This window comes from Cavia porcellus, unplaced genomic scaffold, assembly GCF_034190915.1.
Source record: "Cavia porcellus strain 051 isolate PalLab524CR breed Dunkin Hartley unplaced genomic scaffold, mCavPor4.1 scaffold_31, whole genome shotgun sequence".
Lineage (NCBI taxonomy): Eukaryota > Metazoa > Chordata > Mammalia > Rodentia > Caviidae > Cavia > Cavia porcellus.
In genome coordinates, this window is record NW_026947514.1 from 41,471,834 (window position 1) to 41,616,012 (window position 144,179).

Here is a 144,179-nt window from a genome sequence, read left to right on the forward strand (position 1 = left end):
GACAGAGTCTTCAGCATTTGTTTTTAATGCATATGCTGTATACCTCTTATATGTACACTGTGTCTTCATTCAAAACATACTTGAACAATTACAGTGATGAGTCAGTTAATGTAAGAAAATTTAGCTAACTAGAAAAATTATGTCATTATCGTATTAATTGAGGGATACACAAAAAATGCAGGCCGAAGGACATAAATGCTATATATATGAACTTTTACCCATAAGAAGCTTCCAAGGTTATAAAATGAGTTCAGAACATATTCTGTATATTTTCTTCAGCTGTATTTCCCTAAATTGTAAATCATGTCCATCTATGACCCTGAAACACCATAAATCACCAAAAATAAAATTCTGTTCACCTTATTATAGGAAGAAAATATATCAGTGCATTTAAGAAAAAATTTTCTAAAATGTGTTTTTATTGACTTTTAATTAAAATTAAGCCATTAAGTAATTTCCTAGTTTATGACTAATGTGTTCTCTGGTGTCATTTTCTATTTTAAATCTTTAAAATTGTACACTTGCACCTTTGCTGCTAAATCTAAATTATCCTGGTGGGGAGGTGGTGAAAAAAGTTTGATGTAGTACGATGATTGCTAAAGATTATGTGATTAACTCGCTACAATTATACATGAGGACCTATATGTTACATTCTTACTTGCACATGTGAGTGTATATGTGCATGTTTATAAAATTCACAAAACATACTACCTTGTTTAAAACTCCCAAGGTTTAATAATGATTTAATGCCTGAAACAGAGTTCTGCACAAGGTAAATTAACCGGGAAATATGCCACCTCTGACTCCATTTCCATCCTGTACAATGACTGCTTTCACTCTCTTTGGATTTAAAGCTCTTCACTTACTGTTCCTCACATTGTCTTTACAGTTCCAGCTTGCGCTTCACCTGTTCCGACAGTTTAACACGACGCCTGGGTCAGGTCCGTTGTTCCGATTGCTTGTTCTAGTCCTTCCCTCCTATCTGGCCTCCCCGAGGGCTCCGCTCACTGGGTTTTGCTCCCAAGCTCTGTTTTCTGAACCCATTTATGCCTTTTCTTTCTGAAGACATTTGTTCATCTGGGAGCTCAAATTGACTTCTCCTCATCTCATTTCCTTAAAAAGGCACCATTAAGGTGAACTGAACTCTTTCAAAGCACTTTATAAAAAATGAAAGGCCATATGAAAGTAGGCTACGAGTGTTTGTAAGTATCTGCTTTAAGCCAAATTGATAGGAAAGGATATGAAATGATTGCAAACTTAAAAATGTAATATATATATATATATGCTGGCAGGGAGGGGAGAGGTACCACACATTGTAATTAGCAACAAAACAAATAGAGCCAAACCACGAGAATTATCTAAAAATATTTTCTAGAGAAAAAAATCTTCTTTTACAACAAGATGTAAAACAATTAGGCCATGAGTAACATAGCCTTTAAATATCATTACTTTACTTTTTTCTAGTGAAATTCATAGTTGTTATTTTTATGGTTTGTAAATAGACCATCACTGATCTTTTTATTTTTAATATTTAAAAATGATGGCTGGTGTGAAATATCTAAAAAAAATTTAAAAATTAATTAAAATTATAAAATTAAAAATCAGAAGAAAATTTAGAATACTATTTGTGGAAAATATTTCACGTTTACTTCTATTTTCACATCTGATTAAAATGTACTTCATTTACAAAACACTAAAGTGTATTTTGCTTTGAATTTTTACTCAGAACATATAGAAAGATTATAATATTTAATAATAATAAAGAAAGAAAATCTGATCCAACTTTAAAGTTAGAATTTTGGAGTCACCGAAATCTTACATGGCCCATGACAATACTGATGAATTGGTGTTTTGATTTACCTGAAAGATTATATAGTTAGGATAAGGTCTAATAAAATATAAAAAGTAAAAAATTTAATTTCAGGTCATTAATAATTTTTTTTTTGTCTTTTTCTTTTTTATCGGTACCAGGGATTGAACTCACGACCGTCTGCTTGAAAGGCAGGTGCTTATGCCGCTGAGCTAAATCCCCAGCCCCTCAGGTCATTAATAATTTAAAAGATACTTGTAATATTCTTTGACTATGTTATTTTTAGGTAATAAATTTCATAGATGTTTTTATTAATCATTAATTATACCTTAACCACAAGGAAAAATTCATCACCAAACAAAACTTTAACATAAAAAGTACATAACCTTTGAACCTGAGAAATGTTTTTGAATAATTTACAAAATAATTTTATTCACAAGTAAAAGCAAAAAAATAATAGAAGAATTGTATGCCTGATGTTTTTTGTAAGAAACAAACATGTAGAAGCCAAAAATCTCTAACAAAAATTGCTGTGTTCCTTGCTGACCTACTTGTCCGAGGCAGCTGTGAACTTAAATTGCAATTGGGAAAAGGTTTTTCTTTAAAAAATGTTTCAATACTAGAGGAAACTGTAGAAAGACAAACAAGGAGAGTTAAGTCTTGTGAAGCTTCCCAGAGTCCATAGGTTTATAGCAGATGCTTCAGAAAAACCACGCCAGTTTCTAGCTCGGAACAAACATTTGGTTAGATTCAGTTAATAATTAATAAAGCCCGGCCAATAGCGGTTGCTTCTCACATAGATCTATCATTTACTTTCTTTTTTTAAATGAAGTACTAAATAATAGAAACTAAGAGCCTAGAACATGACTAAAATCTAATGTTTTAAAACACTAAATACTTTTCATAATGTATGATAGCTTACAAATAAATAATTATAAGGCATGTTACTTGTACAGTATATGATTATTTAAAGCTATTCAATGGTGCCTATGAAGATAACATGCAATGTACATTCATGTAATACAGTATATGATGCTAGGCAAGAACATGTTCAAAACCATAGATAAATTTTGGTTAAAAGAAAAATCCAGGGCTATAAAAATAGAATTAATCAAGCTTTTATTGAACAATTAATTATAGTTAACTTTCATGTGTAGAAATCAGATCAATTTGAAAACACCTATATTCAGTTCAGTATTATAGTCTTCCAATCTATAGTTACAGTGCCCTAACTTCTAGCTTAATAGGTTGGCTATGGAATTAAACATTGAAAATGAGTCATATAATCAGGGATAATGATTGCATGCAAAATAAATCTAATAAGATGTTTTCTGGGTGCAAAGAAAAAATACCTTAGTGTAGAAATTACACATTTTACCTACACTAAATACACTGAGCTTTTCAGTCTTTGTGTACATTAGTGCTATACAATAGTTTATTAACTAGCACACAGATAGTAACTAACTGCCCATTCACTTGAAGAAGCAATGAATCTGGAGGGGAAGGTGACATAAAGAGAATTAGATGTGTTATATACGTGTAGTAACTCCCTATGAATTAATGTAATCCCTATATACTGCAAATGTACCAAAATAACAATAAAAAAGAGTCTGGAACTGAAAAAAACCTAGGATTAGATGTGTATGTACTGTTCTTTTCTGTAAGTCATGGTTACTTTATATATAAATGAAGACATGACACATCAGGCCCACTACAGAAGATCATTACTACAGCATTTAAAATATATACTAGTGGTGTGTGTGTAAGTTTAAAGCAGTTTGTTTAGTGTGTTACAAACAATTTGTAACTGTAACTTAAAACTTCAGTTTGTGAATTATGTACTTAAAAATAATTTACAACAGATCTAAAATGACTCCTATAAAAACACCATTCACATTCAATGGCATTTCTCATTTGTTCTGTTCAATAGGAAAGGGCTGGACTTGTAGCTATTGCCTTACAAGTTGCATGTAACCCTATCTTGACCTATCTAGATATTTTCAGTGGAGTCATACATTGTGTCAGTGACACCTGATGCTATGCAGAAAAAAAATCAGAACTGCTCCACCAATTCATGTTAGCATTATCCCCTCACTTTTTTAAATGAAGTCAATTCTGTCTGAGAAGGGCCTTGAAGGTAGATCTCTATCTGTATTTTATCCTCACCAAGCAGTGCCTAAGTACATGTTTATTATTAGTTTTACCATTAAGTTGTGTATTAAAAAGATTTAACTTTCAAGAATAAATTCAGATGTAATTAAAATTTAGAAAATATAGCAATTATAGCTCAAAATCTAATGTGAACATGAAAATCACATGAAAGAACTCGAATGTAAAAATTAAAAATTAAAAATCCATGGGGATAAAAGAAAATATGCAAAATGTTAAACAAATATGCTGTAATTTGTGGCTTTTCTACTTTTTTAACTTTTTATTCTTGAACTTTCTCCAGTGATAACCTATTACATTTATTTTGCCTACTTTAGTATTTAAAGTTAGGAAATTATAAAATTATAATTTAATTATAAAAGTAATACATGCAAGACTTCAGTTTTATAAATAATCATAAAAGAAAAAACAGGTGATGCTAATTTAGTAATAAAAGTATACTTATGGACACAGCACTGATGAAAGCAATTGTCAAAACTAAAAGGCAATGACGACATCTTCTGGACATTTTAAGAATTACAGTTTTTCTTAAACAAAGGACCTTATTTCCACATGAATTTAACAGTTATTTAAAACGACACTTTAAGAACTGCAAAATTTATCTAAATTTAAAAATATTACATGATTAAATTATAAGTACAACATTTAAAGAAGAAAAATTATTGCATATACATTGGAATTATGTCATTTCTATAATGTCTTTGAAACTATTTTCAGGTAAATTTTAAAGTCAAACATTCTCATAAAAAATTTACTGCTATGTAAAGAAATAGTTATAAAAACTAGATTCACTGTTGAATACTTCAGAAGGGAACACTTTCTGAAACACAGAGTCCATTTATAAAAAACCTGCAGGCATTTTAGTCATCAATTTAAAAACTATATTTAATAAGCTAATCCCAAACTATATTTGATATATTATAGTCTAGGCAATGTAATAATTTAGAAAAATTATTTCCAATGGAATATAATTATTAACAGTCCATACTGTTCCCTCAGTTTGAACCTCTATTCTTTTCCACTTGAACTGTATTAATATAGGCACAGTTAATAATTTGTATATGAAATGTAACTGGTCACACCATACTCATGTTTAGGGACTAGCACTGATGTGTAACATTTGAGGGTAAAACTGGTTTGAAGACAGGTTTTTGGAATTATATTTTTTGTAGCAAACTCAATTAGCAAAATACGCTGCTTAGTAATAACTGCGTTTGGTAAGAAATGTATGCTTTAGTTTGATGTAATTTCAAATGAAGAGATAATTATACAAATGAAAGCATGCTTATTTCTTAAAATTACCACTTCTTAATATCTTCATATAACAGGCCATAAATGTTATTTTATAACTAAATTCTTCCAATACCAGAATGAAGCATTTGATTCTCTAGACTTTGATACCATTTTTATCTTTCATATTGTTGTATACTTTAATAATTCATGATCTTTTAGTATAGAAATTCAAGCAAATGATTGAGATGATCATAAAGTTTGAAAGAGGGTGATCTTAAATTCTTCGAGAGTGATAAATTGTCTTCATTTGGAAGTGTTTCAATAACATAAGTAACATGATTATCTTTTTTTTTACTGACTACTGTCTGCTAGTTTTCATACAGCTACAAAAAGAAACAGGTTTTCTGGTATATACTCATTTTTCTTTAGGCAGTTATGTATGATTTGATCTTGAAAAGTTGCTTCCAGGAATTCTGTAAGAAATAAGATATTCATGCATCAAATTATGGTGATTTTATTTCTCACTGGATGTCGGCTTAAGTAACTGCAACAAATAATTTCTGTATTTTATGTGCATACAATCTAAAAAACATACAGGAAGAAAACGATCCTGTTTTGGACAACTTAAAATTGAGTAATTCCGAGGACTCACTGGAACACAATTGATTATAGTAAGGGAAGTTGGTGTAGCAGGAGCCCAGCCAAAGTTACGTTTGCACTGGGGTCAGGCTTCCCACGCGATGATGGCTAGCAGCGCAGTTACAGAGGGCTGGGAACAGGGAATACTTGGAAATCCAGGTGGGGGACTCCAGGTGAGAAGTAATGAGGTTGTTAGGGTGAAGCTCGTCGCTGGGGCTTGGCCCAGGCTGGAGGCAGGAGTAAGTCGGAATTTTAGAGAAAGCTTTGAAGAATTCACAAAATCCTCTGCCCTCACAATTTCAAAGCTGAATTTATTTGCTGTATAAAATACAAGTGGATTGTTTTGCAAATTCAGTGCATAGAGTAAGGGAGGAAAGAATACAATTGAAAGCAGTTCCTATTTAGTTATTTCAGTGTTACTCCACTCACAGGCAACTGGCATTTAACTCTGATAGACATCTCAAGGCTTCAGATTTTGAGGTAAATACATAGGACTTTGGGAAAGGCGAGAAAAGAAGTCATGCTGACAGCTTTTCTCAGCTACGAGAATAAAAATGTAGCAGTGTACTATATGGTAATGTTGCCTACTTTTATATATCACTTGTGAATAGGAAGGTTATTTAAATGGCGATGAATAATATTACAACACAGAGGGATAGCTTTACCTGTCCTCCTTGTGGTTGCTCTGGCACATTGGGGCAGTCGGAGATACAATACTCTGATGTGGTAAAGGAGTTGGAGAAAGATTTACTCCTCTCATATGACGAAAGGCAATTTCTGCATGAATGTTCCGAGAATTATTTGACAGAATTCCTGTATTCCTGTTTCTTTTGTCTGAAATTAGGAATCCAGATGGTTAAAACTATAAAACAAGGAGATGTATTAAGTAATGAAATCTGGTTGTTCTTAAACTGAATGTATGCTATATATGTTTCATATTATGAATTAAAATTTTAAGTAAAAACAAATTAACATATATGCTTAAAATTTTTATGTGACAATGAATCAATTTGATCCTTTCTGTATAATTTTTGAAATAAAATATCTATATCTGAATTCTGTAATACATATACTCAGATAAAATAACTACAAAATTTACGTAGCTATATGTGCAAATGAAATACATTAAGGACTTTTGCAGAAAATCCTACAAAATGGTTGCATAACAAATCCTGAAGAAAGATATATTTGAAGAAAGTTTTGTAGATGAATCCAGGACTGAATATAAAAAAACCATTATAGAAGATGACATTCTGTTATTAAAGAAGTTAATACTAATTTAATATGTTTAGTTTTTTCTAGTTCTATTTACTGGTCAAAAACCTAATGGTTTTGCCTATGATTAAAATATTAAAGCCACAAAGATGTAGAAGTATGAAAAAAGACAGAATAAAACATTACAGCAGAGGAAAGTTTGCAGCCTTTGTTTTTAACTGGGTTTCCCTTCAGCACTGAAACCATGTGGAGTTATCTTCCATGGTAGACTCTTAGGTCAGTTATAATTATTAGCATTCTGTTCAGTTTTATTATCTCAGGACAAAGGGAGAGGTTAAAAGAAGGGAAGAGATGATCCCTCAAGAAAGAATAACTAACCCCAATTCTGTTAAAATAACAGACAGCTGGTGAAGATCTGGAGTGACAAAATAGGCTTGTTCTAAACCCGAATAGACATAAAAATGTATGGTAATACTAAAGTAAGTCATTTGCATGTCCTATTCTTTCATTACATCTTCTCTTTTACAATTTTCTATGCTTTAGCTTTGTGAATTTACTAGTGTTTCAGGAAAACATATGATACCTTTGTTAGATAGCCTCTATGCCCCAAGATTCTGTTATAAATTTCTAATTTCTTTCTACTCTTACCAGAGTTTGCTACAAGATACAGAGACAAGGTATAAAATATGTAACTAAATCTTTGGAAAGAAGTCAGTAAATTATTGTGCAAGTAACTATTCAAGGTTTACATTGTTAAAGAGAAAATGTTTAGTTACAACATAGTAGTCCTGGAGCAGAGGGGAAAAAGCTGTAGTCTCTGAAATCAGAAATTCAAGAACAAAACTTGACTAAGCACGGCATTTTAAGAAATGTAAACTAAAACTTTTAGTAACCTTAGAACAAAAGATTTTTGTTTCAAGTAAAGTGGATTTTCCCTATTCTTTCTGAAACTCTGTCAGGAATACCTTCAACTTCAGGAGTCAAGGAGAAGTCAGGTCCCAAGTAATGGCTGAGGCCAGCAGGTAGAATCAGATTTGTTATCTTCACGGGAGGTGCTTTCACTTGGCAAAATGAGCCACCATCCATGGGAGAGCTGGTCACAGGAATCAACTACACCAAAAACAAAACAGGTAAAAAGCATCTTGTGCCAAAAACTCAGATCAACAGATTTAGCCCTCATTATGAGTTAGATCACTTGATAATTAACTCAAAAAATTTTAAGTCAAGCAATTGTGTACTTGCCTAAACTCAGAATTAATACAAGTGACAAAAGCTTTTGGATGGTTAGAACTTCTGGCTCTATTTTTCCAGAATGCACTGCACTGGTCACTAGAAACTAGTGCTTGATGGCACAGTCCCTTTCCAAGGTGTCTCACTAAGGTAAGTACAGAATGAAGAAAATAGGAATTATTTTTCTCTTTTATAATATTTCTTCTCTAGAAATAGAAATTTTTGGAAGGCAATCTTTGTATTTCTCATATTACTGTACCTCATCATGTGCCTGGCAGTAAATTAGTATTTTGTTTTCTTTTTTTAAACAAGTAAATAAAAGTGAAAACTAAGAAAAGCATCTTTAAAAAATTTTAACAAATGTGGTAAATACTCCACCCAATATTTACCTTTTAAGTCTGTTGAAGATTAAGAATCTTTTCGAAGAATTTCAGCAATCAGCAAACAGAGGAGAAAACTATTTTAGCCAAAGGAGTCTTGCTTTCCCTAGGAATTGAGGACTGCTCTGTTTCCATTTAGACAGTGACCTTGCTTATACTTTTAAAGATATGAATTCTAGATGCATGATTCAACTTATTTGGAGACACAGGTCTTGGCCATTTGTGTAGAATCACAAATTTACTTCATACTTCAGTGTCACGAACAGGTCTTGGCCATTTGTGTAGAATCACAAATTTACTTCATACTTCAGTGTCATGAACAGTGAAGCACTGAAACCAGTGCTAAGACACCCAGTATTTCACAAAATCTGCCCAGTCCCAAAGCCCCTCACTTTGTGGAAGCTTCTTCACATCACTAACATAAAATGTTGTCAAATTTTCTTCTAAAACCATCTGAAAATGTTTTGCTCTAAAAGACAAATTTTAGAGTTTTATGTATTTCTTTCTATTTTGCTGTTTAAAAAGAAAGCATAGCAGCAATTAGATTAAACATTAGACATTATATTGAACTGATAAACCTGAAAGGTTTTCTGTTTTTCTGTCTTCTGCACAGCTAAAAGACATAATTACACAATTTTGTGCTGGCCATGAAAATAAGAGTTATTGCTGATCTTAAAGTATATTTCTTTAAATAAAGACTTCAGCTGTCTTCCTGTGGGGACCAGTAAGTCAAGCAGAGGCAGGGAACCCCACCCCAGTCCAGCGGAGTTCTCTTCCTTGCCTGGGGGACAGGCCCTGGCTTCCTGTCAGGATCAGTGAGTCAGGAGGGAGCAGGGAATTCTGTCCCAGCCTGGCGGTCCTCTCTCCCTCACTTGGAACAATACTTGAAGCTTGAAAATATAGGAAAATGACAAAATGAAAGACCAAAATGCAATCTCAAACATCCAGCCCATCCCAAGAAAGCCTAGGAGCCATGTGCATAGAAGAAAATATATGCCACATACCTGAAATACCTGAAATAATAGTAATTGAAATAAAGAAGCAACTCTGGGAAGCCTTAAAGGAATTCAAACTAGAAATAATCTCTCAGGCAAAAGAAGAAATGATAAAAGAAATGAAAGAGATGCTGAACATATCTAAAGAAGACACAGTTAAAAAAACTGGAGGAACTAAACAAAAAGATAGAATCCCTGGATGAACAATATAAGAAACAAACAGAATATACAAAGCAGATGCAAAGAGATATGTAGGAAATCAAAAACTCCATGGAAAGTTGTAAAAACCGCCTCAATGAATGTGAAGATAGAATTTCAGACCTCAAAGACAAGATTGCAGCCAGTGAACAGGAAAGGAAAGATCTTTTAAAAATAACAAGAAATCACAATTCAACCCCTGTGAGATGACACAAAGAGGAACAACATAAGGTTGACAGAGATAAATGAAAAAGAAGGGGACAACATAAAGGATGTCAAGAGGATATTTAGAGAAGTAATAGCTGAAAACTTCCCAAACATGAGACTGAAAACTGATATCAAGATCAATGAAGCATATAGAACTCCAAATAGCCATAACCAAAATAAAATTACACCTAGATACATAATAATGGCCATCCCAGAAATCGAACAAAAGAATAGAATATTAAAATCTGTCAGAGAGAAAAGACAGATCACCTATAAAGGAAAACCTATCAGAATCACAGCAGACTTCTCAGCACAAACAATAAAGTCAAGACCATGGAGTGGAGTATTTCAGATCCTAAAGGAAAATGATTTCCAACCTAGACTGATATACCCTGCAAAACTGCCCTTCAAAACCGATGGAGAAATAAGATACTTCCATGACAAAGAACAGCTGAAAAACTACATGATCACCAAGCCAACCCTACAAAGAATACTGAAAGACAGGCTAGACACATTTAGGAAAAAACCACTAAACAAAGCAGACAATTAAACAGAACCGAAAGATAAAGATGCAACAGCAGAAAGATAACATGTCAACAATAAACCAATATATAACAGTTATGACAATTAAAGTAAATGGTCTCAATGCACCAATTCAAAGAATCAGACTGGCAGAATGGATCAAGAAACAAAATCCAACCATATGCTGTCTACAAGAAACCCATCTAACCCAAAAGGATAACCACAGACTGAAAGTCAAAGGATGGAAAACAATACTTCATGCAACAGGAACCCCCAAAAAAGCAGGGGTGGCTATTCTGTTTGCAGACAATGTGAACTTCAAGCCAATAATGATCAGAAGGGATAAAGAAGGTCACTACATACTGGTTAGGAGAAAATTCCAAGAGGAAGAGATAACTATCTTAAATATATATGCACCAAATACCAGAGCACCCAGTTACATAAAACAAGTACTAACAGAAATGAAAAACCAAATTAACAGTAACACAATTATAACAGGAGATCTTAACACACCATTGACACCAATGGACAATCAACCAGACAGAAAATCAGCAAAGAAATAAAAGAACTGAATCGCACTTGTGAACAAATGGACTTAATAGACATATACAGAGTATTCCACCCAACAACAATAGACTACACATTTTTCTCAGCAGTGCATGGGTCATTCTCTAAAATAGACCATACATTAATTCACAAAACATATCTAAATAAATGCAAAAAGGTTGAAATTACCCCTTGCATGCTATCGAACCATAGCGCTATGAAATTAGAAATTAGTGATAAAAGATACTGCAAAATTCCCACAAACACATGGAAACTGAATAACACACCCTTGAGTAATCAGTGAGTCACAGAGGAAATTAAAGAAGAAATTAAACAATACCTACAAGAACATGAAAACACAAATACAATTTACCAGAATCTGTGGATGCAATGAAAGCTGTCCTCAGAGGAAAATTTATTGCACTGAGTTCCCACATCAAGAAAACAGAATGAATACAAATAAGTAACCTGATGTTATACCTCAAACATCTAGAAAAAGAAGAGCAAGTCAAACCCAAAGCCAAAAGAAGAGAAGATATTATAAAAATCAGAGCAGAAATCAATGCAATAGAGACAAAAAAAATCAATGAATCAAAGAGTTGGTTCTTTGAAAGAATAAATAAAATTGACAAGCCCCTAGCCAACCTTATTTTAAAAAAGGGAAGAAAAAGCTCAAATTCATGCAATAAGGAATGAAAGAGGAGAAATCACTACAGACTCTATAGAAATACATAAAATCATCAACACCTATTTCAAAAACCTCTACTCTCAAAGGTTTGATAACACAGAGGAAATGGACAGATTCCTAGAAGTATGTGAAGTACCAAAGCTAGATCATGAAGATGTAAAACTACTGAGTAACCCAATTTCTATTAATGAAATGGAAAACATAATTAAATCCTTACCTACAAAAAAGAGAACAGGCCCAGATGGATTGACTGCAGAATTCTACAAGAAACACAAAGAAGACCTAATGCCAACACTACTCAAACTCTTCAATGAAATTGAAAGGGAAGCAATCCTTCCTAAGTCATTCCTAGAAGCAAATATTACTCTAGTACCAAAACCTGAAAATGACCCAACTGAAAAAGAGTACTACAGACCAATCTCCCTAATGAACACAGATGCAAAAATCCTCAATAAAATATTGGCAAATAGGATGCAGCAAATCATCAAGAAGATCATACACCATGATCAAGTGGGATTCATCCCAGGCATGCAGGGATGGTTCAATATACATAAATCAATAAATGTAACACACCATATCAATAGAGCCAAAAGTAAGAACCACGTGATCATTTCTATAGATACAGAAAAAGCTTTTGATAAGCTTTTGATCATTTATGATAAGAACCTTGCAGAAAACTGGAATAGATGGTCTTTACCTCAATATAATAAAGGCCGTCTATGACAAACCAATAGCCAATATCATACTAGATGGCCAAAACTTGAAGGCCTTTACTTTAAAATCAGGCACAAGACAAGGCTGTCCCTTATCACCACTCCTATTTAATATAGTACTGGAAGTACTAGCCAGAGCAATTAGACAAGAGAGAAAAATAAAAGGGGTAAAGATAGGAAAACAAGAAGTTAAATTGTCATTGTTTGCAGATGACATGATACTCTACATAGAAGACCCCCTAAACTCCATTGAAAGACTCCTAGATATAATAAATAAATTCAGTAATGTAGCTGAATACAAAATCAATACTCAAAAATCAATAGCATTCCTATACACTAACAACAAAGTCACAGAGAGAGAAATAAGAGAAGTCACACCCTTCACGCCAGCAACCAAAAAAATGAATTATCTAGGAATTACTCTCATGAAAGAAGTGAAAGACCTGTACAGGGAAAATTATAATACACTGAAAAATGAAATTGAAGATGATCTCAGAAAATGGAAAAACATGCCTTGCTCATGGATAGGAAGAACAAACATTGTGAAAATGGCCATTCTCCCAAAACTATTATACAGATTCAGTGCAATCCCGATAAAAATACCATCAACCTCAAAAAACTTGAGAAATCACTCATAAAATTCATCTGGAGCAAGAAGAAACCTAAAATAGCAAGGACAGTTCTAAGCAGCAAAGGCAAGGCAGGAGGCATCAGGATCCCTGACTTGAAGTTATACTACAAAACAACCGTAGTAAAATCAACATGGTACTGGAACCAAAACAGAACTGAAGATCAGTGGAATAGATTAGAAGATACAAACACACTCAACCACCCTATCTTCAATAAGGAGCCAAACATGTTCACTGGGAGAACAACAGTCTCTTTAATAAATGGTGTTGGAAAAACTGGTCTCCATATGCTGAAAACTAAAACTAGACCCATGCCTATCACCATGTACTAAAATAAAATCTAAATGGATCAAAGATCTGAATATTAAAACAGAAACACTAAATCTATTGGAAGACAAATTGGGTAAAAAACTTGAAGACATAGGAGTAGGCAGAGAATTCATGAACAGGACTCAAACCACACGGGAAATACTTCCCAGAGTCAATAACTGGGATCACCTCTTATTAAAAAGTTTCTGTATGTCAAAAGAAATCTCCAGCATAGTGAAAAGAAAACCCACAAACTGGGAAAAAATCTTAGTGAACTGCCCCTCAGACAAAGGACTTCTGTCTAAAACATATAAAGAATTAAAAAAAAATCAGACCCCCAAAATTCAAAGACCCAATCCAAAATGGGCATCTGAGACGAATAAACAATTCTCAGATGAAGAAATACAAATGGCAAATAAATATATGAAAAAATGTTCATCATCATTGGTCATTAGAGAAATGCAAATTAAAACCACACTGAGATTTCATCTCACTCCTGAAAGAATGGCCAGGATCAAGAAAACCACCAACAACAAATGCTGGAGAGGCTGTGGGGAAAAAAGAACTCTCCTGCACTGTTGGTGGGCGTGTAGACTAGTGCAAGCATTATGGAGGTCAGTCTGGATATGTCTCAGAAAACTGGGACTGGAAGCCCCATGTGACCCAGCTATACCACTTCTAGGCATATTCCCAGAAGAACTGAAAGCATCATACCACAGTGATATATGTGCACCCATGTTTATAGCAGCACAACTTGTAATAGCCAGATCTTGGAAACAACCTAAGTGTCCATCAACTGAAGAATGGATAAAAAAGTTGTGGTATTTTTATACAATGGAGTACTACTCAGCTATAAAGAATGATCACATTGAGGTATTTATCAATAAATGGAGGCAGCTTGAGACCATACTCGTAAGTGAAATAAATCAAACTCACATGTATAAATACCGAATAGTTTTCCCTAGTGTAAGAAATGATAAGAATACCTAAAAGTATGTGGTAATCATGATTCCCAATCAGATTGGCTTGAAGCCATATAATGTTTTCACTCATTAATTGCAATGGTTTTAACCTGGGTTGTTTGATTTTAGTATCTGTGATAGTATGAATAGCTATTTTGAAGAAAACAACACAACATAAAAGCTAGTGCTGATTTAATATCATCTTGTTTTGAAGTCCCATCAATCTGTTTCCACTGGTTTTAACATGTTGTATCTTACTATATTTCACTATATGCGATAGTATAAACAAAATTCTTTATAGGTAAAGAGATAATATAGAAACCGTTGTTTGTTTTCTATTAGCTGGTTCTAAATACCCTGTAATTCTTGCATTCTCTTGAATGGCTTCACACTGTCTTGGTATGCTTGATGCTACAGCATACGAAGTTACACTCAATTCAAGGAAAGAGGAACTATGGCGACTACTATTATGTTAGATTATCTGGGGGTGAAACACAATGATGCTTAAATTGTTCAGTTCTGACCTGCGTTGTTCTGTTACAATGTCCTCTCTTATCTCAATCTCCCCCACTTTTTAAAATTAATCTATTTTCTCTCATTATTTTAATTAAGGGAAAACTAAAAAAATAGCGGGGACATATTATAGTAACTCTTTTGTTTTCCTATTAACCTGATTTGAACCCCAGTATTGCTCTCCCCATCTTGTTCTGTCTGATTATTCTATATTCTATTTTGTTTGATAGTATCAAGTTTGAGGGTATAGGCAACCACTTTGAAGGCAATAAGATATACTATGATGCCCATTATGGTTTGACTATTATCCTTTTTTTTAAGTCCTGTAAGGTCTCCAGTGTAGGTTTTATTGGTCTTGTTCTGTACTGTTTTGATCAATTCTATTATACCTCATGATATAGGCAACTCAATTTAAAAATAGCAAGAGGCACAATGGTAACCACTTTTGATCACCTGGTATTCTATTTTTGCGTCATGTACTATGCCCACCCTTCTGTTCTGACTCTGTTTTGCTTAGTCACATTTGGTTTTATTCTCTTCAAAAAAAGTGGTAAGAACTGTGGGAGTAATAAAACTCAAAAATTCTAATTGTTATTGTGAAGAAGAGAGGAAAGGAGGGTGGACTAAGGGATATAACCGCAGGTACGTTCGAGTGTGTAGGATGGAAAACCATATTACTGAGCTTTTGTTGGATCATTGAACGGAACTGTCTCCAATATCACTGTATGAATGTTCACTTTATATGCTTTAATTTAGTGATATGGACAACTGTTTCTGGGAAGATAATATGTAACTTGTTAACTGGTGATTTCTTATGGTATATTTTTTTCCTTGAAATTCTGTATTACTTGTACCCTTTTACTGCTTTGTTTTTTTATGTCCTTTCTTTTTTTTTCTTTAAATAAAAAAAAGACTTCAAATATCCACTTTACTTTATTAACTGTAGAATTTAATAAAATGTTTACATATAGAATAAGGAGAAAGAGTTAAATTCTTTTATATAGCACTGATTCAAATGGCAAGAATATGTATCCAATATAACTCAAGATGGTATTGTAATGTAGGAAGGACAAAATCTGTGCTTACTATTTGATAGACAGAAAAATGGGCACGAAACAAACCTTTTAATGAAATATTTATCCCCAACTAAAATTTGAATTCTTGTACTTTTTCTGTTAAATTAAACCAATTTTAAAATTACATATGGAAATTAAGATCTTTGTAGTACGCCTGAGTGATTATTTAAAATTTACCAACATTACTTGAAAGTAGAATTTATAAATTTCAGTGTGTCAATAATTTTCTGTGCTTGTCTCATGGAGCCCTCACACATGTGGTCTTGTAGGAAGGATAATTCCCCTTCTCCAAAGATTTGAGCCCTATTTCCCAAAGCCCCGTTTGCCAGTGTGTGTGAGTTGATTACTTTGACGGGGGAGATTGTTCTGGATTGTCCAGGGGAGGGAGATGGAAGGGTGACTGTGACAGCAGGTGTGCTAAGGGCTGCAGGGGTCTCAGGGACGTCCCTGCTGGACAAAGGCGGAGCCAAGGCCTGCCGAGGGTGGAAACAGCAGTCTCTCGTCCTCTGAAGCTTCCAGAGAACGCAGCCCCACCAAAGTTTTGATTTTAGCCCTCTAAGACTCCTTTTCAGACTGCTGATCCTAAAACTGTAAGATAACAACTCTGTGTTAGAAGATTCTAAGCTAATAAATCTGTGATAAATCAGGGCAATAGGAGACTAACTCATGGGGTAGAAGTTTTTCAAGGATGACTTGCTCCAGGAATATAAAATTCAAAAATAAAAAGAAGGCTTATATCACTGAACTACATTTTATTTGATTATTTGTTCTCTTTTGAAGACTGAAGCCTACAACCAAATCTTGAGTTGATGGCACTATACGGTATTCTTTCTTAGTTACAACATATAGGTAAATGGCTAGGATTTTTCCCCCCAAGAGGTATAGATTTTAGAAAAATTTCTGTAGATATTCACAAGTAAATTTTCTTTGCCTAAATTTTTATTAACACTGACAAAGTTTAAGTCTCACAGGTTTCTGTTTCTACTTTAACCTGTAATAGAAGCTGATTAGTCAAAAGGCAAGATTAAAGGAAACCATTAAGAATTAAAATGTAATACACGTTCATTTTTCAAAAACTTAAAGCACAGAGGAATATCAATTTTTTTGCAGTGCTGGGGTCAGACTCAGGTTCTCACCTGCTAGGTAAGCACTCTGCCACTCTCAGTCTGTGTCCCTCGCCTCTCCTGTTGATCTGATGAGGGCTGAAGCCCCTTCTGTGAGCAAGTGATCTGTAATTGGCAGACTGTCCCTGGATAAATCATATTCTTAAAGTTTTGTCTATATTTTCTACTTTTTTTTCTTTGAAATGACAATAATTTAAAATGTGTAAAGCATAAGAATTTGTCTAGAGTTTGAAAATTTTCCTATGTGTTTTCTCTGAGTTTTTATCATTTTTCCTATCTTGCAGGGTTTTTTCACCCATTCTAGTTTAATGGTGTGTGTGTGTGTGTGTGTGCGCACATGCATGCATGGATTGCTCTTCAGCTCTAAACTTTTCTAAATATTCAATTTGGCTTTAAAAGAAACAAATAATAATTTATATTTTATATGTATAGTTCGCTTATTTATAATAAGAACTAGTGTGACAGGTTCTTAAAACACATAACCAGGTCTTAGTAAGTATGTGAATTCACTGTAGAGAGGAAAAGTGGACTATAGAGGAACCAACGGTGTCATAAGGTCCACGGTACAGGAGTCCATGTTTATGGAAGAAGGAACAGAGGCAGCTATGCAACACAGAGTTATGTGAAAGCCCAGTAAGAGGGCATCCAAAGGCCTTTGTCTTTCCTCTTCTAGATCCATTTCTTAAAGAATCATTCTTCCTTGACTAATATTTCTGGCTTTACTTACACAAAAGCCGCCTTCCATGATGGGTCAGCCCTCACATCTCAGCTGGCTGAGGTGGTGGCTCAGTGGTAGAGCATTTACCTGCTTAGCACCTGTGAAGCCCTGCGTTTGATCCCCAGCAACTCTTGTTTTTTTTTTTTTTTTTTTTTTTTTTTTTTGTCTTTTTCGTTTTTATCGGTACCGGGGATCGAACTCACGACCGCCTGCTTGCAAGGCAGGTCCTTATGCCGCTGACCTAAATCCCCAGCCCCTCCCAAGCAATTCTTAACAACCTAAATTTCAAGTGGTTTCCCTGCCTTCTTAGGTCTCTTTTTCAAATCTTGCAAAGGCTCAGCTCTAATAATCTTACCTCCTTGTTCAAAAGTCACACACTTTGTGTTAAATTGTGTCTTTAAGGATGGTTGTGAAGAAACTGGTGATTAATAATGAAACTTCCTACAGGTAAATGTTTTTGCTTTTTTTTTTTTTTTTTTTTGTCTGTTTGAGACAGGGTCTCACTATGCAGTTCAGGCTGGCCTTGAGCTCACTTTGTATCCCACTGGTTTGAACTCTCAATGATCCTCCTGTCTCAGCCTCCCAAGTGCTGAGATTACAAACATGTTCCACCATGTCTGACATGGTCTGACACATTTGGGTTCCTTCTATTTCTATATCTGATGTGGTCAGATACATTTTAGGGCTCGTGGGTAGAAGGCCTAGTTACCTTGCCAATGTATAAGACTACAGGCACCAATCTTTTTAGAACTACACAATCCAGAGAGTTGGGTAACAGTTGCTTTCTTCCCTTCCTCTCTGCCTAAATGAAACAATTTTATTGTTAGTTTCTATTTATGAGAGGACAACCACATAGATACCAAATAATTTATCTTATGTCAAAGCATACAATGAGCAAACTGATATTAAATAACTTACCTTATGCCAAAGATATTAGGAAAAGGAATTTCTTTTGATAATAATTAGCAGCTATTAAAATGATCTATGCATCATGAGTTTAAACATTTAAGTCAAAATGCATAGGATAAAATACAATTTATATGTTCCAAAAGGAGAATATATAACTAATATATTACCAAGTTTTTCTTTGCTTGTAGTTCAGAAAAGTGAAATTCCGCTTTTGCTCTATCATCTGAATTTATCGGAATCCCATCTAACATCTGTAAGTTAGGCAGTCGAAATATGAGCACATGGCGATGTAGAATTTTTCTACAAATCTAAATAAAGTTAAAAATAATAAATTATTCCTGGTATCACCTTTATTTCAAAGATTAACCTTTAAAAGAAGGCAAGTTAGCACAAGCAGCAAAGATGACTTATTAACAGCTAATTTATAGTATTAGATGTTATAGTTATGAACTCATTTTTGAAAGATTTATTTTGATGCCAAATGAAGGTAAAAATAAGAACTTTTTTTAAGAAAAACTATTAACGTCATTTGGAGTTTCAGTCTTTAAAATTTTTTGCTCATTTGATTAAATGTATTGCTTGTTAGGTACAGACAATATCAAGGCATAAATAGGGTTACACTGTGAAAGATCATTTGTAAGTAGCTTCAAACTTAAACATTTTCCCAAGGACACTATCCAACTTAATTCAACATGTAAATACTGACTGTATAATCAATCCCTTAACAATGTCAACCTACTCTAAAAAATATTTGCAGGAAGGAAGAGAAGAAGAAGAGGAAGAGGAGAAAGAAAAAGAAGGAAAGAGAGATGAAAAAGCCATAAAAAGGAATGAATAAACTATTTTAAAAGAATGTAGTAGATATATATACTAATGGAAAATGATATCTAAAATCAAAGAAAAAAAAACTGACCACAATGTAGGCCACAAAGCAAGTTTTACAAATACAAAAGAATGTATCATCTGACATATATCAAGACTGTATCATCTGAAACATTAGAAATCAGTGGAAGATAAATAAAAACATCCCATTTATTTGAAATTAGTGATGAAAATACATGTATATACCTCAATAACTCACAAGTTAAAGAAGAAACATTTTGGAGAGTAAAATATTTTAAGAAATAAAGAATAAGAGCACTACTACACCATCAAGACTTTTAGGATGCTGCTAAAGCAGTTCTTTCTCACCTAAAACTTATTAGTCAATTCAGAAGAAGCAGTCAAAATTAATGAGCCACTCTTCCTACTTAAGAATTTTTTTGAAAACTAAATTTCAAGAGACCAAGGAAATTAATGCAATATAAAATAAAAAATAATATTCTTGTTAAAATAAAAATATTTTCATTGAAAAAACTATTATGATACAAAATCTTGTGGTTAGTTCTTTTACACAGATTTTTTTTGAACACTAGACTAAGCAGATATTTTCACCTGTTATTTTGTTAATTTGTTGGATAAAAATGGATAAAAGTGGATAAAAATGCTACTTACTGGATTCCCTCAAAGACTCCAACAAGAAAGACAACAAATATCTCCTCAAATTAATTTATAAAGTAAATGCAATTCCACAAAAATCAAAGCAATTCTCATGAATCTTAAGAAGTTGTTTCCTAGAAGGTATAGAAAAGTGTAAAGTGACAAGAATCGCCAAGATGGGGAAGAAAGAAAAGATATAACGAAGAAGAGAGCGAGAGGGAGGAGAAGAATAAACACAAGTCCTTACTTCAACAGGCATTAGAAGAATTAAACTTCGGTTAATTAATGCAGCATAACAATGTTGGTACTGTGAGAGAAAAACAGGCTAAGGAGGACAGCTACCGAGCTCTAAAAGTGACCCTATGGATGACAACGGTAATCAAGTGGAAGAAAGTACTAGGTCTTACATACTGCTGGGTTGTCTGGCTATGGATAAATCATAAACAAAATAAAATCTTGTTTCCAACCATATAAAATACATTATATACAACTATTAAGAAATTAACTAGCAAATTAAAAAGCAACATACTTACTGGATTGCCATAAACTGTAAGCTCTCTGAGAGAAACGATAACATCAAGTTTTTCCAGTTCTGCCATATCCTGTTCAAAAGTCAATGAATTATTATTTGGTTAAATTTTCAAATATCAACTAATGCCAAGTAATTTGATGTGAGTTGTAGCTCATGATTAAATCCGCTGAAGCGAACCTGTGTGATGGTTTTTCAGCATTGCTGAATGTTGAATGTTGAATGTATACTATGGATTCCAAATATACTACTGGCAAATATGACAGTCTCAACTAATGTCAAGTAATTTGATGTGAGTTGTGGTAGCTCATGATTAAGTCTGCTGAAGCGAACCTGTATGATGGTTTTTCAGCATTGTTGAATGAGAGCAGATCTGTATACTATGGATTCCAAATATACAACTGGCAAATATGACAGTCTAACAGGGAAATGAATGATATGGCAGCATGTACACAAAAAATACCAAATTTTTCTCAGAAGTTATGATGTATTCTAGGAATCAGGTTATATTTTGTTAATTTCTCCAGTATTGACCAAGGACTGTGGAAAAGTCAAATATACTCAGAAAAATATCAAAGGTACATATTTAAATGCAATCTGAACAACAGAAGAACATGTGATTTTGGGTGGACCACAACATTCTCTATACCCACTGGGGCCAAATGGAACTGAAAACCATGTGAAGATTGCTATGAGTTCAAGACAAGCCTGGGCTACAAAGTGAGCTCAAGGCTAGCCTGAGTTGCATAGTGAGGCCTTGTCTTAAATAGACAAAACAAAATAAAACAAAACAAAAAGCAAAAACATTTATCTGCAAGAAGTTTTATTATTAATCACCAGTTTCTTCACAACCATCCTCAAAGACACGATTTAACACAAAATGTGTAACTTTTGAACAGGGGTAAGATTATTAGAGCTGAGCCTTGGCAAGATTTGAAGAAGAGTCTGAAAGAGGCAGGAAGATCTAACATTGGTGAAAGCTTGTAAATACATTTTAGTTCTTGCAAACATTTCTAAAATACTGGTTCTAATAAATTTTGGCAACAAGCTCAGCTTAAGGTTGTTGCTTGTTCACAGTAACACAATAAAGCCATTTGTATCTGTAATTAGAAGTGGACAAATAACCATATATTAACTATAAGTATATGTAGGTCTAATTTGGTTCATTTGGAAGTAGAATTTGATTTGTAAAAAGATTGAGCATTATGACTGAATACCATAGAAGAGGTCTTCGAAAACACTCTGTCCTCATCTAGTTATCCTTAAAGATATTGTGCATTTTAGTCCACAGGAAGTTCTTATATGTGGAATAAGCCTGATTAGAAATCATGGACATGTGGAAAATATTGCATTATTTCCTCAAATTAAATAGTGTATAACTGTATCCATGAGGGAAATATACCTAACTGAAATATTCACATCTTACAGAACATATTAATATAAAAATAATCTATTATATTTGAAGAGGATAACATGGTATAATGTTTTAAAGAGACATCAAATGAATCATATGTCCATAACTGTATAAAGAGGGAGTCCCATTTTTAATATTGAATTTTTTATATTAGTGTATTGGGTTACCTTTTACTGGCTCACAAAAGTCAATGGGTAAATTTTTAAGAATTATATCGTGTGATGTTTCAGCATGAAATTGGTCATGGTAGAAGAAATTATACCATGGAAATTGGCAAATGCTACTAATTAAGGTATTTTTCCCCTGGGGAGCTGGTTGTTACATGTTAATCACCAGAAAGCCAATAGTCAGCATGTATTGAGTATGCTGTCAGGATAAGAACTTAAATCACTCATAATAGATAAGAATAGCAGCTTTAATTTAATTTAATTTAATTTCCTGGTGTTATTTCTAGCATCAGATCATTATCTAATTGTTTAAAAATAAACAGAGGATCTGGATGCAAGGAGGGTACATCATTGAGACATAGGGATCAAATGGAAATGCAGACCTGAACTCATCTACAGTTGTGTTTCTATGAGTATTAGATGCAAGGCTATAGGCAACAATTTTCCAAATCTACGTTATTGGCCATAATAGCTAAATCAAAAGCACCACATTAGAATGTGCAGGTCAGTGAGAGACTATATAAACCTTTTTTGAATTATTATTGTTTTGCTAATTTTTATGGGTTTCCCCTCTCAAGCTTCTGCCTGACAAGCATGAGGTTGGAGTTCACTCCCTGGTACCAGGGTTGGGGGGAAACTAAGGCAAAGTCCTATGTAAGGAAAATTTGAGTGGGAATAGTAGGAATACAAAACCCAAGACAACACCCCTTGTTAGGAGCTGATTCAAATGCCAGGTAGACCAAATACACATGCCAGACTGAAGGAGACAAGGGAAATCTGGAACTGAGATCCACAAACAGCTTGGACCACAAGCAAGAAAGAAACAAGTGAGAGCGCTTGGAGAGCACTGATAGGATGAGCTTTGGATACCGAGAGCTACCATGGATTAGTGGGTAGGTCCACGTGTATTTTTCTGAGTTATCAGACAACCTACAAATCAAGAAACATATGTCTTGAGCTATATGTTGCATATAAATTATAGTTAGTAAAATTTTCATTCATGTGTGGAAGCTTTCCTATAGAGGGAAGCTTTACTATCATATTTCAGAGATGTAAATCTCATAACTACCAAAATGATCTCACCTGGATTTTATTATATCCTAGGAAGAGTTTCTCTAGTTTTGCCAAAGGTTGCAGTTTGCTCAGCTCTCGTAATCTGTTTTCCTCCAGGTGAAGTGACAACAGAGAACTTGGTTTGGAAAAAGCACTGTCGTTAAATGCTCTGATGCGGTTATGGTCTACCACCAGTTCCTGAAGGACCACCAAGTTGTCCAGCCCTTCAACTTGACTGATTTCATTCCCTTAAAAAAAAAAGGTTATCTATTACCAGAATTCAAAGTTATCTACTTATTAAAGTACTTTCTTATTAAAATATTTTGTAGGAAGTAGAACAGTTTCCATTTTTATGTCTTAAATTTGTTATAACACAAGCTGATCTTTCCCTAACTCCTTCACAAAATAACTTTATGGAGCATTAGTACCTTCTCTCACCAATCTCCTAATGCAACTGTGAAAACAACGCGGACTATTTCTGTTCTTCCCGTGTACATCTAATTAATTACTTGGTCTTAATAGTTCCTCCTTTAAAACTGCCTTTTGGCCTCGTCACTCTCAATGAGGCCCCCATTGTCCAGGGCACTCATGACATTGCTCGGGCTCGTAGAAAACGGGTGCTGGGAAGCGAGGTGGACCTGGCTTTGAAAACATGCACTAGCACAAATTAGAGCCAATTATTTCATATTACTGAACCTCAATTTCTTTTTTTGTAAAATGAACACAATAGTACTTACTTTTTAGGGTTGCTGTGACATTAAATGAGATAAACAACTTGCACAGTGACTCCATAAATAGCAGTTGTCATAGAGAAAATGGCCTCATTCTCTGCATAAAGTTGCCACAGTCCCATCTGCCATGCTAGCCATGGCAACTCAGCACACACCCCCTTTACATTATTAGGTTAATGGAGACCTTCCCAGGTTATGTTGTCCACTTTTAGGCATGTCAATGCATCTTAAAAAAATCTGTCACTTTTGCGTTCAATTTCATGTGTGTGTATATGTGTGTGTGCATGTGTGTAAGGGTGTTTTCGTGTTCTTGACCCAAACCACAGTTATATTTGATAGGCAAAAAGATACATTAAAAATTTTAAAAGTAAGATATAAGAAAGCCTGTCTTCTAGGAAAGACATTACTACATTCAGACCAACTATCAGATTCTTCCCCAAGTCCTGCTGATAGATCTCTTAACCTTTATCCTATCATCACATAATTATTGTTACACTAATGTTCCTCCAATATAAATTCTACCAGTTTCTCAAAGAGTATTGGATAGTCAGGAGAATCAATTTCTCTTTCTCTGGACTCCCATTACACTTGTCAGTACCACAGTCAGAAATTAATTCATCTTTTTTTCAGTACATCTCTACAGGTAGATCTCAAACTACCTCTTTAGATCAAGGATCTCAATTATATATAATTATAAAAATATATTACTTCTACATGTTTCACAGCACTTAGCACAAATCTGGAGTTAATAAATGCTTGCAAACTACTCTTGATTACTTTTTGCTGCTTTTTAAAAATTGACTATAAAAATAAATCATAATGTAATGCTGTTTGTAGCCCCAGAATACTGCACTTTACTTCAAATATGTTTTTGAAGATACACAAATAACCAAAGAAAAACATATTTGAAATTATTAAAATATCTTTGTCAATGTATGAGTAATTGGTGATTCTTTTATTTGCTTATCAAAACAAGATGATTATCAGGTCAGTTTTTAATGAAAAAGACATTAACAGTGTTTCTACTTACCCTGTAGAAAAAGAAATTTTAAATTTCTTAGCCTATTAAGTTGTAGCTGGATTAAGTTACAAATTCCATTGTAGCCCAGATGAAGAACTTCTAAACTGTGCATTATTGGAGGCAAATTTTCACTGCTCATTGTATCTCTGAAACACACAGTTTAGTTTGAAGCCATAAGCCTACATTCAAATCAACTATATTACAAAATATAGTTTGACACATATTTTCTATAAATTGAAGAAGAAAAAATAAATCAGTATATCAAAACTGAGCTATAATATAAAATGTCTACATTTTATCATAGGTTTTTATTCTTTAAACATATTTTATGTGGTAAGGAATAAAGAAGTACAGAAGGTCACAATGAAAATCAGTATCTAAAAAATAAATAAAAGCTATTTATTTTACAACTCTATAAAAAACAAATTGACAAATAAAAGTTGAATATAAAAAAGAAAAGCAATACCTAATACAATCAGCCAAGAAAAAGAAAAATATAATATATCCAACTGGAAAAGAAAAAGTACAACTGACTTTATTCTCAGATGACATGGTTATGTTTCAGAAAATCCTAAGAAATCCACCAAAACCTACTTGAACTAATATATGAGTTCAGCAAAGTAACACACAAAAAATGCTAATATACAAAATCAATTGATTTTGTAAGTGAAAAATTTATACACAGAAAACAATACCACTGAGAGAAATGAAAGAAGATGAAAATAAGTGAAGAAGTATTTCATGCTCAAGGATTAGAAGACAAAATTAGTAAAATAACAATTCTTTCAAATTAATCAACAGATCTGATAAAATCTCTATCAAAATGCCATCAGCCTTTCTTTCCACCAGAAAACTATCATCTCATCTTAAAATTTATAAGGAAAGACAATTCAGAATATCTAAAACAATCTTGAAAAAATAGTTAAAAATTTATTAATAGTTAAAGTGTATTATAAAAGTAAAATTATCAAAATAACACTGATACAAAGACAGACACATAGATGAACTGAGTAGAGTGGAGTCCAGAATACAGCCTAGCATCCATGGTCAACCACTTTTCAGCAAATAGGGCCAAGGCAGGTCAAGCAACAGTGATTGTTCTAAGCAAATGTCGCTGAGACATATAAAAAGATGGATTCAGAACTCACACCTGACCTCGAAGTATATATGAACGTGAACTCAAAACAGATCATATGTGTAAATGTAACAGAAAAAACCTAGAATTTTTTGAAGAATACATGAGAAAACCATTGTGATCTTAGATTAAGCAAAGAATTATTAGATAAACCTCCAAGATCACCATCTGTAAGAAAAATTTTGATGAGCTACATTATCAAAATTTAGCTTTTATTTTTGTTATTTTAATCAACATTTAGACACCATTTAAGAAAATAAGCCATAAGCTGAGCAAACATATTTGTGAATGATATATATGACTAAGGGCTTGCATTTTTAATGTTTTTAGAACTCAACAAAAAAGTAACAGATTTGAATATACATTTTACCAAAGAAGATAAAGAAAGACTAAGCAAACATCTGAAAATATGGTCAATAATACTAATTATTGAAGCAATGCAAATTAAAATCACAACAAGATACTACTTCAGATCCACAAGAATGGCTATAATGAAACAACCAGGCAATAGTAAAATGTTGACAATAATATGGGGAAGTTAAAATGCTCATATGCTGTTGGCAGTAATTTAAACTGTAGTTACACAAGGAAAACAGTTTGCCCGTTTTCTTAAATAGTTAAATATTTAATTACTACACAAGCAAACACTTCACTCTTAGGTATTCACCCAAAATAAATATAATGAAAACATAAGTGCACATGAATACTTATACAGAAACTTTAATGGCAGTACTACCCATACAGCTAAAAAATGGGAGTAGTTCATATGTCTGTCAGCTGGTAAATGGACACACACAATGGTGGCATATCGATGCAACAGAGTATCGAACATATCCAGCAATGAAAAGGAAGGAACTCCTGCAAAATGTAACAATGTGGATACACTGAAAACTGTCATTCCAGGCAACAAAAATCAGATGGGAAAGATTGTATATTACATAGTTCCATTTATATGAAATGTCTAGGAAACTCACCTTTATTGACAGTAGGTTAGAAGTTATCTAAATCTAGAAATGGGAAAAGGAACTGACTGAAAATGGGCATGAAGACTTTCTTGTGTGATGGAAATGCTTTAATATTATATTGTAATAATTATCATATATTTCTTTAGATTTAGTAAAAGTATCAAATTATATACACTTAAAATGAGTTAACAGGGCATGTAAATTACACTTAATAAAAATGTTAGAAAAATCAAATATGAATAGTCCCCAATATAAAGAATATATATAAATAAAACGCTCATGGTAGGATGAATCATAATGGCCTCAAAGTGGAAAAAAACTCAAATGTCTATCAGTGATAAATGGATAAATAATTTATCATATAATCTATATAATAGGAATACTAGTTGAAAATATTCAGATGAGCAGAGAAAGTGTCATATTTATATACAATGGATTACTACTCAGCTGTAAAGTATGATAAACTAGTCATTTATAGGAAAATGGATGTACTTGGAGACCATGATGTTAAGGGAAATAAATCAGATATGCAAACTTAAATATCACAAGGCTTGGGCTGGGGATTTAGCTCAGTGGCATAAGCGCCTGCCTTGCAAGCACGTGGTCATGAGTTCAATCCCTGGTACTGATAAAAAGAAATCACAAGGCTTCTTTTATCAAAAATCCAAAAGAGCAAAATAAAAGACTGATAACAGGAAATAGGGAGGAAATCTTTTACTAAAGAGATTGCCACATTGTGTGTGTTCATTTACCAACTGCAGGGAGGATGAAAGAGGGGACAGGACGGCACTGAAAATTATTGAGCTGCGTTATTTACATGTACAAACTCCCTGCGAGCAATATAATCATTATGTACTGCAAACATGGACTCATAAAAATAAAATTGATGCACAAAAAGAGAAAACGAATTACTGATACTTGCAACAACATAGATAAATCTAAAAGCATTATGCTCGACTCAGAAGAGTACTTATTATGGAAACCTGAGCTTATGAAATTCTAAGCCAAGGCAAAGTCAAGCACAGAGAAAATAGATTATTGGTTGTTTCCAGGGACAAGGTTAGGAGGAAAGAGCATTGCTAAGAGATATGAGGAATCTCTTTGCAATGAGAATATTTCATATCTTGATTTTCATAGTGGCAGTATGACAATATATTTGTCAACATTTTTTAAACTGTACCCTTAAATTTTACACTTAAACTGGTGAATTCTTTTGCAGTGTATGTAAACAGTATTTCAATACAAGGTTAGCACGAGATGTTTTTTTTTTTTTTTTTTTTTTTTTTTTTGTCTTTTTCATTTTTATCGGTACCAGGGATCGAACTCACGACTGCCTGCTTTCAAGGCAGGCGCTTATGCCGCTGAGCTAAATCCCCAGCCCCTCGAGATGTTTATTATTGTGAAATCTAGAAATGAAAGCATTCTAACCTGCATATCTCAAAGTTCAATAGTTATATATACACGTATATAAAACAAATTTAATGATGTAGTTATTAGACTGACATATATGCATAGGAATATACATGTATACAAATAATAAAGATAGAAAAAGGTTGGAATTATGTTCTCATCTTCATAAAGAATCCTTTCCACTGAGCTGGAGCATTAGTTGTTCAGATGATAATTTAGAAATGAAGACAAATGTTAAAAGAAATCCAAATCTACATTACTTGAGTAAGGAGTTTCTTTGTGGCAGGATGAAAATGTCCTGGAATTAGTAGTAATGGTGTGCAACTAGTGAAAATACTAAAAATCACTCTTGTATACAAAAGATGAGTTATATCTTTTGTACAACTATATAGTGTATCTTAATTAAGAGAAAGAAATCGTAGATCATTAAATACATAGGACTTTTTGTTTTTCCTTCCTTTGTAAATACAATGAGGAAGCAGGGGAAAAACAATGACAAAAAGAATGGTTTTGGTATGCTTTTATTCGTGAAGTTTGTTTCTAGCATGTAGCTATTGAATAAAAACAATTATTAACAGACGCTAAATATGTGCACTAGGATGTGTTGCTTCTTTTTAAATTTTCAAATTTTTATCATCACAAAAGTTTTTGTGATAATATAAAGAATAGCAGAATTGTACCTGTTTGTTTTTGAAGTGGCTTGCTGTCCATAGCCGCTTGAAGACACTTTCTGGTAGAGCATCTGTCTGTTTGTCAAGTGAGTCTGAGGCTTTAGTCTAGGCATGATTGATTCAATATGATTATAGTTGAGACATAAGACCTACAGAAAGAACATCACATCAATCAAACAGCCCATAAAGTGGTAAAATAATATAGACAAAATCTGGGATATGCAACCTAACTTAGTAACGTATTCATATTGAAAATAAAATTAAAATGCTGCAAATAAAAGAATAAAGACCCTAGAAAGGTGCTCAACTTTATCAGTCCATACTCCTAAGTTCTCCAAGCCTGACAGAGAAGATGCAACTCTTCAGGCAGAGAGAAAGCTGGCCGAATCGAGGTGACAGGAAGAAAGCAATGAAGCAGCTGTAAGAATCAAAGCATTTCCTTCTTCATATTATACACAGGCAGCTTTCTATTCCAACTCTAACTGTAGAGGTTTATACATTTGACATGTATAAAACTAAAGTCAAATCAAAATAATTTGGAAGGAAATTTTTTTTTTTGCTTAGTAAAAACAAAACAACAAAAAGATTTGTAGGTGACTCACTTTCACATTCGGCAGATAGATTAGTCCACTGAATGAGGTAAGATTATTGTTCTGCAGATTCACATTACACACATTTCTAAATTGGTCAACTGGAATCAAATCCACGGTTCTAAATTTAGAAAAAGTAAATACAGTAACTTGAATAGGATCAGAAAATACTAGAAGAAAGTATTTCCTCCACATACAACTGCCAAAGGCGTTACAAAATCTCGTTTGACAAATGCTGTGAAAATAATTTCCTTAAGGCAGGGATACGGCTCAGCGGTGCAGCACCTACCTGGCAAGCACAAGGCTGAGTTCAACTGCCAGTCACACACACACACACACACACACACACACACGTGCGCGCACACACAGAGCCTTATAGTAAAATGTCACAATTGAATGATCACTTAAATATACATTTCTGTTGAGAACCTATGTAAGAAAATGGCATAGAATTTGATTGCTTTTTCTTACCACATAAATATAGTACTACAAAAGAAACAAAATAAACACTTCCAAATAATTTATAAGTTCATCTTACATAAATCTTCATGAAATCATAGTGAAATAATATAAAAAGTTGTAAGATGTTCAGGTTGTAAAATTCAGAGGACATATGCAAAATACATTTTTTTTTTACTGAGATGCTAGGAATGTGATAAGATTGGGAGAGAAAAGGAAAAGCAGGTAATGTCTTTGAAAATGAACTTTTTGTGGGATCTTCTGAAATTTTATGGCAATTTACCTTTTCAGGATGCTCTGGTAACTAACCAGAATGCTTGATTCCCAGTCTACAGCTATAGAACTACTCTATTTTCATTTGAGCCATGACAGAGAAGAGCATATCACTAAATCACCATCCTCTGGAAACTTTTAAAACAAATCCTAAACTTATTATGATAGCATATATTTACCCATTAACAAGTCATTTATTCATTCAATATATTTTCATTAATATTTCCCAAATGAAGATATATCAGAAACAGTAACTGCATCTGTTCTCAAGAAGTGGGAGCCAGAAAAATTAAAACATTGTTGAACAGAGTTAGTTATAATGGTATTTTAGAGAAAGAAAACTTCTTTGAGGAAGTCAAGGATGATATCATGGAAGAGAAATGTTTTGAGGTGAGACCTGGTGACAGGCACTTGTTAGGAATAATGAGGAAAGAGTTCTAGCAGCGCGGTAGGTACAAAGGCAAAATATGAAACCAAATCTGATGGCTGATTCAGGCACGAGTATTTCAAAATTTCTGCAACACGAAGTGGCATGGGCAGTGAAGGAAAGGACTACAAAAGATGAAAATTAGTCTATGCCATACAAAAGAATTGTTTTCTGTAGACAATGGCACAATGTTGAGAAGGGAAGGAATGTGATTAGCTTGTATCTTGGAAGGCAGGAATGGATAACAGATGGGCTTGCAGGGAATGTTTATCTACGACAACAACAAAATCTACAAAGGGGTTTCTGAAATACCAAGTGCAGTAACTGTGGAAACACAGGAGCTGAGACAGTTGGAACCTGATCAGAACATGGTGATGAATAAAAATGGAGGGCAAAGGACAGAAAGGAGTGGCCTTTTTTTGGGTTGGCAGCAAGAAGCAGATGTTGTCTCCTAGATACTTTTTAGAGAGCAATTGAATGTTCAGGTGAAAAGCCAGGGTTTGGGCTAAAAACAGTAAATTTGGAAATCATAAATTACAACTATGGCTAAAGATAAATCTCTTTACAAAGAGCACAGAATAAGAAAAAGAGAAAAAGGGGAGGAAATTACAGGAGAAGAGAAGGGAAGACGGAAAAGGAGAAGCCGAGAATAAAAGTCAGACACCACCAGAAAGAACTCGTAAGGAAATCTGAGCGGTTATTAGGAAAATCGAGAGTGTGAAATGATTTTTAAGGGGGAGGACTAGATAAGAAGTACAAAGAATGAACAGTCAGCATTCTCACATGCCCCAGAGAGGTCGCGGTGGGGTGCGGTGGGGTGGGGAGGAGAGACAGGCCCTTGGTTTGGCCGCGATGACATCCATGACATCCACAGGAGAGGCCGAGGCGAGGCCAGCGGGAGGAGCAGCACAATGGATTAGGGGTGAGACGAGCGTGGTGCAGCCTGTTCCTTTAGTTCTCCCAATTTACGTGTAGAAGGAAATTTTTGAAAGGGGCACTTTATATTTTACGTGTAACCAGCTATCTCTCTCTTGTGGATTTTCAGCTGTTTGTTTTCTTTGGGCATTATGGTAAAGGGAAGTGAAAATTGGTGCCAGGCTGGCCACCCTTTAACAGCTGCATACTTTGGGAGGCCTCCTCTCTTGCTGGGCTCCACTTCTCTCTAAGCCCAGAGGTTCCGTAGAGCTACTGGTCTCCACACTGGACTCTGAGCTCTGGCAATGTAACCGAGGGGAGGGGGGCACAGCATTCTTGGTGAGGATCGGAGGTACATGTTGGATAAGTCTGGAGCCTGAACATTTAAGCCTAGAATACATGTTTGAGGCCGCTGTTGTAACCAAGAAGATGGAATTAAAAGTGTTATGGCATTGCCATTAATTTTTATTTTCCTGATTTTCTTAACTAAGATGTATTGAAATTTTTGATAAAAAAGAGATATGAAGGGCAAACCTAGAGTATTTGGTTGTAAAAAAGGAATATTAATACAAAAAAGAAAATTGTAACATTTAAATCTTAGTCTCTGATAATAAAAATTATTAATATGTTTCAAAGAGTAGTGAAGTTAGCACAAGATTTGAATTAGGGTAGATGAGTTATTTGTTATGTTTAGATAAGATATATAAAGATATAGCTATCAGGAAATAATAATTACATATTTAATTATATATAAAAACACACAAATTGATTATACCTGAGGGATGAGGAAGTCCAATTAAGTTCTTGCATTTGGGTAAAGTTTGAATGCCCTTGTCTTTCTACAATCATATCAGAGGTTAGCCGGCCACCAAACAAATCTTTCGCATTCTCAGTCTCTGGTGTTTCCTGTATAAGTATATTTAGAAAATTATGTCCTCTCTTATCGATAATTAATTCTTTGATTCTTGGTAAAACTGAGTGGGCTCATCGCTCCCTTTTCCCTGTTATCATTTAGATATAAATCTCCCCCCAAAATCTCATGTGTGTGGAAGGTGACGGGATCCTGATGGTTCCATACTCATAAGTGGATTTGTTCATGGATGCGTTCAGTACCTCACTGAGCCATTAGCAAGTGGGGCCTGGTTGGAGGTGGCCACTGGAGGCTGACCTGGCATGGGGCACTCTTATTCCAAGCTCTCTCTCTCTCTCTCTCTCTGTCTGTCTGTCTCTCTCTCTGTGCTTCTTAGCTGTCATGCATTTAACACCTCTGCCTCTTCCATGCCCTCTGACATGCAGTTTCTGTGTTCAAGCCAGACAACTATGGACTAAAATCATTGTAGTATCAGGTATTTTGTTCCAGCATCTGGAATGTAACTAAGTCATCTTCCTGTCAAGTAAGTGAACATAGCTGCACATTATATATGAACCAAGCAAAGAGTACTGAAAGGTACAGAGAAAGCAGACCAGCTAGAGACTTTGGGACCTGAGAAATGATACCATAGATTTTCTTTTTGCCTTACATTGTTAAACTGAGTGATGGAAGTAGCCAGAAACTCAGAAATGTCAACAAGAGAAAACAAAACAAAGCACAGAGAAGGGCCTGCTTTCTATAGTGAAAAGACTTTGAAAGGAAAGTCTCAAAAAGCAGAACATTTTCAAACAATAATAGTTCTATTCCAGCTAAACAGAACAAAATAAATGGTGGTCTGACCTCCATACTCAACAGAAAAAACCAATATGGGCTGCTCACACTTGTCCAGCTCTGCATGGTAAGGCATTTCTCTATCCTCCCCTTGATGAGGGTCAGCTTGGATTTTTATCTACTCTCAGCAATAATTACATAAGCAAAAACAGAAATAAATAACAAAGTGTTACTGAAGACCACATGATGAGACTGGACTGCCATTTATGCCCAGTGATAATGAGGAGCCTGTGGAACACGGTTGAGGCCCTTTGCCTCCCCGCTCTAGGATGACTGAATGTATAGTAGTAACAAGTCCCTTCCTTTCTAACCAGAACGAATCGATGGAGGCCTGGTGGACACATGAACTCCCAGTCCAGTTCAGCAGTTAATGAAGCATACACCTTGTGGAAAACAGAATTGGGGTTTCTACCTCCAACTGACAGCAACTGAGAGGTACACCAGCTTCTTATTGGTGCAGTGTCAAGACAGGTTTGCTAAAATAGAAGACTTCAATAATGTCTACAGCCTATGAAAATAACCAGAATGTCTAGACTAAAATCTCACTATGCCAAAAACCAAAATAATCTCAAATTAAATGTGAAAAGGCAATCAAGAAACCGAAGCTCTGAAGCAACACAGTTATTTGTAACTATCCAAAACAGCTACCATAGACATGTTGTAACAAGAAGTTACTAAGCATACTTCAATCAAATGGAAAAAAAAATAAGAAACTGTCAGTAAAGAAAAAGCATAGGCAAAGAAATACAGGACAAAAAGAAGAATGAAAGAAAAAATACTACAACTGAAAAATACTATAACCAAATGAATCCAATGATAGGCTTAATAGATGAATGGTGATCATGTGTTTCTTGGCCTTTTGGCTAAGACCAAGTATAAATGGTGAGGAACGGGAAAAGTACTGATGAATTTGAAGACAGAACAATAAATACAAATTATCCAATATGAACAAGAAAGAAAAATGAGTTTCACCTTACTGAGATAGAGCATATGCTGGATTTGTGGGACTAGAACAAATATTTTATATTCCTAGCACTGGATTCATAGAAGAAGAGAAATAGGGTAGAACGAAAAAGATATGCAAAGGATTAATAGCTGAAAACTCTTCACAGACCTAAGGTTCAGGAAGCCGAGGAAATTCAAAACACAAAATTTCCCAAGTCTATGCAAGGACACATAATCATAATCACAATGAAATTTCTGAAAACTAATGACACAAAATATCGTGAAGGTGGTGAGAAAAGAATAAGATCTTAGACTCTGCCTGGCAAGCGTGAGGTTATGAGTTTGATCCCCATTACCAAAAAGAAAGAAAATCTTATCTGTGAGAGGAAAACAATTTGAATGGCAGATTTATCATCAGGAATCATGGAACCAGAGTATGTACCACTTTTCAAATATAAAGTAAAATAAAAGAACCATCAACCAAGAATTCTATATCTAGAGAAAATACCATTCAGAAATAAAAAGGAAAGTTGAGACATTTTCAGATAAAACCAAACTATGCAAAAATGTCATAGTTCTTGTCATAAATTGGCTAAAGGAAATTACTGAAACAAATAAATGGAATTTTAGAATACTAGAAAAGAAGATACAATAGGGCTTCTTTCTTTTACAGTATTTCCTAAATTATCTTTGAATGAATTAAAAACAGAAGATGCCAATTTGCCCTTCTGCAAGTCATGCAGGCCCAGGAAGAGAGAAGCCAGGTTGCCCCTCCCAGGAGCCAACCAGCACGTGGGCTGAGAATCAAGACTCCCCACCCTCAGTGAGTAACTGGCTGGTTCAGAGGACAGGCTGAATTGATAGCAACTGAGGTACAACCGCAACCGAATGCTTGTATTGTTTGATTAACTTTGCAGACCTGGAGCCAATCGTCTGAACATCTACTGGAAGGATAACAGTGTGCAATACAGCAAATATGGGTGATTTCCTCCTGTCTTGTCCTTGTTTGTTTTTGCTACCAGGGATCAAACTCACAACTTTGCGCTTGCCAGGCAGGTGCTTATGTTGCTGAGCTAAGCCCCTTGCTCTGTCTTGCTTTTGAAATCCAATATTGTTTTTACTGCTTTGTTTTGTTCCAATTTATTGCTTTGCTTCATTCAGTGTTCTGTTTTGATTGGTTTTATTCTGTTTTGTTTTATTTTATTTTATTATATCTGATGGGATGGACAATTATTGGGAAGATAACAAGATATACTATGGTAGCCATTGTTGATTTCCTATTATCTTGCTTCAAAATTCTGTACCAGTTTTACCGTTTAGTTTTGATTGGCCTTACTTTTGTTGGGCTTCATTGTATTTAAACTAAAATTTTAAAAAATACAATAACATTATCTGATGTAATTCTCAAATGTAAAACTAACAGTGGAGAAGAAACAACCTTACAAAGAAGTAAAATTTTTACTCTTCTCCCAAACTGGCAAAAAATGTCAAGATCATTAGACTTTAACATACATACAGATAATACTGATAGCAACTACTAAAATATAAATACATAGAGATATATTCATTAAAATACTATAGATAAAAATAGAATTCTAAAAATAGTTAATCTACTCATAGGAAAGTAAGAAAACCAAAACAGAAAAAAAATAAGAGAATAAACTTATAATGACAAATTTAACCCCTAATATTTCAATAACTACATTAAATATAAATGATATATATTCACCAATTAAAGATAGAAACTGGCAGAAGATCAAGAAAATATGATCCAACTATATGATATGAACAAGAAACTTCAAATACATTGTATATGCAGGTTAAAAGTAAAAAACATAGCACAAAACATACCATGCTAACATTAATGAAAAGAAAGCAGGGCATGGATATGCAGATAAAGTAGACTTCAACCAAGGGATAGAAAATAATGAAAAATCTTCAATACATTTTCCATTTAAAATCTAAATTCGTCTGTCTAGATTTCATGTCCATTATTAATTCATGTATTTATATTATACCTTATTCCACAAAGAATTTGTGCTAACTCATGGAAAAAACAAATAATCAAACTGCAAAGTACAAATCATTAATGAGCGTCCAGACTAAGAGCAATGTTAGTTAAAACAGATAAAAATCAGGGTTAAGGTCAGAGAGACTGTAATATTTCACTAGGCTTCTAATATTGAACCCTAAATTTGGCATCTGGAGTTAAGTAAAAAGGAAAATAGTTGAATAACACACTATCAGTGAACAAAACACAGTTTTCCCTTAGGAGGAAAAAGGTTTTTTCCTCTATGCTTATTTCCAAAAGTACTTTCTCCTGTGTCCTTTCTTTTTTTATTTTGTCTTTTTCCTTTTTATCGGTACCGGGGATCGAACTCACGACTGCCTGCTTTCAAGGCAGACGCTTATGCCACTGAGCTATGTGTACTTTCAAATGAGGATCCAGAAGTGGGAAGAATAAGGTCTTCAACAATATTTTTAGAACAAAGGCAGCACTAGCTTCATGAAACTATTTTAAAAACAATCCTTTATGGACTCTAACAACAAGATGAAATCTAGTGTTCAAAACTAGAGAGAATGTGTGTTTGTTGGAATGAGAATGGTTAGCGTATTGTGAGGAAGGCCCTGAAAAACTCAGGGCAGAGATCCGCAATCTTTTCAGAGCAACTCAGAATATGAAATAATCATGAAGCTCTCAATTCTGCAGAAAACCTGATGAGTTTTATTGTCTGATGGGCACTGAATTGTCATGTACTTACTCTGTTACATGGAAATCACGAGCTATGCTTAGAGAATCCAAGCCTTCAAATGTCGCTTTTGTACTCAGTCTTAAGTTTTTTCTTCACTATTTGCTAGTGACATTGTCATACTATGTTTGTTGGCTCAAATATAGCTTCCTTATGTTTTAACAATTGTACTTTTTCAGGAAATAGAATGCTGTTTTTTTAGGACCAAGAGGATGGTGAGACTCTAGAGCTTGGCTTTTCTATCCTGCTCCATAAAATCATGCTCTTTATTTTTAGGTTTTGCAGTTCTCTGGGTACAAACATATGCATTGTCTTCCCTCTCTTACCATCTAAATTCAGATAATTAAATATTGGAAAACATTTTAAAATCTAAATCTCCAAGAAGTTTTGGAGACAGAGGTTTTAAGTTGTGGCATCATAAACTAGTTGCTCATCATAAACTAATGTTCAGAATTATCATGGTCAATGAACATGTGAACTACACACATTAGACCAATTATTATCAGTTGTAAAAACAACTTACAATTGAGATTCCATCCAAAGCTTTCAGTTCTGGAAGATGATATATTACAAACAGCCGGTAGTTTTCTTGATTCCATACAATAACGTTCCCGTGTATGTCTAAAATGACCAAGTTGCATAAACCCTAAGTAATAAAAGATAAGACATTTATATCTCCAGCAAGATTTTTTATTTTTTTAACTTCTAGGGTGGTATCAGGAATCGAACTGAGGACCTTGTGCTTGCCAGGGAGGGTCTGCACCCTCCTTGAGTTATATCTCTAGCTCCAAGTTTTTATCCTTACATTATTTGAATTACTTAGAATTTTATAGAATGTGTTTAATTTTTATTATTACATGTTTGCAGAACATAATGATTACATTCATTGTGGGAAGTTGGTACATGTACACAACATATTTTAATTCTTTTTCATGCCTCTTCTAGATATCTTCTCTGTTTCCTTCCCCTTTACAAAAACCTTTCTCTCCGTTTCCTATTACCTACATTTTATACTTATTTATATTTTGGGTTTCTCAGGTCAGAGAACTCTTATGATATTTAAGCTAGTGTGTCTTATTTGTCTCACTTAGCATTATGGTCTCAAGGCACATCCATTTGCCTACAAATGACTCAAATTCGTCCTTCTTTATAGAAAGGAAAACTCAATATTGTGTATAAATAGCACCATGTTTCTTTATCCATTCATCTGTTGATGGACATATTGGCTACTTTGAAGATTCAGTGATTTTGAATTATGCTGCTATAAACATGGGTATGCATATATCCCAATATATGATGTCTTCAATTCTTTGGGAAGATACCTAGAAGAGGAATATCTGAGTCGAACGAAATTTTTAGAATTAGATCTTTTGAGCAATCTCCATACTTATTTCCATAGTGGTCATATTAGTTCACATTTCTACCAACAACACAGAGGGGATCCTTTTTCTCTGCAGCCTCACCAGCATTTATTATTTGATTTCTTGATGATAGCCATTCTTCTTGCAGTAAGACCAAATCTCTGTGCTATTTTTATTTGAATTTATCTGATGGTCAGTAATGTTGAATTGGAGTGTCTTTAAGAGTGCTTTTAAATGCAAGGGTTATCTTTTCACACTACTGCAGTATGATTTTGGGTAATATGAGTATTTCAGTGGTCTGTGTTATATGATCAGAATTGTTTTTAGGATTAAAAAGAGTTAAAGCTTAGAGGGAACATTAATATATTTAGGAAATGCAAGGAGCAATCCAAATGTCAAATATTTACAAATGTTTAATTTTAAAAATTTATTACAGTAAAAGACATTATCATTAATCCCCCTCAGAATGCTGCTTCTTACTTCAGATATACTTATGCAACTGTTCTCGCCACTTTCTGGAGCAGTTTAGGACGTCTTCTTACATGTCTTTACAGAGTGGAATAAAAAATTGAGTGAATGATGTTGATGAGTGCCATCCAATTAAAAGGCAGGATCATAAAAACACTGCAGTGTGCTCTCATCTACCATATCCACAGGATGGTACATGAGAATTCTTGCTCTTCCGCAAAGCCAAAATCAATTCAGGCTCAAAAGGCATCATAACGGCACAATTAAGCACTCATCAAAGAGGACTCCTACAACTGCTTCAGAAAGTGGCAGGAACAGTGGGCTGAGTGTGTATGAAGCAAGGGAGGGAAAGTTGAGGGGGATTAATGGTAATGTGCTTTTTACTGTAATAATTATTTTTAAAAATTGTTAAATATTCATTGTATTTTCCAATCACACTGGATATACTTTGTTTATGGAGTAATGGCCTATCAAGTAGTATGTACACAGGTGTACAGATATTACAGGCATGAAAGACACTGTCGTTTAAAAAAAAAGATAAAACTAGAGTGCTTTTGTCTTCTAAGGAGGGTAGCAAAATTCGTTATGGAAAAATGTGCTTTCTTATTAAGCCAGACCCTTGGATGTATTTTGCCACAAAGGTGGGACCCTAAGTAGGTGAGAACAGGAGAGGTTAAAATAAGAGAGAGTAAAGTCTCTGTGTTGTCATGGGAAATGGCTTTTTTTTGCTACTGATGCAGATTGCTGGGTTGCTTCTGTAGCTATATTGGAAGAAAAGAGGAGGAGACATCGGAATATGCGGAAAGACAGAAAATGGATGTGGTTTATGAGAGGGGATAAAAGTCCTAGAAACATGGTATTAGCAAATGAGAGACCAGTGTCAGACTCACAGAGGGAGGACGTGGCCACTGAATTTAAGAAACAACGAAGCTGCATGTACTGTGTGTATTAAATAAACTCAGAGTCTGCCCTGTAGAAAGCAGTTCCACAGTACCCTCAACTTCATGGTGCCCTCCGGGGAGCTCAGGAGAATAAACCTGAGAAGAAAGAGCCGAAACTAGCGTTTGCAATGCTGAGAGAGAATCTAGAGTTTTTCTAACAAAAGTGTTAGAGTATCTGTTCCCCTACCAGACTGGGGAATCTTGGCAATACTGAAGATGTACTTGTTAGGAGGAATGGGTTTTTGTTACTTTGAGTATGAAAAAGTTACTCCAGAAACTTATCTAATTGTGACTTATCTAATTGTGACCACTGATTGTGGTCACACACACACACACACACACACACTATATATATATATATATATATATATATATATATATATATATATATTGAAAATGCACATTTGTTAACTTTTTAATTTTATTATATATATTTGTCTACATTTACCAAATCTGAACAGTGAACTTACTTTATTTTCATAGTGTAAACAATAAATATTTAAAAAATATAAAGAATGAATACCCCTGTCACCTTTAAATTGTAGATCTCCTGATTGATAGCAATATAGTTATTGCTGATGTATAATTCAATTAGGGTAAAGGTTTTTTGTAAACCACTCAGTGAAGTAATTCTGTTGTTATCCAGAGAAAGGAAGTGAAGATGCAGCATGTTATCAAAAGTATGCTTTTCCAGACCCGTCAGAAGGTTGTTATTTATGCTGAGGCGAGTTAATTTAGTCAGCTTGGAAATGCCTAAAAAACAGTAAGTAAATTCATGGAAAAATTCATGTGTTTCTGAAAGGCTGATTAAAAAAATAACTGGTCATTTCACTGTAATACTTTTTTTTTCTAAATTCCAGTAGTTTTAAGGATGCTGTAGTTTTAACTATCATTGCTTTGCCTTTTTGTTTCAGAAAGGTGTGATCTTGTACATGAAGTCCCATGCTGTACACCACATTTTAATTTTGGATTTCTAAGGAAATATTTATTTCCTCTGTCAAATAATTTTAGAATAGTGTATTTAATTAAGACTTTTACCTTCAACACAGCATAAAGCTCCAAAACATTAGCCCATGTTTTAAAACATTAAGAATAAGAAGTTAGAGTACAAAACTCAAGAGAGTAATTCATTATGAAATCATCCATTAAAGATAATTATTTAGCTTCCTTCTCCCTGTATGCTTAGGAGCACTCTAAGACTGAAGTTCTGAAAATGTCTGAAAACGACACCTCTCTCCAGGACCTACTTCTACGGATATTACATGCTGCAAGCACTTTTAATTTGTAGGCAGGATAGCTCAGAAGGATGAGAGTGATGGAGTCAGGGCTGGTTTTAACTAGGCTCATGACGACACATACATTATGTAACTTCTGAGCCTCAGTTTCCGCATTGATGAAAGAAACTAAAATGTGCTTCTTAGAGGTTATGGAGGAGCTGGAGGTTTAGCTAGACAGCACAAGTGCTTGGCAAGTGCAAGGTTATGAATTTGATCCTTGGGACCAATAAAAATAAATAAAATAAAATAAAAAGGTTATGAAAACCAGTGGAGTTATTTTTGAAGAGAGAATAAAAGGAAGTTGTTAGCAACTCATAGAAAGTTTATTTTTATTTCTTTTCAGGTTCACATTATTAACTAAGGGTAAGAAAGACAAGCCTGGACAAAAGTTTACAAAATATATGTATGCATATATATTCCAGAACATGTACTCTTAATCTTGGTGGAGGGAGGCACGAAAAGTCGCCTCTATTTACTCTGGCCCAACAAGACATGTTTTAATACTTAACTTTAAACAGTAAAAGTATATTGGTCTCATTATGATTGAGACATTACCTAAAGATGTTTATATTCAAAAAGCACCTCATTTATTCATTTATGGAACTGTATCCATTAGGTCTTGGTAACAGATGGCACTGCTGGGACAGAGGACGGGGCAAAAGTCAACTTGCTTTGTAAACTAGTTTGTCACAATCCCAGTTGATTGTGACAAACTAGATATTTAAAATACTCTGCTGAAAACTTTCTTGGAACTTCTGTAAAGCTCTTCTCCAGTGTGACTAATTTTTCAGGCAGGCTACTTAGTCATCTTAGATACCGAAGTTCTCAAGTATCTCACCTTCGATCTTTGAGATGCAGTTTCCATCGAGTGTGAGCTCTTCCAAGTTGGTACAGGATTCCAGGCCCTCCATTTTAGTCAGATTATTATTGCTGAATGATGCCCACTTCAAATTTTCCAATTTTTCTAAGTTTTTTATTTCAAAGAGATGCTGTCCATCTAAATTTAAGGCAGTTATCTATAGAATAATTTACATTATGTTACTCCTGAATCTTGTAAATAAATTCAATCAATAAGATTAAAAAAGGTCAATGAAATAATAATTCAAATTTGATAGATATCGAAAGAATTCTTTCAGTAACTAAACATATTGCAAAGCTCTTGCCTTACCCAAATAAAACGTGACAGGATTATAGTTCCAAGAGGGGTTTTGTGGTACTATGAACCTGGATATGCTGTGTGGTTCCCACTGCAGGGAAGGGCAAGTCCCAGCTGCGAGGAGACCTGTTGACAGAGACTTCAGCTGCAGGTCCTGGGGGCCTGCCTCGGCTGCTCCTCTCAAGGTCACGTTCCTTCCCAGGCTGGTCCACAGCTAATGAGGGGGACAGGCAGTAGCCTGGCTACCTCAGTCCTACTGAGACTAACTTGAAGGGCTGTTCTGACTACAGAAAGAATTTCCATGGCGGTCAGCCAAGGCCATTACTGCGCCTAAGCTGCAGGTCAGTATCAGTACACATTCCATAATAAAAACAATGCCACTAACATTTTCATTTTCAGGAGCTCCCCTTAGCCTAGTTTCTGTGAGTTCCTATTTTCTGTGAGCTCGGTTCCTATCTACCTTGCAGGCTGCAGACAGAGATGTGGTGAGTTCAGGTTACCTAACACTGCAAGAAGCTGGCAGAGCTCTCTGACCTTTCCTTTTATCCTTGGCTGAATTCCGACCCATTCCCCTGTTCTCACCGGCATGGTCCCTTGCCACCCAATTTTAGCTTCATCTCTGGTTCTAGCCCTTTAAAGTTTGTTTGCCTGCTGTGACATATATCATAATCTGCCCTTGCTTTTCAGTGTGTCTTCACTCACATCTCGAGTTCTGTCGTAACAAGAGTTAAGACCAGTTACTCCCTGTGACATCTATCCCGTCTTATTATTTTGCTTTTTGAAGTGTGTTAAATTTATTTTTTTCCTAATAGTAACATTGTCTCTTTTATTTTCTAATCTTATAGAGAGGAACAAACTTAAAATGGTATAGATTTAATAGGCACAACTGCTGAGGACCAGCTTACTGTGGTGTGGAGCAGGCAGTAATTAATATTAATAAACTGGCACAAAAATAAATTAAGAGCTGGCATGGTGGTGCATGCCTATAATCTTAGCTGAGGCAGGAGGATCATTGAGGGTTTGAGACCAGCCTGGGCTAAAAAGTGAGCTCAAGGCCAGCCTGAACTGCATAGGAAGACCCTGTCTCAAAAAGGCTAAATAAATAAATACATAAATAAAGAGCCTGTCTGAAGCCTACAGGACTGTGTCAAGAATCCTGGATGGTTTAAGGACAGATTAATCTTTAAGTCAATGTTCAGTGAAGTTCAGTGCCTCACTGCAAGGCAACATGGCAGCTGAAGACTTTGACTCAGATTCCTCTTAGCTTAGTAGTCTAGTTAGTAGATAATCAGACTGCTAGTTAACCATGATCTGTTCCAGTGTGCTTTTCCAAAAAGGTATTGTCCCTCAGTCCTTGAACCTTGATTGTGTCAGCAGTTCACCCCACTGTTTCCTGTAGCCCAGGAGTATACCCTGCAATCATGCTGTGCGCCTAATGAAGGCCAAGGACACCACACCCCATGTCCTAGTTTGTCACTGGGCTTTGGTCAATCTGGTGCCCCTTGTAGCTAAGAAATATGTTTTGTCTGTGTTTTATTCTATCATAGTACCCTTGAACAGGAGATCAGTGGTCCTAGGCCAGGGCCCCGATGCATAGCTGCATTTGATATATATACATTTTGAATTACATGGTGCATAATTTCAATCACATGCAGAACCCAATAAATGCAGATCTCAATTAACATACAAACAGTCTGGTGATTATTAAAGACTGGAAACAGGGGAAACAGAGATACTGGTCAAGGGGCCGACATTTCAGTAATACAGCAGTTCAGGAGATTTAATATACAATACAATGACTAAAGTTAAAGACACTGCATGTTTGAAATTTGCAAAAAGATGTATGTTAACTGGTCCTTACTAATTTCATTTTAATTCATCTCTTCTCATTTTCTACTCCTTACCTGTTTGTGCCATTTTTTATGATATGCAGACCAAGATTGACTTAAAATTAATTCAAATTAAGCTTTTATATTAAGTTTAATAAGTTAGTCTTTACCTTCAAGTACAAGTTTCCACTCAGATGTAAGTAAGGTCCTAATTTTGAGATCTGTGTCAGAATTTTGGCAGAAGGCCATATGCTTAGCATCCGTGGTCTCTCCTCTTTAGTGCTAGAGTGTCGTAAAATACATGACTAATAAGATAGAAAAAAGGTGAATAAAAGAAATAACAGAGGTTCATTTATACATAGTTTATACAATGTTTTAAAATAATTTTAAACATTCCCTTTGCCTTAATGTATTTTCAATATCTGGATATATTTTAATTATTCATTTAATAGCTTAATAAAATATTAAACTCATAAGATAAAATTGATAAAACTTTGAAAAGAATTACTAGAATACAAACACCCATACTGGCAGTCACTCACAAACCAGATTGAGAGCTAGAATCTTTCTGATTCCCTATGAGAATTCCCCATCCTAAGCTCTTTCCTCTCCTTTGCCTTGAAAGTAACCCTTATTTCATTTTTTTCTATTCTTCACTTGCTTTCTTTATAGTCTATGTTTATGTCTATAAACAATATACTTAGCCTTAAGGATATGTGAACTTTACATCAACCAAATAATGTCTTTTATTCTACTTTTTCTTCAACATCATATTCATGAGGTTATCAACTGATGCTTCTACCATGTATGTAGCTGGAATAATTCACAGGACTGCTGTGCAGCATTTCCTCAGTGAGTCTCCTGTTGATGAATACTATATTATTATGAACAGTTTCTTTGTTAATATGCTGTCCTTTATATTCTTGTGCATACAGGCAAGAGTTTCTTCAGAGCCCAGAGCCCTAAGTAAACATGCTCAATATAGGATGTGTGTGAGTTTTTTTCCCCAAACTCTTTTCCAAAGTGATTGTACCAATTATAAGTGCTACTTCATAAACAGGCTGAAAGTTGATATCATCAGTCTTTAAGAATTGGTAGGTCATTATGATAGTAATGTTCATTTTCTTGAATACTGATGTTGTGATCCATTGTCTTAAATTAATTGGCTGTTCTAATTTTCTCTCCAGTGAAATGTCTGTCCAGTTTTTTCTATTTTCTTGGTTGTCTCTTTCCTTTTGTATTCTAGAGGTGTAAAGAGCATATTCTGACACTATAATATAAATTTCTTTTCCCAGAATTACTTTGTCCTTTTTACTTCCTTTGTTGTCTCCTTAGAAGAAACCAGATCTTTTGTGGTCCATGATCTTTGTTTTAGACCTAATAAATTCTTCCTTAATTCAATATCTTAAAGACACTCTCTGATATTTTTTTCTGAGATGTTTTAGGTTTTGCCTGTGCAGTTAGGTGTTGGATATATTTTTGCCAGTCCCTTTTATTAAATAGCCTCCCTGACCTGTAAGGGCAACTCTGCTGTTTTTCAGGTTTCCACACATGTGTGGGTCTCTAATAGGTTTTCACTCTGTTCTGTTGGTCTATTTGTCAAAGTGCATTGTCTTAGAATTTTTTTATTGCAGTGTACACCCCCAGATTCCTACATATTCTTCAGGAATGTTAATTATATTTTTAGCAACAAAAAAGTTCTTCCCTTTATTTTGAATAGATCAAAAACAAACACTAGTATACACTGTTTAAGGAATTAATATTTAAACATCCTACAAAAAGTAAAGAGCTAGATAACTAAAGTGGAGATGGTGAGAATACTGAAACTACTTTGGCTAAAGTACAACATTCTTAGTCTGGATAATGAAGGTATATCCCCCACCATGCTGATAGGTTTTGTTCTTTTCATTCACACATATATAATGTCAGTACTAAGTAGAGGATTCATCAAATAGTTTATTGAGGCCCTCAGCCTACCTGATCCTCAGAAATTTGTTTATTTTCATGCAGATTCTAGAAAGGACTCTAGAAGGTAAAGACTAACTTATTAAATCTAATATAAAACAGTTGTCGTAGAACAGTGGTGGCAAACCTCTGGCACACATGTGGCACCCAGCTGTCTGCCATCAATGAAAGCTCTAAAAGGTTTACCATCCCTGGCCTAGAAGCATTTCTAGAGTAGTGTTCAGGGTTGTTAACAAGAGAATCTACATAGCTACTTGATATTTAAATGGTGGTACATTTGAACAGAAGACAATCAAGTGGCATGACTACTAATTTTTAATTAACATATTAAAAGAGAATATGAAATCTTAAAGATAGAAGTAGTATGGGAAACATTATTTGTATGTTCCAAATAGCACACAAGAAAGGCAAATAGTAGAATCCAACCTGAGTGATCTTTGTTCCAGCAATAAATTTTAAAGCTGCAGTCATTTCTTCTTCAGAGATGAGGACTCCATCTAAATGTGTAAGGGTCTTTAATCTGCCAATAACACTCAGCCTCAATGTGGCTGGCTTGGGAAAAACAGCAAAAAGTTAATTTTTGCAAAAGATTAAATACATTATGAATGTTTCTTCATTTCTTTCTATATAATTCAAAAACATTATGGTATAAACTCATACACCTTATTCACCAGATCTAGTACCAAGCAACTTCAGGCTCATCTCCAAAATCCAAATACCATGAAAGATAAATGTTCTGAATCAAATCAGGACACAGGCAGCCAAGACAGTGTCACTAAAGACACTTTTGAAAGAGGACTTCTAGAACTGTTCAGAAAGTGACCAGAATGATGGCCTAAGTGTGTTGGGAATGAAGGAGAGGATGCTGAGGGAGGCTAAGAGCAATGTGTCTCTTATTTTAATAATTTAAAACAAATCTAGCATTCATCATAGTTTTCAACCATACCTTGTAGATCTAAAATTTAAGGCTTAATTATTTACACAATAGCTGAAATTAAGTGATAATGAAGAACTACTCTGTTTCATTTGTAACTGGATGGTTCTCCCCTTAGGAAGGTGAGGAATCCCATGAGCTGCTGAAAAGTGACTAGTGACCAGAGTCAGTGAACAGCCACAGCTACCCATGTCTGTCCAGAGCAGCAGGAAGCTAGAGAAGGCGATATGTCATCAATAGGCACTTTAGTCCCTGATATCCCAACTTGGCGACAGGGGCATGGTTGTGCTACTATCATCTGTTCTGGCAAAAGAAAAATATATTTCAATTATACTGAGCTTAAAAGAAGAAATATAACAATATAAATTTAATAATATGGCCAATTTAATAAAATGAATTGTTGTTTAGTCCTTTTTAAAATGTGGAGTACAGCCACATATATATCTTTTAGAAGCAGAACAAGAAAGATGCTTGAAAGGACAAGTCTGAGGTTTGTTTTAAATACTAAGAGATGTACTTAAACATAACTATTGCAAATCTAAATTACATGTTTTTATGATGATAAAAATAATGTTCAAACAGTTTTCCATTACAATAGAAAATAAGACTTCATAATGCAGGTTATGGTACGTGATTTTTGGACCTAAAATAGAGAAGAACAATGCAAAATGAAAATGAAAACTGTAAAACATGTTTCTCAGACATAGATTAAGATATATCATAATCTAATTGTTTCTTCCTTAGTAATATGCTTCTGTCTTGGGTCCTGTACTTCCTTACAGCAGGGTTCTGGCACACAGCCATGTAAACTCTCTAGAGGTTTGCAAAAGACATAAACTACTCTTAAAGCAATGTTTTGTTTTTCACACTGAATATAAATTTTAATTGTAAGGGAAGAATATTACCAAAACATTTTAAAGTTATCTGGCAACTCATCACATCATTGCAAGAGACAAATCTGACGTTAAGTTTAACATATGAAAAATTTAAATTAGACAGTTTGTTCACATAGGAATTAAAATATGTTTAAAAACAAACCTTGGAATAAAACCAGCTTCTATCCTGAAATAACTGTGTATCAAAACAACATAAAATCCTAAAGCTGAGTGGGCAAGAATGACCTAATTGTCAATGTGCTCTCTTCACTTAGAAATATGTGTGGAATCTTCAAGAGAGCTTCTGAACAGCACAGAGGGGAGGAATGAATGCTGACAGTGATGTTTTTACATTTTACAGTGATGTTTTTACAGTTTTAGAGGTTACAAAAAAGTCTGACACAACCCTTGATTCATTTGATCACTATGCATTATGAAGGACTTAAAGGAATTCTATGAAAACACAGTTTGCCTGTTTCTGGCTATTGTTGAATAGCAAAGTAGTGAGAAAATGGCTTTGAAATCAGTGTGCGCTTTTTCACAGCCATGTCTGCTGCATACCTTCTGCCACGGATTATGTTGAATATTAAGGGTGTGAAGGCTTGTGGTATGTTTGCATAACACATTTATTTCATCCCCAGATTTTTTCAATTGATTCCAGCTCAAGTCTAAGTGCTTCAGTTTCATCAGACCTCTAAATCCCTCAAGGGTGATCACATGGTTATGGCTTGCATCCAAATATTCAAGGTTATACTGTAACACATAAAATAGAAGTGATGCTGAGAATTATGATCTGTATTTACATAGTTCTTTTTCGCATTTTTTTTAATACTTCACATAGCCAAGTGTGACGGTGTACACCTAATTCCAGCACTTGGGAGGCTGAGGAAGGAGAATCATAGTCCCAGGGCAGCCTGGGCTATGGTAAGTGAGTTCAAGGCTGGTCTGCACTGTATAGCAAGACGCTATCTCAAACCACTCCTCCAAAAGACTTCACATGCTTTCTTATAATGACCACAGAAAAAATCTTTTCCTATGTAGAATTTTGTGTCCATTGAACATTTTCAAGATCATTACATATTCTTCAAAATTAGGTTTCATGATTGCATAGTAATATAATCTGTGGATTATACTAATTATTTAAACATTCTATGAAGAACCTTTCTAATTGGTAGCAACACTGCAGCAAATACCAGTGACAATGATACTTTTATGGCAATTTAGATATTTTGTGGAAAAGATATTTAGAAGTGCAAATTATAGTACTGGGAATTTCTATATTGTTTTGTTTTTTTGTTTGTTCTTTGAGGCAACATTTGCTATGTGGTTTAGGCCATTTTGAACTCACTATATATCCTATACTGGCCTTGAATTGCAGCAATCTTTCTGCCTGAGCCTCCGGGTATTACAGGAGTAAGCCATCACACCTAAGGATTTTTGTATTGCTAAGAGTTTTAAAAATACTGCCACATAGCTTTCAAGGAAATCTGTATCAATATTTTCTTGTAACAATAGAAAATTAGAATATTCACTTCCTCAAATACTCATTGATCTACTTTGCTTCAATTTATCTTTATTACCTGGGAAGTTGAACATCTTTCCATGTTTTTATTAGTCATTTAAAAAAACTTTTGCTTGTTATGTTTTCTTTTTCTATTTATTCATATAATTACCTTACTTGTTTGTAAACAAGTAATTTCTAAGACTTTTGTTACTTACGTTTGTTGCAAATAAAATTTTCTTTTAAGGTATAATTAATTCAGATCCAGGACAATAAAGACAATAAAGAGAATTTAAGAAGTTACTTTTTAAAAAAGTTACTTTACAGTACAGCTTTTAAAGCAAAACATTGTAATATATTAAAACTAAATGAGAGGAAGTCAGCCTGCCTTCCTGTAAGCCAGAGGAGGCTGTGAGCCGGAAAAGAACCAGGAAGTTGTTAAGTTTTTCTGACACAATAGAGAGGTAAAGAAAAGAAAAAAAGGTCTTTATTGAGGAAGTGGAGAGGAAAGCAGAATTCACTAGGAATGTTCAGCTCACTGGGCCTCTCTGGCCAGAGACAAAGGGAACTGAGGTGTATAAGGACTCTGGTCAGAGGCGGAGTTTGGAGGTGGGTGTTGATGACATAGGGACTGGAGTTTTCACATGCATGCGGGAAAGAAAAGAGTAAGTTATAATTGGGGTTGAGGAAAGGAGGAGGAAGAGGAAGAGGAGGAAATGGTCAAAAGAAAGATAAGCTCTTCTTGATAGAACAGGAATAACACCACTTTGTAATTTCCAATGAACTAGTATATACAGTCATTTAAGAAGGCGTGTAGGGATGTATCAAGCAAATCAGAAGGGTCAAGGTTGTGAGAAAGTATTTGGGTCAGAAAGCTCAAGTATTTCAAAACCATAGAGAATAAATGAGATGAAAAGAAAAATTTTAAATGAAAAGAGATGTAAAAAGCATAGTAATAAAGTGATTTGTGAGTAGTGAGAATATGTTTTGTTGTTAGATTACATTTTTACTTTTATACACTGTATATGTGCTGCCTATAAAGTAATAATAATAAGCTGCAACAAATAACTAACTGACAAAAGCAAAAAGATAGTACTTTTTTGGATTGCAAATTTAAATACCTGCACTAGGGATGTACACTTGGGTGACAGAACTAGTTGGGAAAAATGCAGGGGAGAGGATTACTACAGAGGTCAGCTAATGATTTCTTACAGAGAGAGGGAGGCAAAGGATTCATATGAGGAGATTTTCCTCAGGTAGTGAATTCTGTTGCTTGACCTGGATGCTGGTTTCAAGCACATTTTTTTACAACAATGTTCTATGTCATGCATTTGTTGTATTTAGTTTTCTGTATTTGTTTTATTTTATAAAAATGATTCAAAATTACATATATATATATACCCATGTGGAGTATCTCCTCTCTCTGGCTACCTTCAATATCTGAAGTCATTTTTAGAGACATACAACAGATACTTGACATATGAGAAGTCTATATTGAGGCCACATTTGTTAATCTTAAAATTCGAGAATTTCACCTGGACATAAAATTTATCCTTATGTGTAAAATGACCGTGTAATATTCGTCCCTCAAAGAGACTGTGAGGCTGAGGTGATGAAAGCAGCTTTTGTATTGCAGGACAATAAAGCCATGTTGTAAAATAATAACTAACTTCACTCACTATCCAAGTATACTGTCTGCTTAACTGTTTTCTCTTTGAATTTGTGCCTAACCAAACTTAAGTGATTGTCATAACCTCTGAAATAACTAGCAAACGATTAAAAAGTTAAATAAAAATGCCAACAATCTACAGTGCTGGGACCTCTGTTAAACTACCTCCCTCCCATATGTATTTTTTAATCAGCTGCATACTGAAACCAGGAATTATATTTACTTACAGAGTTAAAACTACCAAAAGAAAGAAGAAAACGGTTTAATACTCAAACTTAAGGGCAAACTTAATCACCACAATGATCAAGAAGCAATGAAAAGTTTTTATATAGTTGCAAAGGGCTGAGAATAAAATATTCTGGAAAGGTATGTGACTCGCTTGGAATTCTCATCAACAGGGGATGGCGGGTTGAAGTTCTAGAATCACATGTACACATATTTTTGTTACATGATATATAACAAGAAAAACAAAAGTCAGACAAGATCCATGCCTGTGACATGTACACTGATGTACTTGCCTTATGCTATATGAAAAGGCAAACATAAATCAAGCAAGTTCTGTGCATGTGACACGTAAAAGTACAAGAAAAAGAGAAATCATAATCTGGATAACAAGCAGAGCGGAAGAAGAGACAATGTTAGACGTGAAATGGTAAGATAGAAAATGAAGAATAAATAGCAATTTATAAGAAGGAATAAAAGGTGAGAAAACAAGAGCAGAAAGAAATGGAATGGCACTTATGAAAAGACCCTTTAACAACAAATCTGAAGTTACTTAATATTTTAATGTAGCTAGAAGTCAGATGTGAACACAGGTAGATTTTTGGTTCTTAAAGACCTGTTACAGAGAAATAACAAAAAGCATGTGCATGCTTTCTTATTTGGGCTGTATAATTTTGCATATGGTATGCATAATTATAAAGGTAACTTATTTCATAATTATAAAGTAACTTGTTTATTAATTATTTCATTTTATCTAAATATTTTTTAAAACCCCAAAATTTTCCTTTCAAGAGAACAGTTTTTTTTAAAGTAGTACTTATTCCAACTTATCATTTGTCCTTTAGTTTTATGATTGTTTTTGCTCTCCCAAGGTTTTAAAAAAAATATTAAACTTGGCATATTAAGTTTGACTGTATCCAAGTTATGCAATGTGATTTGGTATACACCATGTAATGACTACTATGGTCTAACACAATCACTACCACCCATACCGTATGTTAGATTTTGGGATTAGTTCACCTTATAACTGAGACTTCATATCTTTTAGCTAACATCTCTTCCTTTCCCCCAGCTTGTAGGCTATGGGAGCCACAATTCCATTCTATTTTTGCTTTCAGGAGTTCGGCTTTGTTTTAGATTTCCAAAGGACAGTTCTTACCAGGTGATATACATCATCTAAACAAGTCAGTTCATTAAAGCTGATGCTCAGTCTCTGAAGTCCTGTTAATTTGGATAGATCTCTTAGTTTACTCAAACTGTTGCCATGTAGATTGAGACTCTGAAGTAAAAGAATATATATAAATTAAAAATAAAATAACTACATTTTACATCCCAAGTGTGAATATCCAGCATCTTTAGAACAATTACCTGAGCCAATATAATATACATTAAGAAAGTTATTTTAAATAACACTAAGAGAATGTCAATATGAAAAAACCTCTAATAATGTTTGATATTAAAACAGTAAGCATAGTTCATACTATCTTTGCTGGACCTAGTTCTTGCCTATAATTTGCCACTTGGACTTAGTCTATTAATAATTGGCACAACATTCTTTGTACATAATAGTTAAGATATTGGGATGGTTCTATTTTCAGACTAGCCAGAGAAGAATCGGGGCCTTCGAGAATTTGGGTATCTCACAAGAAATCTCACGAAAGACAGACCGTAAAGCTACACTTTGATTGCAAGATCTTGAATAAGGGTTCTAGACCAAGGAAGAAGGGTTATAAATGTTGAAGTGAGAGGACAGAACATCAGAGGAGGAGCGGGGATGGAGTCTGATATGACATGTATCTTTCAGACTATGGCCCAGATATTTTTGTCTACTGCATCCTTGATTACATGAAATGAATGGTATCACGTTTTTCTATGTAGGGGTGGTCCTAATGCTTACACGCTTTTTAGCTTCAAACAGCTGTGAATGGTATTGAGTGAAGACTATATTCACGGACAGTGTAGGAAAAAATAATGCCACAAGAAAATGCATTAATACAATCGACTACAGTATTTGCAGCAAGTGGGTATTATAATAAAATCAGGCATCTATTTTCACTTACCAGCATCATCTTTCACTGTGGCGTAACTAAATTCTTTAAAGGGAAAAACAACTAATTTTCTAATAGCGACTATAATCAGCTAGAATTGTGAATAAGGGCCAAGTTATGAAGACTAGTTATCTTACAAGTCCAATATGAATATCATCCATGATAAGAGTCTAAGACACCTTACATTTAACATGTTTACAACTGAATTCATCATCTTCCCTTATACACCTGCTTGGTGGCCTATATTTTTATTCTTCATTCAGAGTTTTTGCGATCTAACTTGACACATTATTGATCACCTCTTTTCCATATATACTTGATTGTAGAAATATTTCTCAAACCACTTGCTGTGTTTCATCACCACTACGGGTGCATTAGTAAAGATAATACATGTGTTCTTTGAATTACTGCAACAGAGTAGTTTTCTACTGGGCTTCCATACCAATAGTCAGACTAGTTAAGTCCATTCACTAGCTACAAAAGTTGGATTCTTTAAAAACAAACAGTCTGTTCCTTAAAGAGAGGACTCTACACTTGAAATATAGCTTCCAAAACCCATCCTGAAGTGGCTTCTCCTCAGCCTTAGCCTCCTACTTTAATTCCAGCCTGTATCTTGACCTTAACTGTCACAATCCTGCATTCTACCCACACTTGAATTCCTCAGTGTTCCTGAAAGACACCAGTATCTTTCAAAATCATGTGCCTATAGGTGGAGTGTTTTCTCTAAAAGATATAAGCAACCAAATTTCTCGTATTCTTCAATAATCCACTCAAAACTCACCTATGTGAAGTACTCCCAGGAACTCCAAGGTTCCTACATTTGTTAACAAATCTCCTCCACTGCACTGATGTTGAGGTGGAAAAAATAATGTCTTCAATTTAAACTTCTAATACTTACTTTATTGCCCAAGACACAGTAAACTGTTAGTAAATCACAGGTAGATAAATCAATGCAAAGGCAGACTTTTGACAACTCAAAATTTTTGCCATTTAATTATAATATGAAAGAATATAAAATTCTACATTACATACTATGTGGCTTTTATTTCTATACTTTGTTTTTAAGGATATCCTCATAAAACCCAATCTAGTAGGGAAAATAAAAGAAAATATGGGAAATGTGTGCATGGGAAAATATAGGAAATTGCCCTTATAATGATGGTACAAAAGAAGGAATGCAAAGGTTGTAATAACTAAGCATCCTTGATGCAATGAGTAGTATTTTTACTAGAAGCTGTAGAAAACTGGCTGTTTTTTAAAAAGCACAGGGCAAGTTTAAGAAAAGAGGCCTGTCTGCTCATTTGTTACGGGTGCTGATCAAATTAATGCAAAGTTGGCTGCAGTCACAAGCAGGCCAATGGATTGTGAAGTCTAGTTGTCCTCTTTTTACTTTATAAACCAAAAATAATCAAAAGATCTATTCTCTGTTGCTGAATTAAATTTTCATGTACTCCCCTTACACCTACAAGAATACATACTGTAGAAGCTCAATCCAATCAAAACACATTCTTTGAAAAATATTACTTAAAACTTTAACATTAAAAATGTATCTTAAATATTGACATTATGGTACCAAACAATTTGTCCATAGTGTTAGCCAGAAGATTCATCTTTTAATCACTATTACCATAAAGAAGCTAATATTGCCATCATAGTATGAAAATTTCCTCCACCTATAATGATAATTTGGCAAGGAATAGATAAGTCTGGATAAGATAAACATTAAAATCCCCTCTTTATATCTCAGACTTAAAGATTTGATGGACAGTGATGAGATAGTTTCATCAAATCAATCCCATAAATTTCTGGAAGTATAATTTTCTGACCACACAAAGCTATTGATTTCATTTATTTAAAAAAATATTTTTCAGCCGAGAGTGGTGGCACACTCCTGTAATCCCAGCACTCAGGAGGCTGAGGTAGGAGGATCATTGCAAATTTGAGACCTGCCTGGGCTACAAAGTGAGCCCAAGGCCAGCATGAACTGCATGGAGAGACCCTGTCCCAACCCCCCAAAAAGACCGAAAAACTGATTTTCATTCTCTTTCAGCTTTATACATTAACTTGCAAAAAATCTGTCTTACACAGTAGGTCCAGAAAAATGGCAATGGAAAAATATCTTTCCAGATAAAGATAATTTCTGCATTTTCATCTGTATCTCAGTTTTGACTATACACCAGAACTGTGTGTTGTTAACCCTAGAAACTGATTTGAAATGTATATGCCTTCATCTTAACCCTACAAAGAGAGCTTATTATTTAGATAAATTACTTGCTAATTGGAGACACACCTCAAATGGATATCCATACTTGAAATATAGCTAGGCGGAACTGAGATATGCTGAATGTAAAATACACTCCAGAATTCAACCTTAATCTGAAATTATCTCAGTAACGGATTTTCATATTAATAACATAGAAAATGATATATTTTAGACATCTGAGTTAAATAAAATGTATTTTTAAAGCTAATTTCATCTTTCTACCAGGAAACTTAAAATTATCTGTCGATTCTCACTGTAGCACGGGACCACTAGGACTCCTCTGTACTTTTAAACTAGAAGGCATGACCCCTGCTGGCATCTGCAGCAGGCGGCTTGGGATCTTCAGACTTCGTCTGCTACAATTTAATTCCAAATTCAAGGATCTTGTACCACATTTCAGTCTTCATTAATACTCACCACAATTTGAGTGTAAGCATTAGTCTTGGCAAGGGAAAGTATTGTTTTATCATCCAAACTAAGAAGCCTTGGTCGGGGCTTAATCCTGGGCTCCATTTTCATGACTTCATCATCGAATGTCAAATCCTGGGATAACACTGATCCTTCTGAATAGTTTTTGTTTTCTTCTATGATGATATTGTTGAATGTAGAAAACAAAGAGTGGGCCTTGACCTGAAAATTTATATAAAATGTACAAAATTTGGTTGTTGTACTTATCATTTTGAAAAATGTACAGACTATAAAAAGGATGAAATGACTTTTTCAGTAATGTAGTCCAGGAATATCTATGACAGTCAGAATCATTTAAGAAATGTATAGTTAAGATCAATGATTTTCACACCCACTAAAAATTCCTTAAAAGTGGCAAAAGAATTTTTAAATGTTCCATAACAAAGGATTAGGAAAAAAACAACAAAAAACTGGAAATCCTGAGGCATAAACCTGAAGGAATCAAATTCACTGAAGGAATCAATTCAAAAAATGTAACCTCTAGCCAAAGCATATGCAGGAGAAAGCCACTAGCAAGATCAGATTTTAAAAACTGATGTTCAGAGAATGAGGGTGCTGCACTCATTAGAAAATTAACTAATTACAGTAAGAATTGTGAAGGAATGAGGAAGAACTACAAGAACAAGAGGAATGGGCTCTAAAAGAAACCAGAATGGTTTCTTGCACCTAAAAGTCTTTTAAGAACTAGGACAATAAAGCATCTGTAATTTTTAAAAACTTTCTCTAGAAAAGAATAAACACTTCAATATTAAAATAAAAACAATCATTAACACAAAAATATTCAATAAATACTAAGAAACCAAGTGGCAGCAGATCATATTAGCAACACAGAAGCTAGTATATAGCAATCAAAAGAATATCAAAAATATTGACCCATGCATACTGAATAGTGTCCAAAACACAGTGGTAAAAGAAAAAAAATTCCCAGAAGACTTAGAAATGACCTGTTTGAGGTAAATGGTGTGGGTCGCTAGATATATAAATGTACAGAAATGAGACTGAAAGCAAACCCACACGTCTGTGAAGAGCGAATGCCTGGTGAAGGGCGTGGCGGCAGCTCAAAGGGAAACAGATTTTCATGTTTACATGGAAGTCTTAAACACAGTTTGAAGCTTTTCAAGTGAAACTACATCATGTGTTACTTCTATAGTTTATTTTCAAAATACAAATATTCCTTTTATTTTTTGTACCAGTGATCAAACTCAAGACCTTGCGCTGAGCTAAATCCCTGACCCCAAAATACAAATATTTAGGTGTTATAATGCCCTTGTTTTGAAAATTAAGTCCTTTACCAACTAGCCATTATACATATATATACAAGCATACTCAGCCACATATATACAATATACACTTGAACATATGATGTAAATTTGACGTAACATTAACAGACTTCAAATTACTATTGTGTTCCTGTTTGAGGCATTCTTTATATATATATATATATATATATATATATATATATATGAGAAATCATACCACCGTAATGTACTCAAATTCAACGATGTATTCTGGCAAAACCAGGTCATGGTCAAAGACAAACCACTTGCACTGCCGAAAGCCACAATCACAATTTGTTTGTCCCACGATAGAACCTAGTGTAAAAACAAAAATAAATAAAACATTGAAATAGAATATACCTTAAGAACTCTTGTGTACATTATATAACAAGATATTTTCAGTAACTCCCAACAATTATATTACTAAGGGCTTTTAAGAAAATCTCTCCACCATCCAGCTTCTTAACTATGTTAACATTTCCCATCATCCTTCTACTATACAAACTAGTGGAATTCTGGGCTGGGAGCTTAGCTCAGTGGCGTAAGTGCCTTCTTGGCAAGTGTGAGGGCATGAGTTTGATCCCTGGCACCAAAAAACAAAACAAACTAGTGGGATTCAACTTTATTCATATCATTTTCCTTTTTATATTTTTCATGTTACTACTGAACAAATGGCCATGTATTTTTTTTTTGAGAATGTATTGGTCTAAAACTTTTATTGTTAAGGATTGAGATTCTTTATTCTCTGGAAATTAATATATACATTTTTCACACATACACACATGCACAACCAGTCCTCCATATCCACAGAATCTGCATCCATGGATTTAACCAATCGCAGAATGAAAATATTTTTTTAAAAGTCTGCAATGAGCATACACATTTATTCCCTAAATAATACAAGGTAGTACTTAAATAGTGTCTATATTGTGCTAGGTATTGCAAGTTTCATAGAGATTATATGGAAGATTGTGCAGGTTGTACACAAGCACTGTATCATTTTATATAAGGGACTTGAGCATCTGTGGGTTTTGGTGTCTGAAGATGAGGGGTATCTGGTGCCGAATCCCCAAAGATTCTAAGGGATGATGGTGTGAAATATATATAATTAAATGTGTGAAGTAAACTATGCACACACAGAAATAAATTCAGAAAACTTTTAGTATCCAGAAACAGACTTTGTAGAAAAGTTTATGAACTCTGTTAGGAATAGTGTCCAAAACAGGACAGTTAAATGGTATGCTGTAAGCCATAAACTGCTATATTGAATACAAATGTTTTAGATTCAGAGAGATCAAAGTGTATTTCCTTTATGATGGGCATACTTTGTAAATATTTCTGAGGAATGAACACTGAATTAACCGTGGGATAGTTGGCTTGATTGATAGATTCCTGTTCATGAGCTTGAACACTCCGGCCAAGAAAAACCTTTGTAATGAGGAGGATGCCTGAATATTAAAAAAAGAATATTTAACAATTAGTCATTTTAATAACTTTCTACTGTAAACTTCTCTACTGGCCTTGGACTTGTCTTAACACTCAGGAAACGCACAGACCAGGCTGTGTTGCTCGCCATTGTATGGCACGTGATCCCACTACTCACTCCGAACTCCAAATGCTGGAAGGAGGTGCTCAACAATATTTGCTGAGTAAGTGAAATGGCTATAAAAGGGGAACCCTGTGGTTATACCAAGCATTATTAAACAAATGCAAAGCACGCTTGTTTTATTTCAACATGAATCATCTTAGTAAGTCTGGAACTGAGAATATCATTCTTATAGAATTAAGTAACTAAATTTTTGACTGCCTAATCTTTTGCAGGTATGAAGTTGAGGGCAAAGCATAGATGTCCCTTCATCTCTAACCTGATCTATTCTTGTTAGCATACATTCTTTGGTACTACACCTCAAAGCTTCATAATTACATTTATTTCTGTAATTACTAATATTTGTAAGCACCACAAAGGAGAAATAGTTTAGTTTTTAAGACTATCTCTAGCACCCATCAGTTAATAACAGTGGAAGAGGAAGCAAGAGAGGACATGATGAGCTGATCTTTTTCCTGTCTGTGGGTAAACTCTTTCAGTGTATCCTGCAAACTGCTTTGCAGGATTATGATTTGATATATTATGTATATCAAATAACTATCAAAAGTTATCTTCTATAAAGCAACTTATAAAGGACCATGAACTTCACAGTCAATTTCTAGATGACTTTAAATTATAACAAGATTTTCTTACCATCTTACAATATAATTATTCAAGATAAAACATTCTACCATCTAGAGTACTTTATGAGATTATCATATATATGGGTATTATACTCTTTCCTCCTTGCTGTGAGTTTGGTGTGCATATAACATATATAGTATGTGTATTCATATAAATATATATGTTGCATTTATTTTTATTTCACAATGTAACTAACAAAAGGAGACTGTGAAAAGCTTATGTAAGTTGTATTAAATGTCTGAATAATGAGTCTATTTCTGTTCATGCTGATACAGTTGACATTGCTAAAGTCACTAATTATTACATTAATAAATATGAAATAGAAGTTTGATGAAAACCTCCTGAGTTGGTAAAACCAAGTATCAAAAATGATATGAAAATAATGAACGGGTATTTAAAGACTTAAAAATTCGAAAACACCTTATTTGTATTACCGTGTCGGAAGAGCTCATGGTCAAAAGAGTTTTTCTTCTCACTCTTGTGTTTTTGCTGCAGAAACTCAATTCGGGGACACTCACACATGCTTAGGCTGTTAGTAAGGATAACGGCTTCTTTTCTGAGAGGCAACTGCAAAGGACAAACACTTGAGTTTTTGGGGTTTTTTTTCAAAACTAACGATACTTTTTTTTTTTTTTTTTTTTTTTTTTTTTGTCTTTTTCCTTTTTATCGGTACCAGGGATCGAACTCACGACTCCCTGCTTTCAAGGCAGGCGCTTATGCCGCTGAGCTAAACCCCCAGCCCCTAAAACTAACGATACTTTTATCTCAATACAGATGGTTTATCATTTTATGTTTACATGTCTGAGCAAAGATATGTGCAGGCGAGACTCCCTGAAAAGAAGTAGATACCCTCCAGGTGTGACTTCATTCTGCAAAGTCATTTAAATATTTTAAATTAGTATGTAAATAGGGTTATAAAAAAGTGATACAGAACAACATCTGCCCCCAGAGAAGCAACAAAGTCAACTCTAACCATGCTGTGGAGCACTGGGCAATAGTTTTCAGTGAGTGCTGCACTAACAATCCTGTTAAATCCAAAAAGAAAGTCCTGGGGCAGTAGCCTGTCGTATTAGTGAAAGTTCAGAAAATGCTTTGGTCTAATCATCTACATTGTTTTCCAGAAACAAAATATTTCTTACTGTGCTAATGCACAAACAGTTCATTTTGCATTATGATTGGCTTTACTTCTCAAAAGTTTTGTGTCAATATCTGCTATGAAAGCAGCTCTAAAAAGAAAAAACTGTCAATTTTTACAAAGAAAACGAGTTCAAAGACACTATGTGTTGGAGATCACTATGAAGCAGTTCCAAGCAGGATTTAAAATTAACTAATTGGCTTTCTATGTTCATCTGTGAGTCTGAGATCCTCTGGAAGCTGATTCCCAGTAAGTGAACCTCTATGAATCACTGGTCCTGGCTGAGGCCTATAGTGACCTGTGATACCAGAGATACCTCAAAAGGCAAGATAAGGCCACAGCTGAAGACACCTTGGCTCCAGCACTAATTAATTAAATAGAGACTGCAGCTACAGGCATCTCACTCCTGCAGTCTCACTCCTATCATAAATGTCATCATGGAGATAAGATGGCTATTTACTCCTTGGAAAACTCTTTGAAGTGACTCCCAAGGCCCTGCTTATTTCCCGTGCTTTCCTCAGTATCCCTGCTCTTTGTCTGGAGAAGGAATAAATATGGGCGGCCCAGAGAAGCTCTTTGTCTTAGCCTTAGTGCTAGCCACAGAGTCAAGAACTCTGCAGAGGGTTTTGATTCCCTCTGGAGCCCTAAAATCATACCACTTGTCTCATTTATTTAACCCTAGATCCCCTAGATTGGGTATCTAGGTCAGACCCCGGTAATTATGTAACCTGTCCAAGAACAGAACTAGGAATTAACAAAATCATGACTTAAATACAAATAGTTGGTCCTTGTCATAATAAGTTTTAAATGTATCACTTGTTTTATATTAATAGACACATTATTTAGAATTATAACCTTTCTGAAATGCTAACTATATTTTTTCTTATTGAAGTATGGTATCTGGAGAGCTCTTAACAATCATTAATGTGCCAGGTATGGTGGTGCATGCTACACCCAGCACTAGGAAAGGCTTGCGGGGAGGGCCACAAGTTCAAGTCTAGCCTGGGCCTCCCATCTCAAAAACAAATACTTAAATGACAACTTGAAATGGGGCTCGGTGCAAATGTCCTGGGTTCAGTCACAAGTACTACAACTAAGAAAAAAAAGTGGCTCATGTGACCACAATATGACACCATTCAAAGATAGGATAGACTTTTTGAAACATTTTTTCTATCTAGGGATGCTGTAGGATTACCAAGTATCAGTTTTGTTCTACAATTTGTTTATGCCATTTGTATCTGCTATTGAAATGATGCATAGTATATAAACCATTAAATAGAAGTTGTTTCTCTGAGAATTAGAAAATTAAGTGACATTTGATAGTAGTTATTTGCCAAAATATGTCTCGTTGAGGCAAATGCCAAAGTTTTGTGGTGGCAACAAGGACTCACAAATTAGCTGGATTTTACACCGCAGCTACTTTGCTGGAATCTAAGTACATGCTCAACTTGAAGGAAACCAAACTTTATACAAAACATGATTCTAGCTGATATGAGGAAGACTACGGAGAGTTCCAATCACATGAGCCAAGGCTCTGGCCCTACACAGAAGACTAAGAAATGAATGTAAATTTGTGTTCTAAATTGCCTACAGAATGTTTAAGTAAATAGTTTTTTGACAACATTTTAACATTTTAATTGGCTTTGGCTTTTTAAAAATCTACAAACAAGGAAAGGGAACTCCACAACTTGAGAACTCAGGAAAGGTGGAGAACAAAAAAGAAACAATGACAGGGCAACTAAAAAACAGAAAGATGGCAATAGCACAATAGTGTTGATTTCAAAGAAGAATTTCAAAAAGGAGAGAGACCAATAAATTGTATCAAATATTTCAGACAACAATGGTAAAATGTTCTGTCAAAAAATTTCTATGTAGCAGGCACTGCTGTAAGTACATTTTGGCAACTTTTAATAACTCATTTTATTTAAACCAATATATTCAAAATATTATTTCAACATGTAGTCAATACGAGAACTTATAGTCCTTCTTTCACGCTAAGCCTTACAATACTGGTGTTTATTTTAAACAGGCACCGTCAGTGTGCACGAGGCCTGTGCTGGCAGCGGTTATCCTAGTGGACAGAGCAACACTGACAGCTCTTAAGAGAACTAACGGAAAATTAAATTAAATGAATTGGGCATAGTATTGGTGGGTAGAGAAAACAGAAAGTGTCGGCCCTTCCTCACCCCACTTCCTCTATCCAAGATGGTTCGTGGTTCTCTGAATTGCAAGAAGGCCTTATTCTAAGTGCCAGTTATGCTACCTTGCTTGTTTTGCTCTCTTTGAATCCTCTTTCAAGTATCTGTAGCAGATGCTTTTTTTTCACTGTAACTTCAGGATCAAAAACATAAAAAAGGCAGTCCATCATCTTGCGATAGCTCCTTAATAATTAGAACAGAAAAAAAATATTGAGAATTGATTTCACCAAGGCTTAGTTATAGATAAAATAATTAAATGCGATCCTGGGGACATTTCTATCCATACCAGACGTTCCCTCATTTTTAATACCTTTACCATCCACCCCCACTACAAAGGACCCGTGCAGACAGATAAATAATGAGGTCACCTAGCTAAGGTATATTTTCAATCCTGTTAAACTTTTAAAATAGAACTTTAAAAAAAAATACAGCTAGATTTTTATAAAATTGTTCACTATGGAATTCAGTTTCTTACTCTGAATCATGCATATCTTCATCACACAAAAACTTTTGAAACTTCTCTTCAAATTTTAGTCTCAGAATACGATTGTTAACTTTAATGACACGTTTTACTTTTACTCCTGTAATACCGTATGCTCTGAAGTCCCAAGTACAGAAACGTGATAGAATTAATTCATAACAGGAATTATACCTACGAGGGAACATAAAATATACATAAAGAAAATAACAGATTTTCCTTAATATTTTTAAGAATAAAAAGTGTTGGGAGCCGCAGCCCCGAGCCCGGTCGCCTCACTTGGCGGACGTGAGGCCTGTAGTAAAGAGTGAAGCCTGAGGTAGATTACCCCTCCCATCGAATATGCTAGTTTCCTGCTTACCGCGTAAACAACCCGCTCAACAATATAGTCTGCCTAGCAACTGATGATGTTAGCCAATCAGCTTGCCTTGCTTACTTTAACATGATTGGACACTGTATCCGTATATATACCGGTGCCACCCCTGGGAGGAAGTAGAAGCCAGGTAGAAGCCCGGAAGTAGAAGCCCAGAAGGAGCTGCGGAGAGCGGACCGATAGAGGCTTCGGGGCAGACTGAAGCACAAGAGGAGCCGCGGAGAGCGGACCAAAGGAGGCTTCAGCTGGGAGAACCCAGGGCAGGCTGTACGGAGAAGAAAAATAAAAAGAAAAGGTTGTCCACTACCAGACTATGTCGTGTGTCCTTCCTGCCGGCCGGGAGCGGACATCGACATTTGGAGGCCCGCCCGGGGACTGATCACCCCCGCGACGTGGAAGTGGACAACGCTCCAGTACAGAGCTGCGAGACAGGTGAGTTGGGGATAAGCCTGGGCTCTGGGTGGCGCGCACCTACAGGGCTTTTAGACTCCCCTCAGGCTCACGCGTAAGTGGCGGATTCCTTGGGCCTCACGCGGTGAGTAACATATTAAAAAATGGGAAACATGCTAGGTAGCGGCACTAAGAGCGAGGGTGGTTGTGGAGAAAGCTCTCAAGAGCTTACAAAAGTACGCAGGGTATCTGAGCAGGCCCAGTCAGGGAGCTCCCGAGAGGTGTTTGTCAAGGGGAACAAGGATGCTAAGGAGGAGGACGGGGCTCTAGCCTCAGAGTCGTCTGACTCCGAGGACGAGGGAAAGTTGAATGGCAGGGAGGCCAAAGAGACTAGCTGTCAGGAGCCTAAGTCGCTCCATAAGGAGTCGGGTCTGCGGAAGAGTAGAGAGCTCCTGAGTGCGCCCCGACGCGAGAGGGAGGCAAAGCCTTCCGCCCCACCTCGGGGGCCGTTTCCGGAGGCGATTCCTCGCCACGAGGCGGCCGCCTGGGAGCCCCCCCCCCTTTCGTCAGAACAGGAAGTGATGCACGGGCCCCCATTTTCCGCCCAATCACGGCCGCTGTCTTATGCTCCGCCGCCGGCGGGTCGGTATTTTCACAGGCGGCTTTGGCAGGGGAGACGCTTGTTTCATGAGGTACATCCACCACCTGGGATGGATAGTGACCCCTATGGGATATTTCCTGTACAAGTGGCTATAGGCCAGGGACGCAATGTACGGGAGCCTTTTGAGATAAAGCAGATTAGAGAACTTAAAAATGCAGTTACAACCTTTGGGCCGACTGCGCCTTACACCATTGCCATGCTGGAGAATCTGTCTTCTGGGCCCCTCACCCCCGCGGACTGGATTCAGCTGGCGGGGGCGTGTCTGCCCTCGGGTGGTTACCTGGATTGGCGAGCCTGGTATGCAGAGTCCTCTGCAGAGCAGGCTGAGAGAAACGCCAATCGGGGAGACCGGGGGTGGAACAAGAGAATGCTTGTGGGAGAGGGTCGGCGCGCTGATGGTCAGACTCGGTTCCCCGGCGCTCTCTGGCGGGGAGGAGATAGAGAGCCATCCGCTCCGCCCTGGAGCTCTTTTCTAAAAGCGGCTCCCCGCCGAGAGGCCGCCACAGGAAACCCTCCCTTCCCTCAGCCGGCACAGGAAGTGACGCCCCGTTTCACTCTGTCGCGACCGCAGTCTTATGACGTCGCGCCGCTGGGCAGACGGTATTTTCATGGGCGGCTACTCTGCCGAGCAGGCTGAGAAAAACGCCGGTCGAGGAAAAAGGGGCTGGGGATTTAGCTCAGCGGCTTAAGCGCCTGCCTTGCAAGTGTGCAGTTGTTAGTTCGATCCCTGGTACCAATAAAAAAAAAAAAAAAAAAAAAAAAAAAAAAAAAAAAAAAAAACGAAAAAGATAAAAATAAAAAATAAAAAATAAAAAACAAAAAGGGGGAGTAAACCCTCGAGGTTTGATCCCTGGTGATGTTTGGCAGATGGACATCACACATATACAGGAGTTTGGGACTCTTAAATATGTTCATGTTTCCACAGACACCTGTTCTCGCGTCATATTTGCAACAGCAGAAACAGGTGAAAAAGTGTCTAATGTGATCAATCATTGCCTGGCGGCTTGGGCCGCATGGGGCAAACCAAAGATATTAAAAACTGATAATGGACCAGCCTATATAGGCAAAGCTTTCAATGAGTTCTGCAAAATGATGGAGGTTCAATTAAAACATGGTATCCCATACAATCCCCAAGGTCAAGGAATCATTGAGAGGGCTCATAGAAGCCTCAAAGAAATTTTACAAAAACAAAAAGGGGGAGTAGGCCAAGGCCTGGCCCCAAAGGCACGATTATCCATGGCACTATTCACACACAATTTTTTAAATTTAAATAATGATAATCGCTCCCCAGCTGTGGAGCACTGCAACCCTTCCCCCAACCATAAAGGGTGGGTGAAGTGGAAAGATGTCCTGACAGGACAATGGATGGGCCCGGATCCAGTGGTCAGCTGGAACCGAGGCGCGGTTTGTGTTTTCCCACAGGAACCGGGACGAGAACCACTGTGGATACCGGAGAGACTGACACGGGCAACAAAGCCCTCGACTGAAGATCAGACCTGCCCTACTGGAGATCCATCACAGACCAACCAACAAGATGAATAGAAATAGCGGTAGCCCGAAATGGACAAAAAGATCCTCAGGCATATGCATGGCTTGCTCGATTGGCCCACGACCGAGTCTAGATATGGCGGGCATCCTTCATTCTCCTCCATAAGGTGACAATACACAGCAGGGTAGATGAGTCAATGACGGGTAAGAGCGTGCCTCCCCAGCACGACTCGACCTAAGCCAGGCCCTACCCCATCCTGCACGTAAGCCGCTGGACTGTTAGATGCTGCCCAGGTCTAAATTTCTCTCCGAGGGGATTTCTTTACGGAGAGGAAATGAGTGCAAGCTTGTGTGCATCCAGGTTCCGTCCAGTTTGTGCCTGGCCCTAGAAAAAGGACGAGGGCCTCAGGGCCTTGGCAGACCATGGGACGGCCGACCAGGGTCTAAGCCAAGGACCTACGGTGGGCCTACGCATAGGGCATAAGCCTCTGCACCCAGTCCAGGAAGGGCTACGATGCGCACATTCATAAAAAATAAAAAAGGGGGAGATGTTGGGAGCCGCAGCCCCGAGCCCGGTCGCCTCACTTGGCGGACGTGAGGCCTGTAGTAAAGAGTGAAGCCTGAGGTAGATTACCCCTCCCATCGAATATGCTAGTTTCCTGCTTACCGCGTAAACAACCCGCTCAACAATATAGTCTGCCTAGCAACTGATGATGTTAGCCAATCAGCTTGCCTTGCTTACTTTAACATGATTGGACACTGTATCCGTATATATACCGGTGCCACCCCTGGGAGGAAGTAGAAGCCAGGTAGAAGCCCGGAAGTAGAAGCCCAGAAGGAGCTGCGGAGAGCGGACCGATAGAGGCTTCGGGGCAGACTGAAGCACAAGAGGAGCCGCGGAGAGCGGACCAAAGGAGGCTTCAGCTGGGAGAACCCAGGGCAGGCTGTACGGAGAAGAAAAATAAAAAGAAAAGGTTGTCCACTACCAGACTATGTCGTGTGTCCTTCCTGCCGGCCGGGAGCGGACATCGACAAAAAAGTTAAATTATAGCTCGGAATTTGTGTTTTGTGCTGAAGATATATAGCAGCTCTGCTTTGGTTCACATTATGCATACTTATTCAATCAGTAAAAGATGCTAAATTTTGAAATATAGTTTTAAAAGTTATTTTTCTAATTATTCCATATTTTTTTGGACTAGAAACCAAGTTGTTGACTAATCCTCTCTTCTTAAACAGTCTCCTCACTGGTTTCAGTGGAACTGTACATTCCCGGTTTCCTCCTGGTCAAAGGCTCATTGTGGCTTTCTCTGCCAGTTCTTGGTTGACAGACTTCTAATTTGGGTTTCCCCAGGGAGCAGCATTTGGCCTCCTTCTTGCCAAAAACTCTCTGCCTAGGTGACTTAATCTGGGTCTTGGTTTTACATATATTCTCATAAATTGTAATATTTCATTTCTAGCCTTTGTCTCTACCCCCACATACCTGTATATTCCAGTCTAGAATAGCTATGTATTTGATATAGCTATCCAAGTAAGTAATAGCTCTCTCAAGCATAATTTATACTATAAGTGACCTCAAACTTGCTCCCCCTAAGCGTTCCCCATCTCAGTTCTGTATATGGCACAATGGTCTGACTTGTAGCCTAGGTTAAAACCACAGAGATAACAGCCTTCTCTCTTGCTTACCAATGTCTCATTCTTCAGCACGCCTTTTTGGCTCTAACACACACTTTGGTCTAAAATAGATCCTGAATATGATCATATTTCATCACCACCACTACCATCCTAGTCCAAGTAATGATTATCTCTCCATTGACTGCTGATATAACTTCCTAACTAGGAATTCAGAAGTGAAGGCAACAATGTCTCTGCCTTCAGAAATCTACATTCCAGAATTAGCTAGAATATAAATAAAATACTTCCTAAATACGGCAACTGTTGAAAGAGATGCATGACTTACCTGAATGAATCAACAGTTTTCAAATGACCAAAACACAAAGTTACAAGTGAAATAGCTTAATGTAAAAGTATAAAAAGTTCACTGATTGGTTTCAGATTCCACAATGGAATTAACGTTTAAAACTTAAACCTCCACTGGTCACATTTTGATGTATCAAAACACAACATATCACAGTAAATTATAGAAGCACATAAAATAATTTAGTTGTTTTATATTCAGTCAAATATTAAAATATTTTGTAAAAAATGTGAAATAATAGAACTCATCCCAGTACAGTTTTTTCTTTTCTGTTTCTGGAAATGTTTGAATTTCATAAAAGTGCTATGTTTTATGCTAAGTGTTTATGTTTTTTAAAAAAAGGATCTTGTAGAAGATGTTAGAAAAGATACTTGATCTGAGAACAAAAGGAGAGATGAGAGCTAAGCACAAGTCAGTATTAAAATGTCAACTGACTTTGTGCTGCCCTCACGTGGTCACTTTCATAAAATCACTCGTTTTAAGAGAATAGAATACAGACTGAGATTTTAAAAACAGAACATTTTTCCAGGCAAGTAAGTGTACGTGGGTCACATTTACCTTTATGGACATGTAGTAGGGCCTGAACATGAGTGTGACCGGAGATCACAGAGTGAGCTTCCTGTGAAGCCCGATATCTGAGCATCTAAACTGCCTGAACCAAACTAATTCTTAGAGGGGTTTACAGTTGCTGGAGGAGATGGAAATGAATGGAACAGTGTTACAGTTCAGCACGATGCCTTCCAACTAGCTCAAAGATCTCGTGAAAAAGCCTCGCTACCATCTTCAGGGGGAAATCTGCTGCACCTAGAGAGGGATCATTTTCTGGATCTAAATCAGTCACATCTCACCTAAATACAGGGGGCCAGACCTAGGGCAGGTAGTCTGCATAAAATATAAGAGACAAAAAGGAAACTAATGCACTGTTACCTGCCTGCTTGCGTTGGACTGTTTCTCCTCTGTGATGCTCATCTGCCAAGCTACCTTGACTTGGAGCAGCCAACTATGGACTAAAACCTCTACAAACTATGAGCCAATAAACCTTTCTCTCTTTAATTTTGAGTGTTGGGTATTTTGTCTCAGTAATGAAAAAGTAACTAAGACACCAGTAACCTTTTGTGATAGGTTATTTTTTTCATCTTACAGATTGCTATTGCTTGTGTCTGATCCTTACCCAGTCACAAGTGAAGCTTTCTGGAGGTGATTGGATGTAGGATGGGTGACAATGAGATTAAGATTGTGATGTTGGGTTAATGGTGCCATGCTAGGATTAAGGATGCCCCACCCTTGCTGTGAGTAGTGCCTGCCAGAAGAGCAGGTAGTCAGTATGCACTGTGAGGGACAGGATACAGTAAGACGAGTGCTGCTGGGCCTTGCTGTGTGCTGCCTCCCACCTGACCCCCACGAGCAGTATCTCCCCTGCAGTGCCCCTCTGCCACGCCACCCTGCCTGGGAGCATCCAACTATGGGTTGAAATCTCTACAAATGGTGAACTATGTAAACTTTTCCTCTTTCAAATTCAGGTGTCAGGTATTTTGCCTCAGCAATGGGAAAAGTAACTAAGACACAGTTCAGACAGACTCCATGGTTGTCTAAAGGCTACAGTTTGAATGAAGGTCTTTGTCTCTTAATCCTTGATGCATTCTATTACTGCACAACGGATTCTCTTTTGAATGTCTAACTACTAGAATCAAGAGAGCTGCAATTACAAGGAAGGAATGGTTGACAGTATCAAATGCTTTATGGTCAGGAGAGTAGGCCCCTCAACTTCCCCGAGGGCCCTCATGTAGTAAGATCTGAATTTATAGCATTCTTAGTCCATGTGGACTAAGATACTCAATTATACCAAAAGATACCTACAGATTTCTATTAATAGACAAGCGATATGTTTAACAATGTAGAATGTATGTGCTTTTAAATGGTTGAAACTTACAACTAATTTATTAAAATGTACTTCAAAATCTTAGGTAAAGGCTCACTAAATACTGTTAACTGACTTACTGGCTTAAACCAATGTCTTATTGTTTTTACTGAAATGGCTACTAAAATGAGTACAGTGTGAAATATTATAGATTTTATTTATTTATTTACTTGTTCATTTATTGAGACAGGGTCTCACCATGTCTTTCAGGTTAGCTATACCTAGATGCAGTACAGACACAAACAGTAGAAGCATATAGAAAACTAATACTTTACTATAAACTATTTTTTTCTGATACTCTGTTCTTTAGCTAAGGAAAACTGAGTAAAGATCAATGATACATCATTAAAATGCCTTCAAGTTTAGCTGAAATGACAGAATAAACAGAAATGTGTAAGTGGTGAAAAGTAGGTAATTGCTAAACTTTGTAAGATTAAGATTTTTTTATAAGAAATGTTTTGAAAAGGTGACATTTTAAAATTGTAAGTTTATATTCTGGTTGATGAAACTAATTACTTAAAATTAGTTTAAAACTATATTTAAACTTCCAAAGGATTTACCAGTCATCAGATCTAGTGCCTTGTTCAAAATGAATATTTCCCACAGTTTCCAATTCAATCAGTAAAAATGGGATCAATAAGCCATGACTTTTCTTCTTTTGCTTTACGTCAATTTGATAAATTTCTTCAATTCTATTGAAGAAAAAATATTCACACAGCTATTAGTGATCTAAACATTACAACATTAAAATTCATGATAGTTTATTAACTGATATTAAAATATATTTTTTCAATTAATAAAGAAAGCTTAATAGTTAAACCAAGTAAAAGTCTATTTTTTGCAATTTAAAACCATCTCAAATTTAGTCTTCAGAGTGTATAAAGATTAGAAGACTATCCTAGATCTAAAGCTGAAAAGTTTTTGATCTTAAACAATTTTAATCTTTTTATAACTCCATTTTTTCAAGAAAATGGCAATAATAACAATACCCATGCCATGAAAGCCCAGTTTGAGGCTCTCACGTAAAATACATGTAATGCTCACAGCAGGGTTTAGCTCAGAGGATCTGTCCTCTTCCATCAGAATGTTACTGATGTCATTGTTACCATCATTATTTGGGCAGACTAATCTACCCACTTAATCCTTCAGTAAGTAAAAATTCTTTACAGTCCTTATTAAGCCTTATTTAAATTTGTAGTTGATAACGTGGGTGTAAACTTGTTTTTATGATTCAGACAACTGTGTATGTACTTTTCTGGATCTCATCTACTTGGTGAGCTCCTTGGCCAGCGGTGTTCTACTTCTTTTAACGTGTAGAGAAGCAACACAAGGGTACACAAAGGAAGCTCAGTGCTCCTGGGTAAGAGCCACCTCTCCACAAACTGCAAGCCAGCTGTGACCAAGATGCATGCTCGTTATGTATTGGGAACTGGACAGGGAAATATGTCTCCGTTCTGTAATTCTTTCCATTCCTGAACAAGAAACTGAAGGACCCCTTGCATTCTGATCCTCTCATGCTTCAGATCTTAACTCCAGAACTCATTAAACATACTCATCTAGTTTTTTGTTCCAGAATGTTACCCTTTCATTTAGGGCATTTAATTTGATCATTATCTTCTGCTGAAGTCTCAGTTCTTCTGTGACAGTTTCACCACTCTTTGACTTTTCAACCTCAGTTGCTTTACTGTTGTTGGATCTGTCACTGTGTCCTTTGCCAGATCCCTTGAGTTCAGTCAGTTCCCGTTCCAACTGTTAAAAACCATGCACCAGAAAACAAAATAAAAATTAAAGATGGTAAAGATAAAACCTGACTTCAGATATTAATTTTTAGTGAGATCTATTAAGTAGTTAATTTAACTTAACAATGTAGAAAGTTAGGTAATAAATAGGACAGACTTCATAAAAGCATACCAAATACATGATTTCAACTTCAGTCCACTTTCAACTAATTTACTTTGACCAAATGACAGCCATAAGTACTTCAAACATGGTGGTCTCACAATTTGAAATACGAAAATCAAGACAGTTGGTCTTAAAATTTGATGTTTGCTTACAGTAAAGCCAAAGCAAAATTACAATAAATGCCAGATTTGACATAAATGAAATATTTAAACTTTAAAAATAAAGTTGTGATATTTCACACACCTACTTGTCAGTGTTTTTTGAGCATAAACATGACCTTGTTTTCACATGGTCCTAGATAACTGTGTATGTACCATTCTGAGTATGTGGTGTTTAGGGGAAAGTTAATCACAAAAAGTAAAGCAAAGCTTGTACATGGGGGTACACATTTATCCTTTTGCCTTAGTCTCCCATATAGGTCAAATCACTGCAAGACTATAATTTCAGAACTGTGAGCCAAAATGCACCTCTCCCTATAAGTTGCAAGTGTTGGGTACTATGTCCCAGCAATGAGACCCTTGGATATTTAAAAAAAATATTGCATAAAATGTTATTTATCTTCACTACTTAAGTTTTGGGCATTCCCTTAAATTTTGGACTCAATGCAAGAGCCTTATTTATGTCACTGTAATCTTAACCTTGTAAGATTTTAAAAGAAATTGTATTGTACAGAAAGCACATGAATAGAAATTTACTAATTACTTGTATTTTTTTTCAGTAAAATGCCTATGTAGAACTGTATTGGGTAAAAGACAAATTAAGTCTATTTACAAAAATGTTTACAGTTTACCTAATTTATGATTTATTTTCCACATTTGGAGATTTTACTTTTTTTTTTTTTTTTGAGATTTTACTTATTGCAAGGTGAGAGTTCTTAATCTGAAAATCCAAGACATGAAATGCTCTACAACTCAAAACTTCTTGGTACATTTCAGATGCCAAAAACATGCAAATATTCCAAAAATTTGAAAAATTCAAAATTCTGAAATATTTTTGTTACCAAGCTTTTCAGACAAGAGATACTCAACCTGTTTTACATATGGAAATGGCAAATATAAAATGACTTTCTCCTGTGATTTTTATTCAAATAATTTATATTTGTTAATATTTTACTTTAATGTTTTCTGATTATAATAATTAAAATCTCATTTTTGAAAACGTGCTAAATACATTTTAAGGCCTTGGTTTTTACTATCTACTGCTCTGTCACAAAGGGGAACTCTTGTTAAACATTTAAGTAGTCCCATTTTTTTCTCGTTTTTAATAGTGCAGTGGTGAGTCAACTTAGAATGGAGGATTAGGAGTAAATCACTGACTGTGCAGTGGTGAATAACCAGAGAGCAGAGTGCTAGGTGTGTACTCACTAAGCCGAGGGTTTTGAGCATCCTTCAGGATCCCAGCACTGGCGGGCAGTGTGTCACTCATTTCACCGGCCTTCACCAGCCAGAGCACTGCCATGCATTTGTGCTTTGATAGCTGACCAGTGAAAATAATTTCTTGATGTCTTAATTAACCCTTGAAAATTATCAACTGAGTTGCTCCTTCAAGTGTTTATTGGTCTTTTTTTTTTTTATAAAGTGCTATTTTATTACTTTATTCCCTTTTTTTATTTGGGTGTTTACTTTTCATTCTGCATCATTAAAAAGTACTAGTACCTATTATACAAGGACAAAAATCTGTAGTCCCTCATTTTTATTGAAAATCTTTTTTTTCCAGATTGTCATTTGTTGTTTGTTTACTTTTATTAGTAATACTTTTAGTACAAAATCATTTTACTTTTTTGCGGTTAAATCTGTATTTTGTTTCTTCATGATTTCTCATACTTATTTGGCTAGCTGAGATCAGTTAAATGTATTTATATGTTTATTATTGAATTTTTTTATGTTTTTATTTCACACATTTAATTCTTTTTTACCCGTTGATACTTAGTTGTGGTATAGTGTAAACTAAGGACTCATACTCTTAAATAGTTTAGCTATTTTTTTAAAAAATGATTTATTGAATAATCAATTGTTTATTCATACTTTTTAAAAAAATAAAGCTTTATGTATCTAAGAATTTGTTTGGAGATAAGCAATCTTTAATTTTCAGGGTCTACTTTTAATACAGAAAATTCAACTTACTCTAAATGAAAAGCACATAATACTAAGATATAGACTGATTCAAAGCCTCCTTGCCACTGAAACCCTTTACCAGTAATAGAAGAGATACTTTAACATTTAAAATGCATTTTGAGCACGGCCTATGGTGCCTAATAAAAATGCAGCTAAAGAACATACAACAGATCTCTGCACCTCAGTCATACTGAATCACATAGCTTTGTAAAAATTTCAAAAGTATGTAACGACATACTGGTTTTGAACTGAGGTCTTCTAGTCATAGAATGCAGCTTAATTACCTGGAATCAAAACATTTTTAGGGCAAAGTTGAATTAAAATTCAGTATTAGCTGTATATACATAAACTTAAAAGATTTTGCTACCTTTGGTTTAAAGGATATAATGACTGAAATTGTACACTATTAAATCTTACATTTTTTTTCACAAAGCTGAGTAACTTTATTTGTTCTTCTGGCAACTTCTGTAATTTGCATTTTCTGTCATTTAATTTTTCAAGGTCTTCATTAAGATGCCTTTGAACAGTTTTTATACGCATATTGTAATACATTATTTTTTTCATTGCTGTGGTCTAAAATAAGAAATAAAACAACAGAAGAATAAGTAAAAAAAAGTATAGGTCATTATGAGTGGCATTATGTGAGGATGACACATTTTACATCCCAATGGTAAGTTTTTCTAGATCAGTTTCAAATTATAAAAATAGCTGGAGGGACCATGGCTCACAGAGTTCCCTACTTAAATTTAATATGAGAAATATACAATTTTAAAGATGCTCTTTGTGGATAATATTTACATGTGAGACATACTCATATTTATTTACAGGATGAGAACATGAAGACACTAAAGACCGAATTTACAGAATAGTATTATTTAGCTATTGAGACAGTACTACTAACATGCTACCTAAGTGCTGCTTAGGACAGTTGGATCAATCAAAAATAGCTGAGGGCAGCATAAAATAATCAGCCATGTTGTAAAAATGTGACCTGGTTTTAGTCATTTACCTGAAATACTGGAGTTTCTCTTTATCAAGAAATCTATACCTCAAGTATTATGGTGTAAATCTGGAGTGTTCTCCAGAAGCCTCATATGTTTGGATGGTGACTGGCTTGTGGGGTCACTATACTGAATGTGGGGAATCTGGTTGGAGGTGAGTTCTGGGTTCATAACCTAAAACTCTGTATCTTACTTCCCGGGTCCTCTCTTAGTTTTTTTTTTTTTTTTTGACATTTAATATAAATTTTATTATATTCAATAGAAGGACTAGGTACAGACAGTTCTTCAAAGATATAAGAATGGAAAAACAAAAACAAAGAATTGACGTTTGAGTAGATGAAATTTGTGGATTTAGAGATCTTGTTCTTTTGTAGTTTTTCAGTCTCCTGATAATGTGCTTACTGACATAGTATGAGAAAGTTACATCAATCATGCAAACAGTTCTGCTTATTGCTTCAGTGGCTAGGGATGTAAAAAACTTTTATTTTTACTGCTCCCAGAGGAAAACCTTAAAACCCAGAAAGCATGCAATGCCAAACACTATGCTATTACTATTTTTAAAAAGTTTTTAAATTAAAAAAATATCATACCCAAGGTGAATTAATTTTTCCTCTTTTATGTGTGTACACATACATAAACAAATAATTTTGACGAGCATTCTTGACTTGCATTTCTCTTGAGATCAAACCTCTTTTATCCATTTTTTTTATTTAAAGAAAGATTAAACAAAACAGAAAATAGGTAGAAATAGTACATACATTCAGAGAAAAAAAGAGTAAGAAATCACTAGTTGATGTCGTTTTACAAATAGTTGTTCAAGGTACAAAAATGGAACATGTAAAGTGGGAATTCAAACAGAGAGACTGAAAAAAGTTCTAATCAACTGTCCACCAAAAACTTAGTAACATGGTTGTCAATCCTATACATTTAAACATACATGCAGTTATCCATATCTTCATTTATGTTTAGATTAAACAAACTAAAGCAGGTTAAAATCATTTTGAACAAAGAATAATAGTATTGCTGGATTTCACTTCATGACACTCCATGATCAGCACTGGGTACTGTAGTGTCTTCTTTTTAAAACTGAATTTAAAGAAAGACTAAAAAACCAGAAAACGGGTAGAAATAATACATAATTTCAAAGAAAAATAAACAGTAAGAAATCATTAGTTGATGACTACAGATTGTCTTCTTACAAATAGTTATTTAAGATACTAAATTGGTGCATATAAAGTGGGGATTCAAACAGTGAGATTGCAACCAGTACTGTTCAACTATCCAAAAAAAATTTGAAATATGGTTATCAATCCTCTACACTTAAACATATATGCAGTTACCCATATCCTCAATTATGTTGACTTTCAATAAACCCAAGCAGGCTAATATCACTCTGAACAAAGAATAACACTATTGCTGGGTTTCACATTATGACACTCCAGGATCAACAATGGGTATTTTAGTGTCTCCTTTTCTTCAAAGTATCTGTTCATTTCATCAATTGTCATAAGATCAGTTCTCATAAACTGTTTATAGATTCTACACATGCATGGGTCTTAACATGTATCTTTTTTTTTTTTTAATTTTGAAAGTAGCAAATATGCAACAGCGCAAGACAGAACAAAGCCAGTCGAGACAATGCAGTGAAATTGGTACAGGATTTCACAGTAGGATACTGGGATAGTAGTACTAAGTACTATGGTATATCTCTTTAATTTGACAATAGCTATCCAGTCAATTATGTATTGTAAAATCAAACCAAAAATAGAACATTGTAAAACCAATTGAGAATACTGAATAGGGCAAAAGAAATATAACAAAAAGTGAAAACAACCTATGCCTTCAAACAGAAGATAGAAGGAAATCCCCCATATTTGCTATACTGCATATGGTCATCCTCCCAAGAGATGTTGAAATATCTATCCTCAGTAGGTAAGGGGGCAGGTGGGAGAAGGGTGCTTGATTTTCAGCTCGAGTGGAAGTTGGCTCACAGGTAATGGTTCTTTTCCAGGCCTAAGCTGCAGGTGCTTATCAAGAAGGCAGGTGAATAAGCTGCCTGAGTCCCTCCATGGCCGGAGCTCTGGAGCTCTGTTCTCCTCCGGGCCTGCGTTGCAGACACTTACCAAGAACTCCTCTCTTAGTTATCTCTACTTGAGCTGCCATGCTGTGATCAGCTTTCCCCTGTCAGGCTCTTGCACCATGATTTTTGCCTTAGAGCTCACCAACTATGCATAGACTGAGACCTCTAGAACTCATCTTTTAAACTGAAAGTCTAGAGTATTTTGTCTAAGCAATGGAGAAAGTGATTAAAACAGATTTTGATACCAGAAAAATCGGATTGTTGCTGTGGCTACACGTAAGCACATGGTTCAGAAACCTTTGGAACTGGCTTGTGGGAGACATTTAAAAAGGTTTGAAGGCTTCCCTGTAAGTCAGCTCCATTCAGCACCATGGGCTGCTGAAGGGAGAGCCAGATGCCAACCTTTTCCCTTGAGTAGGCACCATTCACGGACTGTGGAGGAAGAGAACAAGAAGCAAGCCCTCCCTGTGAGTTGGTACCATGCATGGGCTGCTGTGGGGAGAACCAGATGCCAGCCACTTCTGGTATGCAGACTGGGAGATAGGAAGAGCCAACCCCCACCGCCACCCCACCATGCTGTAAGAGACCAACTGATTTGGAGAAACACAGGCTGCAATGATAGCTATTGAGGTAATATAAAATTTAATGCTTGTAGTGCTTAGTGTTTCACTGACTTTTCAAGTCTAAAGCTGGTAGTCTGATCATCTATTCAGAGAATAACAATATGCAATGTAGAGTCTATGGGGATTGTTAATTCCCTATTTTCTTGTTTTGAAGTACTGTATAATTTTCATTATTTTGCTGGGTTTGGTTTTATTCTGTTTTGTCTTGTTTGATTTTATTATATCCAATGGCACTGGCAGTTGTTTCAAAGACAACAAGATACATTATGGTAGTCATTTTGGATTTGCTCTTTTATCTTGTTTTGAAGCCCTTTATTGTGTTGTTTTGTTTTTATTGATTCTATTCTGTCCTGTTTCCTTTGAGTTTTACTGTGACTGAAGGTACCGGCAGCTATATTTTAAAGACAGTAAGAGGCATTATGATAACAACTATTGATTTCTTATTATCTTGTTTTAAAGTCCTGTATCATTTATACTGTTTTGTTTTGGTTGGCTTTATTTTGTTTTAATGTGCTCAATTTTATTCTCTTTAAAATAAAAATTTAAAAAAAAAGAAAAGAAAAACGGTTTGCAGATGCAGGCTACAGCAGCCTGAGAATAATGTAAGTCAAGCTGGGTGGGAGGTTCTGTTTGCAACTCAGAAGACCAGAATACCCATAGCAGTGTAGAGGTGGTAAAGATCAGATGCATGTTTAAGTAGGAACAAGGAATTCATTGCCAGTGGGGCTAGAGCCCATATGTGTCATATTCTGACAGAATATCAGTCAACATTTTACCCATATCTTCAGACTTTGTGGGTGACTGAGATTAAAGGAATTATTCTGGTAGAGGAATTTTCAAGGCAGCCCAGCATTTTAGCCAGACACAGTGAAAATCAGGAGCAAAGAACAGGGCTAAGTAAATTGAAAAATGTATAATTTCCCCAGAAAGGAAGCAACAAAGACAGGGCCTTGGAGAACTTGTTTGCTAAAAAGATTAGCATTTAAAAGAAGCCTAGTACTTTACATCTAGACAAGAGGAAAGATGCTTAGAGGGCATCTTCCAAACCAGCAAGACCTCACTCTTCCAAAGTTCAAAGGTTTAAAGGGTAAAGGTAAACTCCTTTGAAAGAGTGGAAGGCCCAAGGAACCCTGTTTGAGAAGAATTGGGTTCCAGGGACTTCCTTCACAGTAATCAGTCATACATATACTAGGAGGCCTCTATAGTCATGGTCCAAAGGGACCTGGCTATTAATCAGTAGTAGGTCTTAACATCATCCACATGGTTCTGGTTTTATTAGCATGCAGAATAGAAGAGTTGTATGGTCAGGAAGGCTTTCACCAAGGTTTCAGAAGAAGACTTGAGAGGCCAAACAGTGCCCCTTAAGATTGCAGTGTGTAAGGGTATATGACTAAAGCTGTAAATACAGTGGAGACTCCAGAAAGTTGGAAAAATCAGAAACATGGATTGTCTGAGGAAAGATGCAGGCACCAAGCAAAGTCTGCCCAAGAGAGAGACTATGAGGCCTCCACTCAGCAATGCTATAGGTGCAGAGCCATCCAAACTCTTTGGAGCTCACATCTTGTCACAAATTGCTCCAGGTACTAGACAAGGAGCTATATGATTTAACAACCGTCCTGCTGGGTTTGGGTCCTGCTGTTGTACAATTTCTTTCAGTCCCTGTATTTCTCGTTTTTGAAATGGAAATATTTACCTAGTAACATTGTATGGTAAAAATGTTTGCCTGCCTTTTTTACAGGAGTTTATGACTTTTACAGGAGTTCACAGGTAAGAGGTACCTTGAATCTCAGGGGAGACTGGACTATCCAGCAGTGCTGTAACTATTAAAATTTGGGCAATGCTTAAAGATGGAACTGAAGGCATTTTTGTACAAAGAGATGTACATGAGTCTTGGTGGGGGGCTGGGGTAGAATTTTATGGTTTAGATATGAAGTGTCCCTCGAAAGTCTCATATGTTTGGATAATTACTACATTGTGGAAGTGCATACGTCATATATTAAATGTGCTGTAATGAGGTAGGGCCTGATGGGAAGCAGGTTACTAGGAGCATGACTTGGCCATGTACATCTCCCTCCTGGCTCCTCCTCCTCCTCCTCATTTCTTCTTGGTTGCCATACTGTGATCACCAGGCTCTTTCACCATACACTTTAAAATTGCAGCTAGCTGACTATGCATGGAATGAGTTCTTCTGAAATAGTGAGCCAAAATAAAATTCTCTTTTCTGTTGAAGGTGCTAGGTATTCTGTTTCAGTGATGAGAACATAACAAAGACAGTAAGATGACCCTACCCGTTAGTTCTCCTCCTCTGCGGGCTCCTTTCCCTCTTCTCCTCAACCTTTAATACCCAAGTAACACTATCCATCTACCCCATTGTCTTGATAGTACTTAAAGCACCCAGTGCATGGCTTTAAGTACTATCTTTCTGCTTGCACTTCTCCTGTTTATATCTCCAACTCGAGAAACACTCTCAAACAGTAGACTCATGTATCCAATCACTTACTGAACATGTTCCAGTAGATGTTGAAAGAGCATTCACACTTTGCCTAATGTTAAATTGTGATTCTTCCTTCTAAACCAACCCGTTCCATATTCTTCCTTAACTCATCAAATAACAAATGACTCTTTTAATTGCTCAAGCTAATAATTTGGAATTACAGTGGTACCTTGATTCACAAACACATTTGTTTGTAAACAATTTGGTTAACCAACAAAAGCATTTGGCAAAATTTTGTTTTTGTTTGAAAACTCTACATCAAGTGACAAACATGACATTGGACATCTTTCCCTTACAAACACAAAAGTGGCTATGTTTTGCAAAATCTTAGAACAAATTAAGTTTGAGAACAAAAGCATCATTGTATTCTCCATTTCTTCATCTTGTATGTTATACACAACTCATCAGCAAGTCCAAAGTGGTTCCACCTTTTAGTTATCACCAGAATTTGATTGATTCTTACCTCTGTCTCTATTAACACCTTGTATGAAAACATCCACATCTCTTATCTAAATTCCTGGAACAATCTGTCAAACTCATTATCCACAAGGATCCCTCTGAAAGGTAAGTCATTTTATTCCTCCTTTGTTTAAAAATTTTCAGTGGCTCCCATCTCACTCTAAGTGAAAGCCAAAGGATTTGAACATCCTACAGAGTCTCCCATGATCTGTGCCCACACTGCTGTCTCCATCTCTTACTTCTCTTTCCATCACGTACTGAACTTCCGCCATGCTGCTCTCTTTATGGTTGTTCAAATACACACAGGCACGTCCCTCCCTCAGGGACTGCGTACTTAGTGATCCTGGAAAAATCTCTCTCTCCAGTGTTCAGATGGCTGATTCCCTCACTCCATTTAGTTTCTGATCAAATGTCACCTCACTTTTCTTTTCCTAAGAAGTTTATATAAAGTAACAGCAGCCCTTCCTCCGCCCCTACCAGCCATGCCCTGCACTCTCCCTCGTTTTACTTTTATCATCTCCTCACATGCTAGCTGTTTACGCATTTAGCTCCACATTAGCTGTTCCCTTCCCACCAAAACAAACAAACAAACAAAAAAAAAAAAAAACAAGAAAGCAGAGACTGACTGAGCACTCATCTCTAAAGGATTCACTACTATTGGATTGATGAATGAGTCGATCCATTAATTTTGTAGAGCATATTCACTTTGCAGAATCTCTGCTGGATATAAAACTACAGAGATAATATTTGAAATTTGAAAAATATGATTATTAATGTCAAGTTGTGCTGTTTTCACTAAGCACTGTTTGAAAAGACATTCTTCTCTGTACCTCCAAAGACCCTGAACATCTGCTAGTAGGCAAAAGCTGTCACCCTTTGCCAAGTCACTATTAAAAGACGATAGTTTTAATCTCATACTGAATATGGGAAAGAGAATAATCTCAATCTTAAGAAAAAATGAAGACACAGGAGAATTTAAGAGGAATTTAATGGGATAGTAAGAGAAGACATGTTAAGACAAATGGATAAAAACACTCCTTATCTGTGTTAAAATGATGAATGAGCCACAAGGATACGGTAGGAAGGCTTTGTGTAGGCATCTGTCTGTGTGCTTGGCGCGTTCTAGTTACTCAAAACTATTTGCTCATGATTATCTGAATGAACAAATGGAACAGCAAGGGAAGTGACCCTGGACTAGGAAGGAGAAGTAGAAATATACTACATAAAGACTATTAAAAAGCATGGAGAAATGCCATGAACTGCATGATGAAACTGCAGTTCCTTTCGAGACATGAAAATGCAGCCTCCTTACTGGATGTTTACTGTCAGTGGAAACCCCAGAGCCACTCACTCTCTTCACAATTTCAGAGGTGCCACGGCAGTGTGTGGAGGGAGACGCATTACACCTCCTGAGAGTTCAGACCATCTTTAATCAGATTAAAATCTAATCTAATTTTGGCATACTTCCATTAACGATGGATATTTTCTAATTGTGATACGTAATATTCAAGATAAAAGGTGATTATTTGTTACATTTCTAATCTTTATTTAAACTTTCATTTTTGCATAGGTAGCACTAGTTTGGTTAATTTTAACTGATCATTTTAAAGGTTGCTTTCTTTTAGTTTTGCATAGGTGACAAACAATATAAACTCAATTTCAATTATTTCACTTTCAGTATTATCAACAAACTCCAGTAGTAACATTATCATTTCTATATTTTTATATGAAATATCCTGAGCAAATACCCTTGGGCAAAAGTAACATTGGAGACAAGAACTGACTGAATAATCCTGTGCACCATATGTGGACAGAACAAAGCAGTGAATTAACCAAAGTGAAGTCAGACATCTAATTAGGAGTATACTTACATCTGCCAGTTCCTTGATTTGCTTTGCTGACACATCGAAAGTGTCCAATCTCTCAAGGCAAGGCAAGTGATATAACACATGTGTGGAATAGTTGCACAGCTGACAAACCGGGTTGGTTTTATACTGAGAATCATTCAAACACAAGTCTTTTAAGGAAGGCAGCCTGGTTAAGTTAGTGAGGTCCTAGAACAATAGCAATGACAATGTTCAATTAATTGTGAGTGCCTGTCTGTAAAGGAAACACCAGAACACGTTAGATCACTCACAGTCTAATGTAATACATTCTAATTCATTCTTAAACACATTCATCTAGACAGTAAAATGTTTCCTTCTAGGAAAAGGCCTATTAAATTCCTGTGGAGAGGACCAACAATATTAAATGTCACATTCTATACAGCTGTATGTTTTATACATTTAGTAAGCCATTCTTTCCGGCTAGAGCCGGGGAGCAATCGCGTGAACACATGGATTCCTTCAGGCAGTGTGGCTGCCTCTGCCCAGCCCCTTCTGCTAACAATGCAAAGGCCCTGGGTTCAATCTCCAGTACAAACAAAACAAAACACCCCACGTTTTGTGCTGTGGCTATACTGAACTACCTGAAGTTTCAGAATGTGTCAGATCGCTCTGTGTTGTCTCTAGACCTTCATTCCTCCTGGTCCCTTTGAGTCACCTAAACTGCACTTCAGTTTCACACTTTAATCTGTCAGGTTCCAAGCCAGGTGTCTTTTTCTTGAAAGAGTTCCAATATGGTCCTCCCACAAGTTCTCTTAGTCATACTTCTTGTTGCTAATTGCTTATGAATCCAACAAGTTAGATGGCATGGATCTCTACAGGGTTTGGCCCTCCATGTACAGATTAAAAATGGTATTTGTATTCTTAAAGTACTATAAAAATAAAAACATAATAAATGCTTGAATCCATCTGTGGCAGAGGAAGCCTAAATATTTTCTGTTTGTACTTCTACAGAAGTAGTTGGAAAACCAGTGAGACAAACTCTTTGAATGCAGGGTTTGTATTTTACATTACTTTCCCAGTACTCAGCACTTAGAACACAACAGACTCAAAATAAACATGTGAACTGAGTAGTTATTGCCTTTCTACCAATATAAGCCATCCTTGTACCTTCTCATGACTAGGGTGTTGCCTTAGATAGGAAGACACTATGGCTATGTCAAACTTAAAAATATGCAATGTGTAAGTAGACTCAGATTCAGAGTTAAGGGAAATTCAAAGGAAGAACCAGAAAGCATTAATACTACAATAAAGTACAAATGAAATGGAAAAGAGGGTGGAGTCAGACTGCTAGAATTAAGAGTAGGACAGGCTTAAGTTGCCAATATATGTCCAAACAGTCTGGACAAGTGAGGATGTGGCTCACTGGTAGGACCTGAAGATAAGACTTGTCTTATAGTTGGAATAGGACTAAGCCAAAGTTGCTCTAAAAGGGAGAGTTTTGGAGAGTGCTATTCAGAGTTTTGTTTGGTCAAATTCTGTAAGGAAAAGGAAGCTAAATCACTGACTGTCCTAAGGAATAAGACATCTTTAAATTATTGGGTTGCACTTGACCACAGGTCTGGACTAGAAGATGAGGGTATAAACCCACAAGCCTTGCACCAAAGTCCTTGCCTACTTTCAAAATCCAGGTGACTCTGGAATAAAGAAAGACACAAAATGTCACTGAAAATTAGTGTGATGCCTGGTATGGATGCAAGATAGACACAGAAGTTTATCCATCTCCACTAGGATAGTATCTTTTTAGGGTGCAAGGAAAAGTTAAAGATAAAAATCTAGACAGCAAACTAAAAAGTGAATTCTTGAAAATGAAGAAGGAGATTAGGGTTGGGGGAGGAAAGAGATATGGGGGTAAAAGGATTTAAAATGATCAAAATGTGTTAAATGCGTGCATCAAGCCCCCAAAATTAACACCATTCTTCTCTGTTGCAAACCTTGTTAATTAAAAAAATCTAGAATAATCTAAAATCTAAGGAAAAAGGTGAATGAGCCATACAGAGTAGAAGATCATGAAAGGAAAGAATATTCCAGTAAGTGCAAAGGACAAAGTTGAGAATGTGTTAGCCATTTATAGGAAACAGTCCGATTATTGTGGCTGGAATAAACAAAGGAGAGAATAGTAGGATCTGTGGTTAGAGAAACAGTGCAAAGGGAGGGTAAAGTTATGTAGAGTTTCATGAGCAATGTAAGAAGTATCTTCTACTCTGACAGAGATAGAAGTTGATGGAGGGCTGGAATAGATGAATTATGTGATCTGACATATTTTACAGGTCCCATCAGGCTGTTCTCTGAAGACTAGATTGAAAGAGCAAAGAGAAAAACAAAGGAAGTGCTAATGGGGAGCTTTTCCCCCTCACCAGTGGAACCAGGCTGGTAGGGATGTGGTATAGGAAATGGGCAGACTTAAATATATTCTAAAGGGGGAGCCAACAGCATTTGCTGATGAATTGGATGTGGACATGAAGGGATAAGAGGAGTCAAACGCAATGATCAAGATTTTGACTGAAGCTACTGGCAGTGCAGAAGGCGGCAAAAGAGGGCTTAGTGGAGGGAAAATCAGCCTGAGGTGGGACAGAGGCTGTCTATGGCTCTGCAGAGCTGTCAAGGAAAGTACAGATACCAAGCTGGGAGAAATCAGTAGATTAACATCATATGACATAATGAGATTAATTCTCAGAATGAATGCAGATAAAAATGAGAAAAGATCCCAGGACTGATTAGGGGTAGTACAGCATTTAGATGCCAGTAGAGGGTTAAACTTCAAAAACTTAAGAGAGATATGAGAAAGATGGGAAGAAAATTAGAAGAAAATGATACCCTATGAGCGTACTAAATGTTTATTTGTTTGGTTTTAGTAGTGAAAGACTATTAAAGCTCAATTAATTGGCTAACTCTCAAATTTCCTGAATGAAATTTTCCTTAAAAAGGGGGCCATGTCTTCAATAAAATGATTCATATTTCATGTTGATAAATAAAAATGAGTCATTCCAGTTAAATATACCTTGAAAGAACTTATTTGATTACCAGAAAGGTTTAATCTTTCCAACTGTTCATTGGCATCAAGACATCGACCTTGAGTTGAAAAAATAAGAAAAAAAGAGTTAAATTCCAAAGTTAAATTTTATTCTGAGTTATGTACTGTCATTTCCTGCATATAAACAAGAGTAAGGTATCATTTATCAATACTAACCACTGTTGAACAGACACCTTCACATCCTATAATCAAAGGTTAGAAATGCTTTGCAAAGATGACATAGAAATAATCTAAGTGAAAGAAATCTAAGTATGTATTTTTATACTGATAAAAATGATTGTAGTATTATCTCAGATTTTAAATGAAACAGTACATACCAATGCTGCTTATCAGATTTCCTGCAAGGTTGAGATCTTTTAAATTCTTCAAAGTCTGCAAACCCTAAAAATTTAGACAACATGCCACTTAGACAAGAGTAATTAAAATATACATTTGCAGGGCATCTCAGATAGATCTGCTTAGTTCTCAAGGACTGTGAGCAGGAGTGCCGTGTGCCTTGCGAGAGCAGAACGCAGTGTACGCCCAGGGAAGCCACCTTTTTGTTCCTACAAACTGGAATCTTCAGTTATTGAAGGAGGTAATGTGAAGGGGAGTAAAGAGGAGAGGGTCGGGCAGAAGAACATATCACACAGACGTTTATGATCACAGGCAAGTTATTTAACGTCTCTGAAACTCTTTTTTAAAAAACCTTCAAAGAAGGATTAACTATACCTTACCTCTTAGGCTTGTGTGAAGGAAGAATGGTGCATATGAAGCTCTCTGAACATGAAAAAATGCTATAGACATGTTAATTTTTGACAATAACAATTAGTCACAAATATTTTGGCCTTTCAATTAAACTGTTCTCAGACACTGTGATATAAAGTCTACAGTAATAACTAGTTTTACATACAAATCACTGAAATTATCTTACCTCAATATTTTTAATTGTATTGTGGTTCAGCCAAAGAACCTCCAATCTGGTTAATTTCTCCAAATTTTCAATTTTAGAAATTTTATTATAATATAAATATAGTTTTTTCAAATTTCTACATTCTTCAAGACCTCTGATTTTCTATTTTAATAAAAGAGATTTAATAGTGTTAGCTTATATTTTTTCACTAATCCTTCTAATAGTTTCAAAGTACATTTTCCTTTAAATATTACATTGCATTTCAAAACCAATATCCAGCAAAATGACCTAAGAGTTTCTGAGGGAATATATAGCCCACCATTAAAACACAGCTATATTTAATTTCACATATTTTCTTTCAACTTTGATCAACTCTATTTTATATACGTATAATCAGAACATAAACCTTTTTTGGATTTTTTTTTAAAACTTAAGGCATCTATAATATTTTCATAACCTTTTAAATTATAATACATAGTGAATATAAAATATTTCATAAAATTTATAATTTTCTTTAAAATTATAAGTGAAACATTTATAATTTTTGTCTATCATAAATAACACCATAACAATTAGCTTCATATATAGTTGCTTTCTGCAGCTGAATTATTTTCTATGATAAACTGTTGCAATAAGGATTTCTGAGTCAAATGGTATGTACATTTCTGTGACTCTCAAATGTTCATAATACTGTTGTCCAAAACAGAGTCTGACCAATAGTATCTATGTGACTGGACCAATTTTACTTACTAAGCAATACTGGCTATTATATGATTTAATTACTGAAAAGTAGAATGTGTTTGATTCCTTATTTCTGCTGCTTTTTTTCTTTGTGCAATCCAATTTGTATCTCTGCCTTTGATCTGTTTGGATCCATGTCCCTTGCAAACATTTTAATAAATTATTATTTCATCAATAATTTAGATGGTACTCCATTTAAGATGATGTGTTTAAACTTACCTCTATGTAACACTCAGCAATCCAAAGTTCTTTAAGCTGCAAACAAGTTTCTAGTCCTGAAATTTCTTTTATGTCTTGAGCAACAATTGTAAGACTTGTTAAACTAGGAAACAATGATAATCCAACTATACAGGGATATCCTGAAAAAAACATCTCCAGTTTTGAAGCATCTGATCCTTCTTGTTTGACCATCTCATAAGATAATCCATTGCACATACACTGTTTTAAAAGAAAGAAATTGATTTTTATCTACTTTAATACAAAGACATTTGTCATTAGAAATTATAGATTGTCTTTTACACTGATGCCTTTTTTGTATTCCAACAAAAGAGACAGTTGTACCACATACATGATTTGTCTGTATTTCTAAAAGGCTTGGGGCAGAAGAAATATCCTTCTAGGCACAGAAAGGATCATAAAAATGTTCCATTTACTATCCTTGCAAATGTTATTGAAAAGATATTTGACTCACCAGTTCTTTAATTATTTCTTCTTGGCTTAGGTTTTCACTTTCAGTCATCTTCTAAAAACAGTGATCATAATAATATATCTGTCAACACAATGAAAATTTAAACACTAGCATCTTCTTATCCTAACTTGAAAGGGTTTGCAGAGATACCTAGCTTGAACTACCTCTGTGACTTGAAATCTACACAAAGCACATTACCAACATGGTTTGAACCCTGAGACTCATTCCATTTCTGAAATATTCCATTAGAAAGTTGCTCTTTTAATTCTGAAAGTAATTCTGTCTCTCCATAACTTCCACCCTTTGGTTGTCATTCTACTTCCTTGGTTCAAGTACAAATGTAATTTTCTACTGTACAGTGAGGTCTCACTACTTGAAGTAATCATTTTTTCCATCGCCCTTACCTTGCTCATAATTCTAGTTAAAGAGACTAAAAAAGTTCCCTCATTATATGTTCGTTTGTCTCCTTTGAACAGCCTCCAATTTATCCTGCTTATTATATGATGGTGCTCCCAATTGAATAGTTTTCTAAGTGTAATTAAAGGCAAGAAGAACTTCAGACCTTAGCAGCTCACTTGGCATGGAAACAAGTATTTATTATGATGAATTCACCAATTTCACCTTTATTACATATAAGCCAATGAATTCTTAGATTCAATAAAATTAACCCAGTTTTCAACATTTTATTATTTCATTATATACTTCTAGACATTCACTATCTGAAAATACAGGAGTCTTTTCTTGACATGATGATTTAACAAAGAAAGTGTGTAAAAACCATGTATATTATCATTCCACTTCTTACAAATTCCCCCACAGATATGTGCATATATCTGTGTGTGTACATGTGTACGTGGTTATGCAGTGGGAAATATGGAAATGTACATACCAAGTGCTTTTTGTATGAATTACCTGGGATGCAAGTGAAAGTTGGTATAGATGAAAGTATTACAGAGATTTAGGAAAAAATTAAAAAGAAAAAAGTTACACTTTTTTAAAAGCATGTTTGGCATTGAAAGTATGATTACACAACAATATATTCATTCCACTGTTTGGCACACATTTGGAGTGTTTCTGTTTGGGAGCTAAGTGAGTGTTTCTCTGAACATTTTGTCACATACGACATAGCTATATATTTTTAGGGTTTATACCTAGGAGTGGAATAACAAATAACTTTTGTGATATGCATTCATGATCCTCACATATACAAAGTTAAGAAAAAAATGCACATATGAGTATATATCTTAATTCACAAAAAATTTGAAAACTAACTTTTGAAAACAAACTAATCTATAATATCAGAAGTCAGGATAGTAGCCACCTTTCAGGTTTAAGTGGCCAAAAGGAAGTGAAAGAGGGGCTTTTATTCTGATATATTTTTTTTTAATCTGGGTGCTAGTTCAAAGAGCACATTCATTTTGAGAAAATAAAATTATATATCTAAGATTTGTCTGATTTCCACATGTTATACTTTATGAATTTATCCTTAATTATTTTAAAAGCACTTATATGCTCAGTTTTATGTAGTTATGCAAATTCATGTACATGTGCAGGTACACAGATAACATAATTTTTTTTTTTTTTGGTACCAGGAATTGAGCTCAGGACATTGTGCTTGCCAGGCAGGGACTTGTGCCGCTGAGCTATATCCCTGGCCATGATAACATACATTTTTAAGAAAAAAAGATGGTGACTTCAGTCTTGGGTTTATCTTCTCTCCCCAGATCCTGTTAGAATGACCAGAGAAAGATGACAGTAAGACTGAAATGTAAGGTGTACTAGGGAAAGAGCATCAATTTCCAGAAATATTGAGAAAGATTTTTTGAAGTGATATATATGGCATTAAAGACAGGCAGACAGAGGCAGACACATGCCTTGAGAAGAGAGTAGTGAACACTTAGAATAGTCAGTGTGTTGTGAATCCTAGATCTTTTGCCTCTAGTCTTATTTTTCTTTGAGAAGAAGTTGATGATGAAAATATAAAATGTATGCTGCTGAAGATCCAGCTAAAGTAAGAGACCTATCCATTTGTGGTGCCTTCAACTTCATGCTGGCTATGTGAAATTTTCTAGCAACAATAAAAGTGGAGAAGAAAAGTGACCAGATCAGTCTAAGATTTGTGATCTGAAAGGTGAACACTATGGGAGTTGGCTGGCTTCTGATTCTGTTAGGGAACCAGAGAAGACCTTGAGCCTCTTGATGGACAGCCCTATAAACTAGCCTTCCCCAAATGCAAAAGAATGGCTAACCTGGCCAATAGGATATTCACCTCTTGATGCACTCTAAATCTTCATCTGGTGATCCTGAGTCCATTTGTGATGGGTAAAAGCATATGGAGACTTACAAGTCTCAGGGCTCCATATAATTCAGATACAGTTATGCAAATTTTAGGATTGTGGTTTTAGAAGGACATTTTGTTTTGCTAATTTACTATTGAATTAGCATAAGCTTTTTTTCCTAAATGACAGCACTGATGAAGAAAAAGTAAGATGAAGTGAGAGATAATATGCATATTTCTCTATCAAAAATATATAATCTCCTTAAAGGGCTACTCCTTGTTTTTAAGGAATATCTTCTACTGAAAAGGTGGATATCAATCTTTATAATGCAATCTCAATCAGAACACCAACTGAGTTTTAAAAACTCAATATTAATAATAAATTTTATTCAGAAAAATATCAAAGAATAACCAGGAAGTTTTAAAAACTTATGGGTGGAATTTTACAATACAGTAACAGTAATTAAAACAAAATGATAGAAACACAGGTGCAGAGAGTTAAGGAGGAGCACAGACTAGAAAACTCAAAATTAGGCCTAAGTACATGCGATCATTTGGTGCATAATGAAGGAAACAGTTTGATTTCTTCTGGAGTAGATGCTGTGGATACAGCTGGATTACTCTGATCCCCATTTGATGGCTTTGGAAGTTTTAAGGCAAGCTTTGTCCCTCACACACTAGTGAATAGCCAGTCTTTCCTTGACTGCTCATAGACATTTAACCAAAATATATGGGCTTTTCTTTATGTGATGGTGGGGCTACAGAACCTTCCTTCCTGCACTATGTGAATAAACCCAGGGGAAGAATACTGGGGCCTGTACTGTATGTGGGCTTTTGATGGAGGATCCAAATTCTTGTAGGCTGTTCTTTACCAAGTGTTCCCTTGCTTGATCACTCTCCCACTACAGTGTGTGTATTATCTGGTGTGGTCCAAGAATGGGGTAGAGGAGGAGGGGAGGATTGAGAATCATTTCCATCCAAGTAGATCCATCATGTAACCACCCATATCCCCACTACTAACACCCTATTCCAAAAACCATTTTCTCTCACTACAACCAAAACTTAACCAGTCTTCTTGCTTCTGCCCCTGGCCCTAAAAAAGTACATACAGGAATTCTTTTCAGTACATAACACAACTCATGTTAGTCTTCCACTCAGAATCTTCAAAAGCTTCCATCTTACTCCTCAGAACACCCAGACTGCTCACAAGGGCCTGGAAGATAGTACATGATCTGGCTCTACAATACTTCTCTAAGCTTTGAGTCTGTCAGTCTCCATGTTCACTGATGTGCTCCCAGCACATCATTTCTTGACAATTCTGCACTATGCTGAGTATATTTTCATCCCACTTTTTTGCATTTTCTACCCCTCTCCCTCTCCTTTTCCATTCTCTCTAGATGCTCTTGTCTTGTCCTCAATGGCACAGGCGACGGCATTAGGCATACATTCCTTCAATACCCTTTTCCCTAAAAATGTATTTTTTCCCTTCTGACTTCTGTCTTAATAGAAGTATTCCTCATTTTGTTTACAATGAGTTTTTCTTACTGTGTACTGATCCCAACCTTTTTCTGTCTCAGAACAAGGACTGTTCAGTGAAATATTCCTTTCTCATTTATTGCCATCTTTCCTTCTCTAGGGTCTCTTTTCACACTTCATATGACTATTGGATCTTGTGATGTTCTGCTGTCCTGTATTCTGCTAAGAATAGCTATTTTCATTGAAGAGCATCTATATAATCATTAGCAACACTTTTCAGTCCTCAGACAACAGCAATCTGAAGACATTTCAAGCCACTACAGCTGCTTTTATAAAAACAAGGTCACCAACAATGTCCCAGATACCAACCACTGGATGTGTTTTAGCTCTCAGCTTGACTATGTCATGGCATTTGACAATGATGATGACTCTCTAAATTTTTGTCTTCGATTTGCTTTTTTTACTTGGTTTCTCTTGTTAGTCAAAAACTACATTTCAAATTAACTATTTTCTTCTTGGTGAAAAGTTACTGATCTTATCTTCCTCTTTCTTGTGCAACAAATACAATTGCCCAGGCAGAAAGCTTTAACTGTGTGTGTCACGTCAGAATTCAATGCACTTTCCCACCAGCTCACTTCTCTCATTTATACCTTCTCTGATGAATTTATACTCTCAGTGTAATACCTCCTCTGATGAACCGTTTTTCTTATGGTCTAAATCAGAAACCTTGGAAATATCTTTCCTCGTGATTCAGTCATTCATTCAAACCTTATGTAAATACCTCGTAAATTTTTCTCCTCTCCATTCCAAGGGCTTCTGCCTTCCTTGAGGGTACCATCTGGTCCTGTTAATTCAATGTCCTACCTGCTGTCACTCCCCCCAGTCCATCCTCCATACCCTATGGCAGTCAGCCTTCTGAAAGGTAACTCTGCTCCTGCTACTCCACTCAGAAGGTACTCACAGCTGCCGAGGTCTGATGCCTGCCTGTCTCTCAAGCTCATCAACCTTGACCTCCAAGAGCACCGCAATCTCTGACACAACCCTGGAATGTCTCTGTACTTCCCCATATCCTTTCTCTCCCTAAAATGTCTTTACTCCTTGATTCTGTGGTGTATGCCACATATCCTTAAAGATTTAAATCAAGTCCTCTCTAAAGAGTTTACTTCTTTCTTGTTGAATCATAAACATCTTTCTTATAACTGGTTTAATCCAGTACCTGCCCAACATACAGCACCCATCATACCTATCAGGTTATCTGATAAAAGAAAGGAAAGAAAGAAACTACAAACCAGCCTCTCACAGTGCCTGGCACATGCTAATTGTTCACTGAAATTTGTTAAATGATCTGAATTTTGCTATATGTGACCATTAAGAGTATAATAACAGACTAAAAAGGACCATGTGTCTGCCATCAAAGTTGGGTAAAGAGTATGATCAATGACTTTTCCACAAAACATAAGCCTTATGTAATCCCATTATTTCCTTCCTAGGGGATAGAGGGATAAGAATCCACCAACTATCACCATAAGCAGTTATCAGGTGGGCTGTGGGCGCTTGGTTCTCCCAGTCCAGTACCTCAATGATGTTCAAGGAGCTGCATAGGTGGCTGTGGTCAGCGTCCTTTCTTCAGCCCCTTAAGTCATCCCGACAGCCTCCAAAGCCAAGCCACCTCCCTGTGTCTCATGATTGTCATCTACACTGCACCTTTATGGAGCACCCTTGACCACAAGATTCCCGGTGCCTGCCTACAGGGGTGGATGCCTGAAGCCCACAGGTAATCAGTGCTCACCGTATGGAGACAGGGAGGATTCTGAGCAATTCAAGACCGGTCCACCCTAGCCTAAGGCCTGCAGTGTACCAAACACAGAAGGCGGTTGCCTAGAAAAGCAGCGCTCCGCCCCCCACGACCTCGGCCTAGGGCGCAGAGGCAATAAGGGAGGGGAGAAGCCGCGGGAGACCCGCGTCTGCATCACGTGACAGCACCCCCGACCAATCAGCAGAGCCAGGGGTCCACCGGAAGCCCCCGCGAGCGCTCTTGGGAGGCGTCGGCCGCGGTCGCCCGCGGCGCCTCGGCGGCTCCTGGCGTCTCCTCGGACCCCGGAGAGCCTCGGGGAAGGGCGAGTTGCGGGGAGCTGACGATGCCTCCTCCAGTCTTAGCTTTCTGAACCGTAAACTTTTGACCCCTCGACGCCCGGGTCCTGAGGCCCGGCACTGTGAGGTCACAGCTGCCCGATGGGGCGGGCCCGGCCTCGCGGTCCCCGCCTTCCTGCGGAGCGAGCAGGCTCCGGCCCCGGGGAGAGGTCCCCGGCCTCGGCAGGCTGCCGGTGCCTTTAACGCCTGCAGAGTCCCCAGGAGGCAGAGCGTACTACACTAAAGCAGAACGTGAAGGGGCAAGAGACCTCTCAGAAGTGGGCAGAGGGCCGGAGAAATAAGTGAAGGGAGAGAAGGCAAACCGAGCCCCTGCTGCGCTCCTTTCCTGCTGGGTGCACGTCGGGTTTTGACAGCGTGTCTGACAGTAATGAAAATTATTTGGCCAACAGTTTTTATATTGATTACGTGTTGAAATACTATTTTGGTATAGTAGATAAAAAAATATTGAAATTATCGTTTGTACTTTGAAAATGCAGCTGCCAGAAAAACTTAATTCTCCGTCACTCGCATTGGTTTTCTTTTGGTTGGCACTGCACTCTTTGTGGTTCAGGGGTTTGTTTAGGGTGCTCTGGACTTTCAACTTTCAGTTCGCGCCGTGTCTGCAGTGCTCTGTGCCATCACCAGATGTTTACCTCAGTCGACAGACTGATTTTAAACTGCTCTCTGGAGAAAAATAGCTCAAATTTTAGAAATACTTTCATTTATCTAACAGCTATCAAGAATTCCACAAATTTTAAAATTGTTTTAATCGGTCATCGATAGATTAAAAGTAAACTACTTAAAATTATTTGTGCTTAAAGACTTCAAATTACTGCCCAAAAATCTGATTCATATTTTTTACTGTTATCTTTTTTATCTCTGAAAATCTAAAGATGATTGGGGACATCTTTTTCTATCTAAATTATAGAGTACAGGTCAGTAATTTACATGTCTAAACTTTGAAATAAACCAGATGATGTGTAAGATACGTGAATTATCAATGTCAGACTTCTCATTTGGACAGTACATTACATTGAGATGAAACAGTTTACCCAAGTACATTGCTTTGCATATTTTCCAAGTGTAGAAAGGGTTCTGATTGTCCTAAACAGTAAAAGACAGGAAAAGAACACAGTTTTCTTTATACAGTATTACATAAAGGGTAAATATAACAATATTATTATTTCTAGGTGGAGCTCAAAGACTTGGCCTGTCAGTTCCTGTATGGCTGTAGACTAGTTAACGGTTGGTGACTTGTGAGCTAAAGACCACAGTAATTCCTAGAAGAATTGCCTGTTTGTTCACACATTCAACATATTACTTAGAGTTTGTAGTTAAAAACCACAGGAGGAACACACAAACAGTAACCATTAATATTAATCTTTTCTCACTTTAAAGTTTCTTTGTGATATGGTTTTATGGGTCAATACAAAAAAAAAAATGAAAATTGAAACCACTAAAAAGCCAAGCAGGTTAAGTAATCATTAAAAGTAAACTAAGACTTCATCTCTCTATTCATACTCCTAGACAGGGGCCACTCCTTATAAATTTAAATCTGTTTGTTTATGGGAAAGAGATTATCTTGAATCTAGAGACAACTGGAAAGATAAACTACCAAGAGTAGCAAGTTTATTGCATTAACTCCTAAAGACTCATATATTTTAACAAAATATTGATGACTTTGCAGATCCATATAAGAAAATTGCATTGTATAATAATTTTTGTTAAGTGAAAAATTTTAGATTGTTTGAAAATTTATTTCTCAAAAAAGTACTAAATTATTAACTGTGTTCTGTTTGTAATGCCTTTAAATTTAATTTCAGAAAACTGAAAAGTATGGAGATTTTGAGTGCTAATGTGATTTTTTATATTCTTAAAGGCATTTGGTCTTTATAAGAATGCGTACTTTCCAGCTAATGATTTAATTGGATTATCTGTAAAAGTTCACTGTCTCACTTTTGAATTTTATATGTTATAGAAATCATAAACGCAGCACGACTCAGGGTTAACTCTGGCAATGGAAGACATAATTATGTGATGCCTATAAAATCATCATCAGAGGCTTTCATTGTCTGGCAATGAATATTAGTAGCCAGAAGGATGAATATATTCAGATCCAATTAAAAGCTGAGAGTTGTTTAAAGAAGAGTTTTAATTAGGTCAAGAGGATACTGTTTTTTTAATAGTTCTTTCAAAAAAAGTCTTTGTGATTTGTTGATATATAACAAATTGATATAATGTTGATATAATGGACAAAATTTTCATGAAAGGCAGCCAAACTGGAATTGCAAAAAGGTACCTCCATTGTCTCCGGATAATTTAACCTCTTCATTTTGCTATTATAGTTCTATGTGTATTTAGCTCTCAGGCAGCTCTTGAGGGACAATGAATTTAAGCTGAGAAAATAGCCTTAATCTGTTAGATAACAGAATAGGTTTTTTTTTTTTTTTTTTTTTTTTTTTTTGTGGGAGAACTCTTTCTTCGCTTCCTTTTTTTCTGTCCATTCTTTAGTCCCTAAATTTGTGAAATCAGTTGTATTCCTCAGGTCCAAGCATATTAATGTGTTGTTCCATCATAAGCCTCTTCGTTCATTTTGGGGATCAGACCTAGCACATTTACACCATGCTACACTCATAGTCCTTTTCATGTTTTTGTTTTGAGACAGGCTTAGTAAGATGTTAAATTGGAATTAAACATTTGATCCTTCCGCCTCATTCTCCCAGAGTTCTGGCTTACAGATTTGTGCCATTTTTTCTCTTATCTTCAGGTTTTTTTTTTCCATATCCCACACCATCTCAAACACAGGCACAAGTCTAATGTTTCTTTTAAATCTTTACATTTATACTGGAAAATTAGGCAGTGCTATTTTGTATGTTTGTATTTTTAATTTACATAAATAGTATCATAAATTTTATTCTTTTTTGTTCTACACTATTTTAAGATATACCCATGTTTCTGCATGTACATCTAGTTCATTATTTCTGCATTCTGTATGCTATTCCATAATGTGTGTTACCACATTTTGTCTTGGTTATGTTTTCATAGTGAAAGGCCACTACTTTGACTCCAGTAAAAAGCACTGTAATGATGGCCTTATAATTGTTTTCTTAAGGACAGTTTCTCTGGGATATATACAAAGGATAGGTTTATTGAGAAAAAGGCAAGCATACTTTTAACTTTCAAGAGTGGCTCTTTCATATTTCCATGCCTTCACATTGATCAAAAAATTCAGATTTCCATAATAGATAATTGCCTCCGGAGAGGGTGGCTTTTGCTAAGTCTTTCCACTCATTAGGAATAATCCAACCCTGAGTCAAAGAATCTAGAACTGCAATAGTATAGGTTGCAGTCGGGCCGTATTGAGAGACTGTGGCCTTTAACTGTTTTAGGGCTGTCATGGTGAGAGGTGTGTGTATCCTAACCATTTGTGGTTCAGTACCCTCTTCAACATCCCATGGGGGAACAACGGCCTCCATGACTGGGAACGCCATTTTGGGCTGACTGCCAGATGCAGGCGCCATTTTAAGAGTACCACGAGGCTTACTGGAGGCAGATACCATCTTAGGAGAACATATAAGTCTGTGTAGCTCGGAGGGCCTGCAAGTGAATTGAAAGATTTGGCATTCTTTTTCTAGCTGTATCTGTTTTAAAAGATCCCTTTTTCTTTGTTATAATTCTGCTAGCATGCTAGAAAGTTGAGAGCAGACACTAAGTGCATCATCATAGACAGGGGGCTTAATGGCGGCCAGTGCCACAACAGGGTCAGGGTGGTATGTAGAGGCTTGCTATGCTAGGTGTTCCCAGTCGACCTCTTGAAAATCAGAGAGGTCAGGGTATAAAGACTTATATGACTCTCCAATTGGCTGTGGAGGGGTGGGGGGCCGCCATCTTGGAACCTGCCAATCATGACGACAGGAGGAGGTGGTGGCAGATCGCCATCTTGGAGGACCTCTAACAGGCCATCAGCCTCTGCATCTGAGAGATCAGAGGCTTCAGATTTTTCTGAGGACGGTTTTGGGGTAGGATTAAGGGAGTTGCGCAGGGCAGCCTCACCCTGTGCGACCATCTCCTCAACCTGAGGATCTGCATGCCGCCTAATACGCAGCTCAGAGATTAAATTCCAGTATGCAAAAGTGGTCACCAGAACCTTTTCCAGACCAAAAACTCTATAAAAATCTTTTAGAGCATCTCTTACTCTTTTCCACCTCTTGGTAGCTATAGAACCCTCTAGGGGGAACCAAGGGCACACTTTATGAATAAACTGAAAAAACTGCAACAATTCTTTTGTTCTAACCCTTACCCCTCTTGTCTTTAATGCCTTGCTAAGGCCTCCCACGAACAATTCATGTTCGCTCAATGCTTGACTCCTGTCCGGGAAAGGGGATGGGGTTGCTGTTCACTCACCATGACTCAGACGGCACATTGGGCAGTCATCTGCGCAGGCCTCGGCCTTGATTCAGTTTACTTTCACTTTCAGCCGGCATTGTTGGATGGCTCCCTCATTAACTCTCCTGTGCCAGGAGCCCCACATTGGGCGCCACTTGATCCGGCCTGCGGCTCAATCTGTGGAGTGTACCTGGAGGGGGAATAGGGATGATAAAGAACAGGGGGGAGACAGAGATGGAGACAAGTTGAGGAGTCCAATCAAGTCTCGTTTATTCAGAAAGAGGTTGCAGCTTTTATGGGCCAAGGGCGGGCTGGTGGGACAGGAAGAGGCTACAGGGTGGTTTCTGATGGGTCATCGTCATGTCCGGGTATGTGACATAAGCAGGAGAGGATTATGGGTAATGTAGGCAGGCACATTATGTGCCCACAGGAGAGAGGCAGGGAGGCAGCAAGGGGCTGTCACACTGCTCCCTACATTTCCCCCCGATGGTACTAGAGATTAAACCTAAGACCTCACACATGCTAGACAAATACTCTGGCACTGAGCTACATCTTTAGCTTATCATGGTTCAAGGATTATACATATTTTTTCTCAGAAATCCCTCTCAAAACCTGAGAATTTTTCCCTGCCTTACAAAACTAGTAAAAAGGTTTGTTTTAAAAAGATTTAAATGCATATCAAAGTCAACAAAAAATTTACAATTACCTGTTTTCTAAAGAAAATGCTCTAAAAAGTATGTGAGGAGGATCCCCCCTTCAATATTTTCTCATACTCTGCTAAATGTTTCCATAATGTCTGCCTCCACCAATACACCTTGAGCTCCATGAGGGGTGGGATCACACCTACCTCATTCACCATTGCATTTGTAGTATCTAGTGACTTTCACTGCTGTTGAGTGGCATACTTGAGGCTATAGGTGAATCTAGAAGTCACAGGGTTTACCACAGTGGACTTTAGGCAGAAAATAGGACTGGCAGGTTAAGTAAGGTTTAGGGAGCCAGCACCCATGATAACAAAGTAGACCAGCCCTGTAGCCCTACTTGTGCTCTACTGGTGCCTTTTACACTTTTCTTCCCATAAATGTAATATTTGTATTCATGAATTTATGGGCCAAGTATGTACTTTGTTGTTGTTATTCAATAAAATAATCAAATGGATTTTGAACATTCTTTTACAGTATTCTACATTTATTTTGTCTGCCTCATTTCCAGTCTTTTAAGTTAACTAAGTTAAGTGAAGTGATTCCTGTCACTTCACAGTGATGATCAACATGAAAAGTATACATAATCTGAAACTTACAGTGGTAGTAGATTTCAGGTTCTCTTGCTAATCTGAAGTGGAATTTACCCAGAAGGAATAGGATAATAGTATTCACAATAGCTGTAGGCCTGAACTTCCACTTCTAGCTCTCTTTTTTCTAATCTGTTACTGGCTGGACTTCTCTGACAACCTCTGGCATAAGACAGGTTGAATAGTGTAAACCTCCCACTATGATTTCACTTAAATCATGACCTCTCCACTATCTTTCCTAGTTCCTCCCCCAACTAACCTATATCCTTCTCTTGGCTACTACTCATGCCTTGGTTTGTATATAATATGCCAACACCCTCTACATTGTTCTCCCAGTGCATAATCTACTTCCACTAGTTTATTTTCATTACTTCCATGACTATTGTTCTGCAATCAAGATAAGTTAAAATCATGTTTGATGTACTTTTACTATATCATTGTTCATTTATTGGGCAATAATTCATTCAACAAAGATTTGCTGAACAACTATGTTGTAAGACTTTTTATAGGCAGTAGAGATAGAGCAGAAACAAAACAGGTAAAAATGTGTGGCTTTATGTAGCCTGCATTCCAATGGAGAGAAGACAATAAGCCATATAGAAGGCTAGATAAATGTTAAGAAAAGTAAAACGAAGACGATATGTGTGCTTGTATGTGCCTGTTGAGTGTTGATGTTTGTGTTGGTATCTGCAGGCATACATACATGCAATCTAAAATTGCATGTATAGAGATGGCCAAAATCAAAGGATAATACTTGAACAATGCCTGGTAGGAAGTACAAATAAGTTATAATGATGGGAAAGGATATGAAAGACAAAGGAAAAGCAGTGCAAATGCTGTGTAATGAGAAAGTTCTGGGTGTTTTCCAAGTTCAAAAAATACCTAGCTGGAGCACAGTAGAAAATCGCCAAGTGAAAGATGATGTCAAAAGAAGAAATAGGGGATGGTTACATCATGTAGGGCTTTGTAGGATGTTATATGGACTTTGGCTTTTGTTTTGAGTGCAAAAGGAAGCTATTAGAGGATTTTGAGTTGAGGAATGACTATATTTGATATAAACTTCATATGATCACTCTGGCTTTTTTGTGAAAAAACAGTCAAAATGAGGCCATAGCAGAAGCAGTTATGCATAAAATGATCACCTATTGTATCATACAACTGGGACAATTTTTTTAAGAAAAGGAACATCTTAATAATTATTTCAGGACAAAAAGAAAAAGCTGGAACTGTGTACAGGAAAACCAAGATGTATGGCCATCCTAGTCATAGACTATCATGATACTCAAAACAAGAATTCTTGGTGGCTTGGATAATGATGATGACAGCAAAGTAGGTGAGAGGTAGTTGCATTCTGTAGCACTCTGAGTGACTGAGGTAAGAAGATTTTAAGTTTGAGCTGGGTCTGGGCAACTTAGTGAGGAAGACCTAAAAGTTGGCTGGGGATATAGTTCAGTGAGAAAGCTCAGGTTCAATCCATAGCACTACAAACAAATTAATCAAGTAAGCTTTTTTCTTTTTCAAACTTGCACATCTAGACCTTTGTTCATGGTTCCTTGGTCCATGTATCAGGCTGCCAGCTCTTTATGGGTGCTCTTTCATTTATATTAGTGCTCTTTATGTGGGCTTTATCATTCATGCTTGCATTCTGTTTGACCTGTAGTCAAACAGAAAACTAAAAATGCTCAAATGAATAAATAAATGAATGCATGCTATTATGATTTTAGTCTCTAGACTAATTCTTGCAAACCTGTCAAACTATGAAAATCAGTTGTAATTTGTAGAACATTTTTAAAGATCTGAAGATGTACCATAGAATATATTCAGCAGGCTTATGAGGTACGGTTCATACATTTATGTTTTTAAAAGTCCCCAGATACTCCTGTTTGAGACACTTTGACTAATTGTCAAGTCTTAATCAGTTCAATGAGAAAGGAATCAGCTTTGTTATAAGCTCAAAAACCCAAAATTTTGGGGGGCAAACTGATCTTAAGACCCTGACCCCTTCCCTTGTGGCTTGCTCCCTGTAGCCCCTGGCTTGACTCAGCAGGAGGCTATGGTCTCACTTTGTAAACATCTTGAGTCTGTGCAGGAGAAGGGCACAGAGATGGTGTGAACGCTACACCCATCCTAGGGTGGGTAGCCTGCATACAATAGAAGAAAAGAAGCTGTCCCACTTTTTGCTCTTGTTGCTTTTGCTGTCTTCTGCCACTGTGAATGGTTGCTCCTCTGCCATGTCACTCTGCCTTGGAGCCAGCTCATTATAGACTAAAACCTACACAAACTGTGAGATAAATAAACCTTTCCTCCTGTAATCTTGGGTGTCAGGTATTTTGTCTCAGCAATGAGAAAAGTAACACAGCTTCTCTACCCTTTGCCTTGCTGCCTTGACTCCATAAAGATTTTTCATTTCTTTCCTTGTGTACCCCATTGCTCATGCTTCTTGATTTGGTGACACTAATACAGGACTAGAACCACTGGGCATTTTTTTCCTGTATCCAGCTATTTATGCACCAGGCAAGTAGAAGGCATCAATTTGGATCTTTTGGGCAGGCTAGACTTTTCTTTCTGTGACCTGTTGCAAGCTCTAGTGGGAATGCAGAATGTCAGCTTCCCTTTCTCTACAGGTTTACAGTAATCCTTTCCCCATGGCTTTTCCAGTAATATAACAGATATTTTCATCTCCGTAAAAATATCTTATTTTCAGTTGACTCCAAGCTTGTGAAGAAAATGAGGTATTTGCTTTCTAAAGACTGATCCTGTACTTTAAGTGTAATTTTATATAATCCGAGTGTTGAAATTTAAAATGCATATTGAAGGTTAAAATAATAATTCCCTTCCTATTATGGTAAAGTACAAGATTACTGTATTGTTATTGCATACCTATCTCTTAGTCACATGGGTACAACTGATAAAATTTTCGGCATGGCTAAAAAGATAAGTATGAAATAAAAGTGGCCTTTGTTTTAAGAATGTGGAGAGAGACTCCATGACCTTCAGGGTCTGGCATTCTCTCCACCCGACACATGGTGTGGGGGCATACATGTAGCTTAGGTTTGGGGTGGAGCCTAAGGGGCATTACTGATGCACAGTAGCCCATTGGAATTCATTTTGTGCCACAGGTAAATTGCCTAGAGTGGGAAAGATAGAGCCCCCTTGGATCCACCTCCCAGGCTCCCACCAGCTACAATGTCCCATCTGGGGTAAAATCTTTTTATTCCCATCTTTTGATTATTAGGAAAAAGGGTGGAGATTTTCTTTCTTTTACTGATTCCTGCTGAAAGGGGGCGCTGTACTGGGGTTTAGGAGTGTTGATGAGATGACAGTTGATGCCCATGTAGAAGCTGGTGCCAGGTGTTTTAATCAGGACAACTTTATCACTGGTGAATGCCTGTACATTAGATTGGAAAAACAAAGAGACAAGGTGTTATGAGGAGGCATGGCACTATCATATTTAAGGACCCAGGTGAGGTAGAAGGAAAGGTGCCTTAGATTTTGATATGTCATTTTATAAGGACTATGTTGAGGTAGAATCAGTGCCATGGGGAGGTAGAATTCTGAAAACTAAGTGTGGGGTTATGAGAGGTGATTATTTCCTCATCCGAAAGGGTAAAAGTTAAGAGGGTAAATAGGTAAGACTTGTCTCTGGTATGTATGATGTGGGAGATTTTAGGAAATACTGTTGAGAGTCCTGCTGTAAAAAGGATAAGAAATTAGGAACCAAATTGGATAACAAAACATGACAGCCGAGAGTTGTGGCTTTGAGGCCTTGGTGAGGTGGAGATGAGTGGGCAAAAGGATGGTTAGATTTAGGGCTGGGAGGGCACCACTTAGCCTGAGTGATGTGGAACCAGGATGGCAGTCTAGCAACTCTGACCACTGTTGAGGTTGCCCCGAAGACCAGGTATGGGCTGCTCCACCTTGGTTGTAGTCCTTGACAGGACTTAAGAGTATATCAGCAGTCTCCCTGGTTGTGAGAAAGGCTTTTATATATCCTGAAAAAGTACAAACAAAGGTGAGAAGATAAAATTTATCTGTCAGTCTTGACCAGGGTTGTGTCTGAGAAATTGGTGAATAAGAAAGGAAGGGGGTGCTATGTATCCCTGAGGAGAGGTTTTATTAGAGATTACAAGTGTAAGCTGTTGAGACCTCAGAGTGTCTGGGTCAGTCTGCATAAACACAAAGGAATAAAAAGGCATTTTTAAGATTTAGGACAGTAGAGTGAATGGTGGAGGGAAGGATATGAGAGCATAGTATAAGGGTTTGGCACCACTGGGTGGACTCGGGTAACAACACTATTGAGTATCTTAAGGTCTTGTATTAGAGGGTAAGACCCATCAGGCTTGAGTATCAGGAGAATAGAAGTATTATAGGGTAAATGGGTAGGTTTAAGAAAACCGTTGTCTAAAAGGCACTTAAGTATGGCTTTAAGTCCCTGTAAATGTTTGGAAGCTATGGGATCTTGGGGAACACAAGGAAAAATTGAAGGATCCCTGAGACAAATTAAAATAGGCACGGCATGGGCAGTGCAGGTGGGATTGGAGGTATCTCAAACTATGGGATCGACCCAGAGAAGACACCTGGAACCTGCACGAAATAGGCCGTATCTGTAAAGACTGCATAGGTTGGCAGTCAATACCCCCTATAGAGACTGAGGACTTAATACAGTGGCCTGAAAGTCCAGGAAGAACCCTATAATGGCTTCTATGTCCACAAGTATAGAGAATGTCTTACCTGAGGCCTCTAGTAGGACTTGGGACTCTGAGAAGGACACCTTAATGGGGGCTGTGGACCCTGAACCCTGTCAGTCTTCAGCAGCAAGTCCAAGCAGATCTGTCAGCGATGAATCTGACAGTGTTGGCATTTCCTGTGAGGGCTAGAACTTAGGATGGCTTACCCACTCTCTGGTGGCTAGGACAGTCCAGTAGCCTTGGGGTAAGGCCCCAAAGGAACACCAGGATGGGGCACTCTCTTGCCCAATTCCTTTTGCTGCATTCGAAGCATGGTCCATGGGGGCTCAGGCAGCTCCATCTTGTGTTGGTTTACCTGTCTCAGAGCTCCAAGTGTCACTGCTAAAAAATTAGATTGTTATTTTTTTTTATCTCTGTGGTTGAAAACACAAAAAGCCATCTTAAGAAGGTCTCTGTGGGGTTTGAGGGCCAAGGTTAGCCTTTCGTCTTGGGATCTGGTCCACAGTAGAAGGTATCTGTAGAATTAATTAAGTATTCAGGAGTCAAATACAATCAACAGGGTATTTATAATTTTAGTAATGGCTTCCCATAAGGAGGATAAGGTCCAGGGAATTTTAGGAACTGACATGTCATTTATTTGTCATATATAAGTATCTCTTTATGGTGTTAAAATGTCTAATCCCATCTGATTTTTGGAGGATGGCCTGTTTTATTAATTTTACCTTTTTATTTAGGAGAGAAATCAGCTAGCTACGGTGTCATTTAACGCCAGCTGAGTACAGTTAATTATGGCTCAGCAGAGGGTGGAGCTGAGGCTGGGAAAGGCTCAAGCCTGGCCTCTGCCCCAGCGTTGGTCTGTGTGTTTTGCATGCATCATATAACCTTTTTTCTGGAAAATATCTAGTGGTTCCCAGCAAAACAAATCCAAAAGGAATTTATCAATTTCATTTGTTAAACATCTAGAAGATTGATAACAGTACAGTGCAATATAGGCAGTAAGCTTAACAAAGAACATTAAATGGCTATCAACTATGAGTATTTTAACATTTGAATGCTGAAGAAATTTGTGAAACATCTCTAAGCGTATGTCTGGATCTGAAAGAAAACATTTGTTGCCATACATTACATAAATTTTTGTTTGAAAATTATTATTTGACTGGTTTATTCATGTTGGTCTGATTTGTATCTCTTGGCTGGAACACAAGAAAAAGACAGCAGAAACAATCTCTTGAAATAAGAATTGGCCCTTTTATTTTTCCCAAACCCGTCGGCCCGTTCAGAGCTGCATTGGCATTTAGAGTCCAACTTGCACTGAGGGGCAGGGCCTGGGACTGCTCGGGAGATGCGCAGGTAGGGGGTGGAGCGCGCAGGGTGGGCGGGGCATGGAGGTGGGGCACAGAGTGAGGGCCTAGAGCCGTTGCCCAGGCCAGGCCAATTGGTGCGCACCATGTATGCCCCGCCTCTAACGGCAGCGGGCCTCCTAACACTGTCTGTGTGTACCACCCCCAACACTGTCAGGGTGCACCTCCCCCGTCCTGGTGGGAAAGGTGGGTGGGCTCGCGGCATGGGGAGGGACTGAGAAATGGGTGAAGTGGAGAGGAAAGGTGGATGCTGAGAAAGCTTTGAAAGGCTGTAAAGAAAGAAGTTATCTCCTAAGTGTGGGGAGGGAGAGGGATCCTGGAGGAGCAGAAGGAGAGAAGGACACATTCTTAAAATAAAGGCCCAAAGATGGAGAGTTTCTGCAAACTTGTCATCAATGTGATCCTGGCAGTAAAAGATTGTTTAGTTTTTATGGTTTTCTTTAATCCAAGAGTACCCAGATTACAAACCAAGCACTCCAAAGGTGTGGTGTTTTGGGAAGGGGAAAAGATACTTCCCATGATCAAATCACAGTCAGGTGAGCCGGACCATGATCTAACCAGGTCAGGTCGTCACCTTAACCTCTTAGACTGAATGGTAATCGGTTCCAAAACTCATGTTTTTCGGTCGTCACCAAAAGGCACAAGTGGATTTTCTGTGGATTACAGTAACAGCTCTGCCCATGACAGATTACAGTAAAGGCTTTGCCTCGGGGCTCTAAGGGACGTTGGAGTTTAAAGGCTCTGCCTCAGGGCTAAGGACATGAGAGTGCCACTCAAGTCCAGGAACAGAAAGAAAACCCATGTGGGGCCTGGCCCAGCAATGAGTAATCTCTGGAGGTTGCTCACCTGTGGTAAATGAATTAGACCGGTGTTGTTTGCAAACCAGCGGCAACAAGTTTAGCAGCTGCCCTGTGTTGAGAAGTGAGGAATTAATCCAGTACACAGTCCAGTCCGTGAACGGCAGGGACTCAGACTGGGAAGTCTCAACAGTCTCTCCTCTGCCATTCCCAGTCAGGGAACCATCTGATAGAATTTTTTGCATGGCTAAAAAGATAAAAAGTATGAAATAAAAGTGGCCTTTATATTAAGAATGTGGAGAGAGACTCAATGACCTCTGGGGTCTGGCATTTTCTCCACCTGACACTTGGTGTGGGGGCATACATATAGCTTAGGTTTGGGGTGGAGCCAAAGGGGCATTACTGATACACAGGTAGCCCATCGGAATTCATTTCATGCCAAAGGTAAATTGCCTAGGGTTAGGAAAGGTGACCTCAAGATAGAGCCCCCTTGGATCCACCTCCCAGGCTCCCTCTGGCTACAGTGTTCCATCTGGGGTAAAATCCTTTCAACAACAATCACAGTATCTGTAGAAATTAGAGCCAGTTCTCACAGGACTCCTGAGTTTACATGTCATGGCTAATGTGGATACCTGCAACCTGACAAGAGGTCTTAGAAAAGAGAGACAGTGACAGCACTGCTATTAAATACAAGGAGCTTTGAGGCAAGTGCCAGCTGGGGCCAGCCCCACTCTGGTATCCCTGGAGGATGATCATTATGTAAGCCAACCTGCAAATCTGCAAATCTACCTCCTGAGCAATAGCAGAATTTAATGTTGTAAGCGGGGCATATTGCTGCACACCTCAAATTGCAGCATTCAGGAGACTCAGGAAAGAGGATTGCAAGTTTGAAGCCACCTTGGGTAACACAGTGAAACCCTGTCTTAAAAATAGAAAACAAGAAGAAAATACAAGAATTTAATTGTGTGAATACAGCACTAAATTACAATTAACTTTAGACCTCCATCAAAAATAAGCCGTTCTTGCTCTTGAAAACAGTGACTGGTGGATTGACAACTGATGGTCAACTTGTAACACCAGCTGAACTGAATCAGCATGGTGCTGGTGTGCATGGCCCACCTGAGGATTGTTGCTAACAACATAAAGGGAGAACTGGAGAGAAAGGATGGTATTGTTGGTTCTCCTCAACTCCTCCCCTTCCTCCTCCTTCATACTGAGGATTGAACCCATGGTCTTCACACCAAGTTACATTTCCAGACTTGTTGTATGTTTTAGTTGAGACAAGGTCTCACTAAGTTATCCAGGCTGGGCTCAAAGTTGCAATTTTCCTGCCTCAGGCTTCCAGAGTGCTGGGATTAAGGTGCATGCCACCATGTGTGACTCACAATGTTGATTTGAGCCTTACACCTCGTGATCCATAAAATAATCCTGAAATATGACCAGTTTTCTTTTACTAACCAAATTTGGTTAAGCTAAAATGAAGAACAAAAATCATGATTTTAAAGAAATCTCTATCCTTATTCTCACATCAAACACTTTTTATTAAATTTAATCATAATTGTGAAGCTCATTTAGACTGTTTCAGTAGCTCCTTGACTGGGCTCAAAAGGTAAAATAAACTGGGAAAGATGTTAGTGCCTTCTACAGTTGTAAGTCAAAAATAGAATAAATGTGATGAGTCCATGTGAGTTTTTCTGTGTTTGTGTGTGTTCTCTCATTGCAGATGTTCCTTTCCTCTCCAGATAGGTTTTATTTTTCTTATCATCTGTACTTTTTCCCAATTTAACTGTAGTGATGATTTAATTAATCTCCAATCACATATTGAAAGTCACAGTGCCTTAAACTGGCATTAAGAATTTTCTAACTGGATGTAAATTTAATGAAATAAAAGCTCATTTCTTCAGGGCCTCTACAATAATGTTTGATTTTGTCACTTTTTTTCAGTAGTTGTCTTTACCTCAGCCTAAATGAGTTCATGAGCATTAGTACTGTGACTTGATTAGTAGTGTGATTTGAATTTAAGAACTCAGATATGAGCTATGAGAGAGAAACCATGATGGACAGCCATAATGAATAAGTGTTTCAAATTAGGAGGACATTTCCCATCCATACCACATAGATTCAGCCCGAGTTGAGGGACCTTTCTGCCTCCTTCAGCCCCTCACACCTCTTCATCTGGTAACAGAAATGTTCTTTCCTGTGAGTAATTCATTCTACACAGAGTGAGGCTGACCTCACAAGCCTGGGGTGACAACCTTCCTGGATTGCCTGCTTTCTTGGTTTAGATGACCTTCAGTTTTTAAAAGAAACCTCCAAGGTTTCTTGGAATAGACGACCTTCAGTTTTAAAAAGAATTTGAGGCCATGTGGGATGAGCTGGTCTTCCTGATTCACATGACTGCATATTATTGCTCTCTGCTGTTGGTACATGGCCTGGTTTGCCCTGACTTTGGCATGAGGAAGGAATTAGAACTGATGAATGGAATTTCAACTTAATCTTTGGGTGACTGGGTGTTGTCTTTAGTTGAAACATCCTATTTCTGCCATTACTGGAAACAGGACCTTTTTGCATATGATAATTTCAGGCTTCATGGTTTGTTAGTAGTCAATAATTATTTTCTCTCCCATATCGTAGAACTTTGACTAGGTCATCTCACAGGGTAGAGCACAGGCAGTGGTGGATTTATAGTAATGGTTTGTGAAGATTTTGAGTCAGCTGAGTCAAGAAGGCTGCTGCCACAGCTATATTTTTCAAATATTAGTGACATGAGAATGGCTGGGAGTGACAAATTTACATATTTCTAAACTTATTTTCAGTGAATCTGTTTAGTATGTCTGAGTACGGGTCATAAACATGTGAAGCAATAACTTCAAATGATTCAAACAATTCTGGAGTAGTGTGTTTGTAAACCATATTTTAAGAAAAATTCCTCTGGGATATGTTCAGAAAATACACTAGAAGAAGGGAAGATCCTGAAAGTTTGGTTGTACTAAAATAAATACAGAAAAGATCATCTTTGTGGGTCTAAAATTCATTTTGGGCCTTTTATGTTGCATTTTGTTGTAAGCAATTTAGTAAGTATGAAAGTCAGAGTGCAGAACCATGAGGAACTACACATATACCCCACATATATCCCATAACCCCCCAACATGGTAGAGACTGTTGGAATTTAGAAGTGTCCAGTCAAACACGTCATAGGATGTCTGAGATTATGCTGGAGAATTGACCTTTATGTTTTCATATTTGGATTGATTCAGTTCAACAAAAGCCAGTATTGCTAGCACAACTCAGAGGGAGCCAGGTCTATGGAGTTGTAAGACAATTATCCCAAATGTAATTGTGCCCCAGTCCAATGTGTACCGAAAGATGGTATTTCATAGTTGCTCACTCTCACAGAGTGAACAGAGGAAGGCTCAGAGGACAAGGATCTGCACCGTATCCTAAGAGGGAGGGACACAGCCCATCAGGCTGAGGCTCCTGGCGTAGGATGACAATATCTACGGTGTTACGAGTGTGATGGAAGTCTCTGTACTTCTAGCATATATTGAAGGTTCTGTTGGCTTCCAGCTTTTGGACAAAGTACAGGAAACCTATCTGTCTGTGGGGCCAAAACACTAGCTCTGAGTCAAATGACAAGTCCTGAAACCTACAGGAAATTAGTAGGATAAATTATACTTAAAAAGAAGCCTTCAGTGAAACTATTTATCAAAATAGCTGGTTCTAAAAGCTGTCCATCAGTGGTTCCCAGGTCAGTGGGACCACAAGGCCATCACAGTGTTTTTCTCCTGGGGGTGTCATTTATATAAAGCACAATGGGCACAGAGACCATGGAGTATTTTTCATATGATCACACTGAGAGAAATATTAGGGGTAAGTACATTTGGTCACAGGCTATAAACCCTAAGGCTGCTGAGACTGGTAGAGCTTGGGAACGTCTGAGGTAACAGATGACTCCATGATATGCATCACACTATTCTGTGTCTCAAAATTGACCAAATCTGACTTTTCTACTTCCTTTCTGTACTTGGGGTTTACAAGTGGCGTAGTGACTGGCTGCCTAAATGCAAACAGGAGGAGAAAGCTGGAGTCAGACATCTTAACTGCATCAGTCGAAGGTGGTCCCAAAAGGGGCCACCAGTCTGAGAATCATTGCACAGACACCTGAGCTTGATGAGAAGTACACTGACTTGGCTTCTGTCAGGAGGCACAGTGATCATACAGAATCACAGATCTGTTCACTTAGGTTGCCCAGATGGCTGACTGTCCAGAATACCTGGAAACACATGATCTAAGTGGCTTTCTTCCAGTTTAAACTGAATGAGCTAAATACTAGGAGCAATCTAGGCCAAAATAAGCCAAGATTCTTCTGTGGCCCCTGAAGTTTCCAGGACAAGCCACCACCCCAGGCATACTTCAAAATGTACGCCCATTTAGATGTGAAAGTTTCCCCATAGCAACAGAACAGGAGACTATTATGTCCAGAAATTTTCATCTGTAACTCTCTGGGGAGTGGTTTATGAGGAAGCCAAAACTTCAAGGTTTTAACTAAAGCTAGAGCCATTGTTTGCATAAATAAATGATGAGGCGTTCCCCAACCCTCAGCTCACGTCCTCCAATGGGTGCTGCCCCTGCTGACAGTTCCTAATATATCAAACACTAGACAGTCGCTGTTTTCATCAGCCACTTCCAAGTCCTGGCAGAGCTTTTATTTAGACAGAACTTTTATTTCTTTCAAATTTTCTATAATGCTCAGGGAGCAAATGATAAGGGAATCAAGAGAAGAAGGTAATAGATTTCAGTCTTGATGATGTTTAACAATGCTAGGGCCTCCCTTTCCCATGGCCTTGGGAGGTTGTTCTCTTCTCTACATATAGGAAGTTAGGCAGAGATAGCAGGCACTGACAACCAAAACCCAGATCTCACAGCCTCTAGGTGCCATGTTTGTCTGTGAACCTCTCTTCCATTGGGGAACACAGAGAACAGAAAGCGAGGTGTAGAGAGAGCGATCCAGGTTTAGCTGGGAGGTGGATGAAAGACTTGCAAGGTGAAAGGAGGCTAACATGGAACCAGGCAAGACAAAGTCCCTAGAAATGAAGCCGTATTTTAGGGATAGCCCAAGTCAAGCAGAGATAAAAATGCTGAAGTCCGAACCACTTCATCACCAGAGGAAAAATCAAGTTCAAAGCCAGGACTCAGGCTGTCACAGACTTGGAAGTAGCTGATGAAAACAGCGACTGTTTAGTGTTCGATGTATTAGGAATTGTCAGCAGGGGCAGCACCCATTGGAGGATGTGGGCTGAGGATTAGGGAACTCATCATCATTTATTTATGCAATATATATATTAGGCATCTACTACATGCTGGTCACTTGTGTAAAGTGTGAGTGCAAACTAGTGAGAAAAACACACCCAATGATAACCATGCTTAACACAATTAGGAAGATGTTAATTTCTATGGAATCAAAACAAATGTAGTCAGTGTGTTTCAGTCTTCACAATGCTCTTTCACAGCAGTGTCCTGGAAACACGGCCCTACTGCTCTGCCTAGAATTACTCTTTCTAATGTTTTGTAGCCTACCTAGAGCTTTATTGACTGTGGCTGATTTTTATGACTTTTTTTGGCTTTCAATTAGATTGCATTTTTGTTCAGATAAAATTAGCACTTAAAATCTTGCAGACATTCATGCCTTAAGTGTCCTGCATGGGCACAGTGTTAAATACACTTTAATTCTAAGATAACTTAGTTCTCAGAAGCTCAACTTTCTGTAACTGTATAAAAATGCCTTCCACTTGTGGTAGTTGGAATGCAAGCATTGCCATTTAGGCTTTAGAGAAGCCAATACTTAATGTTAGATCAAAATAAGATTGAAGAAACATTTAAAACTTGACCTTTCAAGTAATTTAGAACCATGGAGAGTATTGATTATATCTTCTCTATTCTAATGAATAATTTACATAATAATAGGTGGTGTTTGTCAAGCACTGTGTTTTAAATGCTAAATTATATGCTTTATACTATTACTTCATTCAGCCTTAAAAACAGTTCTGCAAAGGACAGGATTTTTCTGCTTTTGCAGATGAGAAAACTGAGGCAGAAAGAGTGGTTTACCTTAAGTCTAACATAAACAGACAGAGCTGGTAACCAAACCCAAACACCCTAATAACTGAACTCATCCTAAATGTGTGTCTCCATAATAACCTCCATACAAATCCTATAAGGGCTCTATTATGACTGCTCTTTAACAGGCTATATTATTATTCCTGGCATTATTATCAGAAACGGAGGCTCTGGGGGTGCTATTTGTCTGTGTTGAATAGGCTGGAGAGTCACAGTCTGAACTCAGGAAATCTCATGCCACCATTCTGCTCTACTGTATTACAAGTGAAGTAGGGTCTCAGATCCTCCACACCTCAGAATCCCTAAGCAACCTCACACTATTCCACCCAGAAGGCCAATTTCACATGATTCTCTTTATCTGTTTGTTTAGGTTAATGATGTGTACCATGACCAAGTAGCAGTGGGATAACCACCGGCTCCTTTTAAACATTAAATTCCAATGAAATCATTAAAAAATGTTTAAAATGGACATCTTAAAAGGCTTTGTGGGACTGGGAGTTTAGCTCAGCGGCATAAGCACCTGCTTTACAAGTGCACAGTCGTGGGTTCAATCCCTGGTACCAAAAAAAAAAAAAAAAAAAAAAAAAAAAGGTTTTGTGTGTGAAAGTTCAAGTTGATTATTCACTTTACTCTTATTTCCTTTCATAGAGGGCACAGGATGTCTTTGATAAAGAGCTGCTGAAAAGCTCTTTGGTAATGCTGGAGTTTTCCATTTGAAGAATAAGAATTTAACAAATCTGAGTAAAACACACTGTTGTACTAAAATGCTAAAAAACTAAAATGCAAAGTTAAAAAGATAGTTATTAGCAAAAATAGTTAAAAAGATAGTTATTAGCAAAAATAGTTAAAAAGATAGTTATTAGCAGAATTGTCATTCTGTGCTGTGCTTATTACCTTGGTAACCATGTAATTGATGCACCAATCGCATAGTTATAGATTAACTAACTGTTTCGTCATGCTGTTCTGTATGCGTTGTCCCCTGAGTAACCTGTTTGCTGTGTCAACTTTTGTTGCCCTTGTAAGAGACAAATGATGCTGTGTCAACCATTGTTCCCTTTATGACAGACAAATGTTCCTGGAATTGGCAGACCCAGGGCTATGAATTGGCTAACCACCCACTGTGAAATGCCTCTGACCTCAAGCAAAGGGGAACAAAGGCCCACCTTGTTTCTGTTTCTCATTGCTATGTGCTTAATGGTCAATGAGCTAATCATAAATGAGCTATAAAAATCTGTCAAAATTCTAACCCAGTTGCACAGCTTTGCAAACTCCATCTGCACTGTGCCACTGGTACCAGCTTAAATAAAAGCACTTCTTTTTAAAAGATGTCTTGACCCTTCTTGACAACAGACAGCATCACAGGGCTTGTTTTTTGGGTACAACCCCCACTAAAAGATTATAATGGAAGTCAGATTTGGAAAAATCAATACAAATTATAATTAGGCTTACACATAAGTTTTCTTATTCTCTTGAAAGTGTCCTGGCTAGCTTCATGCTTTAGAGGTGACTCTGTCTCAGACTTCACTGAAAAGTCACAGGCCATCTGACAGGAACCTTCCTTCTCTGTAGCTTGAACCTTTTCTCAATATTCATCTCCCTTGTGTTTTCTTTTCTTTTTATTTTTTCCTCTTTTTCTGAAAAGTAAGTTGCTTACATTCTAAATTTAATACTTGCCCTAAAAATACTAGAATAGTGTTAGGGGAGGGTGCTTTCCTCTTCTAGATGGAACTGGCAAGACTTGAAAGGTCAATTATAGGCTGTGGATTAAGAGAAATACTGAACTCAGTTTCAGAGGCAAATGTTAGGCATCTGGTGCAAAGATACTCTTTGAGTCTACAGAGGTGCCATCAGGGTTCAGAGTCCAATGAAAGCAGGAGCATAAAAAAATGGAGCTCGGATGACCCCAGGTGAAATGGTTTAGACTTCAGGCAAGGGAGTGAGTGAGTCATGGGTTCTCCTGCCTGGGTTATGGGAAGGTTGGGTGAGCAGTAGATGTTGATTCCATCCTTACCCACTAGCATCAAAGATTTTTCTCAGTGAACCTATAGGTTCCTCCAACCCATTGTATCCTTACCTTTCCAAAAGGTCATCATTTCCCTTGTTTTCTTTACTTCAAGCAAATGTTGCCCCCGGATATGAGTGCAGCCATTTTGATCAATCACCACGCCCTGTGGCTCTTCATGGCCTACACACTTGGAACACCCCAGCCTTGAAGCTCCTCCCTTGGCTGCACTCTGTTCTCATCTCCTCAGCTGCTTTCATTGCCTTCTTTGAATTGTTGGTATGTATTTCTTAAGGACATGCTTTTGGCTACTTTTTAACAATCTCTCCATTCTCCCCTGGGAGATACATCCAAATTCATGAGTTGGATTATTCTTTCTACATGGGTGACTTCTGAATCCAAATTAGAAATTTTTACCTTGACCTCAATGTTCTAAATTCTTGATCATTGGGTGGACTGTCTTTCTTCCCATATCCAATCAGATATCAAGTTCTGTTGACCAACATGTTGCTACTTTTCCTCCAATCCATTTTAATTTCTATGATCTTTTTATGAGTAGCATTTGCTACATCGCTCATTAAAACTCTTCTAGGAACTTTGAATTTGAGCCTGATTTCTATTTTATTTCCTACTTTGCTTACCCTTTGCTCTAGAAAAAGAAACTGAATCACTCTTTAATGTAAGTCTCTACAGTTTCTTTTTCCCATATCTTACCTCTTCTTTTAGACAAAAATGATTTCTATTCATCATGTACAAATCCTGTGTCTTTCAAAGTCTAATTCAAACACCTCTCTTCCCAAGAAATTTTTTCTTGATCTCTCCAGATGGAAGTAATCTTTGTATCTTCTGATCTTCCATATTACTTCATCTCTGCCCTTTTCTTAATTCATATGACTTTATAGTTTGGATTTTGATTATTTACATGTACATTTTATCTTCATGGTTTGCATATATCTTGAAACATCACTCAGAGTCTGGCATTTAGTTTGGCATTTTCAAAGTACCTGGTATAAGTATTTCAACACTGACTTATATCTATAATCAAATAGAACCACAGTGAAGTAAATGACCGACAGCTCAGTACATGTTATAAACACAGATAAAGTAGAGTTGATAGGGTCCTATTTACTCAGTGACACTAGTAGTCAAATTACTAGTAGTAGACAGTCCATATTTATTGTGAGACATATGAAGTTAAAAATTCAGGCCGTTTCTTGCTCTTTTGTATCAACATTTCCCCAACTGTCTTTGACATTCTATATTAAAATTCACATAGTTAAGTACAAAAAACCCCTCAATTTAAAAATAGACATGGTGCCTAAATACACAATTTTCCCAAGAAAATAAACAAATGGCCGATAAATATGTGAAAAGATTTTTCATATCTTTCGGCCAACATCAGGGATATGTAACTCAAAACTGCGATATGATATATTATACAGTATTAAGATTCCCATATTTTGAAAACAACAGATAATAACATATTGGCAAGGAGTATGGAGAAGTTGGTGCCCTTGTATATTGTCAATGAGGTTTTTATTTTTGAAAATTTACAGGTCAGTTTATTAACTTCAGTAATAAAAAATCAAAAGAATACTCTCTTGCAAATTAGCTTTTCTTAGAAAAAAATCCTCTATGCAGAGCCACAGATCCTGTGGTGACTGACCAACTTCCATACCATTTCCAGCTTCCCTTGAAAACTATGTATCAGATATACCATGACTAGGATCTGTTTCTAATAGCCATTTGCCACTTTATCTTCTCCTGTTTGTTCTTTCATTCATTTCTTTTCAATTTCCAAGGGTTTTGCATCAAACTTGGCCTTCCAACTTGTGAAACTCTTGGTTGCAACAAGAATGCCATGGAATAACTGACTTTTTGCTATTCCTGTTTCTCTTTAATCTCTCTTCTAGTTTTTATTTGATCCATTGTTTCATTTATTTCTTGCACAGCTTTTGCTAGTGTAAAGATCATCAACATACCAAGATTTTCTTCAGCCTGTAATGCCAATAAATTCTTGAGACACTATTTTCTTCTAGATTTTCCTGAGAGAATATTTAACCCAGGGAAGTTTACCTGAGTATTTCTCACTATATATAACCTTGATGGTAGTCTTCACAACTACATCATTTTCTCCAGCCTCAGATGTCACAGCAAAGGCATAGCCAGGTGAATTACAAATCATACTGGGCAGTGACCTTGTCAAGTGCAGCACACTGAAGGTGAATGTGGTATCGGGAGAATCCCTTTATATTTTGGAAGGCTGGCTTTGAGGAGAATTGGATTAATGAAACTGAGGAGTTGAGTAATGACTCAGAGCCTTCACCTCAGTTGTGCTGCTTTTCCCTGTAATCTGTTTTTGGCATCACTGATGCCCATAGGCCTGCATTGGCTGCTGCACTGGTACAGGTGCAGGGTCCAAGCAGCAGTTATTATTTATTTATTTATTTATTTGGTACCAGGGGTTGAACTTGAGACCTTGCACTTGCCAGGCAGGCACTTGTGCCTCTGAGCTAAATCCCTGGCAGCAGTCAGATTTTTAAATGGTACAGTTGATTTGAAAGATATCCTGACAGTTCCTCAAATAGTTAACCTTAAAGGCCTCAAAGGACTCAGCTATTATTATTAATTATTATTATGATGATTATTGTGTTACTTAGGATCAAATCTGAGGCTTTATCCATGCTACATGAGCATTCTTCCACAGAGGTATACACCAGCCTTGACCCAGCAATTCTAATTTTTGCTTTATAACCAACAAAAATGAAAACATGCCAAACAAAAATGTGAACATACTTAGGTGCACTATTTGTAATAATCAAAGGAAGGAGATAACCTAAATATCCATCAGCTGATGAATGAATATACAACTTGAAGTATAGCCATACAATGGAATATTATTCATCAACTAGAGGAATGGAACAAGCTTTGAAAATGTTACAGTAAGTGAAAAAAAATCGGTCCCAAAAAGCCATATGTTGTATGATTCCATTTATATGAAATAGTCATAACAGGCAAATCTATAGATAGAGAATAGATTAGTTGATTGCCTAGGACTGGATTTGGAGTTCAGGGTAGGTTAGGGAATCACTTCTAGTGGACAGAGTGTCTTTTCAGAGTGACAACATTGTCTTAAATTGCTTGTGGTGATGGTTGCACAACTCCAAAACCTTGGAATTATATGCCTTAAACTGTACAGTGAGTTATATCTTAATATAACTGTTATTAAAAACAGCAATACAATTTACTGAGGAGCACATAAGCTTCCCAATTTATTAGTCATCAATAAATTAACAAGTAAAACTAACATGAGATATCCTATCTCTTTATGAAATAGGAAATTCAATGTGTGAGTGTGTGTGTATGTTAGGTGATATCCTAGTGGGTGTATACCGTAAACTGTAAAGCACTATAGAAAGGCAATTTACCTCTGTCTTTATATTTGATTGCTTTTGAAGTTCAGGATACTCTTTGCACTGTTTTTGTTGTGTCTACAGCAAGGGCAATTGAAATTACAGCTCTCCTATTTCATATATTTGTCCAAGGTAATAAAACATATTTGTAGTCTTACCCAAATACATTAACAATGAAGAAAGCTGTGTTCAATGAAACGTGATACCCTTCCCACTTCCCACTGGCAGTAGGCCGCCAGGAGACTCTGTTTTGTCCCTAGTTGGCAGATGAGGCAACAGCAACCACTCTCCCCTGAGAGGAGCATGCTGTGTTCTTGAAATGTCCTGGAGCATTGCTGGGCATTGTGGTGGACTCCTGGAGAACACACAGTGTCTTAGGCCTGAGTCTGCAGCCTCTACCAACTAGTTTCAATCTAGATATCTTCTCCCTGCAGAGGAAATCAAGGACTCTTTTCCCAGCCAATTCCAATAGTGTCTACACACTGCATAAAAATGAAGGTCATTTTGCAAATGATCTGAATTCCACTTAGATAAATTAATCCCATATTGACCACATACGATGATTTCAGAGAAATCTGAGGCACCACAGTGTGTCTCATCTTCTTTAAGCTGATGTTTTTTAAGTCAAACTTCTAAGTCGATGAGAGTGACTTCACAAGAGTATGGCCTAGGTGGATGCCAATACAGGTAGAAACTTGAGCCAGAGAAGGTAAATGTGTGGTGTGTGTTGCCTGCCTCCTTCACTTGCCTGAGTGTAGCTGCTACTTATACCCTTCTACCACTGTTTCTTACAGAATCTGAGTGTGGCCCATGACACTTTCTCGGCACAAGCCTCCCAGCAGTCACTGCTTAGCAATCAATGGGTCCTACTCGCCATTTCTGAAGTAGGCTGTTCCAAGTTGAAGTATGTGTGTATTTTTGCCCCAACTACTTTAAGGAACCTTTGAAATACCTTATCTTTATATCTAGTTTACTTTTCAGAATATAGAAACTACAAACAGAAATCAGGGTAATTATCAAACATTCTTTATCTAACTTGCTTTAAATACCTGAAACAGTCACCACTAACCCTTTGTCTATAAAAGTAAATGTAAACACGTGGTCACAGCTGGAGCATTAGAAGTCACTTCTTAAAAATAATTTGGTATGTGCTATTATAATTTAAATTGATAATATATTATACATGTGCCAACCACTTAGTGCTCTCCTAAATCCTATGCAAAGGATTAAAATCTCCAGGCTATAGCTGAGGAACCTGAGACACACACATTCAGTAACTTTTGAGCCTAGAAAGATTTCACCTTGGTTAAGGTTTGTTCGCCTATGTTAATTACTTTTCTCTTATTGCTGGGACAAAACACCCAATACCCAAAATGAAGGAAGGAAAAGTCTATTTAGATCTCAGTTGTGGAGGTCTCAGTCCATAGTCAGCTGGCTCCAAGGCGGGTGGCATGGCAGAGAGGCAAACACTTCAAGGCAGTGGCCAGAACAAAAGGCGTGAAGCAGGCCTCTTCTCCCTTACACTGCACACGAGCCACCCCCACCAGCATGGGTGTAGTATTCACAAAACCTTTGCCCCCTCCTCTTGCACGGGATGAGGATGTTTACCAAGTAAGGATCCTGGCTCCCTGATGAGTCTCTCAGTTAAACTTCTGAACTTCTCAAGTCGGCACAGTGTATCAAGCATAACAGCATGGCGCTTTTCTGTTAGTTGCCTACACCTCTTTTCCCCATCTTCCAAGATTTGATGCAGCTAGGAAGCTAGAACTAAATAAATGCTTCCCACCCCAGTCTTTCTTTTGATATGAGGAGCAGAACTTCTTCAAAAATAAATGGGGCCTAAAGAGAAAAATACGATTCTTTTGTTTCAACTCTTTTTGCTAAGAATCTGTTAAAAGTGACCACCTTATTTTCCCTGTCTCAAAAGCTCTGTTGCTTGGGATCAAACCCAGAGCCTCATATATGCTAGGCAAGCAATCTACCACTGAATGAAACCTGCAACCTTCCACACTGCATTTCAGCAGAGTAAAAAAGCATAATTTCTCAAAATGGAATCATCAATTTCCTCCAGTGAGTAAAATCTAAAGGTGCTTAACTAGACATTTCCTCCACATAGTATCAAATTGATCAGAATCCCATGAAACATGGAGTGGAACTAGAATCATATCCCAAAACTCTGTAACTTTTTAAACATAAGGTAGCTAAGAGGCTTGGATAGGCCTTCCAGTTTTTAAATGATTTTCATCAGTGTTTCTCAGACAAACTAACATACTCTGTATTATTCTATATGTAACTCCCTCCCCATGACAATTCTCAAATATTCAGTGCCCATTAATAATCATTTAATGTTACATCATTAGTTTTTTCTGTGTTCTTGGCATGTTAATAATGAAATCCAGAGATTCCCATCTGATATATCTACTTCTTTAGGCCATTCTAAATAACAGACCTGAAAAATGGTTCCAAGTATCCCTTAATTACACAAGTGGATAAACTCCATGGAAAGATGCCAGTGGAATGAACTTTTTATGTTAATGATTTAAGTAGGCTTTTATTTTTATAGCAACATTTAAAAAACCTTGAGGATTCATGATAATCAAGAATTTGTTACATTTATAGTTTTATAGGTTTATTGAACATCTGACATACATTAAATTACCCATATTTATAGTGACAATTTGATGAGTTTGTGAGCCATAAAATAAAGCTGATGAACATGTGATTTGAGATAATTTTTAATACATCAATAATGTAAAATTTTGATGACCCTTTGGTCTCCTTGGGCATCCGGCATTAAAAGGCCATATTCATTGCTTAGTGGCCATATTTTCTCCCATTTATTGCCACCTTTTGAACATTAGTGTACTAGTAAAGAACAGATTCAGCTGAATCTGCGGCTTTCAATTTTAGCATTTCTGAGGAGCCCCTCAGTGGTGCTGAGTTTGGCTGGTACTGTCCCGACTGTGCAAATGTCAGATGGGCGTCCACGCCCAGCAGTGTCGTCTACAGCTCACCGCCATCTTCCTAGAGCAGGCGCCTTAAACAAGCCTATTTCTTGATCTTATGTGTGCGACTTCAGTTTTTCAAAGCACATCATTTTATAAACAATTTAGGAATCAATAAAATACAAGGCTCGTTGGAAAAGGTGGGCCCAAGTATGAAGTGATAAAAGACAAACTCGAGTCCTCAAGTGTCTTCCCTTCTATGAAACAACAGTGGAGGAAAAAGAAAAGAAAGGAAGAGAAAGAAAGAGGAGGAAGAAGTGGGGTAGGAGCAGAAACAGAAAGCATCTTGGAGTGCCCAGCTTCTCATAAAACAGCCTCTGCACAGAGTTTGTAAGATTCTGGCTGACTGTTTCTGAAAGGTGACATAGCTACTTTAGTTCTGCGTACTGACATTCTATTTGTAGTCAGGTCAGGTCAAGTTAAGGCTGGAAAACTTGCTTGCCTTTACAAATTTCTGGAGCTTCTCCAGCAAGCTCATCTTTGTACTGCACTATTTTTAGCTCTGTGTTCTGAACAGTTTAAGGATTCAGGATTAGATCTCTGGCTTGTGGCTTCCCTGGTCCCATTCCCCACCAGCCTCTCCTCCCAGCAGACACTGGTCACCCTCAGAACTATGGCCCCCTGGTCTCCAGCCTCCTTTTTTGGCCTCCTTTGTAGGACAATGGGGTCTTAACTTCTAGAGTTGGGGGTAGCTGCCCCATCATTCAGGGTGCTGCTGGAGGCTCATTTTCTGTTAGACCTCCCAGTGCTCAGCCCCTAGGGAAGGCAAGGTTCGAAAGGAGACTGCATCCCTGGAACACAATAGGCCAAGGTAGTTCGAGAAGCATGGCCCAACCAGGCAGGTCATTTCCACCTGTGTAATATAGCAAGCTGGGTAGCTGGAGCAACGCGGGAGAGGGGAGGAGGAAGATATGGAGGGGGAGAAGAAAGAAGATAATGAGAGGGAGAAGCAGGAGCATAAAGATGTCCCTGGAGGACGGGTGGGACGGGAAGAGGAGCGGGAGCAGGAGGAGCCGAGGCTCCCGGAGCCGCAGGCTGAGGTGCGGCTGCAGCGCGGAGACTCCGCAGCTCCGTCCCGGAGCCCCGGTGAGGACCGCAGCGCGCGCCCGAGCGCCCGGCCCCGCTCTCCGCCCCGCCCCGCCCCGCCGCCGTCGCCGCGCCGGGTCCGGGTCTCCAGACATGGCCGCGCCGCCCGAGCTGCGAGCAGCGCTGCCGCCGCAGGCCGGCCCGGGCTCCCGGGGCTTCGGGGACCGCGGGGAGGGCGAGCGCGGAGCGGGGCCACCGACCGTAGCCGGGGCGGACGCCGGGCTGCGCGAAGCGGCGCCGTGGGACCCGCGGCCACAGGTGAGCCGACGGCGGGCCGGCGTGGGGACCCGGGCCGCGCGGTGACCGCGGCGGCGACCCGAGCCCGGGCGGCAAGAGCGGAGGCCCCGTCGCCTCGGTTTCGGGAGCGCTCGCTGGACTTCGGACGCCCTCGGCTCCGCACTCCGCGGCGTTCCGGGCGCGTCCCCTCCCTGATTTGGGATCTGGCCGCCCTGTCCAAGCCTTTCTAGCTGGTCGCGGGGCCCCGGCCCGGGAGAGCGGGAGGCGTCTCGCGGGGCTGTGGGCTCCGGGGCGCGGGGTGCCGAGTCTGGGGCCTCGCCGCGCTGCGCCTTGCGGCTGCTGCGGAGACCCCTTGTGGAGCCACCTACTCCAGGGTCACGTGGGGGCCTCGGGCTGTGTTAACTCCGCTCCACTACGGAGCTGTGCCCTGGGGCTGGGAGAGGACGCACTGGGTAAGACCGGTCAGTGTTCTGCAGGGAGGGAAAAAGGGACGACCTGGAGAAGGCAGGCAGAGGAGGAGAGGAGGAAAGTGAAAAGAAAGAGGCTCAAACGGGAAAATCCCGTTTGTCATATATTTTGTTATAAGGCGAGGGTTGAATCCAAAAACGGCTCAACTTCTGCACCCAGATGAGAAAATAAAATTCCCTATAATTGCAAAAGGAGGTGGCAGAGGTAGTTTCTGTTATTACCACTCTTTGCTGAGGACTGCCTACCTTCAGAGCTTTTAGCTGCCATAATCAGTATAAATCATCTTTATAAACATTGCCTGCCTCGCTTTCGTTTCACCCAGTTAGTGGAGGGAAGAGAAGGGAAGGCGATAAGTGCCCGGTGTAGGTAACCTGCTGTCCACTGAAATGAGTTCCAGTACAGGACACGCTTAGAATGTAGGATGTGTGGGGTACAGTGTGATGCTTGGATGTAGTCATGGTTGTGGGATGATTAAATTAAGCTACATCACCATTATGCTTTTTTTTTTTTTGTCTTTTTCCTTTTTATCGGTACCGGGGATCGAACTCACGACTGCCTGCTTGCAAGGCAGGCGCTTATGCCGCTGAGCTAAACCCCCAGCCCCCACCATTATGCTTTTTTATGCTAAAAAATCTAAAATTCCTTAGTGATTTGGGCATATGCAATGCATTGCACAGAATGGTGACTAGAATCAACGCATTTACATTAGCATTATTCTTATAAAATACTTGATTTTGTTAAATATCTTGGGGTTTCCTATCCTAGGTAACCAATGTACTAATAAAATCAATCATGATACTAAGTTTGGAGTGGGAGGAGAATGAAGGGATAAACGTTTGAGTGGAACAAGCATATTTTGAATATATAGAAATATTAAATTTATAATTATTGCTTGAAAGAATTCCATATAGATAGATAGATAGATGCTTACTGTTTTAAATCTGTGTCTTCTTATGAAGTAGACTGAATGGGTTGCTATAAGAGACTTGAATGCTGAAAATGGTAGCCAAGTAAATATCTGTATCTTGAAAAATCCAGATGAAAATCTGAACCAGCTTCCCTGCCTGATACTTTAACAATTCCGTTGTTATAAACAAAGTCAGCAGGTGACTCCTCAGCTGCCTCAGAGACAAAATGCAGTGGTATTCTATTAAGCACACTGTGTTACTTTACATTTTAAAAATGTACTGTATTTTTGGCATATGAATAGAAATAATTTTCCCATAGTGCAGGATTCTGGAAGTCTGAGGTCGAGGTGCTGGCAGATCTGCGTGTGGTGTGAACTGCTTCCTTCCTGCAGACCTTCGCATCCTCCCATGGCAGAAAGCTACTTTATTCTTTAAAGAATTGCGCTGTAGGGGCTGGGGATTTAGCTCAGCGGCATAAGCGCCTGCCTTGCAAGCAGGCAGTCGTGAAGTTCAATCCCTGGTACCGATAAAGACAAAAAAAAAAAAAAAAAAAAGAATTGCGCTGTTTGGAACTGAAATCAAACTAAGGAGCTACTTAGGTTTTGAGTGTGATTGTGAACAGATCTTTTTTCTTTTTCAGATGAGATGTTAACATGTAAGACAGATATAGGAGTTTTAAAAACTTTCTAAAAAAAACCTTTTTCTGAAAAACACCAATCATGCTATCTGGCCAAAAATTATGTGATTTCTTTTTATATACTGGTGATAATTAAAGTTCTCAGGGAGATATTTCTCAGTAATGCCCTGGAATGACTACACATTTCAGTGCTGTTAAAATAGTGCTATAAAAACCCATCAATGCTATATTTCATGTGTTCTTATCATTTCTGTCTGTTTTGCATCTTGAAAATCTCAATAAAGAGCAGCACTGTGTTTATAAAGTACACTCTTTCATGTCTACAACTGATAATGAGCATGTGAAATGATGTCCGTTGCCAAGGCAACATTTAATACACCACGTGTGGGCCATAGCGTGTTAGAATTGTTCATCATGAAATAACACCATCATCTAAGCTTTATGTGAAGGATGTTAAGAGCAGCTGTTTTGTTTTTTTCAGTCATTTGTTTTACTTCTGGAAGCTCTTCAGAAGGAATATACAATAGCAAAAGAATAAAAGAATAGTCTTTTGTTTAAAGAAAATTTAAAATAGAACATTTGAAGAAAATGAAGTGATAAAAGGTAATTTATTGGCTTTTTTGGAAATTAACACATTTACTGCTTTGTGCATGGAAGGCTAAATGAAGAACCAGATGGAGAATGCTCAGGAAAAGTCAGCCTGATGTCATTTGTTTCAGTAATACCGCTTTATCCCTAATTTGACTTAAAATTCTCCATAATCGCAAAAATATTTTTCCTATTTGTACTACTTGAGCCATGGAGTTTATAAACATATTTTTCAAATATTAAATTGGATGCTTTATTTAAAAAAGTATTCTCTATCATGCTGTAGATAACACTGTGAAGTTTATTTTCCTGTGCTTATTCTGTTTTGTATAATGTGTGGAGACTTTATAATGCATTATCAAGTCGTCATAATTTTTACTCTAGATTGATGGTCTTCATTTTTGAATGTGTTGGATGGATGTGTGGACATTTTTATTTGGAGGCATTTCCAGCAGTTTTCTTGAGAAAGTGTGAATTCTCATCCTCTTTCTTCTTTCATCTTTGAGAAAGCCATCGTGTTAGTGAAATGACAAGGAATGCAATCCTTTGCTTTTACAATCTATTAGAGAATATATGAGAAGAAAAGAGCTTAGAAACGTAGCACAATTTATTTCTCTGATAAAATCAGTAACATTTCTGGAAGTAAGTATACTAACCTGCCCCTTGATATAGGGAATTCAAATTAGGCTAAATTAAAAATTAGAAGCATTTTCCATCCTATAACAGTACATTGAAAGTGAGTCATTGCCAAGGCTTTCAACACAACTTTCTTCTTATGAGCTGCCCATTCCCGGAACTCCATCCTTCTCACTGCCTCCGAAACACACCAAAGGCTCTCTTGCCCCCTTTTCCTCAGCTCTCCAATTAGCTTCTAATTCTGTGGGGTTCTGGGGCAGAGCTGTTGGCTATCTTGCTGGTTTTACTGCCTCCTTGAGGTAGCATGGGTTACAGAAGGCTTTTGTTAGCTGTAAACTGAGAAACCATGGTGGTTTGGCTTAGTAAACATTTACTGAATGTTTCTTTTATGTAAGGAGCTTTATTGAACACAGGTCATGGACTCTTAGGATATGGACACCTTTTTGCTTCATCTTAGTATTTATTTCAGTGAAGCTTTTCTCTGTGTCATTTTTCATTTTTCTTGTTCACTGGTCATCACTGGGAGCATGACTGGAGGGTGTTGTAGTTTTCCAGTTCCTTCTGCACAAGAGCATAACTTAGTGTTCTAAGGTCAACCCAAGATATGTAAGTATGAGCGCAGAATATATAGCTGTGGAAAATAAATCTCTGCTTTCTATTTATCTCAGTCTGTGATTCTGCATAGAAATAACTGGGTTTAATATTACTCCAAAATCTTTGGCTTTGTTAGTTCTGATTTAATTTTACAATTAAAATAAATCATTTCAGTAATGACTAAGGGAATTTGGAAAAGGTACTGGAAAACTTAATGGGCAATGCGAATAAAAGACGCAGTTAAGGATACTTTATCTCCACATGTATGTGCTTCACTAGTTATTGTAAAGAACATGGTCAAAAACCAGTTTTGTTCCTTTGAATTCCACCAGAGGGCCTAGGAAATGGAGGAGAGTGGGAAGGGGAGAGCCCACTGTGTGTAGAAGGTTGTCTGGGAGACCATAGTGATTGTGTCTGAGACAAATAGGAAAGAGCTTTCAATTCATATTGACCTTGTGGTTTAAGATGGGCAGTGACTCAACTTGAGAAAGCTGGGAGGAGGAGATGGAAGCCTAGGAAAGAAAACAATGTAAAATTCTGTTACTGCTTTGATGAGACTGGTTCTTGAGATTCACTGACTTTGTCTCATACAGAGTGAATTTTCTGGGCAGTTTTAAAATCATTTTGAGTATCTTTTAAGAAAAAGATGTACCAGAAAAGTTAAAATGGATAAGTGATTTTCAAAAACTTATAAAGGAATATATTTGATGCTGATGGCCAGTAGAATCTAACAATGCACTGTCTTTTTATTTTACTCTTTCATTTCTTTTAAAGAGATTAAGACAAAAGAGGACACTGTTATGCCACATATTTATAAAAGCTCAGAAATGAAGGAATGTGTTGATCACCTTTGGTTCACTAAAAACTGGTGTCCAGACAACATAATTTTCTTCTTTTACACGTAAATCATCATCATGTATATTGCCCAGAAATTGTACAAAGCACTCAACATACAAAAGATACAAACAGCATGTTTTTTAATTTTACAAATAGAAAAAAAACTTCAAAGGATGGTTGATATGCTGTAGGATAACATTTCTGTGAAAAAATGTTTTTAATTTTGGTGTTCATCCATAACATCTTTTTATTAAAATAATTTTTTGGACCTCACTTTAAAAATCCCTTTTCTAAAGCCCTGATGTAACAAATTCCTTTTTGAGGTAGAAAATACAGGTACATGATATTAAAATTTAAAAGACATACTAGAATATACAGACAAAATGAAATCTTATTTAAACCTTATCTTCCGATTGACCTTCGTTTCTTTTCTATGGTTACCATTGTATCATTAATTCATTCATATATACTATTATTTATTGAACTCCTGGTATGTGCCAGGCATTGTTCTAAGCATGAAGATGCAGTAGTGATGGAAAAACAGTATAAAATATGTCTCTCATAAAGTATAGGTCTTTGGATGGGAGGAGAAGTGCAGACAGAACAGAAAGTATTTGTCAAGGAATGCTAAGTACTATGGAGCAAGGTAAAACAGAGTAATAGAAACTAGAGGGTTGCATTGAAGCAGCAACTTGAAGAAAAGACAGAATAAGTCAAGCAGCTGTCTGGAGCAAGCACATTTGGGGTGGAGGGAATAGCCTTGGTAAGAGTGTGCCTGGAACATTTGAGAAGCAGCAGGAAGGGCGAGGAAGTGGAGTGAGCAAGAGAAGGTGAGAGGTAAGGGGAGGTGCACACATTAGTCCCTTGTTACAACTTTGGGTGTTACTTTCAGTGCAGTAGGAACCACAGGAGAGATTTTAGTATGATGGAGCATGTTCAGAGTTATGTTTTAAGTTTAATGCATGACTCTGCTCATCAACATGGGGAAGATGGTGGTGGGTATGGAGCAGGAATGACCGCTTCATAAGCCATTGTGATAATCAGCACGAGACTTTGGGGGCTTGTATTAGAGTGATAGCATTGGAGGTGGTGAAATAGTAGTGGGACTGCATATGTTCAGAGGTGAAGAGGATATCCTGATGGATTATGATTTTTGAGCAGATAAAAAGAATGGAGTTGTTGTTGGATGAGACTGGGAAAATTTAGCAAGAGTAGCTGTTATTGATTAAAAATTGATGGTCAACTGAACACCAGCTGAATGAAATCAGCATGGTGCTGAGCATAGATGTTCCACCTGAGGAAAGTTTCCAGCATAAATAGAGATGTGGAGCAGAGGAGAGGCATTGTGGACTTCTCTAAGTGCTGCTGTTTGAGCTGTTGGTTCTCCTGGAGGAGCTCATCGTATCTTACCCAGTGTGAGTTCAACCACTGTCATTGGAGGAGATTGGTACCTTGTCGGTGAGAGTGGCTGTGGTTCACTTTGGGGGAGCTCTCGTCCTGACACTGAGCATTGCTTCCTGGCTCTGGAGGGGAAGACGTGCCATTTAATTTCCAGGAGAAACTTAGTGTCATGCTGGCTTTCTGGCATGTACTTGACTGTTCTTATCGTTGGAGGAGCTCGAGGCCTCCCTGTCGCTGAGGATGGCTGTGGTGCTTTTCAGGGAAGACCTGGTCTTTGTTGTATGACTTCTCAGCTCCAGCATAGAACCCTCAACCTATCAGCACAACTCCTTCACCTCCCCGGCATAGACTATCTTCCATCACTGACCTTTGGGCCTTCCCAGGGCACATCTGTAAAAGAGACTGTCGTGAGTCCTTCTTGTGGGCTCTAGACCTCCAGTTGGACTTGTGGGAGTCACTGTCATGAGCTCTGGGTCTTCATATGGACTCATGTAGGACATTGCTGTGGGATTCAAGCCCTTGGCCAAATATTCTATGTCTCTAGTATTGTGGATAGATTTCCTGCACTTTCTTGTGTTAACTCTGGGCGACTATCATAAATAATATTATAAATTCTGACTCTAATTGTTCTCCTCACAACCCCTGACTACAACAGCAGCTTTTAGAGAAAAACCATGAGTTTGGCTGTGTAAATGTTAGTTTTGAAATGTTCATTAGATATCTATACTGAGATGACATGTTAGCAATGTACAGTGGGGCTGGAATACTGACCAGGGATTTTCTGTAGGAGTTGTTGGTGATGAGATCAGAAATAGAGTCAGCATTGACCAAGAAGATGTCAAGGAGTCCTGGAATACTATTAAGATTCAGTGGTCTTTCCAAGAAAACCAAATAGAAGTGGCTAATGGAGTAGGAGAACTAAGAGAATGGAATAGAATGAAATAAAATGATTCACTCTGTCAAGTGCTGCTTTTAAGTTGCATAAGGTGAGGACTGAGAAGTAGTCATTGGTTTTGACAGTGAAGAAGTATTTATAAATTTTATTAAACTTTTTAAATGAAATGGTAGGAAAAAACATTTGTTAGAATGGGTCTTAGGGAAAATGAGAGAGGATAAAATAAGAAATAGCATAAATAAAGCATTTTCTTAAGAAAATGCTGTAAAAGAGACAGAAATGAGAGATAACGAAGTAGAGGATTAGGTGGAAGCAAAATAAAATTTTTATTTCACTATTTTTACTGTGAAATATATTATAGCGTATCTGTAAAATAACTATTATAATTTGGATATAGAATGTTCTTTAAAGACCCATGTGCTAAAGGTTTGATTCCTATTTTAGTGCTTTTGGGAGTTAAAGTGTTAATCAACTTTTTATCACTGTGACAAATACCTAAGAATTAGGTTTAGTTTGGCTCTCTCAGGCCGTGTCAGTTCTGTTGCTTTTAGGGTTATGATGAAGCAGAAATATCATGGTGAAGAACAGGGAAGAATCACCACATAGATGGCCAGGAAGAAGGGAGAAGGAGAGGGAGAGGGGGAGGGAGGGAGAGGAGGAGACAAAACAGAGACAAATTGATCCAGAGACAAAAACAGAGCTAGAGCATAGGAGATAGGAGGCCAAAAAGGAAGGGGGTCAGGGACAAGATATACCCTTTGAAGGCATACTTACAGTGACCTGCTTCTGGTACCTAATGCCACCTCTTTAAAGGCTCATTCAGTAAATAAACTCATCTGTGCTCAGTCCACTTGATGGAATTAGAGCTCACACCTTTCAGTTAGTTCCGAAAAGCCCATCAGCTGACAACCAGACCTTTCATGAGACTTTCAAAAGGACATTTTAGATCTGAACCCTAACATTAAAATCTTTAAGAGGTGGGGTTTACTGGGAGATCTTCTGGTCATTCCACGGGTAGGCAGAAGGGAATCATGACAGCTCAGCTCCTCCTCTTCCTCTTTCATGTCCTGGCCTGAGATGAGCAGCTTTCTTTACCTTGTGCCCTATCATGATTTGCAGACACAGCCCCAAAACAACAGGGCCAAATGATCCTGAACTGAACTCTCCAAAACTCAGCCAAAATGAACCTTTCCTCTTTATAAATTATCTCAGGTATTTCCTCTAGACACAGAAATCTGTGTGATACAATAGCACAAATGATTCAGCAGACAGAAAGATCTATAGTACAGGAGACTAGGTTGGCCCCCCTGTGGAAGCACCCTGATCCAAGACAGGCACAGTCTCCTCAAGGATGCAGCCTTTTATATGCCTCTTATATTTTAAAGTAAACAGGGACCTGTGGGAAGCCCTGTAATTGGCTGCCACCTTATATCTACAGGCCACACTACTTTAATTCCCTCTAGGAGTTAAATTTGGTAATTAAACAGCACCTTGCATAACTTGTTTAGCTTGTCCCATTATTCAGGGATTATGCATATTGAGCCTGCGCACTGGAAATTTGAACTGACCTATAAACTTTCCGTCTTGCCACTGTTGCTGAGTTACCTGCTGATGTCTCAGCACCCAAATCCTTCCTCCTCAATACCCTATATATTTGATACTCATTCCTTGAATAAAGAGAGACTTGATTGGACTTCCTCAACTTGTGTCCACTCTTTGTGTCTCTTGTTCCCTTTTCATCCCCACTCCCCCTCTAGGGTCTCCGTGGACTTACCCACAGGCTGGGTCACTCATGTACATCCCTTCATGTAAAAGGTGTTTAGTCTGTCTCTAAAAGTTGCCAAAGTCCTACCAGTTTCAGCATTGCTGAAAAATCCAAATACCGAGTCTCCTCCCTCTTAGGTGCAACCCCGTATACAAACGAAAACAAAATTAAACCCTGCCAACATTCAATGCACAAGATAAGCATTTTAATTACAAAAGTTATCAACAGAAGGATACAAAGGATTAGGATAAAAGTCCACTTTCAAATTCCAGCAGGGCAACCAATAAATCTTGTAGTTGCATGTCCAGCCTCTGAAGCAATCTTTGGCAAATAGTGAGCTCCAAAGTGTTACTATTCTTCTGGTGGTTGTTGCTCCCACAGCTTCTGTCTTAGACATGCTTTGCTCTTTTCTTGCAGCTTTCCTTAGATAACATTCCTGGCTTTTCCAACCTTCTGGATATCCACTGCATCTTTGACTTCACACTCACAGCTTCATACATTATCCTATCAGTGGCATACTGCTTGGCCTCCCAGGCCTTCTGAAATCTAGGTGGAAGCTTTTTAACCTTAGAACTCTTGCATTCTGTATGCACTTAAAGCCAGCACCACATGGATGCTGCCAGTTGTAGCAGTAGCCAGGCTTCCCTCTCTCTTGGCTTGTAGGGGTTGAATTTCCTGAATCACTGAGCCCTCTGAATCCAATTTTGAGGGAAAGCTTTTCTATGCTGCTGCCGTTCTGGAACATGGTGTGGCTGCCACCATTCTGGAGCATGGTGCCCTATGGCTTTCTCTATGAAACAAAAACTCCCACTTTTGCAATTTTGAGACTGCAAATGGTGGAAACTTGCTGCTTCTTGTGATGTCCTCAGGCCATCTTTTATATTTTCCTGTTCTTTCTCAGCAATCACAATTTCTTCAGCTCTACCTTTTCAGTCCACAACTTTACTGTAGCTTCGTTTCTTACCAAACTCACATGTTAAATCACCCTTGCTAGGCTCTTAGCTCTTGATTTACAACATAAATCTGGCTACCCTACCAATAGCTGTGCTATTGCCTCTACATTAGCCTGCTTTGAAATTTCTTCTGCAAGATTAGTGTACCACCCTTGATCTTAGTTTCAGACAAAGTCTCTGAACATGAACAAAATATAGAAAAACTTTTGTATAAGCCGTAACACACATCATCTGGACTCTAACAACCAAGACAGTCCTTCCCAGTAGAAATCTCCCAAGCCTGGTGTTTACTATCAGAATTTCTGTCATCTTTTTGCTGTTTTGAACTCTGACAAGATTCTCCCATACAGAACAACCTGAGGCATCCATATCTACTCCTTTAGGTAACATCTCTGAACCTTTCTTAGCTTTTCCCACAAACCATGCCCAAAGGCTCCTGAGCCACATGGTCAGGTATAGTGCCAGAAATGACCCCTCTTCTCTGGTACCAAATTCTGACTTGGTTACTCTTATTTCATTTCTGGGACAAAATACCCAACACTGAAAGTTAAAGGAGGGAAGGTTTATTTAGCTCACAGTTTGTAAAGGTTTCAGTATATAATTGCTGACTCTGAGGCAAATGGCATGGCATTGGGGCAGCAGTCCATGGTGACAAAAAAACAACAAAATCAAGAAGAGCAAAAAAGGGAGAGGTGCAGGAGAAGACTCTGTCTCTTATATTGTATGTAGGCTACCTGCCCTAGGGTGGTTGGAGCACTCACACCCATAATCCCAGCATTGGACCATGAGTCAGTCACAAACTTTGCAAGTCTGCCCCTATGACTACATGAGACTTTGAGGGGACATCCAGACACAAACCACAACATTGGCCTGTAGGTCACTTCAAATATGTCATAATGTGTCTCAACATGTTAAATTTCAACCACATTAAGCGTACTCACAGGTGTTGTAAGCAATCTAAATGTTCATCTTGGTTTGTTGACAAAGTTGATCCTGTATAAGATTATAATTATTTACTGGTTTAAGTATTTAAATTTGACTGTATGAAACAAGCCTGGTACTTATGTTCTACAAAGGACTTGATAGTGAATATTTTAAGCCTTGTGTAGTTTACAGGTCTATGCTTCCTTTCCCCATTCTTTTCATTGCCTTTTCTAAACTTTTAAAGACATAAAACAAGAGGCTGGACCTAGCAGCATACACTGTTAGTTATAGTTACTAGTATGGCCGGGCCAGGAGGATCACTTGAGCCCACTTTAATTTTGGCCAGCCTGAGTAATATAGCAAGACGCTGGCTCAAAAAACAAACAAGTGAAACAACAACTCTTAGTTTAAGAGCCATACACAAATAGACTGTGGACTGGGAAGTCTCTTACTGTTATTTTTAAAAAAAAACTATTTGTGATTTAACTTTGTAGCCAAAACTTTATATATACAATCTTATTCTTAAGAAGAAAACATTCATGATTTAATTTTCTACCAATCCATTCTCAGTCAAACAGTTTAATATTTGCCATTGCTTTTGCACTTCTGGGCAATAATGAACTCACTAGACAGAACAGGGAGCATGGGCAACAGGAATCCTGCAAGTGGTGTGGAAACGGCAGGGGAACACCTGTCGTTTTAATGTCACACTGTCCTTGTATGTGAGCCACTTAAAAGCGGTATCTGGTTTCATTGCCTGTAAAAAAATACAGGTCAGGTACTGTTCCAATATCAGTTTTCCGTCCTCAGAGAAATATCATTCTGGGAGACTGAGGCAGGATTGCAGGTTTGAGCCCAGCCTGGGCACCTTAGTGAGATCTTGTCTCAAAAGATTAAAAAGGATGAGATTAGAAGGTAGCTTAATGAGAAGGCCCTGGCTCCACTCCCCAGTATCACCAGTGAACAAGTGAATGAATAAATCATTACATTGTTAACCAGATTAAAAAAGGAAATAAGAACTACAGCAGTTCATATATTCATGAATTGTTTATTTAGGGCTGAGATTTCTCTCTAACACAAACTTTAGCATTCATGTATATCAATTTATTTTAAAAATCAGTTATGTTATTAAGATAATGCAGTTTTCAAACCATTATCTATTTGTAGTAACAATGATCTGTAGTTATCTAAATTACATTATTGGTTAACTAATACTTAAGTATGCTTCTGATTATCTAGACCTATCTGTTTACCAAAAATATGTATACAGATTCTGGTTTAGAATTTCAGAAGCAGAGAAAGAAATAATTGGGCTCCAGAATGAATTGGATTCTTTAATGAATGCTGTTGAACATCAGAGGAAGAAAAATAATGTAAGCAAATCTTCACAAGAATGAAACTTTTCTTTTTATTTCTTTAACATAGGAGGACAGTTCAGGAATTTCTTTGAATTTAATTTTACTTTAGATTTCTAAATCTTTGCAAAAAATACTATTGCTTTCTGTTTGTAGCTTTTGGAGGGTATTGTTAGGATAATTTAATGGAGAATAGATTTTTTTTAATAGGTGACAGACCAATTTTTACACTTAGGAATATCATTTTAAATTCTGAAGCTATGATTAGCCCTATTTTTTTTTCCCCTAGCCAGCAGTTGACTTTTTGTTGAATTGTTACCTGGAAAAATAGTTCTTTCAAACTCAACATTTTAAAGTCAAGGTTTTTTCCTAGTATTTAGATCGGGCTAGCCTTTTTGAGGACTAAAAGTTATGGCAATATTCAAACCTAATATTCTCAATATTTAAGTTTTTGAAGCATGCTTGGATTTCTCTGTTTTAACTGAGAATGCGTGCTGTGAGGTAACTGAGGCTGTTGGAAGCCTGAGAACCTGAGTAAATTTGTACTGTAGAGTGAAAAGGATCTGTTGAAGAACCAAAAATCTAGTACAGTGTTTTTATTGAGCAACTAGTGAATATAGATGAATTTCACAAATTATCTTACCAAAAGACAACACTCTATAGAGTCCATATTCTACTTGGAAAAGGAATATTTGCGCACACAAGTATGATTACTAAGACTTGGACACAACAAAAATATTATTGAAATCTAAGAAAATATTGATAACAAGTAGATATATTTTCTAATATACTTTAAAGTTTTCAAAGTTTATGTTAAATTTTTAATGTAACAAGTTGGCATTCTCCTGCACCCCTTGTGTTTGTCAAAATTAGGGAGATGAACTATCTCTATGTGTTGTATAACATCACTAACAGCACTGCTCAGCCACAGAACTGGCCAGTGACCTGCTAACATCTTACTGTGTTTGTGATTGAGATTCTGAGATAAGGAGGGCATAGTGATGCCAGTGTAATGCAGCCACGGCCGCTGTACCACACACCTGGAGGCCTTGAGATGTGTGACCAGGTCCAGGACGCTCGAGGCCAGCAGAGCATAGCACCCATCCACTCTAACACTGCCTCTTCGGTTGCTGTGTGTGCTTTACCAGATTTCCTAACTTTCCACTATGGTTTTCCTGTCTACAAAATGAAGACATTGTAAATAGTTTATAAATTTTTAAAAGGATTAGTGAGAGTTTGTGAAGTACAATATTTGGCACCTATGCATTCAATAAATGGTGATCACTGGCTTTTTAATTTTTTGTTCACACTTAGATTTCTAACTCTAAAGGAAGATGGAAACACAGCATATCATCTTTATAATTTCTAATGAAGTACTGTTAAAATCTAGATCTTTCAGAGGAAAGACAGAGGTCATGAAAACTGAGCTCTAAGAGAATGTATTTGCTGTCTCATTTGCCTTGGTCAGTTACCTCGTACAACTAGTGTCAGGACATTTTGTGACATACACATTGGACCGTGTCAGGAAAGATACAGAATACAGTGAATTAATTCTATGTCATTCCTAGTTAGATTGGAAAGGTATTAACTGTATTAAGACAGAGTTATAGGGAAAATATTAGGCTGCCATGGAAAGTCCCATGAGGCTTTGCTTTAAATTCCTGTGAAAAACTTGCAATACCTGTATATTTGTTCTGTCATCAATTCTCTAATATTCGGTAACTTGTAATCTTGGTTTGTGTATTTAATTATGAATGCTTTCTTCATCTCATGCACAGTAGTTATTTTGAAAGCTAGCACATTTGGTGTGTATACTTAAACTTGGAAAGCGAGCATCTTTATTTTTTCATTCAAACTTTAAACATTGCTTTTTAGTGTTTGTTAATGTACATATGTTTCTACTGAAACAGTTTTGCAATAACCAGCATTTAAATGCAGTGCAAAATACTAATGAAGATACAAAGCAAAAATCTTTTATAATGGATAAACTGCAATGATTCTTTCTAAAAATGATTAGGACATTCAGGAAAAGAACTGGCAAACAATGGAAGCATTGGCATAAACTGGAAAAATGCTGCAGGGCAAAGTGAACAAGACTTCCAGGGTTATAAAGTTAATTTCTAGAAATAGTGCAACTGAACAGATTGTTTGTAGCTTGTATTAAAAGTGTTTAAAGTCTTTACTTGTATTAAAGACTAAAGTGTTTAAGTTTACTGCAATTTAACTATTAAAGCTCTTGTCATTCACATTTATCATTGTTGTCATCTATGCCTTGAGGTTTTGGGACTGCCAATTTGTTGGGGAGACTGACTGCATTGTTGGAGTTTTGGTGAGCACGGCAGTGATAGCTGCACAGTTTCAGGAGGCTGGTGCTGTGCATGCAGGTCTTTGCAGACAAGGTGTGCCTGGGAGGGTGGCTTAGAGAACTTGGAAACCCCCAAAGAATTCAAAACTGTTGGCAAACACATGTAAGTGTCTAGCATGCATCTAGAAGGCATAGTGGCCTAAGGTTTTTGGAGGCACACCAAGAAGACTGGAACAGGAAAGAGATGAGTTTTGAATGCTAGTGGGAATGGTTTCTAGAAGAGGAGGACTTGACCACAGTACTCATTCCTGAAACATAGAACCCTCTTTGTTTCCAAAACAATGAAGGACTTTCTCCTGAGCTTAACTTATCCATTGAATGTGAAGATTTCTAATTGTTATGGAGAGGTACTTTTTAAAGATTGAGACAGTTGAAGCAGTGTAGAACAGTAGTATTGAATTTTGCACATGGATTAGGGGAAACCCATATGATTATGCTCAGCTTTCTAAAAGTTTCATGTGCTTAGGTAATCCATTGAATTTTAAATACAAGTCTTGGGAGTATTTGAAAGACTTTTCTTAGCAGAATACATTTTTTTTATTTAAAGAGAAAGAAAAACAGAAAAAAGGGTAGAAACAATACAGAATTTCAGAAAAACAAACAGTAAGAAATCACCAGTCAATAAGTTACATAGCGTCGTCTTAGAAATAGTTGCTCAGGTTACAAAATTGAAGCATACAAAGTGATATTCAAATAATGACACTGCAAACAGTTCTGCTCAATGATCCAACCAAAACTTAGTAATATGGTTATCAGTTCTACACACTTGTTTTTTGTCTTATAGAGGGTAAGATTAAACATAATAAAACAGAACAAAACAGTTTGTAAAGAAACAATTTAAAGAAACATAGATTCCAGAGCAACTGGAGATCTTCACTGTCTATCTTATTTTCTCTAGTTTTCTTCCAAATAGTTGTCCCCATCTTCACACACATTGAAAATATACTGAACATTATAGAACTAATAAAATCATTACAGGATGATGAAGGCTTAAAGGTCTTCAAGACCTGATTTTGGGGAAGTCAGTAATGTCTACCATAATGTTTCTCAGTCTCTTCATAGTAGCTGTCTTTATCTTTACATGTGCTGAAATTGAACATAAGAGACTAGACTAATATCACTCTGAACAGTGAATGATAGTATTGCTAGATTTTATATCATAATGCTATAGAATTAGCATTGGGTTTCTTAGTGTCACTTCTTCAGAGTTTCTGTTCATTACATCATGTATTACATAATCTGTCCCCGTAAATAGTTTAGAAATTCTTCCCATGTGTGAATCTCTACATGTATATCTATCCTTTCTGTATTATAGGGAAAAACAGATCAAAACAAGACAACAAAATAAATTCCTAGAAAAACATGAAATGAAAAAGTCATATAGGACCACAATATTAGGTGATCCACAGTAGTTATTATGCTTTCTCTTGTTATTTTCAATAGAATTGTCCACATCATCAGGCATAATATAATTGAACATAACATTACATAGCTATTTTAATAAAAACACAACTTTGAAGATATTGTAGAACTTGAAAGCAGTTAATAATCAAAACCAGAATGGATATCTTTTACATCTTGTCATCTTCAGAGTAGTTGCCTCTACTCTTAGACTTGATACTATCAAGCATACCAAATTTGAATAAAATCAGTCCAGGCTAAACAGCAGTTTAACAAACCAGCTTCAAATAAGATCAGTCATAGTAAGACAATGTAAGTAATACAAGGTTTCAGTGTAAGTTAATAGGAAATTAAGGATTGTTACTGTGGTATAACCTGCTATTTTTGGGTTAGCTGTCTCTGCCCTCAAATCAATATGAGTAAACAGATAGGAACAAAATATAATCAGACTAAACAGAGCGATAAGACTACTGTGACTTTTAAATCCTGATACACTATTAACAATGTCCTCTGCCTTCCTTTTTTAGACAATTCCTCCCCTTTCCCTTTCTCAGGGTGCTTTATATATTTTGGGTCCTACAGCCTGTTATCTATCTGAGTATTGCTAAACCTTTTTACCCCTGAGCTTGATCTTGAGCTGTACTCCTTTATTTACTAAAGTCACAAGGTTGTCCTTCCTTCCAGCTGTGTAGTTCTACACTGCCCAAAATTGTCATAGCTTTTCAGTCTATCTGCGGCTGCTGGACAAGTTGTCCCTATTTCTCTCTGGTATCCTGTTACATAGAGCATTGTTTTCTCATCTTTGACTCTCAGTTTATTAACCCTCTTTCAGGTTGAGTGTTTTTCCTGTTCAGAGCATCTTGATGGATCCTGCCTCCTAATTTACTCTGCCTGTGTTTCTTTTTTGTTAGTGTATCAGGGCTCTCTATATTAAAGATTATAGCTTACCATCTCTGCCTCATTTCTGCTATTTTCTTGTGCTATTATTTGTCCATTTTACTCCTTCATTCCACTGTCTTCCCCATTCATTGAGGCCTCTCCGTCACTGTTGCTGGAATCCTGGTATTTTTTCCTCTCTCTCTCTGGAATATCCTTCAGTATTTTTTGTAGGGTTGGGTTGGTGGCCATGAATGCCAGCAGTTCCTTTTTGTCTTGGAAATATCTTGTTTCTCCATTAATTTTGAGAGAAAGTTTTTCCACATACGTCAGTCTTGGTTGGAGGTTATTTTCTTTCAGGGCTTGGACTATTTCCCCCCAGGGTCTTCTTGATTTGAGAGTTTGCATTGATAAGTCTGTTGTTATTTTGTTAATTTTTCTGTTGTAGGTAATCTGATTCTTTTCTCTGGCTGCTTTTAATATTCTGTTCTAGTGGTGGATTTCTGGAACCTTGATTATTATATGTCTGGGTGTAGATATGTTTTGGTTGTAGTTGGCTGGAGTTCTGTATCCTCATTTATCTGGATATTATTTCTTTTTCCTAAGCTTGGGAAGTTTTCCTTAGCTATATCTGTGAATAGTCTTTGTAGTTTATTTGTGGTTACTCCTGCTTCTTTGCTCACGTTTTTTATTCTTAAGTTATAAATCCTCTTGTCATCTTCTAGCCTTAGAATTGTTTCTTCCTGGTTCCTTGTTATTTTTAAGAGATCTTTTATTTCACAAGCACACACCCATAAATCTCTCTTCAAGTTTCAAAAGGCTAATTTTAGTTTCTGTCAAGACATTTTGCCAGCTTTCAATGGAGTTTTTAGTTTCCTGGTAATCTCTTTGGATCTGCTTCATGTATTCTAGATTTTGTTTATATTCCTCAACATAGGTTTCTTGTCCTTTCTCAGTTCCTCCATTCTTTCATCTGTGTTCTCTTGGGAGGGGCTTATCATTTCTTTAATTAATCTTTTTATATCTTGCCTCACTTGTATCAGAAGTACAGTTTTAAATTCATCTATGAGGTCATGAAGGTGTCTTTATGTCCACTGATGCTATGTCTAATATTGCATGATTACTGCAGTGGTTCTCTTTTGTATTTATCTCTCCTGGGCTTATTTTTCCAGAGTCAGTGGCTGGAGGTTTGTTTTTTTTTTCTGTCTCTTGTCATGTTTCTGGTTCGGTAAGCTGGTTCGGTAAGCTGAGGGCAGCCTGGAGGCGCTCAGGGCTGCACAGTGGTACGGCTGGCTGGGACTGTGTGTTTGATTGGTTCTTCTCACCTTAGTTTCTTCTTGGGATGAGAGGATTCCTCTCCCTCTGTTCAGGGTTCCCCACACTGTATTATGTTGAATTCTAAGTTGACTATCAGCAGAATACATTTTTATAAAAATTTTTGCATTACTTGTATAGTTGTATTTTATTTATTGCAGTGGGTTTATACATATTCATTTGGATATAATTTTCATTAATTTTTGAAATATATGGCAATATTAGAACCAAGAAAACAAGCCAGAGAATAGAAAAATCAAGACCAGGTGAGACATGGTTTCATTGTGAGTGGTTTCAGTTGTACAGACATTTCTATCAGCAGAGAGAATCTGATAAGGTTTTGCTTTGCCCCACCACTACACCCCACTGCTAAGAGCTATGCTTTTACTTCTGTTTTGTTAGTGGGACTGGATACCTAAGAGGTGTTTGTGCCATCCCCACATAAGTTACTGTATATGTTGTTGGCCAGAGGCATATGATTACAAAAGAAAGCTGGCACTTATGTGCATGATGGCTTTTTGCATAACTAATGATCTATAGAGGGAATTTACTGCCTTCTGTGTTTCAACACAATTTAGACATCCTTAGAAAACAGGTGTGGAGTGGGATTGATTGATTTAGTACTATAAACTGTGATTTAGTACTATAAACTGTGTGTAATAGGAACTGTGTAAACGTCTATAGAGTTTTTCGTGCCAGAAATAAGTACCTTAAGGTTAGTTTACCTAAAACGTAATGGAAATACAGTACTACATTTCCAGTATTATTTTTAAAGCAATATTCTTGAGGAGCTATTATAAATGGCAGGTTTATACAATGGGTAGTTTTTATGTATTTTATCTAAAGATGGTAATTGTAAATGCAATTTCCAACATTAGGTCTTTTCCTAGTGTCAAAGTGGAGTGGAAATTGCTATCTACAAGTAACCTATTATGTCAAATGAAAACTTTATAGTTAAACTTGTTAATGTACAATAAAAGTAACAACATTTTTGTGGCTCTTGATTCAAGTTATAAACTTATTTACTTTAGTTGGATTCATTTTCCTTTGGAAATTTTTCTAAAAGCTTTTGCTCCTTAAGGGTGCATGTGCACTCTTGGGAGGCTCAGGCAGAACGATGGCAGTTGGAGCCCACCTTGTGCAGCTTAGCAAGGGTCTGTTTCTGGTCTGGTGCAGGGGATGTAAGTCAGTGTAAGGCCTTGGGTTCAGTTCCCAGTACCACCACCACTGCCAAAAAGAAAGCTTCTGTTCTGCTATTTTCACTGATTTTCTTTAAAGATTGTTCTAGCACTTCTCTGGTCCATAAAAATTCCCTCTAAGTTGTTTGCTAAAGAAGCAGTTATTTTCTTTGAATATACCTTGTTTTATGCAGTTGTATATATTCCTGCCATTGAGGGGGTGTTTTTTGAGTTGTTGAAAATATTCTAGTAAAATATCTATTTTAAGATAGCACCACTAATCTTTAATAAGGGGAGAGCTTTGGGAGTGTATAGAATATGACAAAATTGGTAGCTTTTTAAATGCAAATATGGAGTTTTTCTGTGCTTATGTTTAGTTAACTTGAAGTGTGTGCCCCTTAAACCAGTGGTAAATTTCAAAGATCACTTATGACTGGAAGAGGAAATGTACTGTTGAGGTATTGGTAGGTTTGTCTGCTTGGTCACCTTGTGGCTCTTTGCTAGTGTTGTTCTCATGCCTTGATTTGAGTGTGCATTTTTATAGGTGTCTATTTTTGTTAGTCTTACAGACATTGTTTGAATATTAGATTTTTGGTGGTGGTGGCAGTGCTTTTTGTAATCAAGTTTTATTGCCCTAATTTTGACAAAGAGCCAGAAATTTTTAGTTTATAAATGATGTTCATTAGAGCTGCATTTAACACTGTAAATTTAAACTTACACGTTTGTAATATTTTAAAGTTACAGCCTACAGAGCCTATATAGGAAGATTAGTTTTCTTAGTGCTCCACAAAAGTGAAATAATTTCTTAGCAGTTTTTCCTTGTTTTCTTTCCTCGTTTTTTTTCATTTCTACCACTCATCAAATTTTGATGGCTTTTTGTTTTGTTTAGCATAAGTATCTTCTCCTTATTTTGAAGATGGAAATATGAAAGTTGCTATTTTATGTGTGTGCTGTTTGGTTTCTTTCTTTCTTTTCTTTTCTTTTCTTTCTTTCTCTCTCTCTCTGTCTCTCTCTCTCTTGCTCTCTTATTATGGTCGATACAATTGATTGAGCGATTTGTACTCAACCTAGAGCAATGCAAAATATTAAAGAGAGGAGGCAAGTAGATAGGAAAAGAGTTTAATAAGCAGGGAGGGCACAGAGGCAGTCACCACAGAGAAGGCTGTGGCAGCTCTCCCTGCAGACAAAGGACAGCTTCTGCCTGATGTAGCCTCTCATGGGGAAAGGGCTCTGGGGCTGATGTGAGCTGATTTATTTCGTGAGCATGCAAGGGTTGGGTAAACTTTTACATGCTTGAGCTTTGGCACAGACTTTTGGGAGGGAGAAGCCATAGCGGCTTCTGGGAAGACGGAGGTATGCATTATCATGGCACAGCTTTGAACCACTGCCATGATGATTGTGCTGTCTCTCAGAAGGGAGGAGTAACAACATTGTGTCAACTTGAGAAATTTAGAAGTTTTAACAAAGACTCAGCAAGGAGCCAGGGTTTTTCCTTTGCAAATACTCTCATGCTGTGCAAGGGGAGGGCACAGAGATTTTGTGAGTGCTTCACCTACCTCTGGGTATGGGGGTGGCCTGTGTATATATGGGAGAAAAATATAAGAGAGAAAAAGAGGCTTGCCTTGACCCCTTTTCCTCTGGCTGCTTTTACTGGCCGCTGCCTTGAAGTGTTGCCCCAGTGCCATGCCACCCTGCCTAGGAGCCATGTGATTGTGGACTGAAAGCTCCACAAGCAGTGAGCTAAATAAACCTTTTCTTCCTTCATTTTGGGTGTTGGGTGTTTTGTCCAGGCAGTGGAAGAAAAATAACCAAGACACTTGTCTTGTAAGAAAATTACTTGCCAATAAGTCTCAGTTATGTGTGTATACTTTTTGGCAAGGTAGTTTATGAAGTTTTGACAAGGTAGTTTATAAAGTTAGCTGGAAGAACTGTGTTTCATTGATATCTTCTGAATAGTAAGGCTTCAGTTGAAGTTTCAGTTTTTGAATTTAAACACTTCAAGAACTATCTTGTTTGAAAAGAAGTATTGAAAAACTACTCATTTGGATTTTCAATTTTAGAGATTGAGTTCATTAGTCCTGGTGTTCATAAAAGGTACAAGCCAGTCTTCCACCTTTAAGTCCATAATTCAGTTGCAAATATTCTTGGTCAGAGTAAATAAGACTATTTTGAAAGTAGAACTAGGTTTACTTTTAGTATTTATTTTGAAGAGTGGCTTATGTTCTAGTTAATGAAAATTTTATTCCTTTTGAAGTTTCTAAGAAGATGGTGAAGTGTGTATAGGTTTCTTTTAGAATTACATAATTGATTATCTTACTGGTTTGATCATCTTTCCGGGATAACTTTTGGAGATTGATGACTGACCTGTCTCTACAGAGTTACAGT

The 144,179-nt window shown here is 37.1% G+C and overlaps 1 protein-coding gene, 1 long non-coding RNA gene and 1 pseudogene across 5 annotated transcripts; 1 reads left to right on the forward strand and 2 right to left on the reverse strand.

The window, feature by feature from the left end:
• Window positions 1-2,912: 2,912 nt before the first annotated feature.
• Lrrc9 (leucine rich repeat containing 9) lies at window positions 2,913-94,151 on the reverse strand. Of its 4 annotated transcripts, XM_063241294.1 has the most exons (33): window positions 93,976-94,150; window positions 88,436-88,513; window positions 87,964-88,182; window positions 87,025-87,165; window positions 86,429-86,492; window positions 86,079-86,149; window positions 83,066-83,248; window positions 74,955-75,110; window positions 72,074-72,270; window positions 71,082-71,213; window positions 63,714-63,890; window positions 63,304-63,421; window positions 60,340-60,472; window positions 59,001-59,123; window positions 57,875-57,990; window positions 56,348-56,560; window positions 52,779-52,898; window positions 48,789-48,980; window positions 46,845-46,970; window positions 44,624-44,758; window positions 42,307-42,484; window positions 40,724-40,944; window positions 37,945-38,067; window positions 32,800-32,930; window positions 29,963-30,071; window positions 29,370-29,509; window positions 25,189-25,325; window positions 23,458-23,675; window positions 20,798-20,866; window positions 18,953-19,093; window positions 8,032-8,176; window positions 6,517-6,685; window positions 2,913-5,685 (listed from the first exon to the last, which is right to left on the reverse strand). In XM_063241294.1, the coding sequence occupies exons 2-33, from the start codon at window positions 88,481-88,483 to the stop codon at window positions 5,646-5,648; spliced, it is 4,485 nt and encodes a 1,494-aa protein (XP_063097364.1). In that variant the 5' UTR covers window positions 88,484-88,513; window positions 93,976-94,150; the 3' UTR covers window positions 2,913-5,645. The 4 variants fall into 4 exon arrangements, 2 of the variants coding, with proteins under 2 accessions (XP_063097364.1, XP_063097365.1); XM_063241295.1 differs by lacking the exon at window positions 87,025-87,165; XR_010044938.1 differs by lacking the exons at window positions 2,913-5,685; window positions 6,517-6,685; window positions 8,032-8,176; ... (3 more) ...; window positions 25,189-25,325; window positions 32,800-32,930.
• On the forward strand, window positions 63,961-67,613 carry LOC134474227 (uncharacterized). Its single transcript, XR_010044940.1, has 2 exons — window positions 63,961-64,521; window positions 66,563-67,613. It is a non-coding gene; the product is annotated as an uncharacterized LOC134474227 (long non-coding RNA).
• A 16,588-nt stretch (window positions 94,152-110,739) lies between the features above and the next one.
• On the reverse strand, window positions 110,740-117,143 carry LOC100733425 (RWD domain-containing protein 1-like; annotated as a pseudogene).
• Window positions 117,144-144,179: the final 27,036 nt, after the last annotated feature.

Bases quoted from the DNA above. Each gene is read 5' to 3' on its own strand.
- Lrrc9 (XM_063241294.1), bottom strand. From the start codon at position 88,483: ATGACTGAAAGTGAAAACCTAAGCCAAGAAGAAATAATTAAAGAACTG. The intron at 29,510-29,962 runs GTGAGTCACCTA...TTCTTTCTGTAG, and splicing joins TCTATCTGCCGAATGTGAAA to GTCTTATGTCTCAACTATAA. The intron at 23,676-25,188 runs GTAAGTAGAAAC...TTTTTTTTTAAG, and splicing joins AAAATTTCTTTTTCTACAGG to GGAATGAAATCAGTCAAGTT.